Source organism: Balaenoptera musculus, chromosome X (genome assembly GCF_009873245.2).
Source record: "Balaenoptera musculus isolate JJ_BM4_2016_0621 chromosome X, mBalMus1.pri.v3, whole genome shotgun sequence".
Taxonomy (NCBI): Eukaryota; Metazoa; Chordata; class Mammalia; order Artiodactyla; family Balaenopteridae; genus Balaenoptera; species Balaenoptera musculus.
In genome coordinates this window covers 97,250,143-97,394,321 of record NC_045806.1, presented here as the reverse complement: position 1 = coordinate 97,394,321, position 144,179 = coordinate 97,250,143, and the positions used below count along the sequence as shown (strand labels likewise).

At 38.5% G+C, this 144,179-nt stretch overlaps 1 protein-coding gene, 1 long non-coding RNA gene and 1 pseudogene across 6 annotated transcripts in view; 2 read left to right on the top strand and 1 right to left on the bottom strand.

The window, feature by feature from the left end:
• The window catches only part of LOC118888671, a 15,158-nt gene extending 1,235 nt beyond the window's left edge, over positions 1–13,923 (top strand). Inside the window, exons 2-4 of the long non-coding RNA XR_005018344.1 lie at positions 4,419–4,534; positions 8,975–9,069; positions 13,659–13,923. This is a non-coding gene — a long non-coding RNA (uncharacterized LOC118888671). The remainder of the gene's footprint in view (positions 1–4,418; positions 4,535–8,974; positions 9,070–13,658) is intronic.
• Positions 13,924–46,195: 32,272 nt separating this feature from the next.
• PLS3 (plastin 3) lies at positions 46,196–136,543 on the bottom strand. 5 transcript variants are annotated; one of them, XM_036839851.1, is made up of 17 exons: positions 136,432–136,495; positions 131,969–132,014; positions 91,989–92,069; positions 74,527–74,690; positions 67,525–67,654; positions 66,595–66,727; positions 64,297–64,378; positions 63,099–63,264; positions 60,740–60,882; positions 58,182–58,277; positions 52,361–52,556; positions 51,206–51,284; positions 50,288–50,402; positions 49,968–50,101; positions 49,187–49,310; positions 48,842–48,966; positions 46,196–47,429 (listed from the first exon to the last, which is right to left on the bottom strand). In XM_036839851.1, exons 3-17 carry the CDS (start codon positions 92,059–92,061, stop codon positions 47,297–47,299), a joined length of 1,893 nt encoding a protein of 630 aa, XP_036695746.1. In that variant the 5' UTR covers positions 92,062–92,069; positions 131,969–132,014; positions 136,432–136,495; the 3' UTR covers positions 46,196–47,296. The 5 variants fall into 5 exon arrangements, with proteins under 5 accessions (XP_036695746.1, XP_036695743.1, XP_036695747.1 ...); XM_036839848.1 differs by lacking the exon at positions 131,969–132,014 and having other exon boundaries at positions 136,432–136,543; XM_036839852.1 differs by lacking the exons at positions 131,969–132,014; positions 136,432–136,495 and adding an exon at positions 135,776–136,012.
• LOC118888344 lies at positions 112,149–112,637 on the top strand (annotated as a pseudogene).
• Positions 136,544–144,179: the final 7,636 nt, after the last annotated feature.

Below are 144,179 nucleotides of genomic sequence, written 5' to 3'. Positions count from 1 at the left end.
GGAAATCTCACAAAGCGCAGCTGCCTTCAACTCCTAGGGAGTGAAGGGAGGGCTTCATGCTCTGCTACAACTTGCCCGCCTTGTTGAGGGTGGAAAGTGAAGAGAGCTTCCACCTCCTCGCCACGCAGAATTACCTGACCAGTCCCTGGGCTCTGGATCTCAGCTGCCTCTCTGGATTCCTCTGTGAGTTTCTTTTCCTTCACTCTAGGGAGTAGTGGCTGTTTCTCCATGCAGAGATCCAAGTCAAAGTCTTTTTTCTGTCTCCATTCCCTGGATGAACACAGATGCAATAACTACTCATTGTGCCAGGAAATCGAGGTCCAAAGAGGCTACGTGGCTTTGCCAATGTGAACCAGGAGTGGTTCACACACACAAGGGGCGGGGGGGTGGGGTGGGGGGGGGATGGGGGCGTCTCATGCTGCAAATCCATTGCTCTCTCCATGCAAATGGCCACTGAGGGCAAGAGAAGATGTTCAACGTCATTAGTCATTAGGGAGACCAACATCAAAATCACAAGAGATACCACTTGACGTCTACCAGGGCAGCTGTAATTTTAAAAATGGAAAATAAGAAGTGTAATAAGGATGTGCAGGAATTGAACCCCTCATACACTGGCTGGTGGGAATGTAAAATGGTGCGGACACCGTGTAAAGCAGTTCGGCACTTCCACCAAAAGTTAAACATAGAGTGACCACGTGACCAGCAAGTCCACTCCTAGACACGTATCCCAGAGAACTGAAAACATTCAAACAAAAACTTGTACGTCAATGTTTACGGCAGCCTTATTCACAAAGCCAAAATGGGGGAAGCAACCCAAATGTCCATCGACTGATGAATTTTTAAACAAAATATGCTATACCCTTACCATGAGTTTTTATTTAGCCATAATATGGAATGAAGTAGTGATACGTGCTGAAATACGGATGAATCTTGGAAACATTATGATACATGAAAAAAGCTAGACACCAAAGAACACACATTGTAAGATCTGATTCACATGAAGTACCCAGAACAGGCAGATCTACAGAGAGAAAAAATCCACGCGTGGTTGCCATAGGGCTAGTGAGAAGGGAAGGTTAGGAGGAAAACTTTTTCTCTACCGTCTTAGGTTCAACTGGCTAGGGGCCTGAAAATTAATTATCGGTAAATTAATAGGAGAAAAGTTTATTTACCATGAAGGAGCCTTCAGATGAAGAGGCTCCCTAGACGGCTAGAGATAGGGGTTTATATACCAACTTCGCAAGGGGGCTTGGTGGATCAGGACTTCAAAGGATGGAAGGGTCTGATGAGGCTTATTTACACCATCTTCTGGAACGTTCTCATGTCCAAGATCAGGCCTCCCTGGTTAGAGACACGCCCCCCCCCGTGTGGGTGGGGTTGTGGCAGCTGTCTCTTATAAAGTTCTGCTTTAGCCAGATAAGGGCAGTTCAGAGAAGACTTATTTCTGCCTCTGTTGTAGCTCAGATGTTTTCAATTTGAAGTAATCTTTGTACCATTCAGGCCGGTTTCAGTCCCATCCCGAGAATAGGGAACGGCAGATAATAAGTATGGACTTCCTTTTGGGGGTGATGAAAATGTCCTAAAATTTATTGTGGTCACGGGCCCACAACTGTCTGAATATAGTAAAAATCAGTGACTAGTACATTTTAACATTGTGGATTATATGGTACATGAATAGCATTATCAAACATTTAAAAAGCAAGCCAACACATACATTTAATAAAATTTCAGTAAAAGGTAGATGGTACATTTTATAATGTGGGTGAATCAAGGTGAGAATAGTACAACCCACCGATCAACCCCCGTCTCCCCGGCCAGGGGAAACTTTTTGTTTCCCATCAAAAGTGTGGGAAACAGCGCGGGTGTTCTGATGTGATACAATTGACACTGTACAGTACAGTGCAATCTGATACTCCTGTTGTATCATATAGGAGTACAAAGCATCAAGTCTAAAATGTGCCTGCTAAGGGACATTTCCCTGGTGGCGCAGTGGGTTAAGAATCCGCCTGCCAACCCAGGGGACACGGGTTCGAGCCCTGGTCCGGGAAGATCGCACATGCCGCGGAGCAACTAAGCCCGTGCGCCACAACTACTGAGCCTGCGCTCTTAGAGCCCGCAAGCCACAACTGCTGAGCCCGCGTGCCACAACTACCGAAGCCCGCGCGCCTACAGCGCGTGCTCTGCAACAAAGAGAAGCCACCGCACGCCGCAACTAGAGAGGGCCTGCGCGCAGCGGCGAAGACCCAACGCAGCCAATAAATAGATAAATAAATAAATTTATAAAATGTTCCTGCTAAAATAACTGAGCCTGAATCTAACCATATCCAGAGATCTCACTACGGGTTATTCTGTTTCTACTGGAACATGTTCAGGACAGGATGCATATAGAGTAACACTGAATGTGAGTAATTCTACAGGACAAATAATCTAGTCTTTTCATCAAAGGAATAGCAAAGAAAAAACGGGGAGGGGCTGTTATAGATGAAAAGAGGACTAAGTCCTATTTCAGCGAATGCTATGTAAGATACTTCTTTGGATCCTAATAAGAACAAATCAAATTTAAGAGAGATATTTAGGTCAAATAGATACATTGGACGTGGATGGTTTCCTGTGGCATTAGGGAATAATTGTAATTTTTCTTAGATGTAATGACGGTATTTTGGTTATGTTTTTTTAAAGCCCTGTTTGTTATAGTTTATGTTACCGCAGAGTATGTGGAGGAAATAACTTCTTTGGGTTTACACACGAAGTCGTAGGATATCTGGAATATGCTTTGGAATATGCTAGAAAAACAAAACAAATAAATCTTAAGTGGCAAAACGTTGATTGTTGAAGCTCCTTGACCGACATACAGAATTCTGGATATATTGTTCTATCGGCTTTGTTTGAAATGATCCATGATACAGAGCTAAAAATATCCACAAAAGCAACTGTGCCAACCAACACTGATAAAGTAATCGTGTTTTGAGTATGTTATTGAGTAATATGGGTGAAAACACCAACCTAGAAGAGTTGATTCTGGTTGCATTTACAGAGCTGTAATCGGTTGTGTCTCCAGTTAGGACTGGAAACAGGTGGTTTTTGTTTTAAGTACTGTAGAATTATCCAACCACTTCATTAAAGCGTAGGGTATCTATTTTTAATGATCTCTTGTGTGAGAATGTAAATACGGGGAGGAGATTCTGAAAGACGCACACTCTACAGGTGACAGGGTCAGCTCTGGGAATGGCATGAACATTAGGGCTGGTGGCCAAAGGTGACCTTCATCATTTGCTGAGCACCTACTATGTGCCAGATACTACTGTTCTTCGTGCTGGACATACAGACACGAAAGAGACCTAAAGTCCTTGCTCACGTGGGGCTCACATTCTAGTGGGGGAGACTGAAAGGTAAGCTCAATAAGACCCACGTGTATTATAATGACGCGTGCTGTGCAGCACACGAAGGCAGGGAAGGGGAATAGGTCTGGGGGAGGGATCTGCACCTGCAGGTAGGTTGTATGGAGAAGGCCTCACTGAGAAGGGGACATAAAGACCTGAAGGAAGAGACGGGGTGGGGTGGGGGGGACCCTGTGGACATCTGGGGGATGATCCTCTGAGGATCATATCCTGTGTGCCTCTTACTAATGTTATGCTGTTAAATCATTTAGACACTTACAAATAGTCATTGACCCTCCAGTTTTGAAGCAGGAGGCGCTGTGGTGTATTTCTGTCCGTTTGGAATTGGTCAGGGTTAGGGCCACAATTACCTTGATGAGGATATGGTTGAAGACCTTAGCCACTTTGAATAAATCGAGGTTCTAGCCATGCATACTAAGTGTGTGCTCCTATAAAATGGATCTTTTTGGAATACGTGTAGAGATTGGTCCCTACAGAGCATCTTGCTGAAGTGGCTCGGTCCACTTCTGTAAGTTGTTTATAGCTACGTGACTGACAGTGCTGAACAAAACCCAAACTGTCATTTGCCCCTTGGGCCAGGACGCTCATCCCTCGTGGAAATCAATCAGTTATAAGTGGGAGAACATTTCTGTATCTGTGGCTGTAGGGCTGACAGTTTATTTATTTATTTCACTAACCTCAGGGACAGTAGGTTAGGGAAGCAGAAAGGCTGATCCGGTATCTCTGACCACAAGCCTCAATGCCAGCAAATTACCATATGAAGTGACCAAATGGTCACAGTGGACTACGTCACAGTGGGTTTGCAGTATAAAGTCCAGACCATCTGTAGCTGTAGGCTTATTTCTCCTAAAGGTAGGCAGTGGCTGGATGGGTGTCTTTTGCAGAACTAGGAAAAGGCTGGTGTGTTTTTGTTTTGTTTTGTTCCTTTGTTTTTTACTTTTTTCATGCTGAATTCTTACTTAGGGAAATTAATCTGTATCTGTGGCCAAGGTATTCAACAATACTTTCTTTCCTTTTCAGGTCACAGTTTGGTAAGAAGATCCAAGGGCACGATCAACAGCTCGTGCACTGCCTTGGTGTGGACCCAGAGTTCAAGCACAGACGAAGATCAGACACTGACTTCACACTTCTGATAGGTACGCAGTACAGCCCTCAGTTGTGCTTTGATTCTGTTTCCCCCTTCTGTACAATAGGCTCCCCTCTCAAGGCAGGTCTCTCACCGAACTTCCTCTTGTTAGTGTCTGGCTAGCACCACGTCCAGGTATACTCAGTCCCTGTAATTGTTCATCGTGATGATCAGGAGAGTTCTGCCTGTGCGATTCAAATATCAACCTATCTGGTAAGTTCCAACACCCCTGAACTCAGTTGAAACTCGAAGCCCAGAAAAGGCCATTATTTTACTAGAGCCGATTTCACACATCTGATAGGTATGGAACATAACTCCCAGGTGTACTTTGTGTTTTACCCCCTTGCTTTTTACAAAGGTGACTTTCTGAAATGTTTTAATCCAGTTTATACTGGTGCCATGGAGGCACGTTCTTCACGCTCAAGACTGAGCAAAGGCAGGGTTATTTCAGTAACCTGGGACCTTTTAAAGCTATAAAAAATAGCCCGACATTTTCATAAACCCTAGAGCTAGGAAAGAATTTGAGGGGATCCTGTTTGTCCCCTGGATTGCTGAGAAAAGGACCTTCTGTCATCCTACACTGGAATCTCTGAGAAGGATGATGTGAAGCTTCTCATGTGAAATGTACCTTGCTATATAGCGCCTCCTAGTTTAAGAAGTTTTTTTTATACCGTATTGAAATCTCCATTGGTAAGGATCCAGCATACACTCATTTGTCGATTCTTTACAGGAGGAAAAGTAGAGCTGTCAAATGCCAATTCTATAGTATTCTTCTGGTCTACAGCACAGGGCAGGCTCAGTAATAATGAAAGAGGAATAGCTTATTATTGTTTATGATGTGTTGTTCTTTTGTGATTTTAACAGTAATACACCCGTAGGTGATTTAGAAAGTTATACAGGTTTGATGGGGGAGTCATAAAAAGGGACTGTTTCCAGTAGTTGTGCTGGCTGACCACCTCTTATGGACCATACCATTGGCACGCTCTCCTGTTGATGTGGGTGAGCGGGTCAGGGTTCAGCAGACATTGGCTTCGTGTGCTGTATGCCAGCTTTTTATGACGACTGTGTTCTGTGAATCAGCATTTGGGGCAGGGAGAGATGAGGGGACCAGAGACGGTAGTCAGCATCATAACCCCCTCATGACCTCATCAACCTGCCACCTCTGATCTTGAACACATCCTTGTACTTCTCCAGGTTTTGATATCTCTAACTAATTTCTGGGTAAATCCATGAAAAGTTCCTACATATTTATGGTCAAGGACCTTTTCGAGAAGCTGATGAATACTGTGGAAATTAATTTTTTAAAAATGCATATCTGTACATACACACACAAATTAGCAGCTACTTCAGGAAGTTTAAGGAAACCTATGGACCTCTCTTAAGAGCACCTAGACTTAGGGAGTTCACTGTCTCTTCCAATTTCACACATCTGTGGTTCTAGTGCCTCCCACCATTCAAATCATATCAGGCCCCTGCCTGAAGCTCTCCAATAATTTCCCATTGAAATTAGAATGAAAATATTTACCAAGCATGGCCAGCAATGAACAAGATCGGGCTGCTCTTTTGCCCTGATCACTCAACCTCTTTTCTCCTTGGTTACTTTGCCCTAGACACACAGGTATGTTCCTTCTGAGCTTTATTAACAGGAGTATAATAGGCAGAAGATAAACTGCCCTGTTTACAGTGTACACCTTGATGACTATTGACATATGTTCCACCTGAGAGATGATCACCACACTCAGAATAATGAACACATCCATCACACCCAAAAAAGTTTTTGCTTCCTTGGTGTGTATAGTAATGACAACTACATTTTGCTCCAAAGAGGTTCTCTAGTTATTTATTTCATCCTTAACTAGGGGTAATTTATTATTAAGACAATTTCATATATATTAAGAAACATGTACCCAAAGTGTTTGAATGTTCCTGAGAAGTTCCTTTCTTTATGTAGTTGATATTTTCTGCCGTAGATCAAATGTTACTGAAGTGAAAGTTTTCACAGAAATCTTGAGTTAATGGGTGTTATTGTATATCCTCCCATTGCTGCTTTTGGTTTAAGGGTCATTTTGAGTCTTCGTCATTATAAATGTGGATTCATTTGCAGATTTCCACCCATAATGAATCATGAAACAAATTTTAATTTCTGTAATCATAAAAGTTAAAAAGTATTTGGAATCCTTTAAAAATGGTGAGAATGTGGTCAAAATATATTCATGAATACTTGGTTATGGTCCTCGACAAACCTAGTGTTAAATTCATTCAGTTAGCTAAGCAAAGTGTATGTAGTAGCTTATGCTCTATATGTGTACATGTCAGTTTCTGTTTAGTGTCAATTGACGTAAAAATGATAGTCGGCATAGTAAAATTATAGGCTTGCCACCTTTTGCCTGAGGGAACTGACATAATAATCTCTAATTGCTTGTGTTTAACCTTAATTGATTGTTTTGTGGACTGGGCAAAAGTTGAGGAAAATTGTTAACAACAGCAATGGAAATTTCCAAAAATGTTTAAGGCTTATTAAATATTGATATGATTATTTTACTCAATTTAATCACATTACATATACTCTCCTCTATCTTTTGTGAGACTTTCAAAATGTTTTTTCAGTTATACAGTGCTTTACGTTTCTGGATCCATAACCACATATATTGAATTATTGGTAGATATTGATTTTTTGGTAGTGCAATAGTGAAGCACTGTAAACAAGTGAAATGTCTATCAATTGGCAAGTGGTTAAAGAAATATATTATACAGCCTGACAAACTGTGAAATATGTGTTTGGGTTTCTTTGTGAACATATGCCTTCATTTCTATTGACGTATAATTTACTATTGTAAAACTCACTTTCAAAGTGTACAAAATTGAGTTTTGATAAATGTATATAGTCATGTAACCACTATCACAATCAAGATATGAAATATTTCTATGACCCCAGAAAGTTCTCTGGTTCCTTTCTAGTCAGTGATCTCACTCTACTTCCATCCCTTGGAACTACTGATCTAATTTCCTGTAGTTCTGTCTTTTTTTAAAATAATATACATGGAATCATAACGTAATGATCCTTTTTTTTCTGGCTTCTTTCACTTAGCACAATGCTTTTGAGATTCATCCATGGCATTGCATATATCAGTGGTTCATTCATTTTTATTGTTGAGAAGTATTCTAATGTACTGATATATGACAATTTGTTTATTCATCAGTTGCTGGACATTTGGATTGTTTGAAGGATTTGGTGTTTCTGAAAATCGTTACAGGAAAATTTTATATCTTCATATAGATTTGAGTTACAGAGTAGAATCCATCTATTTCAACCTAAAGGATTCCTTTTAACATTTCTTGTAGGGCAGATTTAGTGGTAATGAACTCTCTCAGCTGTCGTTTGTCTTAGAATGTGTTAATTTCTTTCTCATTTTTGAAGGACAATTTTTACCAGATATAGAAATCTCGGTTGACAGTTTTTTTCTTTCAACAACTTAAACATATTATCCCACTTCCTTTTGGCTTGCTAGATTTCTGCTGGCAAATCTGCTGATAATCATATCCCTTTTAAGTGACAAGTTGCTTTTCTCTTGCTGCTTTCAAGATTCTGTCATTGACTTTAGACAGTTTGATTACAGTGTGTCTCAATATGATTTTCTTTTGTTTTATCCTACTTCAAAGTTCATTAAACTTGTTGGATTTGTAGGCTAAAATCTTTTATCAAATTTTGGAAATTTTCAGCCATTATTTCTTCAAATAATCTCTCTGCCCTTTTAGCTTGCTATTTTTCTGGGACTGCCATAATGCATATATTGGTCTACTTAATGATATCTGATAAGTCATTTAAGCTGTTTACTTTTCTTTATTCCTTTTTCTTTCTATTCCTCAGATTCTGTCATTTGTTTTTCCTAATAAAATAAGGTTACTGTAATCTACTGTTCCTTCCTTATCACCTTTAACAGATGTAGAAGAAAAACACTAGCCTTTTTATATTAAAGTGATAAATGAAAGGAAATTAGATTGCTCAAAGGATATGTTTAGAAATAAGCAACCTAAATAATTTCCATTTCACTCCTTCACATTTCTCTTTCTTCAATAGGTAGTTCCTTGTAGAACTGTGAGATAGTTACCTAGTTCTATCTGCTGTGATCTCTAAAGTCACTCTTTCTGATAGCAACAAAATGGTATAACCTCTCCTCCTTTCTCTGTCTCTGCTTAGAGTGACCCCACTTGGCTTCTTTCAATTTTCTAAGTAGAAAATTTCAAATGATACTGCTACTTCATGCAGACTTGCTGAAATTTGAGTTTGCTTTTTCTTTCCATGTGAATGACTTACACAAATGCTTTTGAACAAATGCCAGCTTTATTAATATCTTAATGTTATTTATATCTAGCTTTTCTTTCACTTTCATGAAAGCATAGCTGCAATTATATTAGGTTCTACCAAAAGTTTCATTCCTTTTTCTCCTAGATCCTGTGAAACCTTAGTATAGTATTTCTCTCCTGCTGGTGGAAGAGAGAAGCACAAGACTAAAAGCTCTCTGGTTTTCAGCCTCTGATAGTAAGGTAAAGTGCTTACATACTCTGTCTCTCTAGAGTTTGCCTTGTCTTGGAGATAACCAAGTTTTCTATCATTCCATAAATTATAGAGTATCGTTGAAGTAACTTCAGGATTTTTTTTTTTTGCTTTTTTCTCTGCTAGAGAAAATTCTAAGAGCATGAGTATATAATGTTTGCATGAAGTTGTCAAGTTTATTGATGAAAGAAATTTCATGCTTTTTGATTAATAGATCTTTATGCATCTAATATATGCACTCTTGCATATATTGTGCATTCTTGTTTTAAGTAGCACATTCAAAATTCCCTTTGAGAATCTTAGAATCCACTTAGTTTGGGGCTTGCATTGTTAGCAGATACCACAAGAATGGAGCAAATGATGACTATGTATCTGCCCTAGATTTCTGTATTTGTGTATTTTGGGAAAAGGAGCACTGAAAAATAACAAAGAAATTTCAGTGCTTGATGTTTTATTCTGATAACCAACATTTAAAATTAAAATGAAAGCATGTATGTTCTCCCAGTGGGTGCCTGCATGCCTTCTCTTTTTGTGAGCCATTTAAAGTAGTAGTATAAAATAGTTAAAAGAAGTCATTAAAAAGTTTCAGTTTTGGGCTTCCCTGGTGGCGCAGTGGTTAAGAATCTGCCTGCCAATGCAGGGGACACGGGTTTGATCCTTGGTCCGGGAAGATCCCACATGCTGCGGAGCAACTAAACCCGTGTGCCACAACTACTGAGCCTGCGCTCCAGAGGCCGCGAGCCACAACTACTGAAGCCCGCATGCCACAACTACTGAAACCCATGAGCCTAGAGCCCGTGCTCTGCAACAGGAGAAGCCACCGCAGTGAGAAGCCCGCGACCCGCAACGAAGAGTAGCCCTTGCTCACTGCAACTAGAGGAAGCCTGCATGCAGCAACGAAGACCCAATGCAGCCAAAAATAATAAATAGAATAAATAAATTTTTTTTAAAAGTCTCAGTTTTGTCATTAATTGGCTATAGCTTTAAGTATGTCATTTATACTCCTTGGATCTTAGTTTCTTCATTATCAACAGGGGAGGATAAGATTAGTGGACTTCTAAGAAGACTGCTTCCAGTTCATATATTTCAGATCTGCATGATTCTGATTCTATGTGTGGTTACAGATTGTTTAGCTAATTTAAATTTCAAGCAGGAAGATTGAGTGCCTCTCTGCAAATGTACCAATGAAACATTTACAAAAGGAAATTGTGGACAGTGTGTTTGTGCAGTTACCAAACTAAAAAATAATGTGGAGAAAACTTTAGGAGGGGAGATGAGAGTGTGGATTCAGAGAAAACGTGGATAATAATCAAGTTGAACAAGCTCACATTGGAGGACCTCCATCTTCTCAGTGAACTAGCAAATAAGTTTATTTACTGTCCATGAAGGCTCTTTGGTAGTTTTGAAATTTAAATAGACTAGAAAAGTTTTGGATCAGCCTCTGTGGGGTCCAGGACTCAGGTAGGGATGAATAAAAAAATTATTAAGTAGTATTTCAGGTTTGACCCCCCAAACACTATCATTATCCAGATTGCTCACCTGCTCTTTCCTCAAACTTGGATATGAATGACTTTTTATAATTTCCAAAAGTCAAATATACTCTGTGGATTAATATTTAGTAATAGTGAAAGTAGTTTTTATTGTTCTACAAACTCTAAAGACAATTCTAGATAAGAAGATAAACCACTTTTGGAAACAGAATTAGCATCATTTGGATGAGCGTGCAACCTTCTAAAATGACCTGAAGTGACATTGGCAACAAAGGTCAAGTAAGATAAATATTACCTTTTCTATAGCTGGACTTGAGCAGTGTTCATTCTACAACTTCAGGCTTGTTTGAATCTGTTTAGAGTCCTGACTGAGGCAGGGCCTTGGACAAGATACAATGGAAGGATGTCCACCATTCAGATGATCTCTCTGACTTAGCACTACAGTTTAACTGCTCACATTCCTACTTTTAACATTTTATATAAGTGTTTTGGTTAGCCATCTTAAGAAGAATGCATTTTTGATGTCCAATTTTGCAGAACACCTCTTTTTGCATGCTAGACAATTCACGGTGTGGTAGAAAGATTCTAATTTGTATTAATATGCATCAATTTGAACATTCTACAAGTGCAATCTCTTTTCAAGGTTAAATATAGTTAAGAAGTTGAATTGCTTGAGAACTTTATGATTTTTTTTTAAAAAGTACAGAGATTTCTGATATACCCTCTCACCCTGCTCCCAGTAAATATATTGAATTAGTATGATTCATTTGTTACAGTTGATGAGCCAATTTAAATACATTATTTTTAACTAAAGTCCATAGGGTGCATTAGGTTCACTCTTTGTGTTGTACATTCTATGGGTTTTAACAAATACATGATGGCATGTATCTACCATTATAGACTCACACACAATAGTTTTACTTCCCTAAAAATCCTCTGTGCTCCACTTATTCACCCCTCTCTCCCCAACCCTGAACCCCTCACAATCACTGGCCTTTGAACAATCTGAATAGGTTTGCCTTTTCCAGAATGTTATATACTTGGAATCCTACACTATGTAGCTTTTTCAGTTTGGTTTCTTTCACTTAGCAATATGCATTTAAGTTTTCTCCATATCTTTTCTTGTCTTCATAGCTCATTTCTTTTAATCAGTGATTTCTTTTACTCTATTGTATGGATGTACCACAGTTTATCCATGCACCTATTGGAGGACATCTTTTTTAGGTCCCATTTTCTTATTCATTAAATTTAAATGTATGGTATGAAATATTAAAAAACCATACTAATTTCTAAGATCTACATTTCAACAGAAAAACATTAAAAATGTCCATGATAAATCAAGAAAAACTCCTTGGTCCACCCATTTTTTCTTTTTCTTTTTTTTCCCAGGAGTGAAAATGGGTTTGTTTGCCTTTGGTTGGTGACATATTTCTTCATTATTACCACCACTAGTACTAGCTCTACCCCCAATTGTCATGATAATAATCATGACTGAGGGTCTGAGATTTAATGCTCTATTTCATACATAATATTGTTTTGAGCTTTCGTGAAATGATATTATTAAGTGAACATCTATGGTGGTGATCACTGCAGGGAAATGAAGAATTCAGAGCTCAATCCTAAGCTTAAGCACTGAACCCAGGTGATGAAACTATATATTGTGTCATGTTACAGTAAGTTCTATGGTAGAAAATTATTTTGTTAGATGGAAGAAAAATGTGACCAGTAGCAGACTTTCTGGCAAATTAACACTTTAGTTTAAATAACTCTACAGATTTTATTTTCTAAGACAATAAACATTCAGGCATTAGTTTCTTAAACTACCCTGAATGTTTTGTGATAGAATGTATTACACAAGCAAAACTTTTGAGAGGAAATTTTCATGATGGTGTGAATAATTGAGCCATGGTATTTCCTTTCAAGAAGAAAATCCCCATTTTAATGATTTCCCAAAACCCTCTGTAGACCTCTGAGAATCTGGACTACCATAATTTAATAACCTATAAACTTTATATATCCACCTTTGACAAAAGCTCCCATGTATACTTAAAATTTTCATCAGTGTCTGAATTTTACAGCTGATTAAGTACTGTCCTCAATACGTATTTGTTTCTTAAATTGGTCTGTTTCCACATTCGACTTAAAAGTTATGTCAAAAGTCACCAGTGAACCCCAAATGACCCAATCTAGTGGCCTTTTCCTAGCCTTTTTCTGTATTTATAATGTTTTATAATTTTAATAAAGGTTTCATTTTTTCCTGTCCTCCTACTTCCCTTTTCACATCTCTGAGAAGTCATTTACTCTCCCTTTTACTTCCCAGTGTGGCATTCTCCAAGGTTCTGTCCTCAGCTCATGACAAATAATATGCATTCATGAGGAGATAGTCTGCTATAGTAGTAAGGGAACTAAATTAGGTGTGGGAACTGCATTAAAATCTTACTCATGTTTCACACTACCTGCATAAGCTTTGTTCAGTCACTTAAATCTTGGAGTTTCATTTTCCTTGTTCACAAGAAGTGAGATAAAACTTGCCCTATCTATATTACAAGGTGATAATAAGAATCAAAAAGGATAATACATGTAAAAACTTTGATAATATATTACTATGCAAATGAATATTAATTATGTTATTAGAAGACAGGTAGGTCATTGGCACTGTGAGACAGACTCTTTGTATAAAGCTAATTGACCCTCAAGGACCTCAAACCCATGACCTTGTATTAATTATCCATGTTTGAACCAACTTATAGGATAGTTGGCTAGCCATATAGAATAATTCTTCTTTGCATATGTTTATCATGAAATATAATTTTTCATCATTTTGGGGAAGTATTTCAGAAAGCCTTTGATGAGGGTGCCAACTGTCCTCACATTAGGGTGTTAGCAGAAGTAGTCATTGTGTAGAGTTTAAAATGCTTATGAAATATCTGACTTATCAAATATGTGACTTATGCATGTACTATTAAGCCTTTGAATGTTGATAAATAAGCAATGTATAATCTATAAAAAAACACAAATGTCTACTGTTATGAATTGTTTACTGTATATTTTATTACAGGCACTTAAAAACTGAATTATTTATATTACAGGAGCATGAGCCCTCAGCTTGCTCGTAAATTTCAGGACCTCTTCTCCTGCATCCACAGGCAGATAGAGGGTCATCCTCATCAACAGCTCTACCAGCGCCACCTCTACCTAGAAGAGTTGCTCCTCCTCCTCCAACTACTTTACCTAGAATAAGTAGTAAACCATCACCACCACCATCACTTTTGTTGGAGGATCTCTTCCTCCAGGATTACCACCTGCTCTGTCTCATGGAATGAAGCAGAAATAAATGTATAAACTTGAACTCTATATATTGAGTCTTGAACTGCATGACTTGATTCTCCTTTGAGAGAAATCAACTCGTCAAAGGGAAAACTTTTAACTAGAGTTTTTCAGTATCTTCTGGACATTGGTGGTCATTAGTGTGTGAAAACTGCATAGCTGTGTACAAGTATGGTATAATTTTAGAGAATATGACTCTTGACTCTTTAACTTTCCTTTGTGAGCTCACCATCTTATGTTCCTCTTTCAGTACAGTCTCTCAATAATTGAAAACTCCAAAGAGAATATGAAATTCATCTAGAAGGCAAAGTAGAATTAATAAAGTGATGTAAAGATAATTGTATTAGTTTCCTAAGCCTGCCATAATAAATTCCTACAAACTAGATGGCTTCAAAAAACAAAGTTTTCTGTCAATTCTGAAGGCCAGTAGTCCAAAATCAAAGTGTTGGCAGGGCCACACTCCCTCTAGAGGCTCTGTTCCTTGCCTCTTCCAGCTTCTGATGGCTGTTGGCATTCCTTGGCCTGTGGCCACATCTCTCTCTGCTTCATATTCACATGACAATCCCCTCTGTGTGTCTGTACACTTCTTCCTCTCTTTTATAAGGATACATGTGACTGCACTTAGAGCCCACTCAGATAATCAAGGATAAGCCCCTCCTCTTAAGATCCTTAAGTTAATCACATCTTTTGCCATATAAGGTAATATTCACAGGTTCTATGAATTAGGACATGGCCATGTCCTTTTGTAAACCACCATTCATCCCACTACAATAATACAGGAAATACATTCTCAAATTAAGAGCAATTTTGTTTCTTTTTACCATCTTTAACTTCAAATGGTATAACATTCTTAGATATGAACATAAATATTTTTTGTAATTGAGCCTTATTATCTTAGTTATTTTTGTACTTAGAGAATGTTTCTATTTATTTTTAAACTTTCAGATAGTGTGGAGTAGGTGATAACATTCTGTGGTGACAAAAACCTAATTGCTTTTATTTATTTATTTTTATACATTTATTTATTTATTTGTTTTTATTTTTGGCTGTGTTGGGACTTTGTTGCTGTGCATGGGCTTTCTCTAGTTGTGGCGAGCAGGGGCTACTCTTCGTTGTGGTGCGCAGGCTTCTCATTGTCGTGGCTTCTCTTATTGTGGAGCACGGGCTCTAGGTATGTGGGCTCAGTAGTTGTGGCTCGCGGGCTCTAGAGCGCAGGCTCAGTAGTTGTGGCACTCGGGCTTAGTTGCTCCGTGGCATGTGGGATCTTCTCGGGCCAGGGATCGAACCCGTGTCCCCTGCATTGGCAGGTGGATTCCTAACCACTGCGCCACCAGGGAAGCCCCCTAATTGCTTTTAGATATGGTGATTGAAACTATCTTTCTCCTGAATATTATTTTACTTAATCATCATCAAATAATATAACAAAATTTACCATTTTAACCAGTTTTTAAGTGTATAATTCAGTGGCATTGAATACTTTCACAGTATTGTGCAACCATCACCACTATCCATTTTCTGAACATGTTCATCATCCTGAACAGAAACTCTTTACTCATTAAACAGTAACTCCCCATTTACTCCTCCCCTCAAGCCCCTGGTAACCACCATTCTACTTTCTGTCTCTATGAATTTGCCTATTCTAAGTACCTCATATAAGTGGAATCATATAATATTTAAAAATGTTTGTCCTTTTTGTCTGGCTTATTTCACTTAGCACAAGTACTTATTCAAGCCCAGGGCTAGGTGCTACATGAGGACTGGATATCATTTGACTCTGAGCCATAACACTAACAAACCAACTTAAGAGTCAACTTCTAGGGGACTTCCCTGGTGGCGCAGTGGTTAAGAATCCACCTGCCAATGCAGGGGACACAGGTTCGAGCCCTGGTCCAGGAAGATCCCACATGCCGCAGAGCAACTGAGCCGGTGCGCCACAACTACTGAGCCTGCACTCTAGAAGCCCCTGAGCCACAACTACCGAGCCCGCGTGCTGCAACTACTGAAGCCCGCACACCTAGAGCCCGTGCTCCACAACAAGAGAAGCCGCTGCAATGAGAAACCCGCGCACCGCAACAAAGAGTAGCCCCTGCTCACCACTAGAGAAAGCCTGCGCGCAGCGATGAAGACCCACCGCAGCCAAAAATAAATAAAATTTTTTAAAAAAAGTGTCAACTTCTAGAGGATACAATTAATCAAACAGCCACATGGACCTTCTAAACTAGTAATCAATAAAATGAAACCAGACTACAAGTAAATATTTGGATATGAAGCCAGAGATAGAGAAATTACTTATGGTCAATAAGGTTCCAAATAGACAGTGGAAAGACCATATCCAAGATCAAATGTTGTACCAACAGAAGACAGCTGTCTTTGTTTCGAGAGCCTACCAAAGGATATAGGCTTGGTGATAAGGAAATGCTCAAATATAGGAACCCCAAAACAGCAAAAAGTATTCATCTGGAACTTCATGTAGCCATTGGCCTGTACATGGTGGTCAGTGTACATGTCGAAACAGAAAGGGGGCAATGAATGTGGCCCATTGAGAGTAGAAACAAACCAAGAGACAAGGTAATGAACAAGGGGTTGACCTGCATCAGAAGAAAGACTTCCTTGATAAAAGGGACAGCAGTGGACAGTGTGAAAGGTGATATAAGCAAGTGTGCCAGGAAACCAAGGTCCAAAGAGGCTAATTGCTTTTGCTGTTATGAGCCAGGGTTTCACATGACAAATTCACACACATGGGGCTCTCATGCTACAAATCCATTGCTCTCTCCTTGCTATACATGGACTTTCTGATTTCATCTTAGGGTTGTCAGGGAGGAAGACATTTTCTTCTACTCTTCTAGGTTTTTCTGGCTGGTCTAAGAATTAAATTGGCATGAGACAGATTAATAGGAGAAAATCAAACAAAGTTTAATAACGTATTCATGGGAGGGATCCAGGAAAACTGAGTAATTCACAAAAATGGCTGAAACACTCACCTTTAATACCATCTTCAGCTAAAGACAAAAGAGGGTGTTAGGGGTAGTGGTTTGGGACTTGAAAGGGGAGGAAGGCAATTCACATGGAGATGGAAAAGCAAATGTTTGGTAAACAGATGTATGCTGGGCCAGGCAGAGACAGTGGGAGACAGAGAGGAATTGTAACAAACAGACTTTGCTAGGTTCCTCCCTGTCTACACACCTAGTTCATATTATAGTTATCTATGGTGATAGCTCCCTTCCTGGAATAGGTCCTCTATCCACATTCTTTAGGGGAAGGTCAAAGCTTCTTCCTGAGTCTTTTCATCTTGATTGTTTTCAGCTCGAAATAATCTGCATGCCAAAGAGACATTTTGGGGTGACAGATTTTGTTCCCCTACAGAGCAGAGACCAACTTGACCTGCAAACCTTCGTAACACTTGATGCCTCTAGACTCCCAGCCTCAGCTCCAGCTCCAACTACCCTTCTCTGGGCTGGGCCAGTTTCAATGCCAATAAAGGCGAGCTCAGTATACTCTAATTCCTTTCTCAGCCACAGGCCAGGACCATCATGACCTGCTTTCTGACTTGCTTCTGTTCGCTCCAGTTTTGCCTTGGCTCAGGTTCTTTTCTTCTTTTTTTTGAAGATAAAAGGAAGCATCAAGTTAATGAAAACCTAATTTACATACTGTTCTGTATGGCATTCAGATTAATAGGAGAACAATGGATATAATAAGAAAATTATACAAGGATTGAATTTCACATGGATCATTTGATATTCTACCTGTGCTGTGAGCAAGTCATGTTGCATTAGATCAAATCCTGATTTTATTACGTTACCGAATATCCCATTGTCACATCCTCACCTTTTGCCTCTTCATTACAGGGATGTAATCGCAGGATGAACCCCTCAGAGCTTGTGTTCAACTGCCCGTTTGTGCCTATTTCACAATCTGCCATTGTTACAAGACACTCTGGTTAATAAGCAGATAATAGGATATGTAGATTGCATGTACCTGATGAGGACGGAAAAGTGTTTGGCTCAGGTTCTTGAAGATTACTTCCACTCAGTGTCTCCACCCCTGCCTGTGGATGGATTTTGATTTACAAGCTCAATATGAGGCAGGAGATAGATGGGCCCAGGGTGAGCAGCTGGAATTTGTTCCCTGTGGACCGATACTCCAAGATGAAGAGAGGCTGACCCCAGATAAGAGATAAAAGACCACATATTTCTCATTCTCGAAGTCAAGGAGACCTTCCTGACTATGAAGCTCCTTGGAGGTCAAAAGGGGAGTGATGTCAAGCTACCAATAGGCCTCTTCGCTGGAATCCATCTTGGCTAAGAGATGCATGCACACACGGGAGGATCCTGAGATATACCAAATATGGACTCAGAACCAGACAAATCAAAATGATGGGCCAAAGGAAACCCGGAAGAAATACCCCATATAAGTGATTTAAACTACCACGAGGGCACGATTCTCTCTGAGTCCACCCGTGTGTCTATCCACATGTACAGTACTCTTTTTCCTCCTATTAAACACTTCGCTTCACTACTTTCTATCTTTGTGGGAATTCTTTTCGGCAAAGCCGAAGGGCCAGGGCCTTGTCAATGGCCACTGGTCTAGTGGCTAGGATTCAGTGCTCTCTGCCGCGGCCCAACCAATGGGCCCAATCTCTGGCTGGGAACCAAAACCCCGCTTCAAGCCGCTGCAGGCTGAGGCCACCCGAGATCAAATACTCAGTGCATCAAGCTCACTTCCTTGGCCCCTACATCTCCTGGAACTCCACAATTCTCTCTGGCCTTCTGGTAAGGCAGGAGAGAGATGGGCTCCAGGTTAGACATTTATAATCAGCCTCCTGTTTATACTTCGAGATAGAAATAACAACAGGAACAGGGTAAATAGCTAGACTGTGTCTCCTGTGGACACTTTAAGATAACAGTAATGGCAGGGGCAGAGAGGGGCTAAGCCCTGCTTGGGCAAAAGGTCAAGAGGTCACATATTTCTCATCCTTGGGGTCAGGGAGACCTTGACTGCGCATGCACAGAAAGGCTCCTCGGGGGTCAAAAAGGGAGGGGACACCAGATCAATAATAAGTTTTGCTAACTTCCCAAAGGTCCTCGCGCTGAAATCCATCTTGGCTAAAGGATGCACGTGCACATAAGGGAGGGGCCTGAGACAAATCAGCTATTGGGTCAAAACAAGACGAATGGCCAGAGGAAAACAAAGACCTGGAAGACTGCCCCCTTATAAACGATTTAAACTTGCCAAAGGCGTGACTTTCTCTGAGCTCACCTGTGTGTCTGTCAGCATGTACTCTGCTTTTGTAATAAATACCTTACTTTCCTCTCTACCTTCTGTCTTTTTGTAAAAATTTTTTTCAAGGCAGACAAGAACTGGGGCACAGACCCTAGCCCTTGGCCCTCGTGGTCTAGTGGTTAGGATTCGGCACTCTCACCGTCACGACTAGAGTTCTATCTCTGGTCAGGGAACTAAGGTCTCACTCCAAGTTGCTGCTCATTGCTGTCTCCCCGAAATCACTGGGATACAAATCCTGGCCCCTTCATGCTTTGCTGCACCCTTGTAGGAGGCAGGGGAGGCCTAGGCTGACAAATACTGTTCCTGAAATCTACGTGCTCACCAATTCTGCTCTCAGAATCCTGCTGCCTGAAATGTATCCCATCACGATTTCAAGACAAATACCCACACACATGGTCATATGTAGTTAGGATTAAAGGGAACCTCAGCTTCAAGATCAAGTCAAAATCCTTCCCAGATGAAGACTTTTATTTTCCTACTAAAGGCAGACCATTTCCCAAAAGTTTAAAGCGTTCCTTGCCTTCAGTTCAATTTTAAATAAGCAAGTTGCATTATGCAATTTAGCCACTAGATGGCAGGACCTCTTCAACCTGAGTATAACACTAACTGCTCAGAACATCTCCAGGTGGTCACAAGGGGGAGCCCCAGACAAAGCAAGAGGAATTTACCAGGTTTTGGTGAAAGAAGCTCTTTCCAAGCGTATCTTTATCTTGATAATGATGTTAGCAAGTATAATTTTGATCACCTACTTTGTTTCCACATTGATAAATCTCTCCTCTTTACATCTTCTCTCCACATTTAGGAACTCTTTTAAGGAAAACCACTTTAATCAGGAAAGAAAATCTGAGACTTTTTATGGAAATACAGGGCACACACAGAGGCTCCACTTTTGTTGAAAATGTATTTCAAAGGAAGTCTCTAGGAATCCTCAGCAAGCTTGCTCTGAGCACAGATCCTTTCAAACACAGAAAAACTGATCCAAATTTCACTCAGTTATTCACAGATCTTTAAAATTAGTTTCATGCTAAGTACTTTGAGCTCTTTCCAAGGGTGAAGTAGGTGTGTTGCAAAATTATTTTCCTCTTTTTAGAAAATAAAGCCAGCTCTGAACAGAAGCTTTCAGAGCAATGGTATGGTTCCACCAAGTCTCATTTTCCTCTACCACAAGGGCAGCGTCTCAGATAAGAGCTGCATCTCTAGCCTTGGTCCTGGAACAGAGCCACATGACAGATACACAGCATGAGCAAAAACTAATCTCTTGTTATTATAAGCCACTGAAATTGGGGAATTATTTGTTACCACAACATAATCTAGCCTAAACTGATTTATACAGTATATCATAGGAAGGACTCTGGCCTGGTTTTGATGACATGCTCTGCTTAAAACCCTTCAAGGACACTCATGTGCCTACTGGAGTCCAAATTCCAGCATGTAGTAGTTATAAAGGTCCTTTCTGATATGGTCCTACTTGTCTCTCCAGCCTCATTTCCTGGGACTCCCCTTTATATTCCATATTCTAACCATACTGGCCTATTTTAAGATTTCTCAATGCATAATGTTGGCCTTTAACTTCATGTATTTGTACATGCTGGTCTTCATAAAAAGAATGTTATTCTTCCTATCCCACCCCAATCAACCCAAAATGTCTATACTTCCTTCAAGAATCCACTTAAACAGAATTTGCTCTGTGGAGGCTCATATAAACCTGCCTCCATTAAACACAATTGGTTGCTCTTTCCTGCACCACAGGATTTTGAACATCCTCTAGCAGCCCTTACCTTGCTATTCTGTAAAAATTTACATTTATCTTTCCAACTTTTCTTGAAAGAAAAGACCTTGTCTTATTCATCTTTGGAGTCCAAGAATCTAATGCAGTGCTTGGCGCATAATAGAGGATCAATGTAAGTTTATGAAAAGTGCTAACATACAGTCTTTTTCCAGCAAAGTTGTATACAAAAAGATGAGACAGGCCCTTCTACCATGTTAAAAGATAATACAAAAAATCTAATCTATTCCACTCTTATTTTGCTTCCATTTTCTTTATCAAGGATAATCCTCCATATTGGAAAGAGCAGAACACGTATGGTTAAGAGGAAACTGAAGCCTGAGATAGAAGAAAAGATAATAAAAGAGCATCTAGTAGCTTTTTAGTGTTCAAATCTCTATGACCAGATAAATTATAGCCTAAGACATTGAGATCTCCATGATATCTCACGGAAAATACAAGAGACACTAAAAGACTAGAAACAAGAAAATTCTATTGCAATTTTCTCAATTTCAAATGATAAACAAAAGACCAGATTCTAAAAACTACAGATTAAGAATTTAACAAGGTTTCTCACACCATATACAAAAATAAACTCAAAATGGATTAAAGATTTAAATATAAGACTTGAGGGACTTCCCTGGCAGTCCAATGGTTAAGACTCCGCACTTCCAATGCAGGGGGCGCGGGTTCAATCCCTGGTCAGGGAACTAAGATCCCACATGCCACGCAGCGCAGCCAAAAAAATAAAATAAATATGACTTGAAACCATAAAACTTCTAGAAGAATACATAGGCAGTACACTCTTTGACAGTGGTCTTAGCAATATTTTTTCGGATGTCTCTTCAGGCCAGGGAAACAAAAGCAAAAATAAACAAACGGGACTATATCAAACTAAAAAATTTTTGCACAGCAAAGGAAACTATCAACAAAACAAAAAGACCGCTTACTGAATGGGAGAAGATATTTGCAAGCAAAATATCTGATAAGGGGTTAATATCCGAAATACATAAAGAACTCATGCAAGTCAATATCAAAAACAAACAACCCAATTAAAAAATGGGCAGAGGGACTTCCCTGGTGGCACAGTGGTTAAGAAGCTGCCTGCCAATGCAGGGGGACACGGGTTTGAGCCCTGGTCCGGGAAGATCCCACATGCCTTGGAGCAACTAAGCCTGTGCACCACAACTACTGAGCCTGCGCTCTAGAGCCCGCAAGCCACAACTACTCAGCCCACATGCCACAACTACTGAAGCCCACGTGCCTAGAGTCCGTGCTCCACAACAAGAGAAGCCACCGCAAAGAGAAGCCCATGCACTGCAACGAAGAGTAGACCCAGCTCGCCACAACTAGAGAAAGCCCGCGCCCACCAACAAAAACCCAACGTAGCCAAAAAATAGAGAAAGAAAGAAATTAAAAAAAAAAAAAAAGGTCTGAGGACCTGAATGACATTTTTACAAAGAAGACATACAGATAGCTAACAGGAACATGAAAAGATGCTCAACATCACTAATCAGAAGGGAAATGCAAATCTAAATCACAATGAGATACCATCTTACACCTGTCAGAAGGCCAATATCAAAGACAATAAATAACAAGTATTGGTGAGGATATAGAGAAAACAGAACCCTCATGCACTGTTGGTGGGAATGTAAATTGGTGCAACCACTATAGAAAACATAGTTTGAGACTCCTCAAACATTTACAAATAAAACTACCATATGATCCAGCAATTCCATTGCTGGGTATTTATCCAAGGAAAACAAAACACTATTTCAAAAACATATATGCACCCCTATAAAAAAAAAAAAAAGAAAAGAAAAGAAAGCCAGAGGAGACGAGAGAGTGGGCTGAAGGAAAACTGGAGGCAAGGAGACCAGTTCTGGGCATGTGAGTAGAGGTGAAACTTGAATGTATTTTCTCACTCTCTTTGCAAACAACCTGAAGATGGAGGCTGTGGTTTCCAGCATTAAAGAACACTAGGACCATCCATCCCTGTAGTGAAACAAGTGGGATTTATGGCTTACTGAATGAACCATGGATTGTCTCCATAAAAGGTTGAAGAAAGTACTTAACTTGGGGTTTTAATTTGTATTAGGTGGTTTTAGAGAGGGTTTAAAGAATTAGTGCTTTGATCTAGATTGGATGCTGTGATATAATAAGAAATAAATATTTAGTCTTTGTCCCTGGTTGCTGGCACACAGATTCTAAAACCCTTGGAATCTCCCAGATAATAAGAGTGTGTTTTGTATGCTAATTAGATGACTGGTGCCTTGGGGCTGCTCCCAGAAGGACCAAGGCATGATTAAAAGGTTAAACTTTCAGCCCCATCCTCTGACCTCCAGGGAGGGGAAAGGGACTGGAGATTGAGTTCAATCACCCTCACCAGTGTAAGCTGGCATCATCCAATCTGTTGAGGGCCCAAATAGAACAAAAAGGAAGAGAAATGGTGAATTCTCTCTCTCTCTTCTTGAGGTAGGACATCCATCTAATCCTGCCATCAGACATCAGAGCTCCTGGTTCTTGGGACTTTGGACTCCAGGACTTACACCAGTAAACCACCTCTCACACTGAAACCGAGCAGGACCCTGTGGGGTCCCGGGCACAAAAATCTTTCTGTGTCCTCCGTTTCTTGTTTGTAGGAAATAGGCTTCATTCAGCCTCCACGACCTTCCCTGAGTTCCAAAGGGCAGGTTCAAAGAGTTGCTAATCAGGGAAGGGAGGGGGATGCAGAGACAAGGGAGGAGAAGCCAAGAAACAACAGTGCAGCCTTGGGGCAGTGTTCTCCTCAAGGGATACACATAACAATATCCTTGAGCTCTTCTGCAGAACTAAAAATCCCCACCAAATGGAAGATGTTAACTACTTGATGGAGCATTCTTTATTCCAGAGAGAAGGTCACAGTTCAATAACCTCGATAACCACAGAAGCCCATCACGAGACCATCTGATACCAGATGATCTCTGGATTGAAGAAATGCAGGCCCTGCATGCACCCTGACCCTTATCAGCAACCCAATCCCTTGACTATAAGACTCCTCACAACCCCCCAGCCCCCACCCCAGGTTGGGACACAGTTTTGAAGGCATTAGCCCACTGTGGCCCCCTTTGCCTAGCAAAGCAATAAAGGTATTCTTTTCTACTTCACCCACACTCTGTCTCCAAGATTCAGTTTGGTGCCAGTGTGCAGAGCATGATTTTCGGTATCAACCCCAACCCTGGTTTCTTAGGCCTTTGGACTAGGAGTTACACTATTGCCTCCCCTGGTCCTCAGGCCTTCAGACTTTGACTGAATTGTACCACCACTGGCTTTCCTGGGTCTCCAGCCTGCAGATGGTAATTAGTGGGATTTCTTGGTCTCCATAATCACATGAGCCACCACCAATTCATTATAATATATATACATATATATATTTCCCATTGGTTCTGTTTCTCTGGAGAACCCTGAGTAATATAATCACCAATGGCCAATGATTTAATCAACTGTGCCTACATAATAAAATCTTCATAAAAATCCCTCAACAGTGGGGTTCAGAGAGCTTCTGGGTTGGTGAACACATCAGGGTGCTGGGAGGGTGGCATGCTTGGAGAGGTCATGGAAGGTCTGCACCTCCCTCCCCCCAAATGCATGTCTTCCATTTGGCTATTCCTGAGTTGTATCCTTTATACTAAACTGGTAAGTATAAGCATTTCACAGAGTTCTGTGACCTGTTCTAGTAAATCATCAAACCTGAGGAGGGGGTCATGGGAACCCCTGATTTATAGCCAATTGGTCAAAAGTACAAGTGGCAACCTGGGACTCATGACTGGTGTCTGAATTAGGGGCAGTCTTTTACATTAGCATTCTGTCTTTTACATTAGCATTCTGTAGATTGACAAACTTATAAATACTATTTACAATTCCTAAAACGTGTGTGCTTTCTTATAGAAAATGTAACGTGGCATGCAACATATTTATTAAGAGTCCTAAATATCTTTACTTTCTCTGTAAAAGGAAGCCTATGTTCAGTATTTAATGTTTCAGTATCTTATTTTATTCTGGAATGATCTAGATATTCAATAAACTTCCATCATTTAACTTAATTTAGCAAAACTCTAAAGTTTCAAGTTACTAAAAAATCTGGAGAAACTATTTTTAAATAGACATACCATAAAACATAATTATTCTTAAAGAGTTCACCTAAAAACTCTTATCTCATTTACATTTAATTTACTTATGAAAATATCATACCAAGTTATTTTTCTTGCTGACAAATTACATAATAGAAATAATATCTTATTTGACTTCTATTAAACCTAGGTATAATAAAAGTATTATATTTAATGTTGATGACTCTAAAGACATGTCTGTACTAATTAAACCAACAAACTTTAACTAAATTTAATACCAAATATTACTTTAATACTAAATATTTCCAAGATCACGTGAACCTGAAATTCATTTGGTTTAGTTTCTTTTATATTTCTGAGAACTTACTTAAGCACTTAATTTCCTTTAAGCCAATTAAATAGAGCTCATTTACAAATTAATTTTGTCAATACCATTTGGGGATAGAGACATCATATCTATAATGTACACACAGACATATAGACAGACACAACTAGAGATCTCATAGCTTTGTTTTGAAACTTAGTCATAAATCAGATATTACAATATAAAACTCACTAGTTTATAAATAACAGTTGAAGTAAGTTAAGTTTACTTGCTTGAGTTTAAAAAGTTTCTCGCTTTTTTCCCCTCACTCTCAGGAATTAGAGATGGTCTAGATAAGAGAAAGATAAGAGTTCCTGAGAGCCTTGGTAGAACATTTACATCTCAAAGGCACAGGGAGAGAAATTTGAGCTCCTCCTAGAAGGGCTTTGTTCCTTTAGGGTCAGAATTTCGAAAAGATGTTTTATCAAGCTGGCTTTCTCTAATTGCATATGCAAAAACCAGTTTTGGAATGTCAAAAAAGAGCCTCATCTTGGCCATTTCAGGGCAGAATTTCCTTAGTTGCCAACTAAGTATGTACTTGTGGAGAGTGGCCAAGATGGTTGAGTAAAGAACCTGAGCTCACCTCCTCTCACGAGCACACCAAAATCACAACTATCTGCAGAACAACCATCAGTGAAAAAGACTGGAACCTACAGGAAAAGAGCTTCTACAACTAAAGACATAAAGAAAGAATCACAGTAAGATGGGTAGGAGGGGTGGACTCACGATGTAATCAAATCCCATAACCCCCTGTGTGGGGACCCACAAACTGGAGAATAATTATATTGCAGAGGTTCTCCCACAGGAGTGAGAGTTCTGAGCCCCACATCAGGCTCCCCAGCCTGTGGGTCCAGCACGGGGAAGAGGAGCCCCCAGAGCATTTGGCTTTGAAGGCTAGTGGGGCTTAATTGCAGGAGCCCCACAGGACTGGGGGAAATAGAGACTTCACTCCTAAAGGGCATACATAAAATCTCATGTGCACCGGGTCCCAGGGCAAAAGCAGTAATTTGATAGGAGCCTGGGGCAGACCTATCTGCTGGTTTTGGAGACTCTCTTGGAGAGGCAGGGGTGGTGGTGGTGGCTGTAGCTCACAATGGGGACAAAGACATGACTGTCAGACATATTTGGGAACATGCAACTGCATGAACACTCCTGGTTGCTGCCATCTTGGCTCATTAGCACCAAGATGTGGCCCCACCCAACAGTCTGAAGGCTCTAGTACTGGGACGCCTCAGGCCAAACACCTAACTGGAAGGGGACATGGCCCCACCCATCAGCAGAGAGGCTTCCTAAAGACTTCCTGAGCCCACAGCCACCTCTAGACATGCCCCAAGACATGGCCCTGCCCACCAGAGGGCCAAGACCCAGGTCCACCCACCAGTGGGTAGGCACCGGCCTTTCCCACCATGAAGCCTGTATAAGCCTCTAAACCAGCCTCACCTACCAGGGGGCAGATACCAGAAGCCAGAAAACTATGACCCCACAGACTGTGGAATGAGTCTGCTAACAGCAGGTTAGACCCTACCCTAGGACCAGCTGGGACCTGGCCCTGCCCACTAGCAGGCCAATGCAATTTTTGGGACACCCCACGCCCCATAATCAATTGTGTAAGGAACCGGCCCCCACCCCAACAGTCTGAAACAAGCTCTGGGATCTCTGGGTCCTGCAGCCAGACTCCAGGAATAAGCTCTGCCTGCCAGTAATCCAGCACTAACCCCAGGATCTGGCTTCACCTGCTAGTGGGTGGGCAACAGCTCCAGAGTCTTCAGGACCCTGAACCTGACCACCAGTGAGCCAGCTCTAACCCTGGGGTCCCCTAGGGTTCTGCAATCAGCCACCTCCGGACGAGGCCCCACTATAGAGCCAGCAGCATCTGTACAAGGCAGAGCCTGGCAACCAACCAGACTAGGGGCCAACCAAGCCTACCAGACCATCCACATGGTCAGCCAGCCACAAGAGAAGGGCCCACGCAGCCCTCTTGGGTCAGTCCCTAGGGCATATGGCTTGGGTGACGAGAGGGAGTGTACTGCTGGTATGCACAGGACATCTCCTACAGAGGGTCACTTCTCCAAGGTCAAGAAATGTAACTAACCTACCACATACATAAAAGTACAAATAGCAACTAGAAAAAATGAGGCGGCAGAGGAATATGTTCCAGACGAAGGAACAAAACCCCAGAACAACTAAGTGAAGTGGAGATAGGCAGTCTACCCAAGAAAGAGTTCAGAGTAGTGCTCATAAAGATGGTCCAAGAAATCGGGAGGAGAATGGATTGGGAGTGAGAAGTTAGAAGTTTTTAACAAAGAGTTAGAGAACAATCAGAGATGAAGAATACAATAACTGAAATAAAAAACACACTACAAGTAATCAAATAGTGGAATAAAAGATACAGAAGAATAGATCAGTGAGTTGGAAGACACTAGTTAAAATCACTGCCACTGAACACAAAAAAGAATGAAAAGAAATGAGGATAGTTTAAGAGACCTCTGGAACAACCTCAAGCACACTAATATTCACATTATGGAGGTCCAAGAAGGAGAAGAGAGAAAGGGCCTGAGAAAATATTTGAATAGATAATAGCTGAAAACTTCCTTAACCTGGGAAAGAGAACAGTCACACAAGTCCAGGAAGCACAGAGAGTCCCATACAGGATTAACCCAAAGAGGAACACACCAAGACACATTGTAATCTAAATGACAAAATTAAAGATAAAGAGAGAATATTAACTAGTAACTGTAAATATATATGCACCCAACATAGGAGCACCTCAACATACAAGGTAAATATTAACAGACATAAAAGGAGAAATCAACAGTAACACAGTAATAGTGGGGGACTTTAACACCACACTTACATCAATGGACAGATCATCCAGACAGAAAATCAATGAGGAAATACGGGCCTTAAATAACACATTAGAACAAATAGACTTAATTGATATTTATAGAGCATTCCACCTGAAAGCAGAAAACACATTCTTCTCAAGTGCACATGGAACATTCTCCAGGATAGATCACATGCTGGGCCACAAAGCAAGCCTCAGTAAATTTAAGAAAATTGAAATCATATCAAGCATCTTTTCAGACCACAACACTATGAGACTAGACATCAACTACAAGAAAAAAACTGCAAAAAACACAAACATGTGGAGGCTAAACAATACGCTACTAAACAACAGTGGATCACTGAAGAAATCAAAGAGGAAATTTAAAAATGTCTAGAGACAAATGGAAATAAAAAATACCTAGAGACAAATGAAAACAAAAACACAACAACCCAAAACCTATAGGATGCAGCAAAAGCAGTGCTAAGAGAGAAGTTTATAGCTATGCAAGATTACCTCAGGAAACAAGAAAAATCTCAAATAAACAACCTAACCTTGCATGTGAAGGAGCTAGAGAAAGAAAAACAAACAAAACCCAAAGTTAGTAGAAGGAAAGAAATCATAAAGATCAGAGAAGAAATAAATGAAAGACACTAAAAAAAATAACAGAAAAGAACAATGAAACTAAAAGCTGGTTCTTTCAAAAGATAAACAAAATTGATAAACCTTAAGCTACACTCATCAAGAAAAAAAGGGAGAGGGCCCAAATCAATAAAATCAGAAATGAAAATGAGGAGTTACAACCGACACCACAGAAATACAAAGGATCATAAGAGACTATTATGAGCAACTATATGCCAATAAAATGGACAACCTAGAAGAAATGGACAAATTCTTAGAAAGGTACAATCTCCCAAGACTGAACCAGGAAGAAATAGAAAATATGAACAGACCAATTACCAATACTGAAATCAGTAATTTAAGAACTCCCAACAAACAAAAGTCTAGGATCAGATGGCTTCACAGGTGAATTCTATCAAACACTTAGAGAAGGGTTAACACCTATTCTTCTGAAACTATTCCAAAAAATTTCAGAGAAAGGAATACTTTCAAACTCATTCTATGAGGCCAGCATCACCCTGATACCAAAACCAGACAAAGATACCACACACAAAAAAATTACAGGCCAATATTACTGGTGAATATAGATGCAAAAATCCTCAACAAAATACTAGCAAACTGAATCCAACAATACATTAAAAGGATCACACACAATGATCAAGTGGAATTTTTCCCAGGGATGCAAGGATTTTTTAATATCCACAAATCAATCAATGTGATACACCACATTAACAAATTGAAGAATAAAAATCATATGATCATCTCAATAGATGCAGTAAAATCTTTTGATAAAATTCAACATCCACTTATGGTAAAAAACAAAACAAAACAAAAAAAAACTCTCCAGAAAGTGGGCATAGAGGGAACATACCTCAACATAATAAAGGCCATATATGACAAACCCACAGCTGATATCATACTCAAGGGTGAAAAGCTGAAAGCATTCCCTCTAAGATCAGGAACAAGACAAGAATTCCCACTCTCTCCACTTTTAATCAACATAGTTTTGGAAGTCCTAGCCACAGCAATCAGAGAAGAAAAAAGAAACAAAAGGAATCAAAATTGGAAAGAAAGTAGTAAAACTGTCACTGTTTGCAGATGACATGATACTACACATAGAAAATCCTAAAGATGCTACCAGACAAGTACTAGAGCTCATCAATGAAACTGGAAAAGTTGCAAGATACAAAATTAATATACAGAAATCTGCTGCATTTCTATGCACTAACAACGAACTATCAGAAAGAGAAGCTGATGAAACAATCCCATTTACCATCGCATCCAAAAGAATAAAATACCTAGGAATAAACCTACCTAAGGAGGCAAAAGACCTGTACTCTGAAAAATATAAGATGCTGATGAAAGACCACACAAACAGATAGAAAGGTATACAGTGTTTTTGGATTGGAAGAATCAATATTGTTAAAATGACTATACCACCCAAGGCAATCTATAGATTCAAAGCAATCCCTATCAAATTACCAATGGCATTTTTCACAGAACTGGAACAAAAGAATTTTTTAAATTTTTTATGGAACCACAAAAGACCACAAATAGCCAAAACAATCTTGAGAAAGAACAGAGCTGGAGAAATCACGCTCCCTGACTTCAAACTATACTACAAAGCTACAGTAATCAAAACAGTATGGTACTGGCACAAAAATAGAACTATAGATCAATGGAACAGAACAGAAATCCCAGAAACAAACTCAAGCACTTATGGTCAATTCATCTCCTGCAAAGGAGGCAAGAATATACAATGGCGAAAAGACTATCTCTGCAATAAGTGGTGCTGGGAAAACTGGACAGCTACATGTAAAAAATGAAATTAGAACATTCTCTAATACCACATACAAAAATAAACTCAAAATGGATTAAAGACCTAAATGTAAGACCACATACTATAAAACTCCTAGAGGAAAGCATAGGCAGAACAGTCTTTGACATAAATCACAGCAATATTTTTTTTTGATCCATTTCCTAGATTAATGGAAACAAAAGCAAAAATAAACAAATGGGGTCTAATGAAACTTAAAAGCTTTTGCACAGCAAAGGAAACCATAAATAAAACAAAAAGAAAACCTACGGAATGGGAGAAAATATTTGCAAACAATGCAACTGACAAGGGCTTAATTTCCAAAATATATAAACCACTCATACAGCTCAATAGCAATAAAACAAACAACCCTATCAAAAAATGGGCAGAAGATCTAAGTAGACACTTCTCCAAAGATGACGTACAGATGGTCAACAGGCATATGAAAAGATGCTCAGCATCACTAATTATTAGAGAAATGCAAATCAAAACTACAATGAGATATCACCTCACTCCAGTCAGAATGGCCATCATCAAAAAGTCTACAAATAATAAATGCTGGAGAGGGTGTAGAGAAAGGGGAACCCTCCTACACTGTTCGTGGGAATGTAAATTGGTGCAGCCACTGTGGAGAACAATATGGAGGTTCCTAAAAAGCTAAAATAGAGTCACCTTATGATCTAGCAATCCTACTCCTGGGCATATATATGGACAAAACTATAACTCAAATAGATACATGCACCCCAATGTTCATTGCAGCACTATTTACAATAGCCAAGACATGGAAGCAACCTAAATGTCCACTGACAGATGGATGGATAAAGAAGATGTGGTATATATATACAGTGGAATATTACTCAGCCATTAAAAAGAATGAAATAATGCCATTTGCGGCAACATGGATGGACCTGGAGATTATCAGACTAAGTAAGTCAGAGAAAGATAAACATTATATGATATCACTTGTATGTGGAATCTAAAAGAATGATACAAATGAACTTATTTACAAAACAGAAATAGATTCACAGACATAAACAACAAATTTATGGTTACCAAAGGGGAAAGGGCAAGAGGGATAAATTGGGAATTTGGGATTAACAGATACACACTATTATATATAAAATAGGTAAACAATAAGGACCTACTGTATAGCACATGGAACTATAGCCAATATCTTGTAACAACCTATATTGGAAAATTATCTGAAAAAGAATATATGTGTGTGTGTGTGTATTACTGAATCACTTGCTGTATACCTGAATCATTGTAAATCAACTATACTTCAATTTTTAAGTATTAAATTATTAAAAATTTATGCCAGATATAAGGATTTAAAAAAGTGAGAATATTAAAAGCAGCAATGGAAAAGCAACAAATAACATAATAGGGAACTCCCATAAGGCTGTCAGCTGATTTTTCAGCAGGAACTCAGCAGGCCAGAAGGGAGTGTCATGATATATTTAAAATGATGAAAGGGAAAAACCTACGACCAAGAATACTCATCCAGCAAGGCTCTCATTCAGATTTGATGAAGAAATCAAAAGCTTTACAGATAAGCAAAAGCTAAAAGAATTCAGCACCACCAAACCAGCTTTACAATAAATGTTAAAGGAATTGTCTAGGTGAAAAAGAAAAGGCCATAACTAGAAATAAGAAAATTACAAAATGAAAAATTTCACTGGTAAAGGCAAACATACAGTAAAGGCAGGAAATCATGCACACAAAAACCTAGTATGGAGGATAAAAGACAAAAGTAGTAAAATCATCTGTATCCACAATAAGCAGTTAAGGGATACACAAAGCAATTAGATGTATGATTGTATTGTATTTTACATACAATTAGGTGTATGTAAAATATGATGTCAAAAACAGTCATCATGAGGGGAGGAGAGTACAAATGCAGGGTATCTAAAATGCATTTGAAATCAAGAGCTCAGCAGCTTAAAACAATAATATTAATATGTATTTATAGACTGCTATACAAAAACCTCATGGTAATTGTAAACCAAAACTCTATAATAGACGTACACACAAAAAAGAAAAACAAATCCAAACGTAATACTAAAGATAGTTATCAGATCACCAGAGAACAAAAGAAGAAAGGGGGAAAAAAGACCTATAAAAACAAATCCAAAACAATTAACAAAATGACAATAGGAACATACATATCGATAATTGCCTTATATGTAAACGCCAACCAAAGACATAGACTGGCTGACTGGATATTAAAAACAAGACCCGTATATATGCTGCCTACAAGAGACTCACTTCAGATCTAGAGACACGTACATTCTGAAAATGAGGGGATAGAAGAAGTTATTCCACGCAAATGGAAACCAATTAAGTAAGTACTTGCAAGTATACGTTTTGTGTGTACATAAACCCGGCTGGGGTATTAAGTCAGAGGTTATCTGGTGCTCCTTTTACTTCTGTTTGGGAGACTCCAGTATAGTACTCAATTTAAAGTTGTTTTTTTGCTGGGATAAAATCACTTTTGAAAACTGTGTGGTGGGTAGATGGGCTGTTGGTAAGATTAACTCTTCTAGGTGTCACCCCAGAGTCGTTTCAGCTTTCACATGTCTCAGTTTCTCTCCCCAGCAGCCTAAAACCACCATGGGCACTCAGTGTCTTCCAACTGAGCAAAATCTTCCCAGTGTCTTTCAACTGGAGAACTCCTAAGTATCTTTCAACCGAGCAAAATTTCAGTATCTTTCAACTGATAAGTCTGGTTCCTTTTTAACACACCACCAAAAACTCAGGGTCATCAACCAAGATGGGTGATCCAAGACCAAGAGAAAGTCACCCAAATTTGTGTGGACTTGCTGGGGAGGAGGATGGGCACAAGGTGCCCTTGTTGGTACCAAGGCTCCAGATCCTCCTAGAATTCAGGCAAAAGAGAGATGTCTGCTCTGGGTTCTCTCATGGTCACCAAAACTGTCAACTGAAATAAAAAATGCAGAACATGAAAGCTGTGAGTTTCAATTTTATTCAGGGATTTACTGAAGACTAGAGCCCAGGAGACAGCCTCTCAGATAGCTCTTAGGAACTGCTGTGAAGTGGTAGGGGGGGCACCAGGATATATATGAATTTCGGGCGCTGGGGAATACATGTAGTCAAGTATATATCTTGGTAAAAGATTACCACTAATCACAAAAACAGATCTCTCAAGTTAATGATTTTGGTGCTAATCTATGTATGGGAAGATGCAAGAATCTGGGGTCATTAAAATTCTTCCTGAGATATGCATCTTAACTATCTAGGGGCCCATATATCCAAAACACAGATACTTCATCCTGTTTTTCATCCTGAATTCCTTTCAGGGTATGCTGAATGTCAGGGTCTGCAGCAGCTAATGACTTGATCCTTGTAGAATTGGATGCGGGGAAACATTCTTTGTTTTACAATACATAGACATACATACACATAAAGACAGATGCAAGCAGAGATCTTACAGCTTTTGTTAAAAAATTTTTAGCCATGAGAAATGTATGATCATGTAAAATTCACTAGTTCATGAAAGAATAGTTGGATCGAAATTGTGTTTCTCGCAGATGGAATAAGTTAAGTTTACCTGCTCAGATGGCTAAAGCTTTTTACTAGTACTCAATATTTGTGAAGAAGACTTTTTTAAAATAAATTTTATTTATTTATTTATTTATTGGCTGCATCGGGTCTTCGTTGCGGTGCGCGGGCTTCTCGTTGCGGGGCTTCTCTTGTTGCGGAGCACGGGCTCTAGGCGCGCGGGCTTCGGTAGTTGTAGCACGCGGGCTCAGTAGTCGTGGCTCTCAGGCTCCAGAGCGCAGGCTCAGTAGCTGTGGCACACGGACTTTGTTGCTCCGCCGCATGTGGGATCTTCCTGGATCAGGGCTCGAACCCGTGTCCCCTGAATTGGCAGGCGGATTCTTAACCACTGCACCACCAGGGAAGTCCCTCAAATACACTTCTTAAATGAATGATCTTGTCTAATTGGAATGTACCACATAGTGACCACTGTGATTCTAGATGGTCTTAGTAAGATTTTGCCATTTTTGTAGATATCGACAGCTTCTGGGACCACAGTTCTTAGACACAGAATTAGCAGGTGTGCCACAAGGTGGTGTGCTTAATTCTTTGAAACTTGAGGATCCCATTTCTTTAGCTAAGTCTTGGGTCTCTCAGAGCGAAATTAATACCTAAGAGGAATGTGCCACTGGGTTGGGGATTTTGTGGTGTTTTACAGCATACCTGTTTGCATAGAACTCTACTTGAGGTTGGCGGGTAAGGTTAGAGTTAGGTGGCAAGCACTCTAACAGCTTTTAAGTGCTTGACCTGTACCCACCAATTTTGTGGCTGTGGCTTCTGAGATTCCTGTTAGCGATAGATCTATTATTCCTTTCATGAGAAGATTTCTTTACAGTAGCAGACATCCTAATGGTTTTTAATAGTCTGACTTGTGCCTACTTAGATTTTGATGTGCAATTGGTCAAAACAGTCTAATTTCTTGTCTTAATTTGTTCCCCCAAGTCCCTCTCTGGTTTATGCTGTGGACTTACCTTGAGGCTTTGTGACTCCCCTAACAGCTGCCATCTTGCTTTCTTAGATTGAAGAGTACCCATTATTTTCCCCTGTCGAAATAATCCTCCCTAATTCAATGAGACTTACTGTTTCTGGCTGCCTGTGCCCAGTTCTTGAGACCTACGAGGACCTCCTGAAGGCAGCTTACCTTGTAGATGAAGCTGGCAACAAACTCAAATGTTGTGGTGCAGTAAGTCTCACCCAGAACAATCTGGAGTCTTTCACATCCCAATTATCCACTCAGAAGGATGAGGACAAACAAACTCAAAGAGCTCAGAACACAAAATAAGCAGGGATAAACCCAAGAGAAGCTTACCAGAGATCCCGGAGAGTGGCTGAAGAGGCAGCAAACCAAAAGGGCTCTGTGGGTAACTTCACCTGTGTTTTGCAGCAGTTCATGGGATCTTCAGTAGCTGTCTTCAGGTCCCAACTCATTGCCAAAACCGTCAGTTGACAAAACAAAACAACTTAGTAATGCGCTTGATGTCCTTTATTTACGGGAAAACAATCCATGGATTGGGGGTGTACAATGCCTCACAAGTAGTGAAGCGCTCTTCCTGAGGGATTTTAGGAAGAGCGAGCTTTACAGAGTTGGAAGAGGCAGTGCCAAAGCAGGGCATGATTGGCTACGAGGTCGGGGATTTCCTTATAAGGCTAGCAAGTCCTGTTTTCTAAGGTAAATCGCTAAAGCTGAGCTGGAGGATAGTGATTGGTGTATGATAAAATTCCTTGACAGGTGTTTCCTATAAGTGCTGGCTGATTTAGGTTTAGGTTTGTGATGTGGGCCTGGCCACTGGGGTGGGCTTCACTATATGGGTCCTGATATCTGAATCACCTGTATCAATAGGTACAGCAATAGTGTTTGCCATCACATAACTTCCCCTTTGGCTGGTTAAGAGGGAATCAAGGACTGCATGATTGTCCATAACAATCCTAACTAATGGGTTTAGCCTAGTTTGTCTTTCGAAGTTGAATTTGTGTTACTTATGATTTTTGTTAGGGTCTAAGGCAAGTTTTGGGCCGTGCTTGTCAGTGATATTATCCCTAATGGGGGAATTGCCAGTTACATAGTATGCATGAAAACAGAGTTACTTATATCTTCTGGGAGTTTTGTTTTGTTTTTTAATAAGCTTGGGTGCACTGCATTTTGAAGGTTTCTGGGTCGTATTTTTTCCAGAGAAACAGGATCCACAGGAGGGAGGGTAACTCTAAATATGTAAAAGTGTCTCACAATTATCCCAAATACACAGGATAAATCAGTGTGTGGCAGATCGGTGTAAGCCTATCCACATAAAATGGAGTACTCTAGTTGGAAGTAAACTGTACTGGAAGTATAAGTATCATTTATCACAACAGGGGTAAGCCAGTTTGGTGTCCTTCAAGGCAGACAAATTTTTGAGTGGAACTACATAGTTCAGCAAAGCAGGGTGTTTTCTGAAGAGGATGAACTGACTGTCGTGGTCAAGAAAGCCTCAATATTGTTGTCTACTCCTGATTGGCAGGTCTCGCTGATGGTATTATAATAACCTTAGCAAAAGCGTTCTGATAATGTGACGTCAAGGTCCATTTTTATAAGGCTGAAGGTTGGGACTAATGATATGAGGGAAGCTTAAGTGCCAGAAGGGGCCTATAAAAGGGAATCTGTCTTCCGAGATGTTTAAAGGAAGTGATATTAAATTAGTGTCAGCAGGGTCTGGTGGAGGATACTAGATCCAGCAATCAGTTAAATTCAGAGCAGCAGCTATGACTGGGAAAAACATATAGGAGAGTTTTCTTTTCCCTGAAGTGGCAGAAGAAGGCAATAGGGGTTCAAAAATAATAGGATGAAGATAAGGGAGATCACATAGCGTTCTGGAGGGTGTAAAAGTGTTGTAATAGGTAATATTAGTAGAAGGGCAAAGGGACAGAAAAAGAGTGTTGAAAAATGAGAAAATTAATCTCACTCTGTCATCTTGGGTGGAACCTATCCCCTTCCGAAGACAGCAGCTTTTGTTGTCTCAGGGAGAAGTTGCCCACTTCCGCTGTTAGTGGCTTCTGGAAGATTCCTAACAATCCTCAGTCTAAGGTCTTCTGATGAAATAGATGTCCAGTAGTGTGGGAGGAAGTGATGTGTATCTTTTAAGTTAAACATTTTACATACTGAAAAAAAATCTAAGTATCAATACCTCAGAGCTTTACTGATATATCAGTTGTTAATAGTACCAACAAGAAAGTTTTCACTAAGGGTCAATGGAAGTTTTATTTCTGTTTATTTCAGAAGACCAAACCTCCAGGTGGCAGATCACACGGAGGATGTTTAGGTGCATATTTTGAAGATGTACCTTACACCCACTGGTCATAAAGTTGGAGATATTTTATAAATCTCCTGGAATATTCAGTCACATTAGCTTGTAATAGAGTAGAACTTGGGATTGGAAGTGAAATTCCCAAATGCATGAGGCAGTTTTTTATTAACACATAAGGAGGAAACTTGTGGATCCTTGAGTGGTTTATCATCATCGGGCTAATGGCAGTACTTTGGGCCTGGGAAGTCTGAGGGTTTTTGAGAGCTTTAATAATTAAAATTTTAGAATTCTGTTAATTTTCTTCATTTTTTTCTGAGTTTGAATATGGTATGTACAGAGGGATTTCTGAGTAAAATGTAATATTTTAAAGGATTTAAAAATGGCAGTACCAGCAAAATGTGTGTCCCTGTTACTGGAGAGATACCTTGGGATTTCCCATATCAGGAGTGGGAAACCATTTCACTCAGCTCTCCAGCAAGGAGAGGCCTCAACCCACCCTAAGAATACACGGCAATAACCAGAACACACTCATTGCCCATTTGGAGATGTTTAAGGGGACCTCGAGGCTCTGGTTCCTATTTCCTACCTTTACAGACTTTCAGGATTTGTGAGATTACAGGTAGGACATGCCTCAGCAATACCTCTTACCATTTCCCCACTACTGTTTGTTCAGTGCTGTGGCCAAACCATCTCTGCTATTAAGGGTGATACCATGAAGTGTTTTTGCTAAAATCTGTTCTTATCATGGTTATCTTAGATAATGGCAAAGCATCTCAAGGTCTTTTAAGTCACCATTTATTTTATAGAGGTTCCTAGAGGGGTCAGGAAATCTGCTTCTAAACCATGAGGATATCATGGAATTAACCTAAAATCACATATTTACTATCAGTATGAAATATCCTCCTTTATATTTTGTCAGTTAGTCTGAGCAAGGGCAATTAAGTTAGCTATCAGAACTGATTTAATTTCTATGAGAAGCTTATATTTCAAGGGGACATTTAAATCTGTAATATCATACCCTATTTAGCAATTTTTTAGTTTTACTTTTCCTGTTTGAACCATTAACAAATACAACGAAATCATAGTTATTTAAGAGTCTCTAGAAGGTCTGTCCAGGGCATAGATAATCTCCTAAAAGGTATAAGCAACCATGGGGGTTTTCTGTTTCAGGTGAAGGAAGGAGCGTGACTGGCTTTGGAGTATTGCAATAATATTTCTTAGGTGACCAGCTGAAAAGTGGTGAGTGCTTTTCTTCCATAGAAGAGTGTATACAGCATGAGAGCCATTAAGTTTACTGAAGACCTTAGAACTAAGCTTAATGAAGTTTTTACATATTTTGCTGTTGCTGTTACAGCTTGCAAAGTGGATATGTTTTGGTTATTGGATCTAAGCAATAGGCCTTTCATGAGTCCTATGTAACTGAGTCAGTACCCCAAGTGCCTGTCCACAAATATTTTGAACAAAAAAGAAAAATGGTTTGTGAATCCAGAATCCTGGAAAAATGTTTGGAAGAGAGTCATTGCATCAGTCTTTGTGCTTAAATGTATGTTTCTTTTAACTTGAAATGTATTCAATCATTGAAAGATATAATTACCATATTTAATTATGCATAACTAACATAGGAAGATAAACTCTTAATTTGTTAAGTTTATCACCATTATTTTTACAGTTTGGACTTAATTAAAAGGTAGAAAAATTTATTCTTATTGTTCTTTCTTGTATAGAATTGAGAAGCAAATCTTCATATTCCCTAGTGGCCATTTCAGGAAACCCAAAGATAGTTTAGGCATAAAAGACATTTTAATAATTTTATTATTCTGAATTTGGAGCCTAGATTTGGGAGAGGCGAAATCAAAGCTAGCTGTCAGAGGAGACAAGGTGTAAGTCATAAGTATCTAAAGACATGAAATATTTATAATCAACACTGTAAAACTACACTAGATTATACCAAGGCTAAAGCTGTATTGGGGGAAAAAAGACAGCAGCAGGGCCTCATATAAGCCAGTAGAGGAGGATGTTTGTTCATTTCTGAGACTTGGACGACATTCATATTTTGTCTGTGTTCAGACATGATTACACAGTGGTCTTGGTTTTGTCTCACTTCGTCACCATCATAGAGGGGCCTTGTCAGACGTTGGTGTGTGAATTTCTCTATGCTCACAGGAGAACAGGCTGAGCCTTGAGTGCCAGGCCAACTTCCATATGCCAGGGGCTGTTTTCCTCTTTCTCATCAGTGACATAGACTCTGAGAGGACTGTCTTATCTGTATTTTAAGTGTCAACTGTCAAGCCTTACAAGGAGCCCCTTCCATGAAATCTGAGTGTAGCAGTTTTGAAATAAGATTTTGAAACCCGGGAGTAAGTATGGGTCAAACCTGGCCCTCAAGAAGAAGCCTGCAGGGTTTTAAAAAACTCATCTGGGCCCCTTTATCTCCAGCCAAATTTGTAAGAAATAAATCAGCAGCTAAAGTATCACTTTGCGTTGGGGATTTTGCTGACCACCACGACCCCAACCCACACACATTTTGTTTACTCCCATCCAAATTTACCATTTTGGACTTTGTGCTCCTGATACAAACTTCCATAGACACTTTACTTAGTGATAAGTGTTTATGTCCTGGATCCGCAACTATACAGCTCAAGCAAAAGAACGTCTCTCATTCATCTTATTCAGGCCTTAGACAAAAAAGCCTGAAATTAAGCAGGTGCTCAATATTGTTTAATCGATTAGTGAATTATTAATGAAAAACATTTTAACAGAAGACTCAACATAAAATGTAACTTTGAAAACTTCTCTATCCACAGGAAGTATGTTGAGTAAAAAGCAACAAAAGAGGAAGACTGAAGTCCTAAGTTCTTCCCTGGGGACATTTCACAAAGTGGACAAAATCTGATCAATTCCTTAGGAGTCGCTGCAAGTTCCTTTACCTGGTTTTTAATTTTTTAAAAAAATTTATTTATTTAGTTTTGGCTGCATTGGGTCTTCGTTGCTGCGCGTGGGCTCTCTCCAGTTGTGGTGAGTGGGGTCTACTCTTCGTTGCCATGCATGGGCTTCTCATTGCAGGTGGCTTGTCTTGCTGTGGAGCACAGGCTCCAGGCGCACAGGCTTCAGTAATTGTGGCTCGCGGGCTCAGTAGTTGTGGCTCATGGGCTCTAGAGCGCAGGCTCAGTAGCCGTGGCACACGGGCCTAGCTGCTCTGTGGCATGTGGGATCCTCCCAGACCAGGGATAGAACCTGTGTCCCCTGCATTGGCAGGCGGACTCTCAGCCACTGCACCAGCAGGGAAGCCCCAATGGTTTTGTTTTAAAGCCTTTCACCAATACTATTTGTTTCCCAGTAAGTCGTTGTCATCTTCCATCTTGTTGATCCTTAAAACACACCTTCCCATGAAGTGTTTCTGGGAAGGTATATGAAGGACAGAGGACCACTTCCCATTAAATTCGAAATGATTTGTTTTTATCTTTAAGAACATTTAACAGGGGATCTACCCTCTTAACAAATTTTTGAAGATGACATGATTGTCTATGTAGAAAATCCCAAAGAACTTACCCAAAAACTCAAAATAGAATGAAATACTTAGGTATAAACTTTAAAAACTGTACAGACTCTGTATACAAAGAAATTTTAAATGCTGATTAAAGAAATCAGAGAAGACCTAAATAAATGAGATACACTATATTCATGGATTGGAAGAGTTATAATAAAGATGTCAGTTCTCCCCCAAATTGATCTATAGATTTCACACAATTCCCAGCAAAATTCCAGCAAAAAAATTTTTTTGTAGACATAGAAAAGCTTATTCTAAAATGTGTGTGGAGGGACTTCCCTGGCGATCCAGTGGCTAAGACCCTGCACTCCCAATGCAGGGGGCCTGGGTTCAATCTTGGGTCAGGGAACTATATCCCACATGCTGCAACTAAGAGTTCACATGGGGCTTCCCTGGTGGTGCAGCGGTTGAGGGTCTGCCTGCCAATGCAGGGGACGCGGGTTCAGGCCCTGGTCTGGGAGGATCCCACATGCCGCGGAGCGGCTGGGCCCGTGAGCCACGATTACTGAGCCTGCGCGTCTGGAGCCTGTGCTCCGCGACGGGAGGGGCCGTGGTGGTGAGAGGTCCGCGCGCCGTGGTGGTGAGAGGTCCGTGCACCGCGATAAGGAGTGGCCCCCCGCTTGCCGCAACTGGGGAAAGCCCTCGCACAGAAACGAAGACCCAACACAGCCATAAATAAATAAATAAATAAATAAATAAAGAAGACCTTATTTAAAAAAAAAAAAAAAGAGTTCACATGCCGCAACTAAAGATCCCGTGTGCTGCAACTAGGACCTGGCATAGCCAAATAAATAAATAAATTAATTAATTAAAAAAAGATTTTTAAAAAGAGAATAAAAAATAAAATAAAATGTGTGTGGAAAAGCAAAGGACCTAGGATGGCTAAAACAATTTTGAAAAAGAAAAATAAAAGTGGGAGGAATCACTTGACTTGATGTTAAGGCTTATTATGCAGCTATAGTCATAAAGACGGTGTGGTATTTATTGGCAAAGGGCTAGATACATAGATCAGTGGAAATTAATAGAGATCCCACAGATAGACCCAAGGGTTAAGGATGAAGGCTGGTGGGTGTGGCTATTAAAGGGGTAGCACTAAGGAGCATTGATTGTGGTGGTTGTTCCATGACTCTACAAGATACAATTGCACAGAGCTATATATATATACACATACACATGCAAATGAGTGCATGTAAAACTGGTGAAATATGAATAAGCTCTATGGATTGTATCAAAGTCAATTTCCGTTTTTTTTTTTTTTACTCTTTTCCAGTTCCTGTTTTTTATTCTTTAAATTGCAGTAATAACTGACATATAACATTGTGTTTGTTTTAGGTGTACAGCCTAATGATTCAGTATTTGTATATATTGCAAAATAATCACCACAATAAATCTAATTAACATTTGTCACCACACGTAGTTACAAATTGTTTTCTTGTGATGAGAACTTTTAGGATTTACTCTCTTAGCACCTTTCAAATATACAATACAGTGTTATTAACTATAGTCACTGTGCTGTACATTACATCCCCAGGACATGTTTATTTTGTAACTGGAAGTTTGTACCTTTGGACCCCCTTTACCCATTTCACCCACCTGGTGTTTGATATTGTACTATATACATATACACCTCATTTTATTGCACTTCGCAGATAGTGCATTTTTTACAAATTGAGGGTTTGTGGCAACCCTGCATCAAGCAAGTCTATCAGCACCATTTGTCCAACAGCATTTACTCACTTCAGGTCTCTGTGTCACATTTTGGTAGTTCTCATAATATTTCAAACTTTTCCATTATTATTATATTTGTTATGATGTCTGATCAATGATGTCACTACTGTGACTTGCTGAAGGCTCAGATGATGGTTAGCGTTTTTTGGCAATAAAGTATTTTTTAATTAAGGTATGTATAGTTTTTTTTAGACATAATGCTGATGCAAACTTAACTGACTACAGTATAGTGTAAACATAACTTTTATACGTACTGGGAAACCAAAAAGTTCACTTTATTGCGGGGGTCTGGAACTGAACCCACAATCTCTCCAAGGTATGGCTTTATTGCTATATAGGACATTATTACTGGGTGAAACTGGATGAAGGGTGCATGGGACCACTTGTTCACTTTTTGACACTTCCTCTTAACTTATAATCATTTCAAAATAAAAATTTTAAGTGACCCCTCCCCCAAAAAAGCCATGTCACTTATTCAACTGTACCCACCTAAAACAGATGCTACAAACTCATACCATAAGCTCATTTATACCAGGTTTTGTAAATATTGTTTTGTCTAAATGGCAAATAATTTTTTTTCCTTCTTTTTACAATCAAATTCAGATGTGGGTCATCCTACTACAAAACTGGCCTAAACTCTTAACAAATGTCAACGGCACAAAAGACGAAAAAAAGCAACAGATTGTTCCTGTGTCTTACATTTTAAAGGCAGAACTTGACAATCAAATGCAATGTGTAAATTTTTATTGTATCCTGGATTAAAAAGAACATCTTTAAAGATACTTTTGCATATAACAAACCCACAGGTATCATCATTCTCAGTGGTCAAAAGCTGAAAGCATTCCCTCTAAGGAACAAGGCAAGGATTCCATTGTCACCACTTTTATTCAACATAGCTTTGGAAGTTCTAGCCACGGCAATCAGAGAAGAAAAAGAAATAAAGGGAATCCAAATTGGAAAAGAAGAAGTAAAACCGTCACTGTTTGCAGATGACATGATACTATACAAAAGAAAATCCTAAAGATGCTACCAGAAAACTACTAGAGCTCATCAATTAATTCGGTAAAGTTGCAGGATACAAAATTAATACACAGAAATCTCTTGCATTCCTATACACTAACAATGAAAGATCAGAAAGAGAAATTAAGGAAACAATCCCATTTACCATCATATCAAAAAGAATAAAATACCTAGGAATAAACCTACCTAAGGTGGCAAAAGACCTGTAGTCTGAACAATATAAGATGCTGATGAAAGAAACTGAAGACCACACAAACAGATGGAAAGATATACTGTGTTCTTGGACTGGAAGAATCAATATTGTTAAAATGACTATACTGCCCAAGGCAGTCTATAGATTCAAGGCAATCCCTATGAAATTACCAACAGCATTTTTCACAGAACTGGAACATAAAATTTTAAAAATTTTGTATGGAAACAAAAAAGACCTTGAGTAGCCAAAACAATCTTGAGAAAGAAGAACAGAGCTGGAGGATTCACACTCCCTGACTTCAGACTATACTACAAAGCTACAGTAATCAAAACAGTATGGTACTGGCACAAAAGCAGAAATATAGATCAACGGAACAGGACAGAAAGCCCAGAAATAAACTCACGCTATGAACCTAAAATTGCTCTAAAAATGAAGTCTACAGGAATTCCCTGGCTGTAAAAAAAAAAAAAAAGAAAAAAAAGAAAGTCTACTAAAAAAGGCAATTCTTTGTTGGTTTCATTACTTTTTGAGAATCAGCATTCGCTTTTTATGTTCATTGGTAAATTATAGGTTTTAAGTTGGATATTTACCTCCTTTGCCCATTTTTCTAAAGGAACTTTCTCTTTCATAGATTTGTTAGTCCTTTTAATTGATTAGTGATTTTAGCCCTTTATTTGGAGGAAAGAAGAAATGGTGTGTTCAGGCCAATTGCTTTATGTGAACACTTAACAGACCAAAGGTGCATTCCTACAGACTGTGGGCCTTGTACAGTGAACCACCCAAGAAACCAGCTCTTTTTTTGAATAAAGGGCAAGATGGAGTAAGCCTTTTCTCTTGCTTCAAAGGCATTTCAAGGCATTTTGGACATAGTTACTTACAGAGAAGAACTTTTGTACTTGGAAGGAAACAATGTAGATAAGCATAGGAAATATAAGGTAGAAGATAGGTCATAAGATACAGTCTCATCCTATCTCATCAGTTACCCTGGCATATGTTTGCAGAAGACTTGTCTTTTATTTATTCATAAAAGGTGTCCTTATATTAAGAAAATCCATGATATGGGCACCATAGACCAAATGTTTGGGTCTCCTCCAAAATTCATATATTGAAACCTAATCTCCCAGTGTGATGGTATTAGGAGGTGGGGCCTTAAATTATAAGGGTGGAGTCATGAATGGGATTAGTGCCCTTATTAAAGAGACTCCAGAGAGCTTCCTTGCCCCTGCCACCATGTGAGGTTACAGCTAAAAGACAGCCATCTATGAACTAGGAAGTGGGCCTTCAGCAGACAGTGAATCTGCCAGTGCCTTGATCTTGGACTTCCAGACTGCCTAACTGTGAGAAATAAATTTCTGTTATTTATGTCACCCAGTCTATGAATGGACTAACACATGGGACTAAACTTTTTTCCTTGGTCACCTATATTTTGACTTTGTTTATTATATTTATTTATTTATTGCAAAAGCAGAATTGTCACATTTATCATTCTTTCATTTTATGTCTCTGGGGTTTGTATCATACTAAGAGAGGTCTTTCTTATTCTTAGACTATAAATACAAAATATTTTATAGTATCACCATGCACTTCCTCAAAGGACATTTCATATTACTCATTCACACAAAACCTTGAAATGGTACCATAAACAACAGGTTGTCAACTAGGGATGATTTTGCTCCCACCATGGAACATCTGGCCAGGTCTGGAGACATATTCGATCTACACACTGGGGGTGTGCTACTGACATCTGTGGGTAGAGGCCAGGGATAGAGCTAAACCCCTGCAATGCACAGGACAGCTCCCTCCCACCTCCAACGAAGAATTATCCAGCTCAAAATGTCCATATAGTGATGAGGTTGAGAAAACCTAACATAAGCCATCTCTCTTCCCTGGCTGTTCTGATACCCACTGTTTCGATCTTCTGTATAAAATCAAACATTGAAAAGAGTGAATGAGATGGAAAAGAAAGAAAAAGGGAGAAATTGGATAAGGAAATTTTGGTAAGTTGGAGAAAACCATCTTACCCCACTGATCGTATCCTTACCTCAGTCAGCCCCTGTAATTCAGCTCCAAAAGCTTAAATTTAATAAACATCATTTTATAAAGTACACCAGAAAAAGAGTTAGAATATTGGAGAAAAAAACCTGGCAAACATTACTGGCATACTACTAAGGGACAGAAGCATGAAGAGACTAATTATTATGTAAATGCTTTTATTTGAACTAATACATTGCTACCAGATTACATCACTTTTCAGAGTTAGAGTAACATTGTGATCTTGAAAACTATAGCAAACAGCTTGACAAAGCAAGAGTACATTAAGTCCTACATATATGTTTATTTTTTAGTGACCACATCTCCTTGTCTTAGGTGTAAAATTAGAAAATTTATTATACACTTAGCATACTTGGCCTACCGTATCCTGCCTAAATTCTGAGCCCACTCTCTCCTCAAAAGTGTCATATTCAACAGCATTTTAAATCTAAAGAGAGAGTTTGATGATACAGGTTTTAAAACAAATAAGCATATATTGAACCAAGTGTTTTAAGACAAAATATGTCAAATGTTTACAGCTTCGGTGTGAGAGGGAAGATGGAAATTCAAGGTACATTTTTCTTCTACCTATAATGTATGTTTTTTACTTACTTGAAGACCCCTTAAAAAAAGTAGCAAAATCAGCAGTCTTATTTAATGTAATCAAAATATTCTTAAATGTACAAAAAAGGATCATGTAGAAAGAATACTGTAAAAAGATACTGATTTTTAAGAATAAAAGAGTATGAAAAGCTTCTATTACATTCTACACAGCCAGTTACTTCCGTAAATTTTCAGTACTAGAGAGATAAGCAAAGGATACTCATATCCAAATACCCTCTGACCACAGTTCTTGAATAAGAACTAGCATACTGAATGAAAAGCAGAATTATTGTCTAATAATAGTCATATCCAATCATCTAAGCAAGTCCCAGGAGGTGGACATTCTAAGAGGGAAACAGATACAGAGAGAAATACATACAGCAATGGGAAACGTCAAGGGCAGCGATCTAGGAGGAGCGAGTAAATGATCTGGCTATGAGCACATTTCAGGTGGGCCTGACAAATCCACCCTGACTAAGGGAAAGAGGAGTTGCTGTTATTAAAACTCTTTCCCCTGAGGGCTCCCATGATGAGCTTAGTCTTGTTAAAAGTCCTTTAAGTAACCAACGGTTCCTTAAGCCATGAGCACTTCACCTGGAAATTGCTGACCTGCTAATCATGCACTTGGGAGCAAGGTTGTTTTTATTCAAATTGGTTATTTTACACTCTCTTCATTCCCCTGCCCATCAAGCATGCAAACACGGTCATGACCATCTTGGGCTTTACTTCCACAAGGTCTTCCGGGAGAGCGTACACCCTGGCTCCAATTCTTCTAGCCATTGACACTGCGTACCTATTTTTGGAAGAAACAAAAATTAAGGTGAAATTCTGGTCAGTCAAGGGCACAACATGAGACATCTATTTCCTCTTACATAATCATTTATCTGGGACACAAAACTTCTATAGCGGAAGTTCAAATCAGAATGATTTCATTTTTCGTTATTTTGTTTTCTGTTTTATTTTGTTTGTGAGGTCACTCATAAGTGACACCAGATTTTTAAGCTCTACTATTTGGGGCTGATAATATTTATTCACTCCTTTTCTACAATATAAAATGAGAAATAATTTTGGAGCACTGATTTGATATGAAAAAAATATTTTTCTAGAATATATATATAATTACCCAGATTGATATTCTCGTTGAGCATGTAATAAGATAATAGTAACTCTCATGAGATCTTAGAGACTTGGGGTGGAAAAAATTATGCCAGATGCAAAATACAAGTTGGTAGATGCAGTGAATACTTCCAAATATTCAAGGGAGGGGAGAGAGTCTACATGGTACATGGCCAGAGTGGCCGAAGCAAGGAATGGGAAGTGTAGAGAAAGGAAGAGAGAAAAGAACTGACGTGTCCAGCTGGGGAAATTTGCAGGCGCTCTCCTCAATTAATACACAAGGCATTTCTAGGTGTTCTGTAACAGGAATCTTTAAAGATGATCAAGCATCTGGAAAAAGAAGCCTCAGGAGTTCTCTATAAATTATGGATATTAAATCTTTATCATATTACGCTACAAATATTTTTTTAAGGAGGGCAGGAATGACGTGCTTAACCACGAAGTTTTGCAGTAATGTTTCTTAGCTATCCTGTGAAGCCCTGCTGGGGGCTGATTTTCAGTGTGTACTGGGAAACTTTTCATGGGTTACCCGTGAAACCAGATCACAGTCTAGGTCTTTGGAGAAGGGAAGAGACAGGTGGAAAAGACCTTCTCAATACTGTTGAAATGCAGGAAACTTTCAAGGCACAGTTCCACCTGAGGGTTTAGCATCCTACCCACTTAAGGGACCAAGATAATAAACTCAACATACATAGTAAAGTGGTCTATGCACAGTAAGAGAGACATCACTAGATAATGTGTGTTAAAAGAGTGTGACAGAAGAATACTCTTATCAAAGGCATGGTTATTCTTAGCTCATCTTTCCCTTGTGAGTTTGCAGCTAAGTTGCATTAAAACATACATTATTTCTGTAATCTACTAAAGCAACGACTGACTGAGCACCTACCTACTAGGTCAGGTGCAACGCTAGGCTCTTACAGATTTTATTCATTTCAAAATCTCCAAGGTAAGTATTATTGATCCCATTTTACTGATGAGGAATCTGAGGCTAGAAGAGGTTTCCCCCAGGTGACATCATTCTCAAGTGGCAGAACCTGAATGAGAATGCAGATCTGTGCTCTTGCCAGGATATTATGCAGCAACCCTTACTTGGCATTATTGTGCTTGTCATCTTCTGTTAGATTGCCACTCTTAACAAGGTCATAGTTTATGCAGCCTGGCTGGATGGCATCAATTAAATCCACAACTGCCAAACTGGAGCTGATCGTCTTGTCCTAGGGTAAAAGGACAATACATCTGAGAATTTCAATGGGTACAAATTAACGTGGATTACCTATATACAGCTGCCAGAAACAAAGTCCAGTGAATTAAAAAAGAATCACGCCATTAGCCCAACAATGATTCTCACTCACAAAGAAACCAAAAGCTAGCCTTCCAAATTATAGATACTTTCTAGAGCAAACAATGTTCAATAGTCAAACATGGAATTCTTACCTTAAAACTCTGAATGGAAGTTGATTTTCCAGCTTCACTCAATGTTCTGTTCACCCAGCTTACAATGATGTCGTCATTAGCTTTCTGACCATCTCCAAGATCTTCCAGGACATTGAGGGTATATCTAAAAGAAGAAGCAGAAGAAAAGGTCCTGATCTACTTCATGAGAAAAAATTCAATTAGAAAGATGCTTTATCTTTAATTTCTTCTCCTTAGGTTTAGATTTCATGGAAAGAGAGTTGCACTGTATGAAAAAAAAAAAAACACCAACATTTCAAGTAGTAGTGGCTTGCCATTGAGCTGCCTTTTGCACTGGTTGGGGGAAGATTCTCAGTCCTTTAATGAGTAAGCCCAACAGTCTACTGCAGTCTCATTTTGTACTAGTCCAACCATGGTAAGGACTTAAAATAAGCTGTGCTTTGGCTGGTACCCAGTTATAATGAATGCTTTTCAGCATTACAGTTAAGAGATCTTTCTCAAATATATACATGGGATATTCATAATTTTTGCTATTTTTATTCACCGACACTAAATGAGGCTCAAGTCTGTCTGTCAGGCTTCCTATGAAAAAAGGGAAATAGTCACAGTTCTGCTGCCTCACTTTCAAGAAGCCATCTCTCATTGGCCATCCAACATATATTCATTACTTAAGCTCACTTCAGAGTCTAAACACAGAAATTTCAAAGATGTAGTCATTGATACATTTGCTTAAAAATAATAAGGACTAGATCACAGACCTGTATTATAGTGAAGCTTAAACAGCTAAAATTGTGCACCATACCTTCTCATCAGCTGCCAGACTAAAGCTAAAGTCAGGGTTTGGTTCCCATCATTCAGGTCTTGCCCTCCAATGCCAACCAGGGAGAATTTGGCAGGATGCTTCCCTAATTCAACAGCATAGTTGCAGTTTTCTAGCTGCAAACACACAAAAGCAAATGCTTAAAAGATTTTTCACTTGTTTAATCTGTATATGCACATGTGCACAAAACTAAGACAGTTCCTTTCCTTAAGAAGCTCAGAGCCAACGAGTTTCCCAAACAAAAGAAACAAATTGAGAATTAAAAGTCTGTAAGAAGTATGTGCAGCAACCTAATTATCTACCTTTTTCATGTTGGCTCCAAGTTTCGGGTATGGAGGTTTATTCACCTTACTCCAGTCAACAGGAACTTTAATTCGTTCGTATAACTGTAAGATTACCAGGGCATCTTGCAGGTCACTAATGATTTAAAAAGAATTTGATCAATGCTTTCAGACAGCTGGGCCTATGTTTCCTTAAAAACAGTAACACTACACTGTCAAACAAGATATATAAAACCATAGATAATACCCAAGACTCCTATATTTTTAATCAATCTGTGCTGAAAATAGAGCTAACACCATCCAATTCTCTTAAAAATATTTATTGAGAGCTTATTGTTTGAAAAGTACTGTTCTAGAAGCTGGGCACATAGGACAAAAATCCCTAGCCTTTAAAGTCAGAGAGAGAGAGAGAGAGAAAGAGAGAGAGGGAGAAAGAGAGAGGGAATAAACAAGTATATGGATAATATGATTTGGGGTGTATTTAATTGCTATAAAAAAAAAAAAGAACGAGGTTAGGGGTTAGGTAGTGGTAGGTGGTGGTCAAGATCTGAATCAGTGGCTTGAATATAGCAAGGGAATAAGGCATTAGATGTGGAAAAGAACATTCCAGGCTGAGAGAACAGTGAGTACAAAGGCTTCAAGGCATCATGGATGGTCTGCTTAAGGCACTCTCTGGTCTGTTTCAAAATATAAAGTATCTGTTCCCTACGGTGTTAGAAAGACATTTATACATTCTTTCACTTAATGTTAATGATCATGTAAAGAAATAATCTGGGCTTTTGTGTATTTGGAAATGAAAATGGGAGTCACCACTCAACATTTTCCAATATAAGTAAATGCTACAAACTAACATTTAGGAAAGGTTTAGAGCTGTAATTATTTGTGTAGCGTCCATTCATGATGTTCATAACTGTTTACAATAGCAGTAGGAAGGCTTACGCATAGAGATGGTTTACATGGGGATTAACACCAAGAGAGTTCATCCAGTTACGGAAGGTTCTTTCTTCACGAGTTTCTCCTATTAAAAATATTCACAATGTTTATATATTCATTAAATACCTTGTATATGTGCATATAACATCAACCCACATATAAGATTATTTTATTTCTTCTTTACAGATCTAGAGCTTTTTCTCCATTGTGAGTCTCTAAGCAGCCTCTCTAAATACATTCTCTCTAGATACATGCTTCTTTTTTAAACTGGATGAATTTATTTTAAAAGTAAAGAATACAGCCTTATTAATAACCAGTTAAGCAATTTAGAGGTGTATGAAGTTTTTATAATCTCCTCCTCTGTCTAATCCTTCTCCAGTATCTCCCCAAATCCCCATACCTCTAAAGTAACTGATGTTATCAGTTTAGTTTTTATTTTAAAATTTTGCTAGGGTCGTATCGTATAAACCTCTGTACTCATATTAATCTACATCTTCCCTCTACCCATTTAACAAATACTAAGCTACATATATGTACTCCTTTTACATGCCTATATTAGAGCAACAAATTATTTGAAACTTCAAAAGCACAAAATTTAAAGATTTTATAGTAATGATAGTAGACATGCAATGAACTACTATTTACATTTGTTAATTTTTAAGTACTATACTTCATGCATATATAATCTGGCAAAGGTAAACTCTGCCTTTCCCGAACTTAAACGAATAATTACCATGCATTATTATTATTTTTTGAGTAGGTTAAGTGTGAAAGGAACTGGGGCCAGTTAGTCTGACTGGAAGAATGAAACATAAATATTGTAAATTTATAAATTTTATGGAAATGTGTGTAAATTTTATGCACATAGGCATTTTTCTGGTGAGAGGTTTAAAAAGTGGCCTAATTCTAAAATATTAAAATAAAACATTGGTTTACTAAGTGGCCTTAAACTAAGTGACCCTAGGCTAGCTTACTTTAAAAGTTCCCTTGTATCATTCCTTTCTATCAGCTGCCACTTTTTACTCAGCCCTTGGGACTACTTCTAGCAGACAGCTGCTAAGGGGGATAAGGAAACTTATTAAAGTCAAGATTATGAAATCACTGTGGCCTATGTATTTCTACTCTGTAGTCCCAAACATAATTTAAGAAACCTTTAGTTACCTTCTAATAGAGTCCAGTCAATATCCTGGTTCTCTGGCTTAGTTAGTGCTGGGTATTTATTAAACAGGTTAGCCACAAAGGCTAAGTTCAGTTTGGGGTTTCCACTGACAACATCAGCAGGGGTAACAAACTGTCTGCAACCTAATTTGTCTGCTTGTTGAAGCATGCTCTCAGCTCTCTTCAAATCATCTGTTTCCTGTTGAAGTAAAATAAGAAGACATTTTTTTAAAAGACCATACTAAAAATACAGAAATGTTTTCCTACAATGATAGGTTGGGTATACAATTCTGTTTTCTCTTAGTCAATATATGGTACTTATATTATTGTTTTGAATGCAAAAAAAAAAAAAAAAAGTTGGCTGTGCTGGATATGCAGTACCTTGGAAATACCCTAGATGGCACCAGATCATATATCTAAGGACAGAATACATTTAACTCAATTGAGATTACATCTCTCATGGCAAAATTCATCAAGAAAAAAGCAAAACCTGTTCAGATTTCTAAATTAAGCCCTAAAGAAGGTGTAAGGCTGAAAAAGATGATGGAATTATGAGAAAATATTTTAAAAATAATAATCAGGGATACCAGGTTCCGATAATTTTATTTCAGGTTTAAATTGCATATTTTAAATTGTAGTTTTTCTCTTCAACTATTTTTTGTTTGTTTTATTTTACTTTTCCACCCGGGAAGCAAAGTTTTCCATTTCTGTAAAAAAATACTTACTTTCAACTAATTCCTAGGACTCCTAACTTTTCTTCTCCATTTTGCCTTTTTTTTCTTCTGGAAAGGTGCACGCTGATCTCTTGACTAACATACGGTTTGGTGAAGATTTTAAAGTTATATAGATCCGATGATTTCAGACCAATGTAAAAATAGTTTCCCAGGTGCTCACCATTCCCACCTCCCACCAATAAAAGTTCTTCCTCCTGGAGCTGCAGGAGAAACAGTTGCTTTTGGATTATTCGTTTCTAGTGACCTGCCCTCCAGACTGCTCTTGGCAGCTACAACAGACATCTCCACCCCAGTCTACCCCAGGGCAAAAGTAGCTCTTCTGGAAAACAGTGTCATGTGAAAAGGGATTTTATAACTGGGAGGAAAAAAGAGAGAAAGGGAACTTGAGGAATGTTACTTCTAAACCAACATGGTGCATGCAGATTGTATACTTTGAGAGTCTTAACTCTGTCTTTAATGGGTGATGGTATCTTTAGTTTTTTAATCTCCAGTGAGGTGCCTTGACTGTCTGGGACTCCAGGACAATGTGTATTTATTGTGTTACCCTTCTCTGTTACCATCTGCAGAGCAATCAGTAACCATGAGCAGATGGGCAATTGAGTGGGATTCAGCCTTCCTTCAGGACTCTCTGTGAGCCTAGTGACTTCCTCTCATAGAGCCTATTTTATTTCTTGTAACCTATCAGTTGTTACTTCAATGCCTCTGGTTTATGCTATTTACCATCTTTATTTTAAAATCCCTTATTTATTGATAATCTTGGCATTCCTAAACAAAAAGCATTGATAATATTGGAATAGAAGGAAGCTTTAAAATAGTCAAAAATTTAAAAAATTCAAATAAATATACTGTAGAATAGTGAAACAAAAAATAATCAAATAAAAAATATACATATGCAAAAAAGAACTTCAGCCCATACCTCACATCATATTCAAAATTAACCCCAAACACACACACACAAATGTATAAACCCAACACTATAAATCTAAAACCCAAATGTAAAACTAAATGTAAAACCCCAAACTATAAAACCTCTAGGAGAAAACATACGGAGAAATGCTTGTGACCTTGTGTTAGGCTAAAAGTTCTTAGATACAACACCGAAAGCATGATTCATAAGAGAAAAAAATAACTAAATCTGACTTTGTCAAAATTAACAACGTCTGTTCTGTGAAAAACACCGGGACTAAATATTTGCAAATCACATATCCAATAAAGGACTTGTATTCAATCAAAATATATAAAATACTCAAAACTTGACAAGAAGAAAACAAACAATGCAATTAAAATGGGTAAAGTGTTTACTCCCGTTTACCATTGCAACAAAAAGAATAAAATATCTAGGAATAAACCTACCTAAGGAGACAAAAGACCTGTATGCAGAAAATTACAGGACACTGATGAAAGAAATTAAAGATGATACAAATAGATGGAGAGATATACCATGTTCTTGGATTGGAAGAATCAACATTGTGAAAATGACTCTACTACCCAACACAATCTACAGATTCAATGCAATCCCTATCAAACTACCACTGGCATTTTTCACAGAACTAGAACAAAAAATTTCACAATTTGTATGGAAACACAAAAGACCCTGAATAGCCAAAGCAATCTTGAGAACGAAAAAGGGAGCTGGAGGAATCAGGCTCCCTGACTTCAGACTATATTACAAAGCTACAGTAATCGAGACAGTTTGGTACTGGCACAAAAACAGAAATATAGATCAATGGAACAGGATAGAAAGCCCAGAGATAAACCCACGCACATATGGTCACCTTATCTTTGATAAAGGAGGCAAGCATATACAGTGGAGAAAAGACAGCCTCTTCAATAAGTGGTGCTGGGAAAATTGGACAGGTACATGTAAAAGTATGAAATTAGAACACTCCCTGACACCATACACAAAAATAAACTCAAAATGGATTAAAGACCTAAGTGTAAGGCCAGACACTATCAAACTCTTAGAGGAAAACATAGGTAGAACACTCTATGACATACATCAAAGCAAGATCCTTTTTGACCCAGCTCCTAGAGAAATGGAAATAAAAACACAAATAAACAAATGGGACCTAATGAAACTTAAAAGCTTTTGCACAGCAAAGGAAACCATAAACGAGACCAAAAGACAACTCTCAGGATGGGAGAAAATATTTGCAAATGAAGTAACTGACAAAGGATTAATCTCCAAAATTTACAAACAGCTCATGCAGCTCAATAACAAAAAAAAAAACCCAATCCAAAAATGGGCAGAAGACCTAAAAAGACATTTCTCCAAAGAAGATATACAGATTGCCAACAAATACATGAAATAATGCTCAACATCATTAATCATTAGAGAAATGCAAATCAAAACTACAATGAGATATCATCTCACACCAGTCAGAATGGCCATCATCAAAAAATCTAGAAACAATAAATGCTGGAGAGGGCGTGGAGAAAAGGGAACCCTCTTGCACTGTTGGTGGGAATGTATATTGATACAGCCACTATGGAGAACAGTATGGAGGTTCCTTAAAAAACTAAAAATAGAACTACCATACGACCCAGCAATCCCACTACTGGGCATATACCCTGAGAAAACCATAATTCAAAAAGAGTCATGTACCAAAATGTTCATTGCAGCTCTATTTACAATAGCCAGGACATGGAAGCAACCTAAGTGTCCATCATCGGATGAATGGATAAAGAAGATGTGGCACATATATACAATGGAATATTACTCAGCCATAAAAAGAAACGAAATGGAGGTATTTGTAGTGAGGTGGATGGAGTTAGAGTCTGTCATACAGAGTGAAGTAAGTCAGAAGAGAAAAACAAATACAGTATGCTAACACATATATATGGAATCTAAGGGGGAAAAAAAAGGTCATGAAGAACCTAGTGGCAAGACGGGAATAAAGACACAGACCTACTAGAGAATGGACTTGAGGATATGGGGAGGGGGAGGGGTGAGATGTGACAGGGTGAGAGAGTGGCATGGACATATATATACTACCAAATGTAAAATAGATAGCTAGTGGGAAGCAGCCGCATAGCACAGGGAGATCAGCTCGGTGCTTTGTGACCACCTAGAGGGGTGGGATAGGGAGGCTGGGAGGGAGGGAGATGCAAGAGGGAAGAGATATGGGAACATATGTATATGTATAACTGATTCACTTTGTTATAAAGCAGAAACTAACACACCATTGTAAAGCAATTATACTCCAATAAAGATGTTTAAAAAAAATGGGTGAAGTGTTTAAACAAAGATATATGGATGGCAAATAACTACGTGAAAAGATGTTCAACATCATTTGCCATTAGGGAAATGCAAATTAAAATCACAATGAGACACCTCTACACCTGTTAAAATGATTCATGTTTAACCACACTAAGGTGTCAGTGAGCATGTGGACGTACTGGTACTTTCACGCACTGCTGGCGGCAATGTGCAAAGGTACAACCACTTTGGAAAACAACTTGGCAGCTGCTTAAAAAAGTTAAACACACACATACCATACTACCCAGCCATTCCACTCCTAGGTATTTACCCAAGATAAATGAATGCGTATATGCATACAAAGACTTGTATATGAATGTTCAGAGCAGCTGTATTTGTAATGGCCCCAAACTGGAAACAATCCAAATGTTCATCAACAGGTGAATGGATAACAAATTATAGTATATCCATTCACTGGACTATTATTCAGCAATAAAATAGGAATGAATTTACGATACATGCAACAACATGGATGAATCTCAAAATAATTACGCAGAGTGAAAGAAGCTAGATAAAATAAGAGTACATACTGTATGATTCCATAAAATTCTCAAAAATTCAAACTAAACTGAAAGGAAGCAAATCAGTGGTTGCCTGGGATGGAGGAGTATGGGGGCAGGGAGGAATTACAAAGGATCATGAGGAAACTTGATATATATCCCTAAAGAAGATGTAAGACTGAAAAAGATGAAGGACACTGAAAAACAAGGGGAAAAGCAAGAGGAAAGGCTCAGAGGTAAAATGAGTGTGTGTGTGGTGGGTACAGAGTAGTGGGAAATTGCACTGGCCGGAAGAGATGGAGCAAGATGGTATAGCAGGGCCTTACATGATCAGCAGAACATTTCGGATTGAACTCTAGAGTCAATGGGGAAACCTTGAAGGATTCTGAGGAGGTAAAAGACAATGAAGGGAGTGCTTTAAGATCAACTAGGGAGGAGTGACTGGAGAAGAGCTGTACCAGAATCAGAATCAGTATACTGGTGCCATCTACCCAGGCATAAAATCACCTGGCTAGCCATCCCAGACAGCTCCCTTGGTGCACAAGAGGGCCCCTCATTCATGCCAAGAGTGACCTGAACTGAAGAATTTCACAGTTAAAAACAGACAGAAATATAAGCACTACAAGTCAGTTACAAATTCAGTTCTGATAAGGACAGCATAAGTGGTTTAGCCAGTGTAATCCACTCAATCCTACTGTGAAATATGCTAGAAATGTGGATTTTTAAAAACCAGTAGAATACATTCCATATCCAATGAGTACTAACAACAACAGGATCCTAGAAAGTTGGGACTAAATAGTCTAGGCCAACTCTTTACTTCATGTATGAACAAAGTGAAATCCAATTTCGGGAAGGAACTTGTCCAAGGTCATTGAACAAATAAGTGATGTAATCAGGGAACATGTTCCGTGACAGTAATTCCCCAAACTGGATTTCAGGGATCAGGAGTTTGTAAACATACTCACATTACTCTCAACACAGGAATATTACAGATGCATATATGAATATATAGTCATTAAATCTATCACTGTGATTATAATCCAAATACTTGGAAAAGGTGAGTCTCTAGTGCTTATTTCCCCACACTTGCTTTGAATATTTTATGCCATCCATATGAACCAATGCCACCATAATTACAGAACTCACTAATAAACTATTAACATAAATCAAAGCATCTTTCTGCCTCTGAATTACACCTACAGTAATAAATTTTAAAATAATGCTTAAAATTGCCAACACCATAACATGCAATTATAAAAATTCTTGTTATTTATAAGAAATTGACAACAACTTTGTAAGCTTATAGAATTCAAAAGAACACCTATACTTACATTGAAACCTGACATGTTAATATCTATCCGTGGTTCACCTTCCTTTTGTCCTTTTGGTGCAATTTGATTGAGAAGATGAAAATAGGCTTTGGAATCCTACAAATGAATTGAAAATGTCAGTGAGATCACATTTACAAAGAATGAATGTATCCTATTGTCCCATGTTTGGAAGGATACTCGCGTTGGATTTTGTGAGAATGTACGACACAAATCTCTATCTTCTAATTTAACGGCTCCTTTCCCCAGAAAAGTCCACTTATCTGGCCTTAGGTCTGCCTTGAATATGGATGAACTGGATTTTGTCATGACTTTACAATTTATTGAAGTCATCAATACAATAATGCTAGTAAACACATAACTAGTTCTGTACCTTCACTGAGTTACTGAAGTCAATAAGCTTGATAGATAAAACAAGCAGGAGAAAAGTAGGACAGGAGAAATCCAGGAAGCATAGGGAAAGAAAAAATAAACAGGTTACATCACTACAAAGCATAATATGTATATACCATAACGTATGGAGAAGAGATTAGCTGTGTTAAAGATGTATTTAAATGACAAAAATTTTACAACGAGTAACACTTGAGGTGGTGAAATAACATTAAACCCTTAATTATCTGAATATATTTAACCAAACAAGCTTCTCTTTGTTTTAAGCTTCTGAACTCTTTCATCACTTGAACACTTTCACTTGGAATCCCAATACCTAAAACAAAATGGCATTGCTCATACGGGGTGTGCGCTGGGTGAATTCAGGCTGTGTGGACACTGCCCAGAACAAAACGTGAAAACCACTGTACCAAGTGCAAACACTTATGAGGGTCTTCAACACACATGTTAAATTGTACCAGAGGACAGGAACTGGAGTGAAGATTCCTTAATCATGTTATATTTGAAGATCACCTTCCCAGCCATGATAGTTTTCCATTACTGGGCCTTGACAGTCCAGAAAGATTATAAAGGAATGTTTCTTGTGTAAACCCTATGGATTATGTGCAACCTAATCCCCTGGAGAAGTTGTTCAATATGGAGATTGCTGGATCCAACCTCAGACCTACCAAGCACAGATCTCTGGGAGCTGCCCAGAAAGCTGCATCTTAAATGAACCACCCCAATAAGTTTGATACACTCGCCAGAAACGATTCTAAGACTGGGGAGAATCAGGTGAGTGAAAGCCACTTCAGAGCAATTCATGGAATGCAAACCCAGATCATACCATTAGTAGGCATAGGGGTTATCTCCTTCCAAGGAGTAGTGCATTACAGTTGTGAAAGTGCTTTCGCTTACAATTACCTACTAAAGATGCAGAAACAATTCGTAATCTAACCCTATGTACTTGAGAAAGACGGGTAAAGAGCAGACTCCACAGAGTCTGTACTTACTACCCTGAAAAGGGGCTGTACAGGTGAAAATTTGAACTTGAACATACATTACCTAACAATCCTCTGCTTTTTAAAAATATTCAAAGCAGAATATTTTTTAAAAAAATATTCATTTGTAAATAAGATTCCCTTTTATACATTTAAATTATGTGCTCTGAACATAAAATACATTTATGAATGGTTTTCGGGAACGTATCTAATGTGTAAAGCAAAATATAGCTGGCTAAGCATGTTGCATAAATTAAAAGAAGAGGTGGGGTCAGTTGGTTTTATAATTTTGGGGCCATCCTTAATTTTCACTGATGAAATCAGTAATGCAAATATATCCCATTACTTTCTCTCACCACTGAATAAACTGATGTGGTCACAGACTATTTTCATAGCCCTATTGGCCAGTGACATCTGATGAAGATCCTTGAATTTGTTCCCTGTGTTCCAACATCTGGATTTTGGAGAGCCGAGTTAGTTAATGAGAATGCCAAGATATCTGCTGTGGTGATTTTGGCCCTCTCTCCCCGAGATGCCAAAGGCAACGTGTGGTAAATGAACGCTACCGATGTCTCCCGCCCTTGCGAGTTTTCCCTAGTGCTCATGATGAGCAGTGAGTGCCAAAATTCAACTCAACGCAAGAAATCTTTGTGGGTCTTTTATGTGCCAGGTGTTGTGTTAGAGGTGGGCTTTAGTAGGAGGGCAGTAATGCAAGGGCGGGGGCTGAGGTAGGAGACACAGACATAAATAAAAGTATGTAACTACCCTCAAGAACTCAGCGCCTGAAGGAGGGAGCACATGACAGAAGAGGAGCCAAATAAGAAAGGGGACAGGGAATCCTGAGGCCCTTTCTCTTCTAGGTCTTTACTAACAGGTACACTGAGGCATGGGAAAGGCAGTTAGCAACAGAAGAGTCATGACTGCCGGTCCTTTCATACTCCATGTCGAACAGTAGGCAGAATAGAAAATGTTAGGACTATAATATGATACTTTTTACCCCTTTCTGCAAAATGAAAGCTAGACTTGGTGTAGTTCTCCTTACTTGGCTCCATCTCTCTACTGAAATCTACCATCAGGGCCAAGAGGCAACAAGGCTGGGTGATAAACTCATAGGAATGACCCCTCCTTTAAGCTGGCATGAAATCTCCCGAGTCATTATATCCTCCAAAGTGTCGATAACTGCACAGTTACCTTGATGTCAGCACTAAAATTGTTGATTTTCTGCCAGCCTGAGTTTTCCAAATGAAAGTTTGCCCATCTAAGCAGAAGCTCTTCTGGAGATAATTTCATAAGCTCCTCCAAGGTCTCACCGTCTCGAAGTAAAGCAGCCAAGGCTACAAGGAAAAAAGCCACAACCAATATATTCCATGTAACAGTTATTACAAGTTTATTGAGTCTTTTGACACTCTATTAAGTAAGTAATAGAGGTACTAAAAGTACTGTGACCTAGTGCCTGGTTTTCAGGTACTCACAGTCTAATAACAAAGATAAATAAAAGTAGATAATTATGATCCAGATAGAAACGTTGTATTATGAGAATACGCAGCAAACATTTATTATAACATATTCTTTATTATTCTTCACATTCCAAATACCAATTAAGTTCTAGCTTTTAAGTTGAACATTTTCACATTATGTCATATATTTACATAAATTGTTCTTAAGTAATACGAAAATCAGAGACTTGGGGGAGTATGTTTAAAATTTTGGAGCCTTTTACTTAACCTTTTGATTAAATGAGTATACAAACCCCATGGTATATATATTTAAGTATAACTAATTAACTCTTGAAGTGTTAAACCTATTTTTAAAGGAATAGAATTCAACTTTGCATTTTCTATAGCATCTAACATGTAAAGGCTGCTCAATAATTTTTTGTTGTTGAACTGAATGCCTAGAAGAAGCCAAGGGTTTTTTGATAAATATTCCCAGAGGTAACAGGTAGAAGCTTGGGTGTCTGTACAGAGCACTGTCTAAATTCAAGCACTGTTTTATGAAGAAGTTGTGTAGTCCTTATGCAGTAATTACCTCCCATAAGATAAAAGGAGATTTATATTGAACAAGAAGACTGAAACTGCCTGACTTCCAAAGAGGTCTAAGCGATACCTCTAACAGGCAAATTTCATCTTTCATGGACTCTGCTTCATGCCATGTCACTCTGGCACTGAGGGATTTAAGCAAGGGAAGAGGCAACATTCTTACTTGTACAGAAGCCTCTTTCTGCTCCCCATCTCCAAGTCAAAGGCTGGAAAGGATTAAACAGCCTGGTATCTATGCACCTGAGACCTTGTCAAAGATAAATCATTTGATTTATTACATGAGCCAATGTAATTTAATTTTGTTGTCTTCCTTTCCTTTTCAATGGACTTCAACTCCTTTAACATGACAAACACTGCTCTGAAGAGGCCAGCAATTAGAAAAATTTTATTTGTTTAAATATGGGCCCCTTGGGGGCTTCCCTGGTGGCGCAGTGGTTGAGAATCTGCCTGCCAATGCAGGGGACACGGGTTCGAGCCCTGGTCTGGGAAGATCCCACATGCCGCAGAGCAGCTGGGCCCGTGCGCCACAACTACTGAGCCTGCGCATCTGGAGCCTGTGCTCTGCAACAAGAGAGGCCACGATAGTGAGAGGCCCGCGCACCGCGATGAAGAGTGGCCCCCGCTCACCGCAACTGGAGAAAGCCCTCGCACAGAAACGAAGACCCAACACAGCCATAAAACAAATAAATAAATAAATAAATAAATAAATATAACATGAATGAACTTGAAGAAAAAAAAAAATATGGGCCCCTTTGAGTGGATTGAAAGTGTAAGTGTAATAAAGTCTTGGATAAATGTGCAAAATAAGACTGTTGACAGGCATTGTGAGACCCTGAAATACTGAGAACCCCCAGTATATATTCTTCCCCCAAAGTAACTGAGGATTGATATGGTGAGTTCCAGAAGAAAATGTGAATATTTGGAGTGATGCTTAATATTGTAAACTTCAAAAGGAGAGGATAATGTAGTACTTCCGAGCACCCCAGGACAATTGTATTGCATATGCTTATACATCCTAGAAGTCTATGATGTGATATCAAAACCTATCCTATAAGAATGATGCTTCTGCTAATTCAGGAAACATGAGACCACCAGGGGCAATTTAGAATAGTTTTGAAGAGGCCTAAATCTATGATAGAATAGAAAAGGTATGGAAAATAATAGGAGATGGTGTGCAGCAGTGGAGCTGAGGGTGGTGATGGGGTGGGGACTGTGTGGTCAGAGCAGAAAAGAATGCATATCAAGTTTGGGGACTTTGGGCAAGTTCCTTAAACTCTCTGTGCTTCCGTGCCTTTACTGTGAAATGAATTCTAAAGTGCCAGACAAATGTTAATTACTACTAAAGAAGAAAGTTATAATTAGGCTGTTTTCCTGAATAACACTATAACATTACCTTATGTTTAATTCTAGTTATCATCTAATCACCTCAATTAAGTGAAAGCATGACAGTCTGCATGACTAGAAAAAATAACCAATAAACGACTTTCAAAATTATGACTGTGTTCCATTACCTTCATTCCTGCTTAATTCAATGTCAGCAAACAAACCGATCTTAATGATCTGCCAAAGCAGTCCCAAAACCAGATGAGGTTTCCCAGCCCGCAAATCTTCTGCACCAATGTTCACAACGTGACACCCAATGGCAGAAGCAGAGTTCAGTGCCAAGTTCAAGTTTTCCTGCAAGACAGCCAATTTACACTTGCTTCTTGACCTTTCTGTTTTTTTGCAGTCTATTTCTCCCTTCACTGAAAATAACACTCAGCAAGGAAATTATGTCTTAATTTTACCCACACGTGATGCACAAAAAGCAATATCCAGGCTTTGGTGTTAAAAGCATAGCTAGGGACTCTCCTGGTGGTCCAGTGGGTAAGACTCCGCGCTCCCAATGTAGGGGGCCCGGGTTTGATCCCTGGTTGGGGAACTAGATCCCACATGCATGCCACAACTACGAGTCCGCATGCCACAACTAAGAAGCCCACGTGCCACAACTAAACATGCCTCAATGAAGATCCTACGTGCCGCAACTAAGACCTGGCGCCGCCTAAATAAATAAATAAATAAATAAATATATTTTTTTAAAAAAGCATAGCTAAAACAAATCTAGCCTCATTGTTATTGTCTTTTTCAGATTTACAGGGGAAGTTAACTCAGTATTTTTATTTGGTCCCTTCTTAAGGACACTGACACTAAAGGGAAAGGCTGAGTTACTAGAGTAAGTATATCCATATGGGTTAAGTGTCGTATTTCTAAAAATGCCTAAATGAGAGGTCTATTGAATACACCTGAGAGTTCTAGAAGTTCTCAATCTCCACATCCCAAGAGATGCTCTTGCTTGAGGGAATTTTGCTATCTAACAGTCTAATACTCACTAAATGGAAAATAAAAGCCCTTTGTTCTTTAAGCATGTTAATTAATTAAGAGCTTAAATGTTTTTGCTTATTTCTGTATGTTTGAACACAAAATGTAATGAAAAGAACACAGGGCTTTGCAGTTAGACCTGGATTTGAACTTTACTTCCAGCAGTAACGTCAGTACAGCTCAAAAACCTTTCTGAGTCTCAGTTTCTCTTTTCTATGAAATCTGGAAAATAATCCTCAACTCAGACTTGTTATAAGAATTAAATGAGAAGATGAAAAGTGCAGAGCCTATGGTCTGTAGAACAGGTCCTCAAATAGTAGTTTCATGGAAGGAGGGGAGAATGGTACATACCTGAATGATGAAGGGTGTAAGTTTCTTCTTGTTGATTGCTCTCTCATCAATTGTATCAGGAACTGAAAGGTTGATCATTTTACTGAAACAAATTTTGAAATGAGTTGACTTACTTTAAAATAATCTTTAATATACACAAATACTGTAAGGCTTATTATAACATGTCTCTCATGTAATCTGAAAAAAAAATGCAACATATGACTTTTATCATGTTGATCTCAAAAAACTATACATATAAAAATGCAAATAAAAAAGACCAAAGTATTTACAGTAGTTGAGTATTTCTGAGTTGGGCATTAGGGCATACTGTCTTATTTAATTTTTTGTAACTTCCACATTCTTTTAGAAGAATGAATTACTCGGATATTAAAAAAACCTTTATTGAATAAATGTTAAAAACAGATAATATCGCACATTGAAACTGAATCTCTCTTCTAGATTATACAATGCACAATTAAAATGACCATTTATCTACAAAGAGGTAAAATTAGTTGAGCATGAGATTCTTTCATTCACCAAATACTTATTGAATGCCTAGATGATGTACCAGGTACTATATTTGGTGCTGGAAATACAGTGATAATACAGAGAGAAAGAAAAGTTATATTAATTAGGTTAGAATCTGACTTAGGAAGAATCTCATTTGGTAAAATTTGGAGTTAGACTCTAACATTTTAGATGTTTATAATACTGCCCTAAAACAAGTTATTCTGCATAGGGAAAACCATGCTTCTTTCCATGCAAAATTTAAATATTAAATAAATAGTACCATATGAGTCTCTATATTAAAACATATCGGGAATATCTCTTTACAGCCTATAAGTGGCAAGTAAGGGGATATTTCACATTTTTAAAATCAGCTTTTCAAACAACCAAAATGACCTTATTGAAAGAAAAAAGAATTTCATATATTGTACACTGTCATCAGAAATATACCCATTGCACTGTTCTAAGTGCTCTATATATAGTCACTTAAAGCTCACAACAGCCCTGTGAGGCAAGTACAATAATATGGGGATCATAATGGATGGATCCTGAAATGCAAAGTGGTCAAGTACCTTTTATTTATTTAAAAAATTCTTCCCTATTATGGTTTATTACAGGATATTAAATATAGTTCCCTGTGCTATATGGTAGGACCTTATTGTTTATCTATTTTATATATAGTATGTTTTATATACAGTGTGTATCTGCTAATGCAAAACTCCTAATTTATCTCTTTCTCCCCCTTTCCCCTTTGGTAACCATAAGTTTATTTTCTATGTCTGTGAGTCTGTTTCTATTTTGTAAATAAGTTCATTTGTATCATTTTTTTTAAGATTCCACATATAAGTGATATCATGTGGTATCTGACTTTCTCTGTCTGACTTACTTCACTCAGTATGACAATCTCTAGGTCCATCCATGTTGCTGCAAATGGCATAATTTCATTCTTTTTTATGGCTGAGTAGTATTCCAGTGTGTATATGTACCACATCTTCTGTATCCATTCCTCTGTTGATGGACATTTAGGTTGCTTCCATGTCTTGGCTATTGTAAATAGTGCTGCTGTGAACATTGGGGCGCATCTATCTTTTTGACTTACAGTTTTCTCCAGACATATGCCCAGGAGTGGGGCTGCTGGATCATATGGCAACTCTATTTTTAGTTTTTTAAGGAACCTCCATAGTATTTTCCATAGTGGCTGTACCAATTTACATTCCCACCAACAGTGTAGGAAGGTTCAAAGGGGTCAGTGTCTTGATTGCAGCTATTGATACATAGCTACTGAGTGACAGAGTCTGAATAGGAACCGGGCAGACTGATTATGGAGCATGCTCTTAACCACTGTACGCCACTGCCTCAAAAAAGAGTTGCATTCACTGACAAACTGTTGATAATCTTATATCATTTCTGCCAAGACACTGTTGGGTCTGGGGCAGCAGGAGTGACGAATGCATTTTTCAGAAATAAGTAATTGGAGAGTGAAAAGTGATGAGTGGCCTGTTTTTCTCTTTTGGGACCGATGGTACTTGAGCATAAAGAGATGCTGACATAAAAAGTTCAACTAAGTTGTAATGTTTAGCTTACTCAGTGATGAGAAGAAATTGGAAGCTGAGAGCTTCTCTAGGAAGAGGTCTCTGGTCTAAATGACTGAGTTTTAGATTCACCTTTAGTGGTACTTTCACGGACAGACCTAGAGATGAATTGGGCAGAACCTAGACAATTTTCAATTCTAGCTATTCCCCGAGACGAATCCATCAAGCATCCAGAAACAACTATGTCAATTACATGGAAGACTATTTTTGGAAATCTTACCAAAGCACAATTCCATCACCAACAGCTTTGAACAGGTCATCAGTATTTGGGTTCATTGGTATGACATGTCGGCAATCTGGATCATTTTCCAAAGCTTTGTTTATCCAGTTAACGAAAGCATATTTTTCTTCCTCTAAAATTATGTGAAATAAGAAGACATTAGTTCATACTCTAGGTTAAATATTTGACTCTAAAGCCTGAAATAGTTGTTCAGGAGAGCTGTACGTTAATGTTTCACAAGCCTGTTGTTATCCTCTTTGGAAACCCAGACAAGTGAATGCAACACAGTGGCTGTTAGGAGCTATATAAAATAAACAAAAAGAATAGAGCAGGGTTAACTGATCCTTAGAAGTTAGTTACAAAATTCTATTTATAGTTGAGAATCTGCCTGCTAATGCAGGGGACACGGGTTCGAGCCCTGGTCTGGGAAGATCCCACATGCTGCGGAGCAACTGGGCCCGTGAGCCACAGCTACTGAGCCTGCGCGTCTGGAGCCTGTGCTCCCCAATAAGAGAGGCCACGATAGTGAGAGGCCCACGCACCGCGATGAAGAGTGGCCCCCGCTTGCTGCAACTAGAGAAAGCCCTAGCACAGAAACGAAGACCCAACATAGCAATCAATCAATCAATCAATCAATCAATCAATCAATCTTTAAAAAAAATCCTATTTATATTACTGTAGGGCTCTGCTGTAATAAAGCCTATCTGTGCACGTATTGTATCATGGCTCTTACAAGCTAATAAAGCCGTACAATAAATACCTGTAATGCCTTTATGGGAAGTATTAAGTCCCAAGTCCAAATATAGGTCACAACGACTTCGACTGTATTCTTAATTAGGAGGCAATGTGTTTCTAGAGCCTCTCCTTGACATTATAGCAGGCAACCTACTTAGTTCACTGTGTTCACCTAACACATGTGAAACTATTTACCTGAGTAAGAATGCTGCGTTCCTTCACTGGACAGCTCTGAAGTTCCTCCCAGAGCACAGATCCCTTCTTTCCTGTTGATTGCTTTGCGGAAGGTTTTGGCAATATCGCTGCTTTTTACCTCTTGGAAAATCTATTAACGAAAATATGTTGTTGATTCACAATTTTCAATCAGTCACAACCATAAGCATATTTATCTTCTTTTATACTCTGGTAATCTACATTTTCCCCCATAGGTGATAAGGCAAACTAGGCTTGAGTTTTAAAATGCTAAACAAGTACTTCAATACTGCTACCAAAAATGAAGTGCCAGAAGTCAACTGCACACACTTGTCAAAAACATCAAGCGCCACATGCGTTGAATACGTTTTAAGCCAAAAACTAGTGTAGTTCAAAGGCACAGGTAAATCTGTTAATTTTCTAGAACAAGGAAGGCTTTGTTCCTTTCCTGGAGAGAAACGACTGAAGGCTTCCCCCTTCTTTAAGCACGATTCACAGTGCAAAGAAAGATGAAAATGTTGGGACTTCCCTGGTGGCGCAGTGGTTAAGTATCCGCCTGCCAATGCAGGGGACACGGGTTTGAGCCCTGGTCTGGGAAGATCCCACATGCCGCGGAGCAACTGAGCCCGTGCGCCACAACTACTGAGCCTGCACTCTAGAGCCCACAAGCCACAACTACTGAGCCCGAGAGCCACGACAACTGAAGCCTGTGTGCCCAGAGCCTGTGCTCCGCAACAAGAGAAGCCACTGCAATGAGAAGCCCGCGCACTGCAACGAAGAGTAGCCCCCACTCGCTGCATCTAGAGAAAGCCTGTGCGCAGCAACTAAGACCCAACGCAGACAAAAAAAAAAAAAAAAAAAAGAATAAACCCAGAAAAGAGGCTTTTTAGTGATCGAGCTTCTTCACAATAAGGCACATGGCTAATGAAATTAACCTGTACATTCTAATTGTACAAAAGCAGGCGGTAACAAAGCAAATTTCATACCCTACTCTAACCGCTTGACTGAATGACTGGACATTCCAAAGGTCTGCCCATACATGTCTGAAATACTGAAACTTACCTAACCTCCAATTTGTTCCTGAGCTACCAATGTGCATGGCTAAATTAGCCACCGCCAGAAAAACAAGAGCAAGATGTAGCATTTTCATAAAAACTTCTTTAAAAGGTGTTTAGAACACAATAGACCTATCGAAAGAAACTTACGGCCCTAATGGAAAAGTTGCTGAGCAAACAGAAGATAACCCAAAGGCCTTTAGCATTACCGACAAGTACATACTCACAAACACACCTCAGGAGGGGTAGCCTATGTTTGAAGGTCATAGAACAGGGTCACCGTATTTACCAGTTCAGGCTGTGTCTATGAGAGCAGGCATGAGTAGAAGCTGAAATCCAGCCCATGCTCCCCTAAGCAGGCCTGGTGTCTTGTGCAAGACTGTGGCAGGCAGAAAGAGGAGTGCCGTTTTACATTTAGTCTCTCCAGGAGAGCATCTTTTTGTAATTAATCAACTGAGACAGACTCTTTTTTTTTTTTAACATCTTTATTGGAATATAATTGCTTTACAATAGTGTGTTAGTTTCTGCTTTATAACAAAGTGAATCAGTTATACATATACATATGTTACCATATCTCTTCCCTCTTGCATCTCCCTCCCTATCCCACCCCTCTAGGTGGTCACAAAGCACAGAGCTGATCTCCCTGTGCTATGCGGTTGCTTCCCACTGGCTATCTATTTTACGTTTGGTAGTGTATATATGTCCATGCCACTCTCTCACCCTGTCACATCTTACCCCTCCCCCTCCCCATATCCTCAAGTCCATTCTCTAGTAGGTCTGTGTCTTTATTCCCGTCTTGCCCCTAGATTCTTCATGACCTTTTTTTTTTTCCTTAGATTCCATATATATGTTAGCATACTGTATTTGTTTTTCTCTTTCTGACTTACTTCACCCTGTATGACAGACTCTAACTCCATCCACCTCACTACAAATAACTCCATTTCGTTTCTTTTTATGGCTGAGTAATATTCCATTGTATATATGTGCCACATCTTCTTTATCCATTCATCCGATGATGGACACTTAGGTTGCTTCCATGTCCTGGCTATTGTAAATAGAGCTGCAATGAACATTGTGGTACATGACTCTTTTTGAATTATGGTTTTCTCAGGGTATATGCCCAGTAGTGGGATTGCTGGGTCGTATGGTAGTTCTATTTTTAGTTTTTTAAGGAACCTCCATACTGTTCTCCATAGTGGCTGTATCAATATACATTCCCACCAACAGTGCAAGAGGGTTCCCTTTTCTCCACACCCTCTCCAGCATTTATTGTTTCTAGATTTTTTGATGATGGCCATTATGACCGGTGTGAGATGATATCTCATTGTAGTTTTATTTGCATTTCTCTAATGATTAATGATGTTGAGCATTCTTTCATGTGTTTGTTGGCAATCTGTATATCTTCTTTGGAGAAATGTCTATTTAGGTCTTCTGCCCATTTTTGGATTGGGTTGTTTGTTTTTTTGTTATTGAGCTGCATGAGTTGCTTGTAAATTTTGGAGATTAATCCTTTGTCAGTTGCTTCATTTGCAAATATTTTCTCCCATTCTGAGGGTTGTCGAGACAGACTCTTTCTAACTGGTAGGAAAGTTGCTGTAGCCCCATCACAAAGTCATCTTTTCCTGTTACCGTCCTGAAATCCTGGTCTTCCTTGGACTTATAAACCCAATTTTATTTAGGAAAATAGTTAGTAAGCAGTAAGTTTTACAAAATCAAGCTTACTCAATTTCCATAGCTGTGATTTTGTGCTATACCTGTAATTTCAGAGGTAGACTCAGAATGTGTGTGCACGCGTCTATGTCTGTATATGTATATAGACACGCACACACTGACTACTCTAAATATTACACACAACCAATGAAATCACTCTTCCTCCTCTCTGGCCATTATACTGACTCCTGTTAAGTATCAATAGTGTGGAACTGACTCATGTACCCTGGGTAATTTCAAATTATTAAAATGATTTTTACTCACACTCTGATTCCACCTGTAATTTCATTTAATTTACCTTACCTTCCAAGCCAAGATTAGACAACAAAATGGTTACTTGGGAATGTAGCATCTTAACTGTGATGCATTTTGTTCCCACAGCTCCCTCTTTGATAACTATATGTATCTGCTCAGTGAAAAAACAATATTTACTATTCTACCTCACTCTGAACTTTACTTCATTTAGATAACACTGTGTAGTAAATTAAAATATAAAATGTGTGCTTCTCCTGACCGAGATACCATAAATCACTGGAACGACAAAAATCTCCAAAATGTGATTGCCTCAAAGCTACTGCCCTCAGAATGACATATGCAAGGTTATTTTTCTTATCACGACTATTTTTGCCTTAAGGATCATTAGCTTCTAAAAATTAGGTTGTTTCCATGATCACTATTTCAGCTGAAAAACTTTGTAAACATCATGGAAAAGAGGAATAATACAAATAATAATAACTTTTAAAGAAGAATGTCTACTGTACAATATTCTAACGCAATTACTTACATAGCTCTACTTAAACTCTTGATGCTTGGGAATAACATGTTGAATGCAAAGTTGCAATTAAATGAGTTAATTTTCAATTGTCTTACAAAAGTTACATGACCTTCCTTTTCTAAATATTTTAAAATAAATTCTTCCAGCCAGGCTCAACTTTTCAGTTTCATAGTATTTTCCTCTGTTCTTTAGATTTAAAAAAATGTTAAAACATAAGTGATAGTTGAAGATTTATGTATCTGTTAAACTGATTCACTACGTGAGAATTTGCATTTTATTTTCTACTTTAGTAAAGAAATCACTCGAGTGGATGATAAAGCAATTTGAGTATAAGCCTTGGCTTAACAAGAATCTCTGAAATCAGAGATAGCACCAGGCCAACTACTGTGCTGGAGAGTTGTCAATGAATCTTTTCAAAGCTGCCCGTGGTGATACTAATGAGCTTGCTGTTTCATGCTGTTTTCCCTCCATGAGGAGGGACTTGCTTTTATCATGTGTGAACAAACTCCTGGTGTACACTGTTCACTCTGGTTCTATACATCTTTTCCAGTCTCTTTTATGAAACGTATATGTTTCTTATTCCTTTCAAAAGTGTCATCACCTTCCTAGATCAGCACTAGTGGCCAAGCCAAAGCAATGCAGAGGCACAGGACTTAAGAAGGAAAGATTTTAGAATGAATTGCAAAAAAATACTGACTGGCTTCCAGTGTTTGAGGCTTGTTTCCAAAGCAGCAGGTTTGAATTTTTACTTTTCGGGGAATCTGTTGTAGGCCTAAACTTAGTAATAATAGGAAAAGAACACTGCCTTTGTAATAAATAGAAATAACTACCAACAACTAACACCTGTATAGCATTTGCTATATACCGGGTATGGTTCTAAGCACTTTACTTATGTGAAGTTACTTAATCCTATGAGGTCGGTAATATTAGTAAAAGTTCTAAAACAGGTCAATAACTTATTCCCATTATGTAAGAGCAAGGTTCTCACTGTGAAAATAAGAGTTTAATGCAGATTTCTCTGCTGAAAGAACTTATCACCATACCAGTCTTTTTACAGATGAAGTAAAAAAACCCCACTATTACCGCGGAAGTATAAAAATCCAGTAATTTAGTTTTGAAATACTTAGAAGAAATAAGATCAGTTAATATATTTAATTTTAACACGTGAAGTTTACATATAATTTGGGGGCTCTTTTCTGCCATATATATATATTCTCCAAAATTAATATAAACATGTTGTTTGTAGCCTGGTTTGCAATTAACACCTCTTAAGTAGCAATTTAAAATAAAACCCAAAAATCTAACATGCAAGAACATGTTTATTTCTATTTCCTTATGTTAATCCCTGACAGGAATAATGTGCTTCCTCTTTCTCAGATAACTAGGATCTACCCATATTTTGTCTGACAATTTGTAAGATGTTTCATTGATGACAAGGCAGATGGGAGCGGACAGACATTTGGTTGGCTACATACCCATCTTTCTTTCAGCACAGTCATGGTGGTATCATTCTGAAACTTCAGCTGGGTTATTTTACCATCCTTCAGATTTCAAATTTCTTGAATAGAAGGGAGGTAACCGGAAAAAGCCACTAGTCCCCTGTGTAATGTTGGGCAAGTCACTTCCTTTTTCAGGAACCCAGGCTTTTTTTTTTAATTTGAAAAATGAAGGAGTATAAACATATTGATTTCTTCCAATTCTAAAATATACATTTTAACAAACAAGGTCCTCATTAGTATTTTATTTTTTAAAAAAATCCCTGGTGATGCCAAAATTATTATGCCTGTTATTCACTTTTTAAGAAAATACTAGGGTAATCACAGCCTTCACTTAAAAGCCACAAACAGCTGTGTGGAATCAGCAACGTTACAAAATATACAAAATTAAATATTTCCCTAAGATGATTTTTCTCAAAGACAATTTCATAACTGTGTCCTTAAAAATACTGGCACACTGCAAATCTTGATTATTTAAGTCTGTTCTTCCTAGTAGATTAAAAAATTCTGAGCAGAAAATTATATCAAAAATAAGTGATCATAGTTATCTACCACTGTAAGCTGCTTTAAACTCACAATTAAACATGCAGTTACAAGGGAGGCAAGTTATACATCAGAGGACATGCAAGCGCTCATACTGCAAGTCAATTGCAACTTACTATTGAACATAGAATTCGAAACAAAAGGCTTTGGCAATAACTGGAGACAAAAAATGGTGGGGAGGAGATCAGTATTTCAAGAGAAGATGGCAAGAACTATAGCATTATAGTTATGAAATATGTCTACATTTTAAAAAAAGTAACACTCCCCTCCTCCCAGCCACGCCCTGCCCCGCCCCACCCCCAGGCAAATGCTATCAGTTGAGTAGACACCATTACTTAGTCAATTTGCTTCTGGAACTCTCAAGGTGTTCTAAAGGGGTCAATTCTAATCGGAAAAAACATATCAGAATTTCACCTCCTTTACTGAGCTATGGTTACTGATGGGAGTATATGCTATCATTTCAGGTGTCTTGGGGCAAAAACAAACCGTGGAAAAGGATAGGAGCGCTAGGAAGTTTGTGATAAGTATTAGGCACTAATTACCTATCTGCAATATATGTAAGGAATGCCAAATTTGATCTAGTCAAACTCAGCCTTAAATGAATAATAAATAAAAACAATAAAATCTTAAGTGTTCTTAATTGAGGGGAGAGGCAACAGCTATTCTTTAATATATATCTCAAATACTTTGTTAATGAATATGGATGGAAAATGCCATATGTCTAGAAAAATCTTGACCCTGCTAGCTAGCAGCTAAAAGCATTAGGCTTCAATAGTGAGTACCACACATACACTCTCTAAGCACTGAGTATGGAACACTAGGTGCTTGGGGGTAGAAGAATTAAGAAATCAGCCCCTAACCTTGAAGAGTATTTGATGATACTAGAGAAGCAAGAAGAATTTTAAGTGCCTCTTCCAATGGACCGAAAAGATGTGCTTCTAACTTTTAATTATCAAAATCATCATCCTAGGGAAAATGGTACAGTTAAATACTACTACCACAAGAGTAGCAAACATCTTTTTATCAGAAAGTTCAACTCAGGAAGCGTCCAAGACTGTGAGTCAGGGTGTATCATTAAAATTTGGGAGTACACTGTTCCCGATAGAAAAAGCACTTCGAGGATGTCATTCCACACCTTGAAAAATGCCCTTTATTGATGCCCCCAAAGGAGACTGTTCACCTTACACAGTGAGCACAGCGTTATATCTTTGATTCTGTCAGTGTTCTTTTCTTGATTCTTTTGTTAAGATATTCTAATGGCTAAAAGAATGAACTAAATGTAGTGGGTGGGATGAGAGAAATTTTATTAGTTATAACAGTACTACTATGATATATTTAGGAACTTAATAGGACTTACTACTAAAAGACCCCACAAGACAAAGGAGCAATCATCACTTCTAATAATGGTAGGTTTTCACATACTTACATAAACAAATTCGTCAAAACTTATCTTCCCATCTTTATACCTGTCACCATCCAGCATGAGTTTTTGAATAATTTCTCTCACTTTATATCCCGGTAATGGCATATTAGCTTCCTTGAAAAGCTCATGAAGTTCATAGTCACAGATGAATCCATTGCTCTTGAGATCTTTGTAAAAAGGGAGACCAAGCAAAAATGGAAACAAATTAACCTATTAGAGTATTTTTCTTCATTTTAGGCTCAGTTCATAAGCTCACCTAAATACAATGTTTTTCTTTCTTATTGTTTGGTACCTAAGGCTGTTTGAAAGGGAAATGCAAATTTTAACTGAAAAGGGCATGGTTTACATCATGTTTTTTATGTTCTAAACAGTGTATAAGTAGCTTTACTTAAAAATAGCATCCCTAATATTAAGAAAGCATAGTTGTTTAACAAAATTATTATTAAATCATAAAGCTGACAGGACTTTAAAAATTAAAGAATTAATAGATTATACACCAATAAAACACTGCCATGGTATAAAACAATTTCTACTGTAGCTATTTAGAAGTTTTATGCCCCTTATTCTCCCCTTAGTCTAATAGAACAGTTTATGAATTAATGCTGATTATATTACACAGCACACCTGAAATTACAATACCATCTTCAGTGCCAATTTTTTCAAGAGTTAATGTAAATAAACGTTAAGCCAAAACAAATATAGAGTTCATAAAAATAAATGCAGTCATGAGTAATGCAAATGTATAAATAACTTCTAAATTTTTGTGCTTTCATAACTTAACACTGTATCTAAGTGCTAATGAGGCTTATTCTGAAACTGTTAAAAATGGGAAAAAAACCTGATCAATGACGAAAAGTTAATTTATTGGAAAAGAGGGCTAATGTCCTGAGGGTTATAATCACTTGGGTATATTTTTTTAGTAAAGAAAGTTGGACTTTCAACAGCAATTTCAAATACTTATTGTTCAAAAATGCTTTTTATTCCTTAGGTCCTCCACTGATTTTCATATATAAATTTAATTATAATAAAGGGAAGCAATCTGAATAGAGAAATGACTCAAGATGACCACAACACCATTCAAGAAAATGTACTATGAAGTTAATCTATTTGATATATTACTGCTTAAAAACTGTACCAGAGGGCTTCCCTGGTGGCGCAGTGGTTGAGAATCTGCCTGCCAATGCAGGGGACACGGGTTTGAGCCCCGGTCTGGGAAGATCCCACATGCCGCAGAGCAACTAGGCCTGTGAGCCACAACTACTGAGCCTGCACGTCTGGAGCCTGTGCTCCACAACAAGAGAGGCCGCGATAGTGAGAGGCCCGCACACCGTGATGAAGAGTGGCCCCCGCTTGCCGCAACTAGAGAAAGTCCTCGCACAGAAACGAAGACCCAACACAGCCAAAAATAAATAAATAAAATAAATAAACTTGAAAAAAAAAGGCCACAAGCAAAATTATTTAAAAAAAAAAAACCAAAAACTGTACCAGATACTGTTCCTGGGATTGGGGATACTGCAATCAATGAAAGAAAGTCTTGCTGTACAAAAGCTCACATTCTAATGACAACTAATAAGCAAATAACATATAACATAAGGTATGATTATAAACATAATGTAATATGGCGTAAGTGCTATGAAGAAAAATAAAGAGGGGTTAGGGGTTAGACTAGGGGCTATTTTGCCCCCCAGGGAATATTCAGAAATGTCTGGAGACATTTTTGATTAGCACACACAGCTGGGGGTGGGGAAGATGCTCCTCGCATCCAGTACATAGATGCCAGGGATGCAGCTAAATATCCTACAATGCATATGACCCCCCTTCCACAGAACTGTGCGGCCCAATACGTCAACGTTGAAGTTGAGGAACCCTGCATTATAGTGACAGGTGGGGATGTGGGTGGTGGTGGGGGTGCTATTTACACAGAATGCTCAAGGACAGCCACTTTGATGAGGTTATATTTGAATGAAGACTTATGTGAGGTAAGAAAGCACATCATATGGCTATCGGGGGGGGAAATTTTAGGTAGAGCAAACAGCAAATGCCAAGTCTCTGATGTGGAAGAGTGTCTGGTGTGTTTTGGGGACAGCAAAGATCCAGTATGACTTCAGCAGAGTGAGCAAAGGAGAAAATGAGAGATGAGGTCAGGGAACTGATCATAAAAGCTCTTATTCAAAATATTAAATCCCCTGTATGAAACCAATACATTGAAAGCTGATGATATTGTTATGTTTACTTTTAATGAAGTATATGATTTTAGAGTCAAATATTCTTAAACATAGATTACCATATTTTTAATCTATCAATTAAAATATCTATACTTTTAAAGCATCATCACCAAACTACCCAACACTTCTGAAAACCACTAATATTTTCTTTGAGGTAAAGCACTTGATTCCCCTAGGGCACATCTTCAAGTTTTTTTGCTTTGAACTTATAAAAGGCCATACATCAAACACTTGATTAGTAAAGTGTTTATATGCAGAAATCAATCCAGCAACAACATCTGCAGCTGCTAAAAAGAACAAAGTAATCCACGTGGCACTGTGGCAGGATTTTAGCAATTTTTGATGAGTGAAATTCTTGGGTTTCAATACACCTTCTCCTATGCATATACCAGTCTATTTCTCCCATTTTCTTTAAAAAGTTAAAAAAGAGCTCAGTACTACAGAGTTAAGTGTGACAAAGTGAAAGATACACAGCATAGATGAAGGGACACAAGAGAGATTAATAGGACACCAGATCTAATTTCATCTTGGCTACTAATTTGCCCAAGTCATCTCTCCAGATCTTAGTTTTCTCATCTGTAAAAGGAGGGCTTTAGATCAAATGATCTCTAAGGTCCCCTTTTAGCTCAAAAAACTGGAGATAAAAACCATCATACACAAGAAAAATACAGAGCAATAACATTCTGATCACTACTATACCTCAGTATCTAAATACTATATTCCTTCATTTTATGATATCTTTAGAAAAGGAGATAGCTTATTCCTTGCAACTATCAAAACTCTTTCTGAGAGACCTACAAGATGGCAGAAGAGTAAGCCATGGAGATCACCTTCCTCCCCACAAATACATCAGAAATACATCTACATGTGGAACAACTCCTACAGAACACCTACTGAACGCTGGCAGAAGACCTCAGACTTCCCAAAAGGCAAGAAACTCCCCACGTACCTGGGTAGGGCAAAAGAAAACATAAAAAACAGAGACAAGAGAATAGGGACGGGACCTGCACCACGGGGAGGGAGCTGTGAAGGAGGAAAAATTTCTGCACACTAGGAAGCCCCCTCACTGGCAGGGATGGGAGTGGGGGAGCTTTGGAGCCACGGAGGAGAGCGCAGCAACAGGAGTGTGGAGGGCAAAGCAGAGAGATTCCCGCACAGAGGATCAGTGCCGACCAGCACTCACCAGCCTGAGAGGCCTGTCTGCTCACCCGCCCGGGCGGGCGGGGGCTGGGAGCTGAGGCTCGGGCTTCGGAGGTCAGATCCCAGGGAGAGGACTGGGGTTGGCTGCGTGAACACAGCCTGAAGGGGGCTAGTGCACCACAGCTAGCCGGGAGGGAGTCCGGGAAAAAGTCTGGACCTGCCTAAGAGGCAAGAGACCATTGTGTCAGGGTGCACGAGGAGAGGGGATACAGAGTGCCACCAAAATGAGCTCCAGAGACGGGTGCGAGCCGCAGCTATCAGCGTGGACCCCAGAGATGGGCATGAGACGCTAAGGCTGCTCCTGCAGCCACCAAGAAGCCTATGAACAAGCACAGGTCACTCTCCACACCTCCCCTCCCGGGAGCCTGTGCAGCCCGCCACTGCCAGGGTCCCGTGATCCAGGAACAACTTCCCCGGGAGAACACACCGCGTGCTTCAGGCTGTTGCAACGTCACGCTGGCCTCTGCCGCCGCAGGCTCGCCCCGCATCCGTGCCCCTCCCTCCCCCCGGCCTGAGTGAACCAGAGCCCCCTAATCAGTTGCTACTTTAACCCCGTCCTGTCTGAGCGAAGAACAGATGCCCTCAGGCCACCTACACGCAGAGGCAGGGCCAAATCCAAAGCTGAACCTCAGGAGCTGTGCGAACAAAGAAGAGAAAGGGAAATCTCTCCCAGCAGCCTCAGGAGCAGTGGATTAAATCTCCACAGTCAACCTGATGTACCCTGCATCTGCGGCATACATGAATAGACAACGAATCATCCCAAAATTGAGTCAGTGGACTTTGAGAGCAGTGAAATATATATATTTATTTACTGATTTGGTTGCTCTCTTCCTTTACATATATATATATATGTGTGTGTGTTTATATTTTCTCTTTTTGTGAGTGTGTATGTGTATGCTTCTTTGTGTGATTTTGTCTGTATAGCTTTGCTTTTACCATTTGTCCTAGGGTACTGTATGTCCGTATTGTTTTTTTTTTTTAAGTATAGCTTTTAGCACTTGTTATCATTGGTGGATTTGTTTTTTGGTTTGGGTGCTCTCTTCTTTCTTTCCTTTTTTTTCTTTTTTTATTACTTTTTAATTTTTAAAATTTTTTAATAATTATTTTTTATTTTTATTTTAATAACTTTATTTTATTTTTTTCTTTCTTTCTTTTTTTCTCCCTTTTTTTCTGAGCTGTGTGGCTGACAGGGTCTTGGTGCTCCGACCAGGTGTCAGGCCTATGCCTCTGAGGTGGGAGAGCCGAGTTCAGGACATTGGTCCACCAGAGACCTCCTGGCTCCACATAATATCAAAAGGCGAAAGCCCTCCCAGAGATCTCCATATCAATGCTAAGACCCAGCTCCACTCAACGACCAGTAAGCTACAGTGCTGGACACCCTATGCCAAACAACTAGCAAGGCAGGAACACAACCTCACCCATTAGCAGAGAGGCTACCTAAAATCATAATAAGGTCACAGACACCCCAAAACACACCAGCAAATGCGGTCCTGCCCACCAAAAAGACAAGATCCAGCCTCATCCACCAGAACACAGGCACTAGTCCCCTCCACCAGGAAGCCTACACAACCCACTGAACCAACCTTAGCCACTGGGGACAGACACCAAAAACAATGGGAACTACAAACCTGCAGCCTGCGAAAAGGAGACCCCAAACAGTAAGTTAAGCAAAACGAGAAGACAGAGAAACACACAGCAGATGAAGGAGCAAGGTAAAAACCCACCAGACCAAACTAATGAAGAGGAAGTAGGCAGTCTACTGAAAAAGAATTCAGAGTAATGATAGTAAAGATGATCCAAAATCTTGGAAATAGAATGGAGAAAATACAAGAAATGTTTAACAAGGACCTAGAAGAACTAAAGAGCAAACAAATAATGATGACCAGCACAATAAGTGAAATGAAAAATTCTCTAGAAGGAATCAATAGCAGAATAACTGAGGCAGAAGAACGGATAAGTAACCTGGAAGATAAAATAGTGAAAATAACTACTGCAGAGCAGAATAAAGAAAAAAGAATGAAAAGAATAGAGGACAGTCTCAGAGACCTCTGGGACAACATTAAATGCACCAACATTCGAATTATAGGGGTCCCAGAAGAAGAAGAGAAAAAGAAAGGGACTGAGAAAATATTTGAAGAGATTATATTGAAAACTTCCCTAATATGGGAAAGGAAATAGTTAATCAAGTCCAGGAAGCACAGAGAGTCCCATACAGGATAAATCCAAGGAGAAACACGCCAAGACAAGTATTAATTAAACTATGAAAAATTCAATACAAAGAAAAAATATTCAAAGCAGCAAGGGAAAAACAACAAATAACATACAAGGGAATCCCCCATAAGGTTAACAGCTGATCTTTCAGCAGAAACTCTGCAAGCCAGAAGGGAGTGGCAGGACATATTTAAAGTGATGAAAGGGAAAAACCTACAACCAAGATTACTCTACGCATCAAGGATCTCATTCAGATTTGATGGAGAAATTAAAACCTTTACAGACAAGCAAAAACTAAGAGAATTCAGCACCACCAAACCAGCTTTACAACAAATGCTAAAGGAACTTCTCTAGGCAGGAAACACAGGAGAAGGAAAAGACCTACAATAACAAACCCAAAACAATTAAGAAAATGGTAATAGGAACATATGTATTGATAATTACCTTAAATGTAAATGGATTAAATGCTCCAATCAAAAGACATAGACTGGCCGATTGGATACAAAAACAAGACGCATATATATGCTGTCTACAAGAGACCCACTTCAGACCTAGGGACACATACAGACTGAAAGTGAGGGGATGGAAAAAGATATTCCATGCAAATGGAAATCAAAAGGAAGCTGGAGCAGCAATTCTCATATCAGACAAATAGACTTTAAAATAAAGACTATTACAAGAGACAAAGAAGGACACTACATAATGATCAAGGGATCAATCCAAGAAGAAGATATAACAATTGTAAATATTTATGCACCCAACATAGAAGCACCTCAATACATAAGGCAAATACTAACATCCATAAAAGGGGAAATTGACATTAACACAATCATAGTGGGGGATTTTAATACCCCACTTTCACCAATGGACAGATCATCCAAAATGAAAATAAATAAGGAAACACAAGCTTTAAATGGTACATTAAACAAGATGGACTTAATTGATATTTTTAGGACATTCCATCCAAAAACAACAGAATACACCTTCTTCTCAAGTGCTCAGGGAACATTCTCCAGGATAGATCATAACTTGGGTCACAAATCAAGTCTTGGTAAATTTAAGAAAACTGAAATCGTATCAAGCATCTTTTCCAACCACAATGCTATGAGACTAGATATCAATTGCAGGAAAAAATCTGTAAAAAATACAAACACATGGAAGCTAAACAATACACTACTTAATAACCAAGAGATCACTGAAGAAATCAAAGAGGAAATCAAAAAATACCTAGAAACAAATGACAATGAAAACACGACGACCCAAAACCTATGAGATGCAGCAAAAGCAGTTCTACGAGGGAAGGTTATAGCAATACAATCCTACCTCGAAACAAAAAACATCTCAAATAAACAACCTAACCTTACAGCTAAAGCCATTAGAGAAAGAAGAACAAAAAATACGAAAGTTAGCAGAAGGAATGAAATCATAAAGATCAGATCAGAAATAAATGAAAAAGAAATGAAGGAAACAATAGCAAATATCAATAAAACTAAAAGCTGGTTCTTTGAGAAGATAAACAAAATTGATAAACCATTAGCCAGACTCATCAAGAAAAAAAGGGAGAAGACTCAAATCAACAGAATTAGATATGAAAAGGAGAAGTAACAACTGACACTGCAGAAATACAAAGGATCATGAGAGATTACTACAAGCAACTCTATGCCAATAAAATGGACAACCTGGAAGAAATGGACAAATTCTTAGAAAAGCACAACCTTCTGAGACTGAACCAGAAAGAAATAGAAAATATGAACAGTCCAATCACAAGCACTGAAACTGAGACTGTGATTAAAAATCTTCCAACAAACAAAAGCCCAGGACCAGACGGCTTCACAGGAGAATTCTATCAAACATTTAGAGAAGAGCTAACACCTATTCTTCTCAAACTGGCCCAAAACATAGCAGAGGGAGGAACACTCCCAAACTCATTCTACGAGGCCACCATCAGTCTGATACCAAAACCAGACAAAGATGTCACAAAGAAAGAAAACTACAGGCCAATATCACTGTTGAACACAGATGCAAAAATCCTCAACAAAATACTAGCAAACAGAATCCAACAGCACATTAAAAGGATCATACACCATGATCAAGTGGGTTTTATCCCAGGAATGCAAGGATTCTTCAATATATGCAAATCAATCAATGTGATACAGCATATTAACAAATTGAAGGAGAAAAACCATATGATCATCTCAATAGATGCAGAGAAAGTTTTAGACAAAATTCAACACCCATTTATGATAAAAACCCTCCAGAAAGTAGGCATAGAGGGAACTTTCCTCAACATAATAAAGGCCATATATGACAAACCCACAGCCAACATCGTTCTCAGTGGTGAAAAACTGAAACCATTTCCACTAAGATCAGGAACAAGACAAGGTTGCCCACTCTCACCATTATTATTCAACATAGTTTTGGAAGTTTTAGCCACAGCAATCAGAGAAGAAAAAGAAATAAAGGGAATCCAAATTGGAAAAGAAGAAGTAAAGCTGTCACTGTTTGTAGATGACATGATAGTATACATAGAGAATCCTAAAGATGCTACCAGAAAACTACTAGAGCAAATCAATGAATTTGGTAAAGTAGCAGGATACAAAATTAAGGCACAGAAATCTCTTGCATTCCTATACCCTAATGATGAAAAATCTGAAAGAGAAATTAAGGAAACACTGCCATATACCATTGCAACAAAAAGAATAAAATACCTAGGAATAAACCTACCTAAGGAGACAAAAGACCTGTATGTAGAAAACTATAAGACACTGATGAAAGAAATTAAAGATGATACAAACAGATGGAGAGATACACCATGTTCTTGGATTGGAAGAACCAACATTGTGAAAATGACTATACTACCCAAAACAATCTACAGATTCTATGCAATCCCTATCAAACTACCAATGGCATTTTTTACAGAACTAGAAGAAAAAATCGCACAATTTGTATGGAAACACAAAAGACCCCAAATAGCCACAGTAATCTTGAGAAAGAAAAACGGAGCTGGAGGAATCAGGCTTCCGGACTTTGGACTGTACTACAAAGCTACAGTAATCAAGACAGTATGGTACTGGCACAAAAACAGAAATATAGATCAATGGAACAGGACAGAAAGCTCAGAGATAAACCCATGCACATATGGTCATCTTATCTTTGAGGAAGGAGGCAAGAATATACAATGGAGAAAAGACAGCCTCTTCAATAAGTGGTGCTGGGAAAACTGGACAGGTACATGTAAAAGAATGAAATTAGACACTCCCTAACACCACACACAAAAATAAACTCAAAATGGATTAAAGACCTAAATGTAAAGCCAGACACTATCAAACTCTTAGAGGAAAATATAGGCAGAACACTCTATGACATAAATCACAGCAAGATCCTTTTTGACCCACCTCCTAGAGAAATGGAAATAAAAACAAAAATAAATCAACGGGACCTAATGAAACTTAAAAGCTTTTGCACAGCAAAGGAAACCATAAACAAGACGAAAAGACAACCCACAGAATGTGAGAAAATATTTGCAAATGAAGCAACTGACAAAGGATTAATCTCCAAAATTTCCAAGCAACTCATGCAGCTCCATATCAAAAAAACAAACAACCCAATCCAAAAATGGGCAGAAGACCTAAATAGACATTTCTCCAAGGAAGATATACAGATTGCCAACAAACACATGAAGGAATGCTCAACATCATTAACCATTAGGGAAATGCAAATCAAAACCACAATGAGGTATCACCTCACACCAGTCAGAATGGCCATCATCAAAAACTCTACAAACAATAAATGTTGGAGAGGATGTGGAGAAAAGGGAACCCTCTTGCACTCTTGGTGGGAATGTAAATTGATACAGCCACTATGGAGAACAGTATGGAGGTTCCTTAAAAAACTAAAAATAGAACTACCATACGACCCAGCAATCCCACTACTGGGCATATACCCTGAGAAAACCATAATTCAAAGAGTCATGTACCAAAATGTTCACTGCAGCTCTATTTACAACAGCCAGGACATGGAAGCAACCTAAGTGTCCATCGACAGATGAATGGATAAAGAAGATGTGGCACATATATACAATGGAATATTACTCAGCCATAAAAAGAAACGAAATTGAGTTATTTGTAGTGAGGTGGATGGACGTAGAGACTGTCATACTGAGTGAAGTAAGTCAGAAAGAGAAAAACAAGTCTTGTATGCTAACACATATACATGGAATCTAAAAAAAAGAAATGGTTCTGAAGAACCTAGGGGCAGGACAGGAATAAAGACGCAGACGTAGAGAATGGATTTGAGGACACGGGGAGGGGGAAGAGTAAGCTGGGACGAAGTGAGAGAGTGGTATGGACGTATATACACTACCAAACGTAAAATAGATAGCTAGTGGGAAGCAGCCGCATAGCACAGGGAGATCAGCTCGGTGCTTTGCGACCACCTAGAGGGGTGGCATAGGGAGGGTGGGAGGGAGACGCAAGAGGGAGGAGATATGGGGATATATGTATAGCTGATTCACTTTGTTATAAAGCAGAAACTAACACACCATTGTAAAGCAATTATACTCCAATAAAGATGTTAAAAAAAATGAGTTACCAAGAAGAAAATTAAATTTAAAAAAAAAACTGTTTCCACGCCAGCAATTTCTGATAGAAAGATATTTTTAAATGTATTCTACTTTTCTCTGACTTCTGAAATGACATATCTGAGCAAAATTTAAGCATGTTATTTACTCCAGTTTAGAGCTAGAGTGTTGTTCTTTTTGTATTCTCAGGGATACAACAGAAGTGGAAGGTAGAGATGTTTAAAAATAAATATTGGAGAACTATAATGAATTCAGGGCTACATGAAACTAATAAAGGCCCTGAGAGTCTAGTCTATCTGGCAGTTTCTTTGCTTTAGGTAGAAGAGAGGTACAGGCAATGGGGGAACTACCACTTGTGTGCACCCTCTCTGAAATAACCTCTCTTGAGCATTAATTAGAAGCTCACTGATGTGATTAAAAGATGCCAGGAAGTAGCCACCCTAAAATATAACTAACATAAAATAACCATATGTGGAAATACCATTTTGAAGTAAGTGTAGTAGTAACAGATGCTTTTAGTAATGGACAGGAACGTTTTAAAGGGCGGTTGGAGGAATAAGAATTTGTCATTACCTGACAATCTTATGAGACTGTAAATCTCTTGATGAAGATTCTTCTAAACCTTTTTATCTCCCACCCCAATATGTAGCACAGTACCTTGCATAGAATAAGCAGAGGGAAAAATAATTTTTGTAGAATCATTGATCCTCAAGTATTTTTTAGTTAATTTTTATTGGAGTACAGTTGCTTTACAATGATGTATTAGTTTCTGCTGTACAGCAAAGTGAATCAGTTATACATATACATATATCCATCCTTTTTTAGATTCTGTTCCCATATAGGTCACAGTACTCATTACAGAGTATTGAGTAGAGTTCCCTGTGCCATACAGTAGGTTCTTATTAGGATCCTCAAGTATTAAACCAGGAAAAGAATGCTCTAATCTAATGAGCATTTAAAAAACAGAACTAAGCAAACAACAATGACCAAAAAATGCAGAAATAGCACTGAAAAACTGAATGGCAATTCATCAGGAAACCCTGAGGACAGAAATATCTCTTAAATAACATTCAATCTCATTCCCTTTGTTCTAATTCTGTCCCCACCCAGCAGCCTTCACATCTGTAATTTGGTTTTCTAAGTGAACACACCCACCAAGGAGTCTCCAAGCAGACTACCAGTGATGGCTGTCAGGTCAGGACCTCTCTCTCGTTCTAAATGTAGAAACCTGCTTTGACTTTATTAAGAAATACCTGTGCATTTGTATAGCAGGAGTCAACCTCCAGAGCAAACTGAGTACCTACTCTGTGGCAGGCACAGCGCTAGACACCAAAGATACAGAATTAATCAGACAGAATCTGTGGCTCTTACTTGAAACTGTGGCTTCAAAATACTTATAAAAATTTGGAGTCACTTTGAATCTCTTTCCTGTATCTTTCCTGATATGGGAAAAGAATCATTGACCATGTGTCATCTACTTTTACATATTTGTAAAGTTTTATCTACTCTGTTTCTCCATATTTTTAACAGCAGATCTGGCGTGTAATACCTCCCGAGATCAAAGGCATTTTAGTGTTAGTACTAGTAAATTACTGCAAGGTTTTCTTAGAGTCCCTAAATCATACCTTTTGAAGAAAACAATTTTAATTTCAGTAAGGCAGAGGGAGCCTAAAAAGGCAGCTTGCAATTAATTTTGGAAAATCTCCCAGCTGCTAAAGTACTTGAAAGACAAAACAGGGTGCAATTATTTTAAAAGAGTTTTATGCTAATTTTATTTCCAATCCCCAGCCAAAACACACACACACACACACACACACACACACACACACACACACACACACACACACACACACCCTTAAACAATATCAGAGATCTAATGTGCTGCGCTTCGGAAGGCTAGAATATGTGACAGCACAAAGGCATTTTAGAAAGCTTCCCCCTCTTCAGTGACGTTATTAACCAGGAGCTCGAGACTATGTTTGATGGTGAACTTTTCCTATTCTGAGTTTTGACATAAACATGAGAATTTAATAACAAATGGACCCCAAAACACAGCTCTAGATTGAAAGCAGTTTTAACAGCTGGAAATCACAACCTCCTGGCATGATGGCAGTCCTTTATTTTCTCATTAAAGCTGCCAGTATTCTGAAGGCCCTTTCTGGCTCATTTGCCCCTTCTGGCTCATTTGCCCCTTCCTTGTTAACTACAGATTGGTGTGGGGTGGAACAGGTTCTGCATTTCGAAGACTCTTCTGTTCCAGCATCATATTTTCGACCACCCGATAAAGTAGATATTATCATACAGCCTGTATTATCTACAGCATTCTCAATGTTTCTGCAAACACAGGTCTCAACTGTCCGGTTCAGAAAATATGGTCAGTGTGGGCAGACACTGACGGGCTGCAGGCAAAAAGAAGAAACTCCACCTACCCAATGAACAAAGTTCCCGCATGGAGTCCAGAGCTGAACTTCAAGAAATGGATCAAGTGTTCTATTTTTAAAGAAAGATAGCTATACTTGAAAAAAAAATCACTAAGACACTCCCAGTGCTGTACCAGAGATGCCAGTGTCTCAGTATCTTTCAAACTGGCTGCTGAATTCATCAGAAAGGAACCAAATGTTTTTAACAACAGATCCTCTCTGTCTGTCTGTCTCTATGATGACACATGTAGGTCCACATCTGCATTGTTTTGAAAGAAACCTCATTATGCTCTCTTACCAAGTATTATTTTAGATGCCAGTTAACTCTCCCAAAACCCTCCCCCCAAGTAACCTTAAAGTAAATAAACTTATTATACAGCCATGTTCCTGCAGAAGTTTGAATCACACCAAGAATGCATATCCTTAAAAGGAAATGTTTTCCCTCCCCTTGCATCCTGTTATTTAAGCTATTTTAAGTACTTGTCTGGAGAAAGCTGAGCCAGAATTCAAGTGGTTTTGATTTTAGCTGCTGTTTTACACTGACCATGTCCAGGTGGTATGTGGTACAATCTATCACTTCAAATGCATCTTTTGGGGGTGCTACTTTGTCTTATAAATCTGACAGTGAGAAAGACCGGGATTTCCCTTGACCCCTGGGTTTTGTGTGTAACTGTGTGTTGCTTTATTCATCCTTGAATCTGTTAAATCTAGTGTCTTTCTTTATAAACAGGTCACGTATGTGTGTCCTCATCTGCAACACATATGCAACCTCTTTACAAACCCACTATGGACAGTACTCATTAGGACTTAAAGAAGAAAACCAATCAAGTGCAGATGCACATCCTTTCAGAAAAGCTGTGTTTAAAAGTTCCATTTAGTTTAACCAATATATTCCACAAATTTTTTGCACTAAAAAAATGACAAAAGGAATCTATATATTTAACAATAATGGATTTAAACACACACACACACACGATCCTGATTGCCTATGAAAGCACACAAAATATTAATTTAAAAGACTCAGCCAAAAGACTTGTGCAGAAGAATTTAGATTATATTCCACCCTCAGATCTAAGCAATAAAGTCGAGCTTTCATTAGGTATTAAAACTTTAGAAAAGGCAGCTGCTAAACATCTCCAGATGCTTAAACACGGGTTTTGCCTTTCACAGCTTATACCTTTTGAGGTAGCTCATTCCAGCGAATACATATAAGAGGCAGTTTAATGAGTCCCAGCTAAGGATAGAATAGAGGTCGCTACCAAAGAGTTCATCCTAATAGTGGATCCCCAAAGGTGGAGGTCAATTACAGTTGAAGGCTGGACAAGGTTAGAGGTCTGAGACCAGGCAATCAAAAATGCTGTCTATCAATTGTTTTCCAACTCAAAATTTCCAGCAGTTTGGCCATCATTTTCCACCTGCTGCCACTTCCCCACTTAAAAAATACACACACCCACATGAGCGCATTCTCGCACACCCCCAATCTGTGCTCCTATCTTCCACACAGTCAAAACATGGTTTTCAGACTATCCTGAGACCTTCATTTCTAATATTCCATCAATAATTAACCAGATGGCACAGTGAAAGAGCACTGGTTTATTTTTTTTTTTGGTTGGGCTGTAGTTTTAATTTTTTAAGCCATAATTAAACAAATATGCACTGGTGCCGTCTTATTGAATACTAAAAGTAAATTAAAAGAAACCACCATGCTTTTTGCGGCATCATCCTGATGTGGGTTTTATATACTAGAGAATATCAAGTAATTTGAAATAACTCAACTTCCTGAGATGAGAAAATCTGGTACAGCTACAATCACCATAACCAAAAATTTTTGTCTTAGTTTGGTGGGCAGCCTCAAAGGAATATACCCACACTCTTCCTAGTCATTTATGAAACCCCATTATTTTATTTCAAAAGTGCTGAATTCCTATTTGGAAAAAAAACCTGAGCGGCTATTGCTTAGGAGAGAAAAAAGCGTTTGCAGGACTAAAGACAATCTGAGAAGATCTACATTACATGAATTTATCTTTATGACAAGGCATCATTCAAATGATCTTTAGCTTCCATAACAAGATTAAAGTCCCAGAGTGTAAAAGACATTTTCTCCTTGGTAAAATATTTACTTCCTAAGTGTTCTGAAAAGTTTTATTTATTCTTCTTTAGAATGAACTTATACAGCATTGCAGCATTTTAAATTAAAACAGAAACATTATGAGGTAGGAAAAAATGAGAGCCAAGGCTTCTGCTATCCCAGTGGAAAATACTGGAAACAAATGTTGAGAAAACGAAAATAATTAAATGAAAATATACTGCTTGGAACTTAACACTAAGCAGGTGCAGAAAGTGAGTGAAAGGAGAATTGTAAATCTTAATACTCGATTTTTATTGCTAGTAAAGAGAGTTTCAAAGCACTATTAATTGATTGAACAAAACCCATGATTAGTGGTAATTACAGAGATTTTCTCCACACACTATTATTTTGCTGAATTTCTAAAGAGATAATCAAGGCTATTATTTTTAATAGATGGGAAAAATCATATAATGATTTCCATACTGTGTCACAATTGAACTGAGACAAAGTAGTCCTCCCTCCCCTCCCCTCCCCATAAGAAAGAACTGTCAGGAAAATAGGTTATAGAGCTTGTTTTTAAAATCAAGTTTCCCTGAATGAAAAAAAAAAAAGGATTTCCATAACACCTTTGACAGTTGCCTAAGGGCTCTGCAAATAAGAATAACTAAAAACTACAAATATTTTAAAGGAAAATCAAAAGATTCAGCTGGGTCTTTAAACACTTTTCTAAAAGACAGACTATACACAAGCATATTAAAAATATGCTGAAAAATATAAATTTTATGTGTTACATTGTAATGGCCAAAGCCTTCAGAATAAATTCCGCCATGATGAAAATCTTCATAACAAAGACCGCTTGTGATAATGACAAAGTCCCAGTACATGAAAAGACTACCTATAATTCCTTGGAACTCAATCAATTAACTATTTATGTATTGAAAACCTAACCTGTGCAACAGTAAGCTAGATACTGAGGGGGAATACAAAATAATAATATGTGGAACAGACAGAAATTTTGGACTCCAGAATCCCTATTTACAGCATATAGAGTAATAAGAGTCTACATATCATAGAAATACATGCCTGGTAGGGCTTCGATAAGACACACGGCTCAATCTCCCGCCTTTGGGAAGGTGTTTGCCTACCCTAAACCCTCCAAGATGTATGATTTAAAGTAAGACAGTAGTTCCACAATGACCCTTTCTTGCAGTCCAAGCTTTAATTGATCTCTCAGTTCAATTTAGCCCTGTTTCCTCCTTGGAGATAACTGGTCAACCCTCTTTATATCATTAAGCTTTAAAAGAGCAATTAAGCTCTTTTACTGATAAAAGTATCCTAGTGCCATCAGGTAAGCCATATTCAAATTAGCTTTAATTTTTAAAAAATATTGCACACAAATATTTCCAAGATGCTGCACATGAGAACAAGGCTTGTATTCAACAATAAACATTGATTTGAGGAGGTGAGGCCTTGCAGGTTAAGCAATAGCACTAAGGTCCCCACCCCAAAATCCTATTCATAAAAAAAACAAATCAGGCTGTCCCAAACACTGAAAGATGAATATAAATAAAACAGAAGGCTTGAAGGAAACAATTATGATAAGAACAATTTCTACAGAATAATGTGATTTAAAAAGTCTTGCAGCCAAGAATTCACCTGCTGTTTTTTCATGATCAATCTATATTAAACTGAGTAGTACACTTCTTCCAGTAAGTGATATATATGCCAAGTTAATTGACTGCCTTTTTTTCGTACACACACACACACACACACAATAGTGTTAGATCCAGGACTTATTTTTTCCTAGTTAGAATTCTGATGGGATTATGAATAGTCACGCTGGCTGGGGGAGTCATTATTTTTCCCAAGGCATGTTGTTATTACTAAATGACTTCATAGAAAATGTTGCTCATAAATGTATGGGAATAGGGATGTGTATTTCCTCACTTTTCACTGATGGGGTTCCCAACACAGGTCAAAGAGTAGATTCTGATTTAAATAACAAATCATTTTGATTTAACTTCATACCCTTTAATCAAGGAGATACCAAATAGTATTAGTCTCCCTCTCAAAGCACATGTTGACTCATGTGAGCACACACATCAATAATCAGGTCTTACCTTGTTTTCTCATTATCTTCACTGACTTGACCTGAGCACTGAAATTTGGAATGTAAATACTATAAATTGCTTCCATAGCTGCTGAATTCGAAGACATGTTATGTGATGTTTAAGGATAAACCAAGTGGCATGCTAATCCCTCCCATCTTATACTGATGCTAATTCAATTTAAGAAGGTTGAACAGTGTGCATTCTCCAAAGGCACATAAATAAGATCCATGAAAAAGGCAGGAAAGCCACGCTAATTAGGGAAAGGTAAAACATCATCTAATGGTTCTTAACATCTTCAGGGGTCACCTGGCCCTTTAAGAATATGGTGAAAGCTCCAAATCCTCTCCTCAGAAAAATATGATACACAAAATACGATAACAACACAAAATTTGTCTAAAAATTTCAGGAGCCACAGCAGCCCCCAGTTAAAGACTGGGACCCTGGACTAAAAACCTTTGACCATATTAGATACTAGATATAATTAGCAATAACATAGTTTAAAGTGTAGCTTCTAAAACTTTATTCCATTGGTTTTAACTACCTTGCCCTAAGTTTCATGATTAACCATTCATATAACTTTTCAGAGAAATAACTTTGATTAGTACCAAATAAAGATTGCTTTACTATAGTTACTCTACAAAAAACACTTACCGACTTTTGCAAAGGCCTCTTTGAGTTCATCAAGCTCATCTTTGGAAATCTGAGTGGTAGCCATCTCATCCATTTAAAGATCTAAAGAGAAACCAGAAGGGTTTAAGACTTTAAACAGAAACAGAGTCATAGATACAGAGAACAGGTAGTTGCCAGAGGGGAGGGGGGAGGGGGAGGAAAGAAATGTGAGGGAGCTTAAGAGGTACAAACTTCCAATTATAAATTGGAAAATAAATAAGTCACAGGTATGAAATGTACAGTGTGGGGAACATAGTTAATAACTATGTAATATCTTTGTGTGGTGACACATGACAACTAGACTTATCATGGTGATCAGTTTGAAATGTACAGAAGTATCGAATCACCATGTTGAGTAACAGGAACTAACAGTGCTGTGGGTCAATTATACTTCAAAAACAAACTCATAGAAAAAGAGATCAGATTTGCGGTTACCAGAGGCAGAGGTAAGGGGAGGGGGAATTGGATGAAGGTGATCAAAAGGTACAAACTTCCAGCGATAAGATAAATAAGTACTAGGGATGTAATGTACAACACGACAAATATAATTAAAACTGCTGTGTGTTATATATGAAAGTTGTTAAGAGAGGAAATCCTAAGAGTTCTCATCACAAGGAAAACAATTTTTTTCTACTTCTTTTATTTTGTATCTATATGAGATAATGCATGTTTACTAAATTTATTATGATAATTATTTCATGATGTATAGAAATCAAATCATTTTGCTGTTCACCTTAAATTTTATACAGTGCTATATGTCAATTATATCTCAATGAAACTGGAAGAAAAACATTTTTTAAGACTTAAAAAAATTTTGTGATGATTATAAGCACTCCTGCAAACTCTGATTTTAGGGATAATTTAGACTTTCTAGAAATGCAAACTACTAAAAACATCTGAATAGGTCCCCATATTTCTAGCTACAGCCATAATAAAGAAAACAAACAAATGAGAACTTATCATTTACCAAAAGTTATTCAGAAAAAAATACTTGTGAATCTTCCTTTCAAGGACAAAATCTTACATTACGTTCAAAGAATGTAAGGAAGGGGAAGGTACCGAGCAATGACAGAAATTCTTGGTTATATGTGCCAAAACTAAGTCAAAATTATGTGACCAAAGATTTGTGTAAAATATAACTTTTTGGGGGCTTCCCTGGCGGTCCAGTAGTTAGGACTCCACGCTTCCACTTCAGGGGGCACGGGTTCGATCCCTGATTGGGGAACTAATATCCCGAATGCCATGTGGTGTGGCCAGTAAATAAATAAATGAATGAATAAATGTTAAAAAAAACCTAACTTTTTCATTTAGCATTTATGTATCTATCTTACTGGCTATTTCCATTTTTCCCATCTTTATTGAGATATGTGACATATAATACTGTGTAAGTTTAAGGTGTATATCATAATGATTTGATATACATATATATTGCAAAGTGATTACCACAATAAAAGTTAACACATCTATCACCTCACATAGTTATCACCATTTTTTCCATTTATATATCACCATTTCCATATATCACCATTTTTTTCCGTTAAGCCATTTAAAAATCTTTCACTGTGAAAAAACTGATTTTCAGATAGCATAAAAACAGTTATCAATCATCCCCATTAAAGGAGGAGTCAACTAAAACAAATTATTTTTGGCTTTGATACAGAAACACACACAAGAGCAGGCTAATCAACACATCTTTGTGTACACAACTTATTAATATTATTTGAGTTTATACTCTTTCTGATTTGGCCCTATTTTACCTATTTAACCAATAGTCAGGGCTTGGCAAACTATGGCCTGTTGGCCAAATCTGGACCACTGCTTATTTCTGTATCGTCCCCAAGCTAAGTATGGTTTTTACAGATAAACATTTGCTGTCAAATGTTTGAACCTGAATTAAGTGAAATGTTACCCCAGGGGGGGAAAAAAAAATTCCATTCTTCTCATCAGTAGAGTTGTATTACCAAAAAAAGTACTCAAATATTTATTATATTTTGACTTTTGTCAGTAAAAATTTGTGGAAATAATATTTAAACCCTTGATATTAATAATGTAATATTCTTATTTTGCCTCTTGGCGTACAATATTCATGATGTGGACCTTTACAGAAAAACTTGACTGAGCCCTGCAACAGAGAAAGGAGGTCTGTACCACAATGGAAAATTCCCACATACCAACCTATTAACAATTTTTAGACAGAAGGAAATGAAAATGATTATGTGTTGTCCTTTTTTTTTTGGCTTTGTTTTTTTCTGTCTTTTAAACCTTTTTAAAGAACTTTACTTTTTAGAGTAGTTCACGGCAAAATTGAGCAAAAAGCACAGAGAATTCAGTTCCCATATACCCCCTGCCCTCACACTCGCACCGCCTCCCTCATTATGAACATCCTCCATCAGAGGGGTACATTTGTTACAATTGATGAACCTTCTTTGATACATCATTGTTACCTAAAGTCCATAGTTTACATTAGGCTCACTCTTGCCATTGAAATACATATTACGCATTTTCACACCATTATAGTATCATACAGAATAGCTTCACTGTTCTGAATGTGTCGCCTTTTCAAAAAAGTAGTCTGTGTAAAATTTCACAAACTATGTGAAATGCAAATTAGAGATCTTATATTTACCCCTTTTAGACATTTCAAAAATAATTTTTGAATAGCCTTTCATATGTATTTGTGGGATTTATTTATTTACTTCTTTATTTATGGCCGCACCGCGGCATGTGGGATCTTAGTTTCCAGACCAGGAATTGAACCCGTGCCCCCTGCAGTGGAAGCATGCAGCCCTAACCACTGGACCACCAAGGAATTCCCCCTTTTAGACATCTTTATTAAAAGTTAAAAAATTACTCGCCAACTCATCTTTTTTGCCACGATGACTAATAGTACAGAGACACTCAAGAGAGAGCTGGGCCACATCTGTCTTCTGCACACCCACAGTTGTCACTTCTAGAACTTATCACAGTCCCAGGAAGGTAGTAAGGCACTCAATAAAATAGTATTTTCATAAATTCATCCATTCAACAACTTGTGTCAAGCCCTACATTAGACAAATTCATATTCCTACTAATTCCCTGAACCCTCATAACAGCCTTTTGAGGTAAATATTCTTACTCCCTTTTCTCTTATTAGAGATAACCTAGGCTCAGAGAGACCATGGACCTGGAATTCAAACTCAGGTTTCTCAAATCCCTGGGAAGTTTTAAAATGACCATATGGTACTATTAGCTAAGTTTCCACCATAATGTAACACACATTTATAATGACTCATATTTTTAAAAAATTAAATAAAAACAGACTTTTTAAAAACATAAAACAGAACTTGCCTGTTCATAAACTTTTCTTACCTATGGTGTTAAAATGTCACTAAAGAGGGACAACTTCTCAGTAGAAAGTTGAATAAAAACACCTTTCAGAGCAGTCTCGGGATTTATAAGGTAAAGACCTTCAGTTGGATACGAAGGCAGACATTTTAAAGATTAAGAGTAAAAAGTGATTTTGCATAAGTTAAGCTGCAACGTGATGACAGTACTTTTAAAAAGTATTCTAGGGACTTCCCTGGCGGTCCAGTGGTTAAGACTCTGCGCTTCCACGGCAGGGGCTGCAGGTTTGATCCCTGGTTGGAGAACTAAGATCCCACATGCCCCGCGGCACGGCCAAAAAAAAATATTCTATATTTTATTAACATGGTGTTCAACACCTCTCATTACAAAAATACTATATAGGATTTACTCCAATTTTCTTCATGTATATTTTAAGTAATGATGTTTTCAATACGAAATTATTGCCCATCTCCCGTAATAATACCACACAGAACAATGGCACAGAAAGTTTGAAAGTGAGACTGTCTCAGAAAATCCAAAACATGTGGCCTCTCCTTTACTTCTTTTTTTTTTTTAAATAAATTTATTTATTTATTTTTGGCTGCGTTGGGTCTTCGTTGCTGTGCGCAGACTTCCTCTCGTTGTCGGCAATCGGGGGCCACTCTTCGTTGTGGTGTATGGGCTTCTCATTGCAGTGGCTTCTCTTATTGCGGAGCATGGGCTCTAGGCTCACGGGCTTCAGTAGCTGCGGCTCGAAGGCTCTAGAGCGCAGGCTCAGTAGCTGTGGCGCACGGGCTTAGTTGCTCCGCGGCACGTGGGATCTTCCCAAGCCAGGGCTCGAACCCGTGTCTCCTGCATTAGCAGGCAGATTCTTAACCACTGCGCCACCAGGGAAGCCCCTCTCCTTTACTTCTAAAGGTCCTTTCCAGTTTGGGCAATTCGTGAGTCAATAATAATCTAAATTAGTTAGTCTTTTTTTTTTTTTTTAAAGACGGTTTTATTCTCATACTACTATATCACTTCTATAAAAGAGAAAATTAGACAAAGATGGTTCTGGACATAACCCCCGCCCCACCGCACCCTTTATCCCTGCTGAACAGTGGGTTCTGACTCAATCCTTCCCTCCCACTTCTCCCCTTTGCAAGCAGTGGGGCTGAACAGGGTAGAAATCTCTTCCCTCTTTTTATACACCTCCCCCAACACACACCTCTACCGTCACACAATTTACCCAGGCGTCTGTTATATGCCTAGTTCCTGCTCTCAAGGAATCTACAATCTGGGGAAGACAAAAAAATGTAGATAATTATACTTTGACATAAAGTGAATTAGTGGTTGTAATAAAAGGTAGAGAAGGAGAAAGACTCTGGAGGCCTTAAGGATTATTAATTCCATCTCAGGCAGGCCAAGGAAGTAGTACTTTTGTTCTTCGTGCAAAATTAGGAAATACACAGATCTCACAGAAATGATTTCGAGGCACCTGTTTACTTAAAAAAATATTAACACAATGCAGCATTTAAAAAACCCAAAATATACTTTCTGTTCTTTCTTTCTTTGTTTACATATCTGCACTGGGTCTTAGTTGCGGCATGCGGGCTCTAGTTCCCCGACCAGGGATCAAACCTGGGCCCCCTGCATTGGGAGCGTGGAGTCTTAACCACTGGACCACTAGGGAAGTCCCCAAAATATACTTTCAAGTTTTCTAATTTCTTTTTCCCGTCTAATTATCATAGTGAAAGCTTAAAGTGTCCCCTTTTACACCTATAACTCAGATTTTTCATCTACAGGAGACATGAAGAGGCACAACTGAGTAAGAGTAAAAAGGAATTGCAACACACATATATTCCCAAAACAACATTTGTTTGATCCAGGATAACAAAATAGTTTAATTTAGGAGTCTCTCACTTGAATAAATTCAATTTCATTTATTTACAATTATTTGAAAGTAAATAAATAAATGCTACCCTGAAGCACCTGAGCTAAAACTAAAATCCAACGTAAAGTTTAAAAGGCTCACAATATACACTTCAGTTGACAAAAATCACAATATTTAAATTAGCTATTTAATGCAGACTTTTTTTCCCACTATGAATAAAAAAACTTTGTCCTTAAGACTACTCAAAGGTACCTGATGGAATCTTTAAGGAAATCAATCAATTAAATACTATCTTGGGAGAAAATATCACATTTAAATACTTTAGGGAAGACTCCCAGGAACATCAGATTTTTAGAAAACTTGCAAATTAAAATTACTGAAAGCTCTATCCCTCTTCATCAGGCATTCATTGATGTTTTTCTCTCAAAGCAAGTAAAACATCCCAGACTGGGGTTTAGGAAGCAAAATAGATGATCTGACATCATTATTGCCCTAAAGACACGTTGATTCAATCCTGAACACTTGCGGCAAACTGCTGTTCCCCACCCAAAATGCAGTATGTTATGACAGGAAGACTGTGAGATGTGGAATCAGAAGACATCAATTAGTTCCCCGGCTCTGCTACTTCCTAGCAGTGTGTCTATGAGCGAGTTTATTTAATCCTGCTAAGTCTCAGTTTCCTCTTTTGAAAATAGCGATAATAACTACTTCCCTAGGGTCCTCGTGAAGATTAAAGATGGCAATGTGAAGGCACTCTGTAAACTATAAAGTATTATACAGCAACTTCAAATCCTTAATGAAAGAAAATGGTGAACAAATCAATGCCTAAGTAATTGTGAGAGGCTATATAAATATAAGGCATAAGTTCTACTAAACCTTTTAAATGGAATGTACGAAAAGTTATGTCATTTGCCCTATAATTATTGACTACAGAGTATAATAGATCTCCTTCATATATAAAAATTATAAGCCTTTAAGTCGAAGTAATTTAAGAAGGATGGGACTAACAAAAATCTGTCAGCCATTTTTTACCCATGACTCAGTTTGGCTCCTGCCTAAGACCAGTTTCTAAACACAACTTGAAGAACGGCCAGGAGATTTTTTTTTTAAATATAATTTTTACTTTTTATCAGGACCACTTAAAAAAACAGCTAACAGCTTGTCAATATTGTCACATTCCTCCTACTTTGCACATTTTTTATAAGCAATGCAAAATAAAAGGTGAAGAGGTAAAAAGTAAATATTATTGCTGAATAAAAGTTTAACCTCAATTTCACAGTATGTGATTGGTAGGTAAAAAGAAAGTCTGACTTTTGAAATATGTTGAAACGTGTCCTTTTCCCCAGTCTGTCTTCCCACAAAAGTGAACTTTATTTACATGGAGAGAGCAGGCACCGATATTAAAAAAAAAAGAAAAGAAAGAAAGAAAGAAAAGAAATATATTTTCCCTCCATTTAAATTTAGCCAAATGAAATATCAATCAAAAGTAAAAGTTTCCAGGGTCTCTGCATTTTTCTGAATTCTCTCATCTGCAGAGCACTTTGATCTGTCCCAAATTCTGTTTCCTCCCTAGCTCCTATGCCTGCCTTCGCTATAAAGGGAAAGCATCAGGAGAAAAGCAAACCCTCTCCCTAAACATCTGAGACACAGGAAAACAGATTTTCAAATAAGGGAATGAAAGAAAAGCAAACAAAACCTTGTTTGTTTGTTTTGTCATAAAAGGATATGGTGTACAACTGGGTCTGAATTCAGGGCGTCACCCATAGAGGAATCTTATGCCTATGAAGTCATCCCTAATTACAGAGTTTGACTAACAATACAGCAATTATGAAACCACTCCACTGGCTCCTTTAACTATACTTAAACCCTCAACACAAATCTTTGCTGAGAAAGGTGTACCTACAACTACCTACCTGAAACTATTACTCAAATTCTAAAAGGTATTTGATGGAGATGAGGAAAGGGGAGGGGGGTGTCTGTTTTCATCCCCTAAGGCGATTCACTTTAGGAATGCTGCTGACTAAATAATCTATTTACTAATCTGTGTCATTCAGAACCATGCTGGTCAGGAAGCAGGGCACACAATGGGAAACTTAACCATGGATAATCAAGAGTTGATTACGAATTTTATATTTTTTTCTTGAAGTTGAGAGGAACTAAAAGATAAAAGCAGGGCATATTCACCATAGACATTATCCAGCCACTTGTATGCCAGGTAAACAGAATTGGTAAAGTGAGGCTGATGACTTAAAATCAGAGATTTGGCCACACACACTTAAGCTGGTAAGCTCGAATCATGAAGAAGAGAGGGTGGACAAAACATGGAAGAATACATTATTTGTTATTTGTGTATTTGTCACCTTCCTCTGTCCAAAACAGGCAGCGCTTTGGAGCAGCCACACTTCACATACCTACCTGTACCAACAGAAACTGCCACCCTGCCTCGTCACTAGTAGGTAAGTCAACAGCACTAGTCTCCAGGTCAGATGGGCGTGCAACACGCTGAGCTAAAGCTCACCCACTCTCACTATGATTACTCAAGCTCTAGTGCCACGTTTCCAAATGACTTGAGAAGATTTCAACTTGAATGCCTATCATATTCACCCACTTATTCATTTATATTCAAGACTTAATTGAAGGCTTAATATGTACCAGGCACTGTGTTGGGTGCTGCAGATATAGAGATTTAGGACCCAAAGTCTCCCCTCAAAGACCTTACTGTCCAGCGGGGAGAAAGATGGAAAAACAAAGACATAATATTAATGCCATCATGCTATTCACTGAGTGGTGGGGTGACAGTGGTGGGCTTCAGGAAAAGTTTTCCAGAGAAGGTGACTTTTGAACTTTATCTTAAAACATAAGTAGGGCTTCCTCAGACAGATATCACTGGTAAAGGCATTCCAGGCAGAGAGAAGATGATATTCTAGAGGAAGATGATATTCTAGAGCTGTAGAAAGATAGTGTGGTTGGAGCACTGTGCCTAGGGTTTGAGAGAGACACAATTGGAGCAGAAGGTCAGGGTCTAATTTAGAAGGGCCACACTCAAAATCTGGACTTGACCCTCTGGCCAAGGGAGAGGGAAGGTCAGTGAGGAAAATTCCAGTCAGGAGAGTCTAAGTGTCTACATTTGAACTTATCGCCACATTATTTCTCCCCTTTTCAAATATCTCTCCTGTCAAATCAGGTCTCCTTTTCAACTTCCCTACTTTCCTCAGTCTCCAGGTTTACAAATTTGAGAAGTTTGGCCACAAGAAACAAAGGGAGATTGAAATAAATCACTAAGCTCTCTGGATTCTTCTATCATACCCCTTTATCACCTCATGTCTGGCCTTTTCCAAAGGCCTTTTAGCTGATCTATCTATGGTCCTGTCTCCCTCCAATGTAATCTCTACGCTGCTAACCTCCTGAAGAGCAGATCAAAGGTATACTTCCTACGAAAGCAAGTCCCAACTTTTAAGCACAACATCCTAAGCCCTACACTTTTCTGTATTGATGCCTGTCTATCTTTCCAATGTTTTTTCCCATTACACGCACTGCACACCCTGGAATCACACTCTTTTCACACCCTATTCCCCAAACAGGCCATGTATTTTCCCACCTCTGTTCTTTCTCCTCTGTGCTTCTCTCCAGTGGAATGCTCTTCACCTGTCTCCTATGTACTTTTCAAAAGCATCTTTGAGAAAGTCTCTTTGGAGTGTCTGTCCCCACCTGAGAGAAAAATTCTCTGTTCCCAGGACTCTCACAGAACTGCATGCTTTCTTCTGTTACAGCCAGTGCTGGATCCTTTCAGACAGCTCCAATTTTAAATATCTTACTGTCAGACCATATGTACTAATTTTTGAATGGGAAAATATAGTCACCCCAAGGATAGCATTTAATACTACTATACATAAGCTCTTTGATGGGATGGAAGGGACCGTTTCCCATTCATCTTCATATTCCCAGCCCCTCTCACTGTGCCTACAGAGTAGGTAATATAACTAATTAATATAATAACATATCATTGTAAGTTTATACTATAGCAGCTAACATTCTTGGAGGACCAATTGTTTACATGGACTGTGCTAAATGCTTTATATACATTATGTAAGTTATTTCTCAGCAAAACTCTATGAACCACGTAATATTGTTATTTCCATTTTACAGAAAAGCAAACAGGATTAGAGAAGTTGAGTAACTTGCCCAAAGTCACACGGCTAGAGAGGGGTAGAGCCAGGTCTCAAACCCAACTCCACCTGACACCAAAGTCAGCATTCTCAATCGTTATGCTGTACTGCGTAGCTTCCTCAACCACGGCTTAGGGAATGAATTTATCTCCCCACAGACTATAAACTTATTGAAGTAGAAACACAGCTTACTCATCTCTGTATTCACCACAGCACTTTACGCAGAGACACAATGCATTCTCAGTAAATATCTTGAATCAAAAAAGGTCCACATCTAGTACCCACAACCATTTTGATCATGTCAGTCCCATTTCAGGAAGCTATAATTTCTTATGCCTAAACAGCTGGTCTAAACTTTGCCTGGTATTCCTGGTCCTCTAGTGTTCCTCCTAGTCACATCTAACCAGTTTAACCTTTCAACAACACTCAGAATTAGCTTTTTGATCACAACCATCCTCCTGAACGATACCCGTCCTATTAACTCCTACATCAGCATCTTTTACCCTGCCCCACTACCTCTTTCCCTCCCTGCTAGTAAGAACTCCCTCTCTCTGTATCTACCTTTCACACTTATAACACCGTCCGCTTTATTCCTCTTATCTTCTTATCCAAATCCTACTCGTCCTTCAAGTTTCAGCAGAAGCCTCATCCTCTCCCAAACCACATTGCCCAGTGACTCCACACCCCTGCTGATCTTTCTCTTCAACTCCCACAGGATTTAGAATCTTGCCACAAAATTTAGCAATTTAATTATAGACTTCCTCCTATAGTTATATAAGTGGATGTGAGTACAGCCTGGCTGGGACATCCATCATCCCTACTAGATTCAGTTCATCTGCCTCCTCCACACAGATCCTCAAACTTGGTCCAAGAGAATAATCTTCCCCAACCAAAGACAACCATTCTTTCACCAACAGCACACAAATACTTGTCTAATTACTTGCTCTGCAAGTCTTATTTCAAGATTGTTTGTTTGTCAAGAACAGAGTCTAAACTTCGTCTTCCTCTCGGATACTCCCACAATGATAATCCATTGCTGGATGCTGGGTACAGAGGTATGGCTCAAAAAATATTCCAGTTGACCGCAATGTTTTGAGGGTGGTGATAATCTGCAACATGCCCAATATTCAATGATTACTGAAATTATATTAGGGAAGAAACAGGAGCCTAGGGTAGTTGAGCGACTTTGCCCAAGACAAAGAGCTGTGCAGCAAATGTAAAATTTAAAAAAATAAAGAGTATGTGAGAGAGAAGGTAATTAATTACTCTTACCGTAAAAATAAAAACAAAGAGGCTACACACTGCTTTGTGGAAAGAAGGCCCATGCCTATTATACCCTATGGAAGATAATTTAAAAACTCCTAACCAGGAATTCCCTGGCAGTCCAGTGGTTAGGACTCTGTGCTTCCACTGCAGGGGGCACCGGTTCGATCCCTAATCAGGGAACTAAGATCCCGCACGCTGCATGGCACAGCCAAAAAACGAAACAAAACAAAACAAAAACAAAAAAACCTCCTAACAAATGTGACCAGCATATTGAGAAATATGGACGGTTGCCAGAAAATGCAGTTCCTTTCAGCTCATTTGTTTTTATTACTTAAAGGAGGGATTCACTTAATCCTTGAACTGAAATCACCAAAATTGTAACTGTGTAAAATATATAGAATATTGGCAACGGGTTCAGTAGATACTATATATTATAGAGTTCTAAAAGTTCTTTCTTCAAAATACTGGTGTTAAGTGAGTACTGACAATAAAACAGGCCATACTTTTTAAAAAGAAGGACATGAATGCTGACCTTCTCTCGTGGCACATTCATTCCTATATATGACATGTTTCTGCTTCCCTGTATTTAATATCCCTTAATTTCAGCCTCTTACATGCTAACTACTGTAAACAACCATTCCCCTTGTATCAGTGCTAATAACTTAGTACAAATGTAAGCAAACACTCAAGTATCAATGTGACGATTTGATTTTGAGTTTAGGATTTCTTTTTTCATACATAAGCCATCACTGTGGTACTCCTAGTTTTTTTAGTGATTAGTTTTTTACCTTACAGCTGATTTTTCTCCAGGGGCAAGCGGCTTGGAGTTTTGTTTGCTTACTTTTAGAAAACTTTAATGGAATCTTGGTAAAGGACCAATTGTAATAGTTTAAGAGGTTATATGCCTCTTTCTCAATTTAATGATCTGTTGCTCTGAAAGTCACAAGTGAGTCAAACTCTAACTGGTCTCACCTGTGTCACAGGTTTCTAGTCCTGAAAGTTTAGGAAAGGTAAAAGCAGACAGAAGAAGTGGTGAAGGATTTTACTGTTTATTATTCCAGCACCTCAGCATTATTAAAAATTGTTCGTTATAGTCAACGTGGAGAGCAGACTTCTGTGATGAAAGCAACATTCAACACGTAGAACACACTTTACTTAACGAGGTTGTTTTTCAGGCCTAGATCCTCTGGTAATTCTACTTGACATTTCAGCTGCAAATTGGTAAAACTACACAGAGGACATTGATAGATAACCCCCAATAGAACAGACAGTATTTTCCCATGAGGCACTGTTATACATGCTGTTAGGCTGTACAGGATTCGGGACTAGAGAATAAAGCAGCTGGCTGATGGAACACACATCTGGATACATTTAGCAACTATGCTTCTACAATTCATTTAGATTAAAAATAATAGGAACACAAAAACATATCATTTTGGTAACATGGCATACCATTTCAGGGACATTTGTGAAATGACCTAAAAAACCTTACTGACTATTTACATGACAAAATACGTTTCAAATTCCAAATCAATTGAGCAATGAACTCTGGAAGGTTCTATCAGTGACTGAAGGCTAACTCTCCCTCTTATCCAACCCCAAGTAGCTGCCTGCCTATAAGCGCAATTTTGCTTTGGATGTACCCAAAAACATTAAGGAGACTTAAACATTAGCTCACTATATTTAATGTGAAGAAGGGATTGCTATCTCCTGCGTGTATGCTGCTCCAACAATGCCCATGGATGCATGAGAGAGGGTGAAGGTTTATTAAGAAGGGCAAGGGGGCAGAGGCGGCTGTTATTTGCCAAGTAATGAGCACAGAGTTAAACTAAGCTATCTTAGCCCTCTTCCTACTTCCCTAATACCTACAACCAATTAAACCACCTCAGATGTTCTGTCTGTGTTGTTTTAAAGGAGATGCAGCATAGGGTTCTGGCTGCTAACCAGTGACACCCCTTCCCCAATTCCAGTAGCTCCCCACCCCCCAGCGTGTCCGACCATCTACTTCTCTATCTCCTCCGCTAGGCTGTGAGCTCCTTGAAAGCAGGGCTGGTACCTTATTTGACTTTGTATCTTGGCTCACAATAAGCCCCTACTAAATGTTTGTTGAATGAACTGATGTTCGTAAGTAGGGAAAGTGAACAGACTTAAACATACTGCAGGCTAAGTAGTTGTCACGCGTGGTTTTCAACATGCATACGCTATAGAGAAAGCTGGGAACAAAATAGTCAAGACATAATAATGTTCCCACATTCTTCACAGGCACTTGGCCTGCTGGCATGCTTTAACTATCTACTGCTCTTTAATACTTCAAGATACTACAAAACTCTTCAAGATGTTTGCAACCTGTTCTTTGAATTTAGCTGAAAGTCAAACAAAGTTTTTTTTTTTCTTTAAGAAACAGTTTTTACTTAGCAACAATTTTGGCAATCAAGCAGCACATTTCACCTTCACAATAATATACATCACGCACACATCATGTTTTGACAAACCTGCAATTTATAGATAAATGTATCATTTAGAAATAAATGTAAATTGCTGCAAACTAAAGCTGTACTTAAACTTTTTATTATGAAAATTTTCAATGTATACAAAAGAGAAAATGGTACAGCAAACACCCATAATCCCATCATCCAGATTCTACATTTATCAGATTTATCAGGATTTCCCCACTGATTCTCTCTTCCTGTCCTCTTTCTTCTTTTTCCCTGCTTCCTCCCTCCCTCCCTTCTCGACCCCCCTTCCCCCTCTCCCTCTCCCCCACCCCTCTCTCTCCCCCCCACCTCCTGAATTATTGTAAAGCAAACCCCAGACATCCCATGAGTGATTTCACCCTACTTAGCTATTAAATGAGTTCATTTCCTGGAAACACCTCTATTCTGTTCTAGGATCTAGCATAAGCTAGATTCTAATTGATCTTTTTTTCAAGTACCAATATCTATGAGTCACTTAAACCCCAAAGGGTGTCCAATCCTGTGTCATTTCCTGGAGGAATATCAAATACTTCCATTTTAAGTAAAAGTTTACTTTCCTCTTTTTGTCTTAATAAAGATAAGATCTTTAAGCAATGGCTATTGTAAAATAAGTTAATAATTTTTCCCATAGAAACATTCACATCAATTAAGTCAGATTGAAGACATTCTTTAAATTCCTGCTAGACAAGAGTTTTGTAGATATTTAATATACATCTTAACCATATTCTAAAAGCCCCCTTTCCTGTTATGAAGAATACTATATCAAACCCAAAGACACAACAAAGTTATACCTCTGCTTCCCCATCTTTACAAAGCTAAGAAGTATTAACTCCTTGGATTGAAATAGCACATTCTTCTTTTAAAAGGTCCAATCCCTTTATTTCCTAAGTGAACTCTGACACTTTCCAAAAATATCTGAATAATTTATGAAAAAAACATATCTGCTGCTAATGAAATTAATTAACCTTCACACCTGAGGAGTATTTCCATTCTCCTTTCCTGTGAAAAATAACACGGAAGCCAAGGGCAACCTTCAGGTACATATCTCTCACAAGGCAAGATCAGACCAGTTAACTCAAGACAAAATATTATGATGTACAACTCAGAAATCACTAGAGATAAAATTTCAGCTTAGACTTTGAGCTAAGCTGGAAGTTTATCTATTAGTCACTAAAATGGCCTCCTGCAGTGTAACATACCCTGCTTATATGTTCTCAAATATGGTACTTGTTAATTGAGAAAACTAGACTCTTTTGTTTCATACTTCACTTTTTACCTCATACAGGTGTAGTTAAGTACAACTAATTTGAGAGGTTACCCTTGATTCGGAGTCGAGATTTATATAATCAGCTATATTGAAATAGGAGAAATAAAACATATGATCACTATGTGATAGAAAACTCTGGTGAGTTTGTGAGCATCAGAAATTACTATCACTACCATATTACAGTAACACCACCAAAATCTCATCACCAATGATTTTCATGTATTTTGGAAAGTATGAATAAACACCAGGACAACTGTTTGTCATAAGTTATTTTGTAAGAGTAGAATATCAATCGGTTTGCCATATTCTGTCATAACAGCTACCCTCAACTTCTATTTCACAGAATTTTGAAAAACCATTTAACAGGGATCAAAAGTATTTGAAATTCCATTCCCCTTCGCCCCATCCCCCAGATATAAAGTAAGAGTTTCTGTCATTTAAACCTTTGGCATCTGACTTGATAGATACAGCTATATAATTAGGATTACAAAACCAATTTTTAAAAAGTACAAAGTCCCTAAAATATTCCCCAAATAAAGACAATATATAGAGAGAGAACAAGTCAGATTCTAAGCTTCAAAATTTTCTCTTAAAACAAATTTGCTTCTACTTGAATACATAAGATTTAGAAAGCGTCTCCAAATGTGTAACTACCCAAACACATAATAAGGATTTCAAGATGTTTAAAGTAAATTTCTGCTTAAATATTCCATAATATAAAAGTTAGAGCCTAACGAAATAATATTAAAATCGTTACCCTTCTGGGATGAGAGCAAACCTGTTGTTTCTTTCTCGCAGCACTAAACAGAAGGAACCTCCCACGCCCAGAACGCCAATCTGGAAACCCAACATTCTTCTTACAATTGCAACTTTAGAGAGCAAGTCATAACACTTCCTGCTAGAGAGAGAGAGCACCCTGACACAGCAATGATACAATACTTACGAATTCCCTTCCTGTCAGCCTCACGGTATTTTGCCAAGTATTAACAAATTCGAACTTCACAACATTTAGAGAAAAGTGAATTTTTTCATTCCAGCTCCACTGAAATCATGCAAGAACACAAGGGAATTTAAAGTTGGTTCAGGTCAAATAGCTACAACCCACATACCTATTTAAAGTTTGAACATTAGCCAAGTAACCTGCTTATTTTAGAACACATGGAACCAGCTTCTCCCCAGAGGCCAAGTCACTCGTCCATAGGAAAGTGCATTACTTAGAAAGGCAAATTAACTGTCCCAGACCACTTACGTTCTATTATTCATCTCGATCCATACTTACTCACGTCTTCATACAACACTTAAACTCCATATGCTAGGTGTCAGAGCATTAACTGTGAGTATCTATATCTTGTTTTCTGTTGAATACATAAGCTGTTAAGTGTAGGAACTATATTTTCTACCAGCCTAGCATACAGGAACGAAGCCAATACTTGCTGAACTGAATTTTCTATTGAGAGGCAGTACTGCTGAGTAGTTTAGAGTTCTGGAGCCAGACTGGGTTCAAATCCTGTCTCCACAATTTTCTAGGTTGTCTTTGGACAAACTGCTTAAGCTCTTGTGCCTGTTTTCTCATCCAGGGATGATAATAGTAACTACATCACATAATGATAACTATTTTGTACATTGTTGTGATGCTTAAATGATTTAATGTGCATTCAAATTTTAGATCATAGCCTGGCAAATTCTAAGCACTAGGTATGTGATAACTGCTATATTCTTATTATTGAAATTTGTTTTTTAACTGGTCTAGCAACTCTAATCAGTTAATTGTTAAATGAAGCAACTGGTTAGCTGAGTTCTCGCCCTTTATGGGAGAGAACAATAAATCAATAGGAGTACTGTGCTAGGCTCAGGAGACCATTTCTAATACTGACATAGGGCAAGTCAATCATTTGAAAGGAAATGGAGTGCAATGGGAGCATCAGGGTCTTAGGAATCTGACTGACTTCAAGTCTGTGTGACCTTGAACACATCACTTAGCTTCTCTGAGCCCCAGGTCCCTATCTATAAAAGTGGAACTAATTCCACATACTTCCGAGGGTTGCGATGATGATTAAGTGAGATAAATGCATAAGAGGGTCTGGCTCCAGCAAGGTGCTCAGTAAGTGGCGGCCATTGTTATAATCTGTCTGGGATATAATATGCATAATACCATCTGCTCTACCCACCTAATCTGCTCTACCTACCTAATAAGTATGAAAGTGAGATAATAGATCCTCCAGTCCTTTATAAATAATATAAAACAAAGTGAAGCGTTTTATGCTAACATTGAAATCTCAGAATAAGGAGGCGACTCACATTGCAGTCACCTGTAAAAAGGATCAGGACAGCCCACATCAGGAGGCAGAGTGTTCTCCTGTCCTCATCACTAACCACCATTAGCAGACACTGGATTACATTTCGTCTCCTTAATGGAAGCACTTTATTTCATCAATCACAAAAACTGCATGAACCATCAAAAGGCAACACAATCCCGAACAGAAGGAATAGAGCGTCAGGAGTCAGAGGACGTGTTCTTCCACCTGTTTTCATTGCTGACTCACTATGTGAAGCCTCTTCAACTTTCCCGAGTCTCAGTTTCACCATCTGTGAAACAAGCATAGCCCTAGCTGCCTGTGGCCAGTCAGGGAATATGTGGGGTAGTAAGGAACACTCAAGCACCTTGAGCTAACTGGAAGAAAGGGTATATGTGTATGTATTATCATGCATTTCCAGGGAAAACTGGGGCACAGGCAATTGCCTCCGGTTAGAAGGCAGTATCAGTGACAGGCCAGCAATGTTGAGTTTCCCCAGCCTTACTTTTCTTTAGCCACACTTGTCACTTCACAACACTTAGATGGGTCTGTCCCAAGTGCTATTAAATTAACTTCCTCGCGCTTCCCTGGTGGCGCAGTGGTTAAGAATCCACCTGCCAATGCAGGGGACACAGGTTTGAGCCCTGGTCCGGGAAGATCCCACATGCCGTGGAGCAACTAAGCCCGTGCGCCACAACTACTGATCCTGCACTCTAGAGCCCGCGAGCCACAACTACTGAGCCCGCGTGCCACAACTACTGAAGCCTGCATGCCTAGAGCCTGTGCTCCGCAACAAGAGAAGCCACGGCAATGAGAAGCCCATACACCGCAACAAAGGGTAGCCCCCGCTCACCGCAACAAAGGGTAGCCCCCGCTCGCCGCAACGAAGACCCAATGCAGACAAAAATTTAAAAAAATTAACTTCCTCAATGATCATGCTACCCAGAAACAGCTTCCTTGTCTTTCCCTTTCTTGGTCATCTGGAATGTATATGCTTTCTAGCTTTCTGAACTCTAAGGCTAATCTTTGATCACAGTGAAATCTGTCAACACCCAGTTGTTGATTTTAAAGTCCATTCACCATAACATGATAGAATTCACTTCAACTGCAAAATATTGTGGTGAAAGTTCTAGGAGTGGATACTCCCTTTAAAAATGGACATCTTCTACCTAGTAAATACCAGGACATTTCCTAAAAGACTGTTGTATCACATCAGTAGTTCAGCCAGTTTCGGCCTGCGGCCCATTCTGTAACCTTCTAAATGCCTCATCATATGACGTATGTGCAGGTGTGCAGGGCCAAGGGGGGGTATTGGCGTTTGTGTATGTGCATGTGTGTGAGTATGTGTGTGAACAGCATCTCTGTTTTTCCTATGGGTAATGAAAATTGCTTTGGGAACAGAAGATGGTGGCAAGGGTTATGTAATCCATTGCACATTTTTATAAGCAGGCCACGGAATGAAAACAACTTTTACATTCCAAATTCATCATGATGAATGCTGGGGAAAGTCAATAGAAACCAACCTATGTTTTATCTGTACATGTAAAGTGCACAAGCTCTCACTCTCTCTCAAATGTTACAAACAAATCCATAAAGTTAAAAGTTCACACACGCACCTGTGGACACATACACCCTTCAGGGTGGGAAGGAAGGAAAGAGGCACACCCAAAGCTGCATGAGAATTTCATAGATGTATGGGTGTAATCTGCAGTTAGGACACAAGACCTAGGCATAGTATTTTTAAAGTCTCTTGCAACTTTCATTCAAACATCATCCCCTCCCCACCACACCCAGTACGGGTTATATTCTTTCCACGTGTGACACGTACAATGGAGGCCTCTCCCACTGTGCTTAATGCCACACCTCAATAACACTGATCTATCATCCTTTAATGGAACAGGATTTTACCCATCTTCATGACTTATAAAGTAAACAAACAAATAATACTCACAGTGAGTGAAACATCAAAGCAAAGGGATCTAACATAAAACAGGTACCAAATTAACACGGAGGATATTGCTACTGTAATTTTGGGCTATATTGGAAAGTTTAGGAAATTTATGCCAGGAACAGTATTAGGTACACAAACTTCCTGTTGCGTGGCTGTGTCAGTTTTAACAATCAAGTAGATCTGGTTTACGTGATGATTGGGGGGGGGCGGGTAAATAAGCCACAAGAACATTTTAATTTCAATATTCCAAGGGCTGTCTCCCCAACAGTAAATATTTGTGAGCTCTGTTTTTACATAACAAAGTAATCAACCTTTTAAAACAGGATGTCTTATTATATATTAAATTATATACCTTGTCCTAATGCCCTAAAACAAAAGGCTGAAATAAATAGAAGGATTTAAAGCATGGGCCCTCCAAAAATTATCAGTTGAACTACACACGGGATAAGGAAGTGATTTGGAAGACATCTGTGGTGACTATATACAGTTAACAACACTGAACTGCATATTTCAAAGTTGCTAAGAGAGTAAATCTTAAAAGTTCTCATCACAAGAATAAAAAAGTAACTGTGGGGTGGTGGATGTTAACTAGACTTATTGTATTAATCATTTCACAATACATACATATATTAAACCATCTCGTTGTACACCTTAAACTAATACAATGTTATATGTCAATTATGTCTCAATGAAACTGGGGGGGAGACATCTGTGTTCTGTTCATAGCTAATAAAATCATACAAAGAAATAACTCATATGCTCTACACCTTCCTATCCTGAGGGTCTCTCATTCAAAAAAAGGATAGGGAAGGAAAAGAAACAAACAAAAAAACCCAACTAACCCAGCAGCTCCTAAACTTTTTGGCCTCAGGACCTAAGGACCCCAAAAAGCTTTTTGATATGTGGGTTAGATCAGTGTCTTTATCATATTAGAAATTACAACTAGGACATTTTAAAGATATTTATTTAAAAAAAAAAACTAAACCCGGGCTTCCCTGGTGGCGCAGTGGTTGAGAATCTGCCTGCCAATGCAGGGGACACGGGTTCAAGCCCTGGTCTGGGAAGATCCCACATGCCGCGGAGCAACTAGGCCCGTGAGCCACAACTACTGAGCCTGCGCGTCTGGAGCCTGTGCTCCGCAACAAGAGAGGCCGCGATAGTGAGAGGCCCGCGCACCGCGATGAAGAGTGGCCCCCACTCGCCGCAACTAGAGAAAGCCCTCGCACAGAAACGAAGACCCAACACACCCAAAAATAAATAAATAAATAAACTTATTTAAAAAAAAAAAAACTAAACCCACCTCATGCTAATATAAATAACATTTAAAAATGAAAACTATATTTTAAAAAAATTTAATGGGAAGAGGCAGGGCATGCCTCGCTCCTCCGGATGTCTCTTGCTTCAACAGTGTTTGAATGGTACAGACCCAGGGACGCCCCCTTTTCCAGCCTCCAATCACCCTGGAACCTCTTTTCCTGTCGCATCCTTAGGAACCAACCACTCTGCCGTCCTCGGCCTCCAAAACCAGCCAACACCGTTTTTTCGGAGCTTAGCTCCTTACTGCTGATCAACCATGAGCTCCCAGATTTGTCAGAATTATTCCACCCAGGTGGGGGCAGCCGTCAACCACAGGGGTCAACCTGCATCTGGGCCCTCCTACACCTACCTCCCTCTGGGCTTCTATTTCTCCCGCGAGGATGTGGCTCTGGAGAGCGTGGGCCACTTCTTTTGTGAGTCCGCCATGGAGAAGGGCAAGGGCGCCCAGCGTCTCTTGAAGATGCAAAACCAGCAAAGCGGCTGTGCCCTCTTCCAGGAGCGCAGAAGCCGTCCCAAGATGAATGGGGTAAAACTCTGGACAATAAGGAAGCTGCCACGGCCCTGGAGAAGAACCTGAGCCAGGCCCTTGTGGACCTGCACCCCTGGGCTCTGGCCGCGCAGACACCCACCCATGACTTCCTGGAGAGCCGCTTCCTGGAGGAGCAGCTGAAACTCATCAAGCAGATGGCGACCACCTGACTGACCCCACCTCCCACTGGCGCAGGCTGCCGCCGGGGTTGGAGTGGGGGGCTGAGCCAGTAGCTCTTCCAAAGGCTCACCCTCAAGTACGACGGGGGCCTCTGGAGCCCAGCGGCCTTTGAGGGGCCCCTCTGCATCCCTCCGGTGTCAGGGCTTCTGCCGGAGCCCCTCTCTGCAGCCACTAGGCAGCTTTTTGACCACCCTGGGGCCCTCACCTAAGCCGTGGGCCAAATGGAAACAAAGGTTTTTGCAGGAAAAAAAAAATAGAAGAGTATATTGTTTACATCTTTGTTTAACTAAATACAGTGACAGCTGGATTTTCATATCTGCTTCTGCATTGTCTGTTGCAATATGTTGTTTTGATTCAAGTATATGAAGAAAACATGGCCTCCCACAGATACGTTGTTTGGAAAAAGGAAGTATTTTAGGAGCCTTTTCGGATAATTATGGATATTCTTCTTTATAATACCACGCCAAAACTGGGTAAGTGTTAGTTTCTTAAATAGTTGTTGCAGTGTGGAATCTGATATCAGATCAATGACGTTTTCATACTCTGTTACGTTAAAATCCATTGGTCTATCTTGCACTTTAAATGGACCTTTTACCCATGCTTGATTTCAGAACATCATGCACTGATCATATGGAACAATATTGTTTGACTAGTACAGATCTGTTGTCACACTTCATTTTACAATATCTAACAAATCACTTCCATTAAAAACACCACCAACCTCAGTAGAAAAGTCTAAGTATTGATGCATGGTGGCTGATGCAAGTTTTCAAGAATCTGAATTTTTGCTTGAAATCTCTAACTTTATCATTGGCAACAAATACTCTCAGCCGTTTTCCTTGCAGTGACTAGCACACTTGATTCACTTTTGATAACATATCTGCCAAATATTCAGGTCTGAATTATCAGTTAATACGTCATTTGCTCTTTCGAGTAAAAATGGTTTTCTATTTTCTAAAAGTGCAGCTAGTTTAGCTTGCAAATCAAAAAACTGCACAAGTGCTTTTCCTCAAGACAATCACTGTAAATCCATATGCAGCAGAAATGTTTTTTATGTACTTCCCATTTCATCACACAGAATACTGAAAAGATGTATACCCAAGAGTTGAGATTTAATAAAATTAATTTTTCCTGCTTAATCAAGGACATTCATTAATGAACTGCATGTTATAGGTCTTTTTCTAACAGGAAGGGTATGGTGTTGAATACAAAGACTACTAATACAGTGTGGGGCTAAGGCACTAGCAGTTTTACCCACCATTGCTTCTGTCAGTACAGTGAAAAAGCAAAGAACATCTTAGTGTTATTATACAAGTAATTTTGATCTCCAAGGGACTATGTGGCATACTTCTCTATTGAGAACTGGTGCTTTATTTGGTAATATTTATGATGGAGTCATCTAATTTTAGAGAGACAAAAAACATAAGGTCCATAGGTTTTTAACAAGAAATTTCAAAACTGAGAATGCAATTACCAGAATAGGTTTTAACGTGAGTTCTGTTCTGTTGAACTGTGAAAAGAAAAATTAATTGATTAATATCAATTCTGAGGGGACCAATCTACAGGTTATTTACTCCAAAGAACATTTTGCAGAATCAGGTTCATGTCCATGAGATGGGAATTTATCATGATAGTGTAGTTTTTAGAAACTTTTAATACATTTTTTAAAAGATTAAGAAAGACAATATATTTGTTATAAAACTACTTAAAAATATCCAGTTCATATGTAGCAAATCAGATTTTTCTTCTGATAATCAGTAAGAGTTTCCTTCTCTGATACTAGAAAAGAAAGGCTTTGAAAGTTAGACTCTGTATGAAATGCAGAATTATTACTATTTTAAAATATTAAAAATGAAGTGAACTATAGTATTTATGTGTAAAATAATATGCGGGTTATTTGAAAGCAAATCCCAAACAACAAAAAAGGGGAGAGGAAAGATGAAATATAAGAACATCAAATATTGATAAACTGTTGAAACTGTGGGGGGGTTCCTTATGCTATTTTACTTTATATGTTTGAAATTTTCCATAAAAATAAGCTTTTAAAAATTCCATGAGCTTAGAAAAAAGTATTTTGTATTTTGGAAAGCAAAAATAAAATTCCTGGCTCATATTCATTCATTACACGAACACTGAATGAACATCCACTCTGTAAAAGGCACTGTACTTAGATGGCATCAGGAAATAGATTTATGAAATATGCCTTTTACATTCAAGGAGCTCAGAGTGTCTGTGTCCATATATGTAATTGATTCCCTAAAATGGGTATAATGCCTCCACTATGACCATTCTAAGGGGTACTTATACTATTACAAAGCTCAGCTTGAGCCAACTGAACTGCAAATCAGGATAATGCAATTTTAAGGGAAAAAAAAAGGAAAATGGCATGAAAAGAAAATACAAAAAGGAAACTTAAAAAATAAGAAATGAGACTCTCTTTGGTTTTCCTCTATAAAAGGAAACCAACAAGAGATGTGAGCAAATATGGGCATGACCACATCATTTTTCCACCACAACCCCATCATCTTATTTTACTTCAGGACAGGAACCATCATGTCATCTCCTTTGAGTCAGCTCTTGTACTACTCACATAGGCAAAAATAACTGAGCAATACATTCACTTTCCATGGTGAACATTAAATACATTAAGTATTCTATAATTCTTCCAATGAAAGAAGACAGCAGTTACAGATTCCATATTTTAATTTTCAGGGCTACTATGTCCATTCACACCGCCTGCCCCCCGCCATATAAATTAAGACCATCCTAAAGAATAAATCCACAAGTTAAATCAGTAACATTCCTCAGTTACTCAAGGGGTCTAATTATAACACTGATAAATGAAAAATAAAAGTGAGAATCAAAAAAATCAAACATTTACTTTAACTATCATCTTCCAGCTTATTGCCATATATTCCAAACAAATTATCAATTTTTCCCTATTCAAACTTCAGGTAAAATGTGCAAGAGTTCTCAAAACTCATTCAATGTAGGTCTTTAAAAGCTGAGTGATAGATTAAAGGATTTAAAATTGCTCCATTGTTTTCATCTTTAATATTTATTAAGCTCTATGAGGGCAGTGACTTGTCTTTTCACCAATCTATCTCAAGCATCTAGAACAGTGCCTGGCACACAGTAGGCAGGCAATAAGTATCTGTTAAGGAGGGTGGGGGCGGGGGGATTGGATGAAAGCAATCAAAAGGTACAAACTTCCAGCTGTAAGATAAATAAGTACTAGGGATGTAATGTACAATATGAGAAATTAACACTGCTGTATGTTATATATGAAAGTTAAGAGAGCAAATCCTAAGAGTCCTCATCACAAGAAAAAAAATTTTTTTCTTTCTCTTTTATTTTGTATCTATATGAGATGATGAATATTCACTAAACTTACTGTGATAATCATTTCATGATGTATGTAAGTCTAATCATTATACTGTACACCTTAATGCTGTACGTCAATTATGTCTCAACAAAATGGAAGAAAAAAATTCAGGAACAAATATTTACTTTCAAATGAAAAAAAGTATCTGTTAAATAAATTTGTGATAATAACATTGCATGCTAAAGGAATTAACCTCACTGTCATGTGCTATAGTGGTTTATTACATAATAAAGAATAAACTTTTAGCACTTTTAATGCAAATCACATAAATAAACATAAAAGACATCTACTCTTGTCCCATTGGGTAACCCTACAAAATAGGGTGATTCCTAAGAGGTAATCCAGCCAAAGAAACGGTAGGTTATATCTTTCTAGTGGCACCGAATCCATGATCATATTTGGCAGCTGAATGATTTTCTAATTCTCCACTTTCCGAAAATAAAGGCATTTCAGAGAAAAGTGGAATGGAAGGTATAAAGAACTCTGAATTTTATCAAGTTTTCCTTCAAAATTGCCACACACACGAAAAAGAAAAATCGCACTTAAGCTGTCAAGATCTCAATGCTTTAGCTTTCTTAACTTTAAAACGACTACTTTTTGACCTCACAAGGAATCACAAAACCTTCAAAAGAAACAGCCGCTTCAGCATTTCCTGCCTGTCTGCCCTAGTCCAAGATTAACCTTGTCAGTTTTTAGGAAGACTTATAAGACTCCCTTAAATGCCTAATTCACATGAAGTGGTAACATGAAGCCGCAGTTTTTATAAGACGCTGGTTTCTACTTGTTACCAGATGTTGCCATCACTTCAAAGTGTTAAATGCATTCATGAAGAGGTTCAGATATATTTGCACGTGGAATATTTTCTGACTTCTGCTATTATTGTGAAGACAGAGGAAAACTGTTGCCTTGTTGTCTAATAAAACATCTTTAAGGTTGCCAATATTCACTTCAAGAATCACCAAGTACTCTGTCGGTCTAATTCTTCCGTGTAATTCTTGCAAGCACATATATATATAAACACTTTCAAAACACACCCCAGGAACTTCCCTGGCGGCGCAGTGGTTAAGAATCTGCCTGCCAATGCAGGGCACACGGGTTCGAGCCCTGGTCCAGGAAGATCCCACCTGCCACAGAGCAACTAAGCCCATGCGCCACAACTACTGAGCCTGCGCTCTAGAGCCCGCGAGCCACAACTACTGAAGCCCACGCGCCTAGAGCCCGTGCTCCCCAACAAGAGACACCACCACAATGAGAAGCCCGGGCACCGCGACAAAGAGTAGCCCCCGCTCGCCGCAACTAGAGAAAGCCCACGTGCAGCAACGAAGACCCAACGCAGCCAAAAATAAATAAATAAATTTAAAAAAAAAACAAAAAAAACACACCACAAATTAATTCCATTTCTTTGGGAGCTTGTCATGAAACAGCCCGCTTAAAGATCTAGCTGAAAAATCCAAATGTGTGTGTGTTTGTGTGTATGTGTATATTTTTGGAGTTGCTTTTTTTTTTTTTTTTTTTTTTGGAGTTGCTTTTTTAGACAAACAGTAAACAGTCAACAGCTTCACATAGTTCAGGGTTCCTTTGCCAGGATAACTCAACAATTGCACTAGGTTTTCTGCTTCTACCCATTCTTCTCTGGTTATGTTAATTTCTTTGGTTATGTTGCCATTGGGGTTTTATTAGGTTAATTAAAAATGTTTTTTAATCTCCAGAGAGAGTTTAACGCAACAACAATGGTTGCTATTTTCTACACATAATGGTCATTGTTAAGTTTTGGCCCAACACAGCATCCTGAATACAATGTAGATTTATCCTTAAGATTGGCTGCAAAAATACTGTGGTCTCACACAGTGTTATGTGCCCTTTCTATTCAAATGTCTGGGAGATACCCCATAACTCTTATTTTTGCTGATACCCTGATTGTATTTCTCTGAGGATGGAGTTGAATCCATAAACATAACACTAATGCTGGCTCAGATTTCTAGACACTGAATTGTAACTGACCAGTCTTGCTTGCTCAGTATTTTATTTGGCAATCTGTTAACCTGGTACAGCTAAAAAGTCTCATAATTAATTCTGCCACAAATCAAACAACTTTTGTGGCCTTCGCTTGCTAAAAATCATATTGTTAGCAAAAAGTCATCCAAGCAAGAGCAACTTCTTCCTTCTCCCAGTTTATCCCTCTCCCTGGTACTCTTACCTCAGAAATTGGCTAAGCCATTAGCAGGGTTCTTTTGATGGGGTAGACTATGGTAGGCTCACTGGCTCTGAGAATTCACTGCTTTAGAGAATGAGCTTTTAAAAGTCTCTCATTAGGCCAAATACAAAAATGCAGATAAGCTATATGTGAAGAAAGAAGTTGGAATATCTGTTTGATGAGTACCATTATACTGCATTCTTCCTTAAATTACACTTTTTTTCCATCACAGGATAGGTTTTGCTGTAGCTGTGACTATTAACCTAAACAAAGTTAGGAGTAGATGGGGAAGAAACAAATCACTGATATTAGTGGTAGTAAATTTTTTTTCAGTATTAATTCTGTATTTAAATGGATTCAGTGATCATCATACATCCTTTTACCAAGGCTCCTCTATTCTTAAAATCTTAATTTTGTCCTATTTTTTAATTGGCTGAATTTCACTTTCGAGTATTTCTCTTTTCTACGAGTTCTTTTATATTCATGGGAACTGCCTAGTACCTTTATTTTTGAATGACATCTTGGCTTACTATTCTTGGATCACACTTTTGTCCTTTCAGAACTCTGTACACAATGCTTAGTGGTAGTAAATTTCACTGTAATAATTATACTAAAACTATATGAGCCACATGCTATAACTTAGGTAAGTTTTCCTTATTGAGAAGAAATTCTGTTAATTGTGTTTAAGGTAGTATAACTGGACTGTGATTTTCAAATTCCTGCTTTCTGAGTGTAACCACTTAATGCCATATTCAGAATGTTACAGGCTGCCAGTGACATATTTATTAAAACAATAAAAGCCAATTTAGAATATAAACAGGATGGGAAAGAGAGCCAAGTTTTTTTGGTGCTTCCACCCTGAATCATGAAGCAGAAAGAAGGGTGGAAAAGCTTTATCTTGAGAAAGCAAGACAGAAATGAAAGCATGATCTCATTCACTTTTCCCGCACCCAAACAAGGTGACATTTTCTGTTCCTTTCTTCTTCAGCCTTAATCAGTTTAACAGTCCTCTTCTCTTTTTTTAATCCCTAATAGTAAGTTTCCAAGTGCCCTTTTTAAATTAAGAGGTTTACCAGATTCTTTTTGTAATTTTTAAGATTTTATTTTTCAGAATCAAAGATCAAAGCATGAGAATGCACAAAAGTTTTCATTTAAGATGTTTTGATTTACTATTCATGACTAACAAACACATCCTAAACTCCAATACCCTAAATCCCAATGATTTAGTGGCATATTGTGTTTTGCTATGTGGGTTAATGCATTTGTTTGAAACAACAGAAGAGGTAAACCATACTTAAGGCAGTAGGTTTAGGAGTCTTGCAAAGAGAAATCTAAGGTGTGGGGTGGGGGAAGTCTTTAAAAAGTCTGGAAAGAACTCTTCAAATAATTTTAAAATTCAAAAACATATCAGTGATTTAGAACTTGAAAGTTATATACCTAAATCAAGAAAAGTTTCAATATTGGTAATTAAAAAAAAGATATCCAAGTTCTATCTGAAGAGAAATGACCAATTAATATTTGTTCAGTGATTTAAAAATCATAAAAGTAGGCACCACTTTAGAAAATAAGACCTAGCATGAGACTACAGAAGAAATTAAATTGTCTTCCTTAATGGAATTATCATTTTTAACTTAATTAACATTACATATGCAATCTCAAAATTCTAATTTATTAATGTAATTCCTATTGACAGCACAGTTTTTTGTGGTCATAGACCAGCTTATTCCAAAAATTTATGTGGAAAGAAACAGGTCTTAGAACAGGTAAAATTTATTGAAAAATAGACTGGGTGGACTCACTCTGCCTGGTGTTAAGTCATTTCTTGTAGCTACAGCAATCAAGATAGTGTGGTTACAGAGCAACACATGCAGAACAACGGAACAGGCCAGAGAACCCAGAAATAGACCTACACAAATAAGCTCAACTGATTTTTGATAAGCGTGCAAAAGCTCATCAGTGGAGGAATGGTGCTACAGCAACTGGACAACCATAGGGGAAAAAAATAAGAACTCTGACCTAGACCTCATTTTGTGTAATTTTGTATAAAGATTTACACCAAAATTAACTCAAAATGGGCCACAGACTTAAATGTGAAACATAACACCATAAAACTTTAGAAAAAATTTTTTGAAAAATTCATCAGGAACCATGTTTGGTGAAGGGGCCTTGGACATGACACCAAAAAGACAATCCATAAAAGGAAACATTGATCAACTTGGCCTTGTCAAAATAATACTTTTGTTCTGTGAAAGACCTTGCTTGGAGGATGGAAAGACAAGCTACAGACTAGGAGAAAATTGCTGTATACCACATATCTGACAAAGGATTGTTATCTAGAATATATAAAGACCTCTCAAAACTCAACATTAAAAAACAATCCAATTGGAAAATAGGCAAAAGACATGAACAGATATTTCACCAAAGAGGATATACAGATGGGAAACAAACACATAAAAAGATGCTCAGCATCATTAACCACTGGGAAATGCAAAATGAAACAAAAATGGGATATCACTGCACACCTATCAGAATAGCTAAAATAAAAATGTGACAATACTAAGTGCTAACAAGGATGTAGAAAAACTGGGTCGCTCATACGTTGCTGGTAGGAGATTAAATGGTACAAGTCACTACAGAAAAACATTTTGATAGTTTCTTATAAAATTAAATATGCAACTCTCATATGACCCAGAGATTGCATTTTTTGGGCATTAACCCCAGAGAAATGAAAATTTACAATCACAGAAAAACCTGTACACAAATATTTGTAGCAGCTTTATTTGTAGCAGCCAAAACGAGAAATGGCCCAGATGTCCTTCAATGTGTGAATGGGTAAAAAAACTATGGTAGGGGCTTCCCTGGTGGCACAGTGGTTGAGAATCTGCCTGCTAATGCAGGGGACACGGGTTTGAGCCCTGGTCTGGGAAGATCCCACACGCCGCAGAGCAGCTGGGCCCGTGAGCCACAATTACTGAGCCTGCGCGTCTGGAGCCTGTGCTCCGCAACAAGGGAGGCCGCGATAGTGAGAGGCCCGCGCACCGCGATGAAGAGTGGCCCCCGCTCGCCGCAACTAGAGGAAGCCCTCGCACAGAAACAAAGACCCAACACAGCCAAAAATAAATAAATAAATAAATAAAATTAAAAAAAAAAAGAAACAAAGCAATGAGCAAGCATCCTTGAGTATATGTATTTATTAAAAAAAAAAAGAACTATGGTACATTTACACCATGGAATACTACTCAGCAATAAAAAGGAGGAAGGTATTGATATACACAACTTGGATGAATCTCTAGAGAATTATGCTGAATGAAAAAAGCCAAAAGATTGCATACTCTGATTTCATTTACATAATATTTTTGAAATGACAAAATTATAGAAATGGGAAACAGATTAGTGGTTTCCAGGGGTAGAGATGGGGCAGGTGCAGGGGAGGGTGGAAGAAAGTGTGTGCTGTTACAAAAGGGTAACAAAAAGGATTCTAGTGGTGACGGAACTGTTCGGCATCTTGACTGTATCAATGTCAACATCTTGGCTTGGGTATTGTACTATGGTCTTGAAGAGGTTACTACTGGGCGAAACTGAGTAAAGGGTACACAGGATCTCTCTGTGTTATTTCTTACAAGTACATGTCTACAATTTCTGCAAAGTAAAAAGTTCAATTAAAAAATCTAACTCAGAATTAAACACAGAATATAGTATAATTAAATGGATAGGGAAAAGGGAAGCAAATTTATATGCAATAATTTCATATCCTATTTTAAACATTATTCCCACGAATTTTTCCAAAATACTATAGACATAACTACTGACACTATAGTCTTAGCTTGTATGGTCAATTCTTGACTCCACTAGAGTATTTGATCTGGGTAAATGATATTTTTCTGTTCAATACCAAAATAACAAGCTGATATAAAGGAGAATTTCAGGGCAAGAACCCACCAATGCATGACAATTTTGGTATCTGTTATTAGAAATATTTACTTAAGTGACACTTCTCCACAGATAGTCACTCCTTGATCTCCTTCATGTCTTGCGTCAAATATCTTCCTTTCAGTGAGGCCTCCTGTGACCACATGATTTGAAATTGCAATGCCCTCTTCCCACTCCCTATACCCTCAACTTTAATTTTCTCCATAATACATTACCATCGAATATACTATATTGTTGTTCATTTTGTATCTTCCCCTAGTAGGATGTAAGCTTCATAAGGATGGTAATTTTCATTTGTTTCAGTCACAGGTATAATCCCCAGTGCCTAGAAAATAACCTGACCTATAGAGGCACTCAGTAAATATCTGAATAAGTGAATGAATCAATGAATAAAATGGAATTTTTTTTCTTGGTGAGGAGTAATACAAAGGGGGAAATACTGGCTCTGTGAGAGAGAAAATCCAGTTTGGAAGAAACCAAGAGTGATAAATCCGGGAATTCCCTGGAGGTCCAGTGGTTAGGACTCTGTGCTTCCATTGCAGGGGGCACGGGTTCAATCCCTGGTCGGGAAACTAAGATCCTGCAAGCCACGCGGTGTGGCAAAAAAAAAAAAAGTGATAAATCCTACAATGTATATCCAATATATTGGCATTCGAGTTTTCAAAATCCTTTGGATGCAATACAATGTAGGAAACTCTTTAAGATCAATGATTAGGACTGCAGCTTTGTAAGCATAAGAGTACTTTGGTTGAAGATACAACCTGGAAAATAATGTACCACTTTAAAGCTATTACTAATGAATTTTCATTAGCTATGGAAGAGTTGGTCGAGTTAAATAATGTTGCTTAAGTTATAGGTGAAGTGAGTTTCAGAGAGTTTATGTCAACTTTAAAGACATGGGATCTGCCATTTTGTTAACATCTGAAAGAAAACTCCAGTTTGTATAAACTGATTCAGGGTGGAAGAGGCATTCCTAGTGAACCACGCTGGACTCTGGATGTGGCATTTAAATTTATGGCAAGAAGAGTGATGGATTAGGTATCAGGAGACCCCATCCCCCACCACTGTCCTCCACCACTGCATTAGACCTCTGTCGCCTCGTCTGCAAAAATCAGTGGCTGGATTAGACTCTGAGCTCTTCAAACGATGGCACATTATGTTATTTATCTTAGTGATAACAGTGCCTAGCACACTGTTGATAATTAATAAAGGCCTGTTAAATGAATTAAGTAATTAAATAGGAAGTTCTAAATGGGTCTCTGGGAAATTGTATCTTTTCTTGACTGAACTGCAGCCCTCCTCTCTCAGGGAGGCCTATCCTTTCCTAGTTGGCCTGCCCAGAATAAGGCAACTAGGTCCAGGAACTTCTCTGTGGGTTGAATACAGAAGATAATGGCAGAGATCGGTTCTAGGTGTCATTAGCTATATTGGCCTGAAGGGTTCTTGAAAGAAAAACTCTGATCTGTAACTGATTCTTTTTATCATCCTTGGATAATCCCTCCTTCCCATGTTCATCCCTGAAGAGTCAAAAGGTAAAGACTCCCTCAAACTTACTGCTGCACTTTCTAAATGTAAAACACCAAGCTCTTCTGAAAATGTCAAGTGTCAAATGTACTCAATATTATTTCTGGATGGATAGACAAGAAACTAGTACTAATGGTCACCTCCTGGGAAGGGAAATGGGGGATCGGAGTCAGGGGCAGGAGGTTTATTTTCTTTATGTCCCTTTATAGCTTTTGAATTTTGTTCTGTGTATGTATTTCATATTTGAAGCGTAAATTTAAAAAATAAATATTAGATGTGCTCAATAATGCTTTAGGTTGACTGAAAACCATTGTGTTTCAAAGCATTTGTCATTTACTTCTGCAATACTTAATACTGCTTACTTTTGTTCCTTATACTAGGTATTCAATGAATGTGTATAAACAAGGAATTTTGGATAAATCTGTTATACAAGTTTTTAAAAAGGTGATTATACAACTTTTACAAGCTTTCCATTATTCAAGCAGAAATATTACTAAGGAATAAGGTAGTGTTGGGAACAAGTTGATGATAATAAGCTACTAAGCATCAAGAAACAGGAAAAGGGGCTTCCCTGGTGGTGCAGTTGTGAAGAATCCGCCTGCTAATGCAGGGGACACAGGTTCGAGCCCTGGTCCAGGAAGATCCCACATGCCGCAGAGCAACTAAGCCCGTGCGCCACAACTACTGAGCCTGCGCTCTACAGCCCAAGAGCCACAACTACTGAGCCCACGTGCTGCAACTACTGAAGCCCGCATGCCCAGAGCCTGTGGTCCACAACAAGAGAAGCCACCGCAATGAGAAGCCCGCGCACTGTAACAAAGAGTAGCCCCCGCTCGCCGCAACTAGAGAAAGCCCGTGCACAGCAACGGAGACCCAACGCAGCCAAAAATAATAAATAAATTAATTAATTCATTAAAAAAAAACAAAACCAAAAACAAAATACTTGCTGATGGTTGTGCATATCTGTGAATATACTAAAATCCGTTGAACTGTACAATTTACATGGTTGGTACAGAATGTGAATTCTATCTCAACAACACTGCTTTAAAAAGTGAAAAAATATTAATATGTCCCAATATCCCCGTTGATTCTGAAGTTAAGCAGTTCTCACAATGAAAGTGCTATCCGTACATAACGTTCACTCCTGACCTTTCACTTAAGACAAGTAAAAGAGGAAGAAAACCAAGGAAGCCTTTGCTTGGTTTTCTGACAGGTTCACATCAATATGTATTTTATTCAGTATGATTCATAAGTTACCCATTTGCTGATTAGGTTTTCACAATTTAATCTTTATCAGCAAGGGCCATCCATGGCCATTTATACCCTCTTTCAAATGTATTATATTTATGGAGACCTGCTGTGTGCCAGGTGTACTGTGAAAGAACCAGGAGAATGGGTTTATTTTCTTTTCTCCCTAGAAGAACAGTGTTTTCCATGGTACATGGCAGGAATTTAGTACCGTCTTTGAAGAAAACCATGTACAGCAGACATAGTACATCCAGATATACTGCATTCATTTGATCCCCTCCCACCAAATGAAATGATGACCAGATTTGGAATCCTGGGTTTTCCAGCTCATTTTAAAGTCTGGGATAACCAAGAAGTTCAAGGCAGAAAATTAAGGTGTCAGCTATACCTGTAGTTACTCGCTATTATCCTTGAGTCAGATAAAACTTAACAGAATGCTGTACTACAGAAAGTATGAGAGCTGCATGTGCAAGTAATGGCGAATCAATGTTTTTTAGGGCTTCTACATACATGGATATTTCCACAGCTGCAGAACCAACTACTGCAGAAGTACACGCTGTGCACAACATCTACAATTTAGTAAAGCTGGAAGGAATTTTATTTTTGTAAAAACTAAATGGGGTGTGGCTCATTTTCTTGCCAAAGGGCTATTTTATTCCAAGACACTGGTGTCTGCTGACCTTCATTTATAGGCTGAGCAATGTTCTATTTAAGTAAAATTAACTCATGGTGGGCACTTTTTTTAGGATGCAATAATTATTGCAAAGAAATAACAATGTTTAAATTTGATTTGTTCTTAGTTTAGATTTGATTATATTGGGTTATACATGAATGTCTTTGTTCACACAAGGTTTAAATTTAGAAATTATTTTATGTTGAGAAAAAAGGCCATATTTAAGTTCCTTTTCTACATGTAAGAATATTTTTAGGTTTCATGAAATCCAATATTATGTTTTTTCTTCCAGACTGCAGGAGTATCTTACCATCTTTGTAGGCCTAGCACCTAACAGTCTTCATTAAACTTATTTTAGTTGAATGATGAAGCCATTCCACAAATAGACTAATTAAGGCATTGTCCGTGTTACTATCTTTGGCTATTACTCCATCTATAGTTTGTACTATCTCAATATACACTTGAGAACTCTGGGCACATTTTAAAGTTTTCCTGAGGGTTACATCTCTTTATAAATGCCTTATAGGCCACCTTTTATATAATCTTTACACATTTCAAGGTACTTGACACAGCAATCCTCCCTTCATCTTTACACAAACCTTCTCTGGTTAGAGAAGTTTGCCACCTTCTGCTTGCACCTATAAATATATTCTAGTTTGCTTTTATTTTTCGCGGGGCTGGGGGCCCAACTAATGCTGGAAAACTTTGATTTAGGATAAGATACCAAATGTATGGGTTGGCTTATATCTTTAAACATGTAAATCTATCAGTATTACTTTTTGGTTATCTATACTGCATGGTAATTTGGCTATATTTGTTTTTTAATTATCATAAGACAAAATATAAAATTTTAATTATTCATAACCACTTGCAAAACTGATTCAACTGTAGCTTTAAACTGGAGACCCACAAACTGCTCAAAATATTTGTTGAATGTGTCAATGTCCTTCATCATTTCCTGGTTTTTGCTTTTGAAAACTTCCACTAGAGGAAATAATGGGCATCGTAAATTTAAAATTAATATGTTTTGGATTCACCCACGTCTAAAGGCTACATGTCATCTCGGAAAGATACGGATTAAATTTATAACTCTCTGCCTTCCCCAGCATTTTAAGTTTTCACTAACTTATTTTCTCTTTTCTCCTATTTTTTCAAAGGTAAACTTTTAAACATTCATGTTTATACTATTTCTACTATTGTAGAAACACTGAAGAACTTGAAGCTTTTTTTTCCTCCCCCCAAAAACAGGCATCAACATTACCTATTACCTTTCACCCTGCTCTAAGCTAAATTTGTTAGTGGCAATGACTTTATAATGGTGTCTGTCATGTATTAAAAGAGTCACGTTTCCAATTTTCCTTTGAGGGTGAATTTAGACTGTTGGATGGAATATCCTCATAAAAGGATACATTAATGGTAAAGGGGTTTCTTAGCTAAGCCAAGAGGCTTCTTCAACCTGAAACATTGTTAAAATCCTCCACATTCATAATGAAAAGCATTGGAAAGTCATATTTTCACAATACCATTAAATAAAACAGAAAAAATAAACTATCTTATTTATCTTCAATGGTGATACTTAAAGGAAAAAAAAGTTTAAATTAGAGGAAAATGAAGAGGTAGCTACAGATACCTGATAAAGATCACCTAAGGCAACATTAATTGACCTGTAAATGCGAACACTGATTGAGCACCTAATATACGCCAGTTTCTTTATAAATGTTCTCCTTTAATTTTAAAGACAACACTGAAAACAAGTGATATTATCCCCATTTTATAGATAGTGAAATTGAGGTTTAGAGGAATTAAGGAACTTCCCCAATGTCACGGAGATATAAAATAGCAAAACCATGGGAACCCATATTTTATGCTAAAATCCATTCTGACTATGAAATATAGCATGTACATGATCCCTCTGAGAACAAAAAAAGGAGGTGATAAGAACGAGTTGTCCAGTCAGACAAAACTTTCTACATCACTTCCGGGTCATCATGGGATGCCCGGACCAACATGGTCCTTAGTGCCACCAGTGAACTGGCGTAAGGAGACAGACATCCAGGAAGGGTCTGTGAAGCAGCATGGGATAAGTTTAGAGAGAGATATGCAGTGTACAATGAGCCATTTAAATATACAAAATATTTGTTAAGTGATGTAATTTGGGGATTCACCATATACTGAAACCAGGCACAAATTAACTGGTGGCACCAGTTTTACCACTATTGGATCTCCGTTTAGTTATTTAAGCAACCTGAATGAAACATAAAGCTTTGAGTTTATTGAGTATTGTCAACATACAGGCACACATCATTTTATTGCGCTTTCCAGATATTGCACTTTCTACAAATTGAAGGTTTGTGCTAACGCTGCATCAAGTGAGTCTACTGGCACCATTTTCCAATATGTGGAAATGTGTCACATTTTGGTAATTCTCACCACATTTCAAACTTTTTCATTATCATTATATTTGTTATAATGATTGGTGATCAGTGATCTTCGACGTTACTAGGACACACTGGAGCCTCAGATGATAATTGGCATTTTTTAAACAATAAAGTATTTTTAATTATGTACATTTTTTTAGATGTAATGCTATCACACACTTAATAGACTACAGTATAGTGTAAACGTAACTTTTATATGCACTGGGAAGCCAAAAAAATTGATGTGACTCACTTTATTGCGATAGTCTGGAACCAACTGAAGTATCTCCAAGGCGTGGCTGTACTTCAAGAGACTGACAGCCTGAGATAAAAAAGCCTATCAACAAACACAGCCATTTCTATGTCCGTGAGTCTATTTCTGTTTTGTAAATAAATTCATTTGTATCATTTTTTTAGATTGCACATATAAGTGATATATGACATTTGTCTTTGTCTGACTTACTTCACTCAGTATGATAACCTCTAGGTCCATCCATATTGCTGCAAATGGCATTATTTCATTCTTTTTTATGGCTGAGTAATATTCCCTTGTGTATATGTACCACATCTTCTTTATCCATTCATCTGCTGATGGACATTTAGGTAGCTTCCATGCCTTGGCTATTGTATATAGAGCTGCTATGAACATTGGGGTGCATGTATCTTTTCAAATTAGGGTTTTCGTCTTTTCCGGATATATGCCCAGGAGTGGGATTGCTGGGTAATATGGTAACTCCACAGATATAGAAAAAAAACTTATGCTTACCAAAGGGGAAGGGGGGGTTAAATTAGAAGCTTGGGATTAACATATACACACTCTATATATAAAATAGATAACCAACAAGGACCTACTGTATAGCACAGGGAACTACACTCAATATCTTGTAATAACCTATAATGGCAAAGAAGCTGAAAAAGAATATATAAATATATATCTTTATATATATACAGCCATTTAACCAACTTCAGGATTAAAAGTCTCTTCATGATACTGAAAGTTTATGGTCACAAGTAAGCTTTCTGTACTTGAACTGAGTTTTACAGCAATCTGAAATCTAAAGGCTAATTAAATACAAACCTGTCTCCCTTCCCCAATTAACAGTTCTGTTTCAAAAAATAGAACTTCCTATGATTGTACACCCCACAGGATTCTACTTCATCCTCCTTTGCACCTGCTAACTAGATCAGAGGAAACCAAAATATTTCCAAGACATATACTTTACCTAAACCAGCTCCATACGAAACACTATATAAAGAATGGCTTTTTTTTTTTTGAGTGCTGCTGTTTGAAATCAAGGCTCTTTTTGCTTACACCAATGTTTAAATTTCAGAGATTGTCAAAGGAATTCATCTTTAAAACAAAAATCTTTGCAATTTCTCTTCTAAATATTTATCTCAAAGAAATAATCAGAGTCATGAAATGGTTTTTGCCCCAGGGTGTTCACTGAAGCGTTATCTATAAGATATGGAAAGAACAAAAACTTCCAACAACCTGGAATTAGTGAAATAAATTATGAAATATCCATTATATAGAATATCATGCAGTAATTTTAAATATTTTCAAAAATATCTGATTACACGAAAACATGTTCAAAATATAAGTTAAAAGAATGGGATACAAACAGTATATACAGTATGATCCCAATTTTAAAAATATCTAACGTTCTACACAGGAAACATGAAAAAATATGAACAGGTGGTACAATTATGAGTAATTTTTATTTTTCTTCTTTATAAACCCTTTTGTTTTCTTCTCATATTTTTAAAGTGGTCTTGTATTTTTTTATTCCAAAGTAAACTGATTAAAAAATATCCTAAGTACACACTACTTAAGACACTTTTCCAGCAGATTAACTAAATATACCTATTGACTATTATAGCAATAGGATATACCCTAGGAATCATGTCTTATCATTTTCACCTCTGAGAAAACAGTCTTAAATGGTAATTCTCCCTCACCTGAAATACAAGCACCAAGATGTCAAAAACAACAATAAGAAATGGCAAAAATGGGAATATGCAAGCAAGTAAAGAAATACAGGAAAAAAAGCTTAAAAATTACATTCATCTATAAAGGACAATGTATTATTCAGTGTCAATAGCAGAATGTCAATCTGAGAGCAACACTATGTAATTAGAGCATATAATGTAGAATGCAATAATATGAATATTCGAAGCTATTATGCTGCCCTCTCAAATTCTATTTTATAGAAAGTAAAAATTTTATATATATACTTTTTATGTAAACAAGTATTATATATACATACAAATTTAAAACAGCTTAAGAGAATCAGAGTTGTATTTTCAATATATGGGTTACAAGATTACAAAAAAATGATTTGCTATTTAATCTTTTAAAACAGAGATGGTAGACATAAGAGATCAGATTTTATAAAAGAAAATGATTTCTTTTAGCAAAGAGAAACTTCTCTTCAGAACTAGTCATAGGATATCAGGTTATTTCAAAAGTCCTTTAACTCAAGGCTTTCTGCTTATTCCATTTTCATTAAGTACTCTCACTTCACAAATGCTATTTTAACAAATGTTAGCAAACATAATTTTAACAAAATAAAAATGCATAATAACACAAAGAATGACAGAGTTAAAGAACAATCATGTAATTGTCAAGATGACAACAGACAGTGAAAATTAATTCCAAGTTAATAGTTTTGAGGGTGGGGGTTGAAAATGACCCTCAGGGGCTTCCCTGGTGGCGCAGTGGTTAAGAATCCGCCTGCCAATGCAGGGGACACGGGTTCGAGCCCTGGTCCGGGAAGATCCCACATGCCACGGAGCAACTGAGCCCGTGCGCCACAACTACTGAGCCTGTGCTCTAGAGCCTGCGAGCCACGACTACTGAGCCTACGTGCCACAACTACTGAAGCCTGCACACTGCAACGAAGACCCGATGCAGCCAAAAAAAAAAAAAAAGAAAAGAAAAGTAAATGACCCCTCAGAAGTCATCTAGCCCAACATGTTTGTTTTTCAGATGAAGACCTGCATTAACTTCTCACCTTTTCTGTGTTAACGATGGCACACCACTTAAACATAAGTTTATCTCCTCCATTATGCACTTTTCCATACCTGCATATGCAATTTAGAGTGCAATTATAAGGAGAAACATTTGATTTTTCATGCGTAATTTTACACAAAACCTCCTATTACGGGCAATCACAAAACTAAGAATGAAGTATGATAAGCCAAAGTATTTTGTAACCATTACCAATGAACGCCAAAATACCGCTCAGTAGTTACTTGGGAAAGGTTAAAAAAAAAAACAACCACCACATTAATGGCTTTTACAGGCTACTTGGCACAATATTTGAGGGAAAAAAATATAAGAAAGTATTACACATATAGGGTTTTATTCTCTTGTTATCAACCATTTCTCTTATTTTTCATTACATTATGTCTGGCTTTATTTCTTCTTAGCTTGTAAAAGTGGATGGCTGGAGAATGTTTACAGACAAGTAAAAATGTGGCAAGACTTAAGTGATGAGAATTCTACCATTTCTGTAAACTCTTATTAAAGCTTTAGTGTTTCTATGATATACTACTACAGTACTTTGAATTTATATAGCACCTGTCTGCTGAAGAGCCAAGGCTTACATAGCTCATTTATCCTTTCAGCATGCCTGTGAAATATACAGATTGAAAACAGATGGCTTACAAATAAAGTAAAATCCAGATATGAAAACAGAGAACTTCCATGATTTACTGAAGATGGCCTGTCTGTGCAAACTGCAGAGGCCTAAAAGATCCTGGAGTCCACACTCAATGCCTTTTCCAATAAACAACACTACCTCCTTATCATCAAACAAATTTCTAGACTGTTAAGAGAAATTAAGCTTTGTCATAATATAAAATCAGTAAGTTTAATGTGCCAAAAATCCTTGATAAGGAATGATATAAATGGTACCTCTATATTTTAAAGAAATAACATTACTCACGGAATAAGCCACTGGTGATCATCTTCCTGGATAGTCACCAATTTGCCTACAAGGTATTTAGCTTGGTTCAATATAGTTGCATTAAAATTGGAAAAAAATCAACTGATAAATATAACTGAAATAAGCCAGACTATATCTATATAAAAGATATATCTTATAAAAGAAAAAAAAATCCCAGCAGACCAAAATCCTTGAGCCATGCCCTCATTTTATAAATGAGAAAATGCGTGGTGTCTGGCACATGTATGTACTCAATGTTAGTTATCAATATAATAATCTTAAGTGACTTTCTCAAGGTCAAACTATGAGTCAGTGTCAGAGCCATGTCTAGAATCTAGTTCTTCTGAAGCAAGTCCAACATACGTCCCCCTTAGCATTGTAATTTTCATTTAACAGCAATGCTTTTTCATCCCTAAAACAGTTTATACTCACCAATATTTGTCTTTCAAGTGCTAAGAATAGGGCAAATTCAGTGTTATTAATTAAGCATATTGAATTTTTGGAAACTGTCTCACCTCCATAACTACCATTGGCCCAAGTATTATCAGATCTTCTCCTGAGACTGACATTTCATGATCAGACAGTTTTTTATATTTCTAGGTCATAATTTTAATCAAAGCTCTCTCATCACTAAAAACAGCTAGTCGTGACCACTGGTATCTAAAAGACCTTCCAACAGTATAATGTATCCAAAAAACGTTTGAAACCTCCAACACAATGAACGTACATCATATGGTGCATCACTCTCTAGAATAATTATAGACTCAAAACATGATCTAGCTGTTTTCTTCTAAACTGAGTTTTATTATTTTCACAGATTAAACTTTCCCCCTCTGGATTACTTTTCACCAAAAGAGCATGAGCAAGTACAAAATGATTCCAAAAACAGTTACCCAAGTTTTCATGTACTGATAGATGTTCGTTTTCAATTTTATACCAGCTACTTTTGGAATCTGTACTAAACAGCAAAAACAAACAGTTTGGCATATTCATTCCACCTAGATTATAGCAATAGCAAATTCATGAATTTATCATATGTGCTAAGAATATTATGTCAGTAAATTTCTTGGAAAGGTAAGTAGAAATGCTTAAAACAGAATATGGAAAAATGGCAAGTGAATTTTCTTCCTTTTGTCATCAGTTTCACCATAAAGAATCTCCTTAGTGCTCAAGCACCACGGCCAAGTTTCTACCCCCTTCTTTTCTGTAACAGTCACGTTGTTTGCCTAGGAGCAAAATTTCATGGGGTTCCTAATAGTGCCCTGGATATTGACATTCTGCCAGTATAAACAGTCACAGTCAAGTCTAATGTGCTTGTAACCATTTGTAGAAGAGACTTAATCTCAACCCAAATATTACTCACTAGTCATAATTAATCCTTCTACCCAAAATGCATTAAGCCTAGACATTTTTAGCAATTGACTCTAAATGATGGCCTCAGACTAGACTAGAGACCTTGGACCTCAGTGTTGATTGTCTGTGTTAAATCAAGGCAGAGCATAATTTATTTGACTCTCCCACCCCAGGTAAAGAGTTTGATAACTTTCTAGATCTAATTGTAGAAATTAAGAAGTAGACTCATAATCCTCTAATTTTAATGAAAGCCTGGGTTCATTAGATCATATGACTAAAAATTGAAGTCAGTAGTTGTAAATGAGTGGACATACCGAGACAATGAAAGACTGTGGTTGTAGAGCCTAGGGAGAATCCTGTTTTGACAAGAGTTAATACTATATTAAAAAGAACTTCTCTCCCTACCACTTTAACCTCGTTGGATAGTTGTGCTCTTCTTTTTTTAAGGTTAAATATTTGTTAGGAGTTCCATCTAAAATTATATTATCACCTCTCTTCCACTAGGGGGGTCTATCTACCAGTGTAGTTAACTCCAATTAACTCAGGTGCAGTTTGAGTCCACTTCCAGCTAATCTGTGCCGCAAGGCTAGCCTTGTGGTCAGAACTACGTGCTTTAAAGTTGTTCTAGTTTTTAGGCTCAGAAACCCATGCACAGCATGAAAATGTCGTGCTCAAGTCATTCAGAGGTTGCTGCAGTAAGTAGACAAGGATTTTTGGCTGAAGCATACAAAAGCCAAAATCTCTTAAATATTCCCAGTTTCCTTTTTAGCTGCCCTAGTTGTTTTCAAGACTGAATACGTATCAACTGGATCCATTTTTGTAAATAAGTAAAGCTTTTAAACTCTCAACCTCAGAGATTCCTCTGCCCATTTCTACACTCTGCAATATATAATCTGAATAGCAAAAACTGCCACATTTTTCCAAAAGCAACCTTAACTTGGGCCACTTGGGTGGGTATTGGTCATTATGGGAGTTGTTTCTGTGGCCTCTCATTATTCTACTAAAATACTGACAGGTAAAAACCCAACTAGCTCGGTTTCTTAAATTTAGTGTCCACTGTTTTCCTGCCTGATTTCTGATCCAATTAATTCCAAACCACAATAACTGATGGTTAATTTTAGCCAAGAGATTATCCACCACCTTCAAGCAGATGCCTAATATAGAGAACAGTTCAACTGGAATATAGGCCAGACCCAGGGACATGGACAAAGCCTAATTTTTTAAAAACACTATCTAATGGGATATGGCTTCAAATCTTTTAGGAATGAAATAGGGCATGAATAAATGGACGATTTTTCTAGAAAATAATTAGTAAGATATTTTTAAAATTTAGAAAAGCCATAACTAGATTGAAGGGCCACAGGGGAGACATATACCCCAGCACAAACATATTTCAAGCCCTTATTTTAAAAACAGCTTCTGTTTTTTATTTTGGATAAAATCTGAGCACCAAATTCCCTTTCTGTTCCCCTCAACCAAATCCAAGTAGAACTCCCTTGAGTAGAGGCTAGTTCACACCGCCCCCTCCCCTTTTTTGTCACGGTAGTTTTGGGAAAATGAACTTCAGCCATTACATTCCAGTTTTAAAGTCAAAAGAAGTCATGTGACCATTACCCTAGGGGCATCAGAGACTTGGGGCACGTGATGCCAATTGACATATGTGGGGCTTCGGCCACTATGTTGGAATTCACTGTAAATTGGATCTTCAGGATCAAGTTTAAGCTCCCAAATACACTGTGACATCTTGTAAAGCGGAGTGTGCGCTTACCTCTCAGTAGTTTTTAATTTCACCTAGGTTTTCTACCTACTGTGCAGCCAGCCAGGCTCTCTTCCCCACCCCCCATCCCTGGTAACAGGTCGGGCACCCCGAGCATCCCGTCTATCTGATCCTAAACGGCGAGGCTCTCCAACCCAGTTAGTTCTAAACTCAACCTTGAGTACCACCCGGCATGTTGTGCAGATCGCGTGTGGAGCAAGAATTTGCGTCGCGTACAGGAAATGTCAGAATGCATTAAGCCCACTCCACCTCCCAGGTTGGGATCTTCTGCCCTGGAGCCTGGCCGTTGGAGCCGCCAGCACATTAGAGCAAGTAGCAGCAGCGGCGGCGGCGGCAACTCTGGGACTGGCGAGAAGCCCGGGCGGGGGTGGTCGGCGTCCCCCGGCCTCTCATTAGACCGCTAAGTACTGCGAGTGGGGAAAAGTAAACACCGGCAAGTGCAGCTCTGTGGGAGGAGGGGGATGTTGCCCTCGCCCCCCGCCCCTTCGGCTCTGCCTCCCGAGGAGCCCCGGGAGGTGCCGGGCGGCCGCTGCCCCGACCGCGCGCTCGAGGCTGCAGAGCCAGAGGAGCTGAGAAGGGAGAAGACGGGCGGCGCGGGATCTGGGGAGAGGAGAACGGAAAGGTACTGCCCTAATGGCCCGGAGATGTCCTGCTACAGAAAGGAAAAAAGTGCTTACTCATAGGGAGACGCGGTGCGATAGCGATTCGCTCGCTAATGGCAAGGGAAGCAGGCGGCAGGCAGGCAACCGGAGCCTCGTTCCTTCCCTGGGCCACCGCACCCCGTGGAGCCCGGGGTCCGGGGTGAGCCCGTGAGGTCACCCGAGGAGGGCGAGCGGGGGCTGGAGGCGTTGCCGGCGACCGGCTCCGGGATTTCCTGAGTCCAGAGCCGGCGGAGGAGGGGGGAGGAGGGTGGCAGTAGCTGAAGAAGGACGACAGAGGGAAGTTAGGCGCTTGGTTTCCACTTCGGGGCCGCCGCCACGGAAGGGGAGAAGGGCAAGGGCTGGCGTCAAGGACTCCAGCCCAAGTTTGGCAACAAGTTAAGAGCAACTAGTGAGAAAGCACCATCTCTCCAGTGAAGAGCAGAAAACGTGTTTGCGGCGGGCGGTGGTCGTGGGGAACACTCGGTCACTCCCACCCGTCCTTGATGCGAACGATCGCTTTGGCGCCCAAGGTCTAGGACAGAAATTTCTGCAGCCTCCCTCTCAGTCCCCCGCCTCCCGTGCCAGGCACGTTCCTGCCGAGGTTCCCGGAGATGCTCTCTCTTGGACCCACTCATGCCCACGCCCAGGGATCCCGCTCCCCTCGTGCCCTCCCGCGCCTGCAGAGCACTTACATAAAGTCGCAGAGTACCGGATCTGGCCAGACAGCCTCCAACCGACGCACTCAGACAACTTCTGCCGCTCGGAATTTTTGCGGCTGTGGTTCTAAAGCCAGCGCTCCCGCCCCTCCTGCCAGCCCCCTCCGCCCCTCGGCCGCCGCCATTGGCTCCGGTGGTGCTAGCCGTCGGCTGGGAACCAGGAAGGGGATTGGGCCACGCACCTGTCACATCAACTGGGTGGGGAGTTGGGAGAATAGGCACCGGGATGGGCGCCCTGGAGGGATGGGGAGTGTAACTCAGCGGCTGGGAGCGGAGATTGGTCCTCCGCTCTCGTTTCTTCCCCTCCCTGGCTATGAAGAGATTAGAAGTCTTCACAGCCTGGCTCGGGGACCACGTTCCAAAAAATCGTGTGGAATAAACGAAGAGATGAGAATGTTGGAGCGAGAGTTTGAACGTCACCAAGCCCCTATTTAAGTCTCTGGAGAGTACAGTTTCAACCCAGAATCGTAGAGAATCTCGGCATGGGAAGGGACTAGTAATACTAGTACTTAGTTTCTTCTGCTCCAATCAGCCTGCGTGCGGAACAACGCAGAGGGAAAACCTCAGCAATCTTCCCTTTCCAACGACGTCTAGGGAGCAGATATATGGACAGGACGAGGCTCTCATGTTTTTGGCTTCGTGCCCAAGTAAATTGTTGACCAAAATCACCTGTCTGGTCTGTTTGTCCATGCGGAAAGGAATGAGAGGTGGAGGTGGGAAGGGAAGGTGGAAATAACGTGGTTCCCATTCGTTTGACTGGAAATGGATGTCAATTTTCATCAGTCTCCTTTCACCAGAGAAAACTTGGAGACATACTCCTGCTTCCCAGAGGACCCTTTCTTCTTCTTGGCCTCTGTGTCATAATTGACCTCTTTCATTAATACGCGCGGAGGTTTCCCCTCCTTATTGTGCATTCCAATCCTTTGGCTCACTCCAGGTCCAAAATCAGCTCCAAGGACCAGAGTTTGACGGATTCTCCAGGGTCAGGTCAAGAGACTGGCTTGTGGCACAGCTGTAGAAGAGAAAGGCTAAGCCCTTTCCTGTTTCAGTCACAACCATTTTGTTCAGGAAATGTGTGCTTGGAAAGTTTTTTAAGAATTAAAAATTGGTTCAATTACTTCTCATTTTATATGCACTACGAAAATTGCTAAATTAAGAGTGGCCTGGGACTTCCCTGGCAGTCCAGTGGTTAAGACTCAGCGCTCCCAATGCAGGAGGCACGTGTTCCATCCCTGGTCAGGGAACTAAGATCCCGCATGCCTCAGGGCGCGGCCAAAAAAAAGAGTGGTCTGAAAATCGAATGATCTTGTCAAGGAACCCTCACTTCATCTGCTATTATGAATTTCATTAGAGAAATTAACCTATAGTGAGTGCCGGCGCTTCTTGAATAGGCAGAAGAAGGGAGTTCATATACTGCCTAAAGGCTACACTAGCAGAGAAGGAATTGGCACTGGGAAAAAGGCTCATTAAATATTAATTAATGATTAACCAACTGGAAGAACATATGAAAGGCACAGAAAGGTGAAAAAGAAATGAGAGAGCAATCTGGCTATCAGAAATATTAAATTTCTGGTATGAGAGATTTTGTACTGGGTCAGGTTTGGGTCAGCACAAAAATACTGATTTCAACATGTTCGTGTTGTGTGGACTGTGAAGTGTACCGCCACACACATTTACAAGAGGATCCACAGTGAGATTTCTGGCTTTCAGTAATTGGCCCAAGGTTTGGTGTGGTTTCTGGAATTCTTTACACAAAATTTCTAGATACACTAATACAGTACTTCAGTTTTCTACATTTTATGGCGTCTGTTAAGACGCCACTGAAGAGCTTCCACCTGCTTTAAAACTTAAATTTACAGACTTAGAATGTCTGTATGAAGGGACTGTGCAAGCTAAATTTTTGAGTATGGATATATTTGTCTCAATTACTTAACTTAGTATTCTATTTTAGTTTATTTTTCAAGTGTTAGCATTTAGAATAAGTCAAAATATTAAGAATCCTATGCATATGCTATTTACACTTTCCTGTTGTTTTTTTTTTTTTTCAAAAAAGCTTACATGGAAGCTTTACTTTATTTACTAACACTGAGGATGTCAGAATTCAGTAAGAGTTTGTGGTCAAGAAACGTCACTTTAATGGAAGTACAGTGGTCACAGTTTCAAAGCCACAGGGTGCCCAGGTAATGGCACTGTGTCTCAGTGGCCTCGGTAGTTTCCAACGGATAAAACTTGCCCTATTTGGAGGCTGGTTGAGATTCCTGTTTAACAAGCTCAACAAAGTAGAACTCCATTTTAATGAATACTGCTATGATAGCCATCTTGATGTAACTAAGCTACTTCTGTGTTACCCAAAATCTAAGAGTCCTTTTCAGAGGCTAACATTTTGCTCTAAGAAAGGAGCCTCAGACTCAAAGCTCTATTCAAACTGCATTTCTTTCTGATCTTTCACACCATCAATTTAAGCCATATAGGATCATTCACAAAGTAACCCAAAGTTGGTAGTTTTCCTATCTATATAAAGAGGCTTGCAGGGACTTCCCTGGTGGTCCAGTGGGTAGGACTCTGCGCTCCCAATGCAGGGGACCCGGGTTCGATCCCTGGTGGGGGAACTGGATCCTGCATGCATGCCACAGCTAGGAGTTTACATGCCGCAACTAAGAAGGCTGCATGCGGCAACTAAAAGATCCTGTATGCCAGAAGTAAAAGATTCCGCGTGCCGCAAATAAGACCCAGTGCAGCTAAAATAAATAAATAAATATTAAAAAAAAAAAGAGGCTTGCACAGCTGGTCTTCAGGGTCCTTTTCAGAAGCTCAAAGGCAGATCATAGGGCCTAATTCATCTTTTAAAAATTGAGTTATAATTAACATACAATATTATGTTAGTTTCAGGTGTACAACATGTTGATTTGATATTTTTATATGAGATGATCACCACAATAAGTCCAGTTACCATCAATCACCATACAAGTTGTTATAATATTATTGACTATATTCCGTACGTGTACATTACATCCCTGTGACATTTATTTTATAGCTGGAAATTTGTACCTTTTATTCCCCTTCACCTATTTCACTCATTCCCCCATGGTCCCTCCATTCTGGCAACCACCAGTTTGTTCTCTGTATCTCTGAGTCTGTTTCTGTTTTGTTTTGTTTGTTCGTTTGTTCTGCTTTTTAGATTCCACATATAAGCGAAATCATATGGTATTTGTTTTTCTCTATCTGGCTTATTTCTCCTAGCATAATACCCTCCAGGTCCATCCATGTTGCCACAGATGGCAAGATTTCATTATTTTTTATGGCTGAGTAATATTCCACTGTATGTATGTACATCACATCGTCTTTATCCATCCCTCTATTAATGGGTACTTGGGTTGCTTCCATATCTTGGCTATTGTAAATAATGCTGCAGTAAACATAGGAATGCATATATCTTTTCAAATTAGTGTTTTTGTTTTCTTTGAATAAATATCCAGAAGTGGAATTGCTGGATTGTATGTTAGTTCTATTTTTAGTTTTTTGAGGCACCTCCATATTGTTCTCCATAGTGGCTGTATCAATTTACATTCCCACCAACAGTGCAAGAGGGTTCCCTTTTCTCCACACCCTCTCCAGCATTTATTGTTTGTAGATTTTTGGATGATGGCCATTCTGACCCATGTGAGATGATATCCCATTGTAGTTTTGATTTGCATTTCTCTAATGATTAATGATGTTGAGCATTCTTTCATGTGTTTGCTGGCAATCTGTATATCTTCTTTGGAGAAATGTCTATTTAGGTCTTCTGCCCATTTTTGGATTGGGTTGTTTGTTTTTTTGTTATTGAGCTGCATGAGCTGCTTGTAAATTTTGGAGATTAATCCTTTGTCAGTTGCTTCATTTGTAAATATTTTCTCCCATTCTGAGGGTTGTCTTTTCGTCTTGTTTATGGTTTCCTTTGCTGTGCAAAAGCTTTTAAGTTTCATTAGGTCCCATTTGTTTATTTTTGTTTTTATTTCCATTTCTGTGGGAGGTGGGTCAAAAAGTATCTTGCTGTGATTTATGTCATAGAGTGTTCTATGTTTTCCTCTAAGAGTTTTATAGTGTCTGGCTTTACATTTAGGTCTTTAATCCATTTTGAGTTTATTTTTGTGTATGGTGTTAGGGAGTGTTCTAATTTCATTCTTTTACATGTAGCTGTCCAGTTTTCCCAGCACCACTTATTGAAGAGGCTGTCTTTTCTTTATTGTATATTCTTGCCTCCTTTATCAAAGATAAGGTGACCATATGTGTGTGGGTTTATCTCTGGGCCTTCTACCCTGTTCCATTGATCTACATTTCTGTTTTTGTGCCAGTACCATATTGTTTTGATTACTATAGCTTTGTAGTATAGTCTGAAGTCCAGGAGCCTGATTACTCCAGCTCCATTTTTCTTTCTCAAGATTGTTTTGGCTATTTGGGGTCTTTTTTTTTTTTTTTTTTTATTTGGGGTCTTTTGTGTTTCCATACAAACTGTGCAATTTTTTGTTCTAGTTCTGTGAAAAATGCCATTGGTAGTTTGATAGGGATTGCATAGAATCTGTAGATTGCTTTGGGTAGTATAGTTAGTCATTTTCACAATGTTGATTCTTCCCATCCAAGAACATGGTATATCTCTCCATCTGTTTGTATCATCTTTAATTTCTTTCATCAGTGTCTTATAGTTTTCTGCATACAGGTCTTTTGTCTCCTTAGGTAGGTTTATTCCTAGGTATTTTATTCTTTTTGTTGCAATGGTAAATGGGAGTGTTTCCTTAATTTCTCTTTCAGATTTTTCATCATTAGTGTATAGGAATGCAAGAGATTTCTGTGCATTAATTTTGTATCCTGCTACTCTACCAAATTCATTGATGAGGTCTAGCAGTTTTCTGGTAGCATCTTTAGAATTCTCTATGTATAGTATCATGTCATCTGCAAACGGTGACAGTTTTACTTCTTCTTTTCTGATTTGGATTCCTTTTATTTCTTTTTCTTCTCTGATTGCTGTGGCTAAAACTTCCAAAACTATGGTGAATAATATTTAGCCTATTATTGATTGTTTGATTCTCAAATATGTAAGGCCAGATTTTAGTGTATTTAAAAGTGTCTGCATGCATAAGAGTGTGTGTGTGTGTGTGTGTGTGTGTGTGTGAGAGAGAGAGAGAGAGAGAGAGAGAGAGAGAGAAAGAGAAAGAGAGAGAGAGAATATAATATGATTTTTAAATGCTATAAGTGTTTGAAGGCAGATGGATGGATCAAGAGACTGAAAAAGGAGCTTTCACCACATAGGTCATTGGTTAACTACCATAAATATTTGAGTCTGTGTCTACTAAACAAACAAAATGTGACTTTAAAAAGAGATTGACAGAGTTATAACATAGATGAACTTTGAAAATATTATGCTAAGTGAAAGGAGCCAGTTACAAAAGACCACATATTGTATGGTTCTATTTATCTGAAATGTACAAAAAGGGAAAATCCATAGAGACAGAAAGTAGATTCATTGTTGCTCGGAGCTGGGGTGGGAAGGGGTGGATTTGAAGGAAAATGGGGAGTTACTGCTGATGGGGTTCCCTTTTGGGGCCATGAAAATGTTCTAAAATAAACTGATGGTTGCACAACTCTGTAAATACACTAAAAACCATTGAATTGTACCATTTAAGCAGGTGAATTGTATGGTGTTGTGAATTATATCTCAATAAAGTTGTTATTAAAAAAGAGATTGACACAATTAGGCTGCTTAAGCACAGGAAAACCACACTAGTGAAGATATGGCATGTGACGGCAGGAAACAAGTATAGAAAGGATCTGTATTGCAAGAGACAAGCTAAACTCAGAAATCAAAAGGGCCTTGGAAGATGAAGTCATCTACCTCTTGTTCAGCATGATCCCTTGTTTGCCACTGTCATTGCAAGAAGGACAAAGTGCTTCAATTTACCACAAAAGAGATTTCAACATTGCAAAAACATTTGATTTCAACAAATCAAATAAGCCAGAAACAGAAGCTGGATAGCAAAAAAAAAAAAAAAAAGATATATTTCTTCTCTGATACTTTTAGAAAGGTTTAAGTAATCATGTGACTATACTGGTTTAAGGATTATATCATGCCAATATTTTCATAACTAATTGCAGTCAGAAAGATAATTGGACATTTGGTCTAAATAACCAAGAGTTTCCTTATAAAATGTCACAGAAGGGCTGAGGACAAGAAGTTTCATTTTGAACCAACAAACATCTCTTTGATAATTTAGAACCAAGAATGCATCCACTGGTTTGTTTCTTCGTCAATGTCATAGGGTCACCTGAACAAGGGTATAAATAGAGTGTAAACCTGTCCATTCAGAGAGGATTCCCTTTCACCCACTGGCACCATTATAGTAAGATACATCTCATCTAGTGGATGGAATGGAGTAGGCCTAGAAGTAACTAAACTTAACTAAACTTTAAATTTTTAAAAAATATTTGGGAGTCTTCAGGAAAGTACACCATGTGACATGAGATCAGACTCGTACGAATATTCTAAGTCAGGAGTCAAAAACATTGTCTACGAAGGGCCAGATAGTAAATATTTTTGGCACACAGGCCATATAGTCTCTGTTACAACTACTCAACTTGGCTGTTAGGGTACAGAAGCAGCCACAGACAATAAGTAAACAAATGGCCTTGGTGATGTGCCAATAAAGCTTTATTTACAAAAACAAGCAGCAACAGGTTGGGCCTGGAGCAGCTTAGTTTGCTGACTCCGTCTGGTTTCCTATGCTTGCCCCAATATGGACTTGGTATCCGGATGGAGTTGTGTTCTTAAAGGGGTATATTTACGTTAGAATTGGTTCATGACTGAAGATATGCAACAGATTAAGATAGAAATTAGCACCTTTGCACATTACAATCTTAGGTCTTCACAATCTTTAATACCAAGCAACTGATGGATAGCTGTATTCTACTCTCATTTCTTTATCACCATTCAAATTGAATGTAATCGCAATTGCGGAATTCCACGGGGGTGGGGGAGAATGACAACTACAACTACCTCTTACTGAGCTCCTTCTATGTGGCAGGACTTGTACTAGGAACTTTATGTATATTATCTCATTTAAGGTTAATAACTATTCCATGAATGGAAGTGTTATTATCCCCATATTCAAATGAGAAAATAAGGCTTATAGAATTAATTAGTAACTTTTGCCCAAGATCATTTGGCTTGTAATGTAGAAGCTGGAAGGTACAGGAGTGGGGAGGAGATATTCCATCTCATATCTGACTCTACAGCCTGTGAATAGAACCATAGGATCTTACAGGAAACATTCGCTGTACTTTATCCCAAAAAATAAAGCATGGGAATGCAGCTGATGATTTTACCTTTCTTCTCAATTCCATGGAAAATTGGTTAGCCCACTAGTGGTAAATCTCATTGATAAGCAGGCATGTTTATTACACTTATGCCTAATCTAATGTTGACGGTGTATAGTAGCATGTATTTATTTTTATAATTCTACACATGGTGCTTTCTTTCTACCAAATGACACTGTCACCTTTGAAGAGTAAGTCAGTGGATTCGTGAAATAGAAATTCATGCCAATGGCAGCAGGAAAAATATAATTCTATCTTCCTCTTAAGCAATATTTTAGGTGATGTCCAGGATTAATAACATAGATATTTTAGGACTCTGAAGACTGGAAATAAAGAGAGTTTTATTTTCAGGCTATATTCTATGGGATATTAAAATA

Coding starts and splice junctions, on each gene's coding strand:
- PLS3 (XM_036839848.1), bottom strand. CDS start 92,061: ATGGATGAGATGGCTACCACTCAGATTTCCAAAGATGAGCTTGATGAA. Junction 58,278..60,739: donor ATTTTAGTGCTGACATCAAG/GTAACTGTGCAG, acceptor ATTCATTTGTAG/GATTCCAAAGCCTATTTTCA. Junction 48,967..49,186: donor CTTCCATTCAGAGTTTTAAG/GTAAGAATTCCA, acceptor CTTTTACCCTAG/GACAAGACGATCAGCTCCAG.